At 39.3% G+C, this 144,179-nt stretch overlaps 2 protein-coding genes across 2 annotated transcripts; both read right to left on the bottom strand.

Moving 5' to 3' along the window:
* Positions 1-6,366: 6,366 nt before the first annotated feature.
* LOC148159573 (ephrin type-A receptor 8-like) lies at positions 6,367-21,626 on the bottom strand. The gene is made up of 7 exons (XM_088005323.1): positions 21,431-21,626; positions 20,342-20,403; positions 18,024-18,233; positions 14,342-14,491; positions 14,060-14,250; positions 12,690-12,848; positions 6,367-11,328 (listed from the first exon to the last, which is right to left on the bottom strand). Exons 1-7 carry the CDS (start codon positions 21,624-21,626, stop codon positions 11,214-11,216), a joined length of 1,083 nt encoding a protein of 360 aa, XP_087861449.1. The 3' UTR covers positions 6,367-11,213.
* Positions 21,627-31,238: 9,612 nt separating this feature from the next.
* Positions 31,239-134,294, bottom strand: LOC106920143 (eph receptor A8). Its single transcript, XM_088005960.1, has 9 exons — positions 133,920-134,294; positions 87,867-87,931; positions 66,472-66,525; positions 65,918-66,061; positions 62,870-63,019; positions 59,225-59,621; positions 34,426-34,611; positions 32,277-32,699; positions 31,239-31,376 (listed from the first exon to the last, which is right to left on the bottom strand). Exons 1-9 carry the CDS (start codon positions 134,005-134,007, stop codon positions 31,240-31,242), a joined length of 1,644 nt encoding a protein of 547 aa, XP_087862086.1. The 5' UTR covers positions 134,008-134,294; the 3' UTR covers position 31,239.
* Positions 134,295-144,179: the final 9,885 nt, after the last annotated feature.

Raw genomic sequence — 144,179 nt, 5'->3', positions numbered from 1 at the left:
CTGAACAGAATCAGACTGGTGAATTTAAAGGAACAAAAGATAAATGAAGTTTGGCTCAAGGACTTTGTCCAATCAAACATTGGAGCCGTTATGATAAATACCAGGAAGTTTTTTCACTCAGTTTTCATTTTCTGTTTGGGATTCATATTGTTGGAATACACCATCACAAGAACTAAGAAATATTACACAGTTGAACAGTTGCAGGAAATCACTGAAGCAATGATGGCTAAATAATCAAGATTACATTCATGTCTTCAACTATTATTAAACTGTTTTAACATTTTTATTTTTAAATTACAGACGTGACTCGTTTTCATTTTATTATAAATGTTAAACGCAAATTACACAACTTTTAGCAATGCATTGAAACCTGTCAAAACATAAGTCATGTATGTTGTTATGCATATTAAATTAATGTTAAAAAATCATTTTCATCATCCTGCTAGGGGACTACAGCTGCCTCTTCGGCTACATCTGGGATATTTACGTGATGTATTCATGTTGATTAATTTGCATCGGCTCCTTTACGAAATAAATAAAAATTCACAAAATTCACAACAACACGAGCTACGTTGTGACCTTATGAATTATCAACTTAACTATTTATGCCTTTATGGAGGAAGAAACCTGATACTGAAAGAGCTGCTCTGGTCAGACGTGGTGGAGAGTCTGCTCTGGTCAGATAAGACTTTCTGGCCCAAATGCAAACGCTACAAACTAAAAAACCTCAACACACCATCTGCTCGATGAAACGTGTTCCTCAGCAGGACGGGGTTAGAAGAGTTTTGGGTTTTTCATTGTAGTTTAGTTTTATTTCATTGTGACTTTTTCTTTGTCTCATAGTTTGAATTGGTTTTTATAGTGTTTGTTTATTAGTTATACACAGAGTTGGGCAGTAACTACTTACATTTACTCAATTACATTTACTTGAGTAACTTTTTTTTAAAAAATGTACATTTAGGAGTATTTTTACTATGCTGTACTTTTTACTTTTACTTGAGTCATTTTATTATGAAGTATCGTTACTCTTATTTAAGTTCAATTTCTGGATTCTTGACACACAGCTGCAGTTTTTGTTAAACTTTCATACATTTTTCATTGAAAAAAACTGATTGGGAAAAACCTTTGCCTGATTTTGTTATTTTTTGTTACTTATATGAATTATTGTCATTTTGCTCCTTAAAATACCAAAAATATCCACGTAATTTTATATTTTTGGTTAGTCTGATGATGTAATTTTTAAATATTAAATGATTGAGATACTTTTTTACTCTGACTTGAGTAAATGTTGACGTTGTGAATCCTGAGTACAATTTCTGGTTATAGACTATAACTTATGATGGCAGTTTTAGTTTTTTTCTTACTTTGACAGTATTTAGGATGTTAATTACCTTTACTCTAGATTACATCAATCCCACAGTCCAAACCCAGAACTTTCTTTCTTTCTGTAAAGCAGCACACTGAGACCTGCTCCACTACACAGCCCTGGAGGAAATACAAACTTCTGTCTCATTCATATTTATGTTCTTGAAATGCATTAAGCTGCTTACAGATTTGCTTTGGAGGCTGCTTGGCAGAACTGCATTCTGACATTCAGCAGAGCTAAATCTCTCTCACCTCTTTGTCCACATGTGGCCAGCAGAGTTAAAAAAAAAAAAAACACCAACAACAAAAACACAATCACCGGTTTCCGCAGACCAATACCCCAGTGATGACACAAACACCAACTTCGCTCAGGTCCCTGAATGCAACATTCTCTCCATTTGGAGACAGGCTGAAAGGTTGCTTAGATTAATTGAAGCCTCGCGCATTCAGAGCACGCATTGCCCGTTAGCACATCTTGGAGGGAAAAAAAATGGACGTAACGAACAAAGGGAGGTTTGAGGGGGGGCAATTGACACAGCATGTCAATTGGCCGAGAAAAGTGGAAGGTTCGTCCCTGATGTCCCCGAAAGAAGAAACGATTAAGATATCTAAAATGATTTTTGTTTGGCTGTGGGGTAAGCAGGCTGATAACTGCGTGATGAGGCCTTTCTCCCAGCGCCGCACGCGCTAATTAGCTTCTTTTCTTTGGGGGACTTAAATGTAGAGAAAAGCGGGGTGGGATGGGGGGAGGGGGGTCCTGTTTTATAAAGCTTAGAGGAATAAAGAGGCACCTGCTGCATCGATCCGAATTATTTTACTTATAACAAAATTTTGCCCTATAGGAAGGAGGAGCTTCTTTAGAAACGAGCAGCGCCGAAAGAGGGAGTTAGGAAGGTCAGCGTGAAGGAGAGGCACACAGTAGTGTGTGTTTGCAAGAAGAAAGAGAGGGATGAGGTAAATCGATAAATATCGCTCGGACTGATTGGAGCTAATTAGAGACGTAGAGCGGCATTCTGGAAGAGCCGGGCTGGAATTGAGTTGGCCGAGCTGTCAGAGCCAATTAGGCAGCTGTGTTATGGGAGCAGAGAGAAAACACACACGGTAGATTAAGTCTTGAGCCATCGTGTGAAAGTACCTGTGCGCGTGCGTGTGTGTGTACTTATCAGAATGACATCTGGGGGAAAAACAGCGATCATTCTTTTGTGTGATAAACTACGGTACAACATCACTGTTAGCACTCGCCGCTTGTCATGTGCATATGGGTCTCCATCACGCAACACTCCAGCTGTCAGCTGCCCGGCAAACAGCTGTGGAGATCCCCTAAACACACACACACACACACACTCACACACGCACCCCCCCCCCCCCCACACACACACACACAAGCACTTACACTTGGTTGTAGTGCGTACTCTTCCATCTCGCAGCTTTGTGTACATCTGGCCATAAATGCGGATGACGATGTTTGATTCGATGATTGCGGCTGCTTGTTATCACTCGCGCGCTTCCTGTAATGATGGAGTCTTTAGAGTTTGGACTCAAACTACAAAAAGCCTCGCAGAGAACAGCAACAATTTCTAAAGAGTTCACCCAGCTTGCAGCCAGAAGCAGCACTCACAGGCTGATGGCTGGAAATAGATGAGATGCAGCGTTATTAGCTATAAGCTTTAGACATGGACAAAGATCTGCGATGTGAAAGAAGATAAGTGTTACCAAAATCGTGACGTTGTTAAGGATAATTTGGGCATCTTGTTACAACTCTGCCTTCACCCATAAAAAAAAAAAGAAAAAAAAAAAGATCTTGGAATATCCTCAAAGCAGAGGATATTCAGTTAAATCAGTTTCTGCTTTGATTTAAATGAACATTGAATCAAAGGAAATGATAAGTAATGCAGCACACCACTTTTTCTTCTAAGAGCTGTGTTTACTTGAAAAAAAAAAGTTTTATAACTGTTAGTCATCATTAATGTAGTTTTTAATTTTCTGATACTGCTTTTCAAAACCAAATACAATTGACAGATGATTTTTTTCTACAATTAGGAAATACATTTAAAAAACTATACAACTTCTAATGAAAAATATATTAATGAGATTATAGATGTTCGTATTGATGACCTAATGCAGGAGGGGTGTCCAAAGTCGGTCCTGGAGGGCCGGCATCCTGCGTGTTTTAGTTCTCTCCCTGGTAACAACCTGTTCAGCTGGTCAATGTTCTTCTTAGGCCTCTAATGAACCATCATTTGATCCAGGTGTGCTAAACCAGGGAGAGAACATGTAGGATGCTGGCCGACTTTGGGCACCACTGACCTAATATATTGGATCCATGTCCCATCTGATATATTTTTAAATTACAGTTTTAGAAAAAAGTGCGTTTTTGTCCTTTCAACCAAAGCTAGACTCCAAGGTGAACTATTTATTTCTCATGCCATTAAACAAGGACTTCTAAACAAATTCCTGTTATCTTTTTTTCTATAACAGTGACTTTCTTCACTGTTTAGTACAGCTAAAGTACAAGAGTGAATTTAAAACGCAGTTAAGTTTATGGAGAGGTTCCCAATTCTTTAGGAAGGGTGTGAACAGAAGCAAAAACCTCCGTCTATTAGGTGAAGCGGCGCTGCATGGTGATGGCTCTGCCGGATGAAATGAACTGGAATTACAACACCGCGGTGGTGCATTGTTCCAAGGTCGTTCCCGGGGATATCATTATGGAAATTCGCATATTCATTCAGATTTAAGAGCTTCGCAGTCGTTTTGCAGTGTTGTACTTCTTTAAATGAAGGCAACAAACTTAAATTAAAAAAAAAAAAAAAAGTTAATCTGTATTGTCTCCTGCTGCCTTGTATAGTAGACCTGCTTTGTGGTGATAAAACCAAAACCGCTCGCCATCGTGATCCGATTTGTTCTGCGCTCTCGGCCTATCAGAGGACGTCCAGTTCCGACTCGGTTGGAGCCGATATGGAGCGGAGTCAATCAGGGGACAGTGGAGATGGGGCCCACTGATGGGAGGCGGCGAGCGTCGTCACGGGGACGCAACAGTGGCTGATAATTGGGCGTGGGAGTTCGTGGCAACAAAGCAACGCGGCCTTAGTAATAAGATTAATGATGTTGTGTTAGGTCTCGTTTCACTAAGGAGTGGATTATCTCTTAACAGCCCTCCTAAGGTGAAGGAAAGGACAATTACTAATACACAGATTCATCAGGCTCATTCCCTTTTCGGGCTAAGATTGAAATTATGTTTCAGAGCTGGGTCAGGCCTCATTCCCACAGAAAAACAGCAATTCACTCCCAAAATGACTTCGGCACTCGTTAACAAATTGCTTCTTTAGCTGGAGTTTTGCTGTTGGAGAGTTCAGATCGAACACCTTGAAGGTCAGAGCTGTGACCCGAACACAGGAAAACCCATTAGAAATTATCTTTGGACCATGTCAGGGCTAAATGCTGCAGCAGGCTTCCAGCAGGAGTATCTAGGATTAACACAGAGACACAGGAAGTATAGCGCTGTGGGAAAAATATTCCCATTTATCCTGTTATTGATTTTATTTTTGTTGTTTGTTTTGGTCAAACCCTAAAGTTTCACATCATCAGATAACTTTTCAGCAAGTGAACCAGATTAAATGTAAAATGCAAGTTTTTTGATAATTTCATTAATTCATGAAAAACTACACCCAAACCAAACTATGGGCCAAAAAGGAACTGATGCTGTTTTATATTATAATTAAGCAGATTTCTTTTTTTTTAAACTGAATTGAGGTTCACTGCCTGACCTGTAAGATAAACAGAACCTGTCTAACAACATGAAGTTCACTAAAGGACCTCAATCTAAAGAAACTCAAGAAGATGAGAAGAAAAAGATTCTGACATCTGTCGGGCTGTAAAGGCTCACAAAGTGATTCCTTTGGAACCACAATGAGAAATGTAACACACAAATGAAGGAAACAGAATACTGGGGAACTTGGAAAAGAAACCAAAAATCATTCCATGAACACAATGATAACTCATCCAGATGCAAAGAATCCAGGATTTGCTGGCCTCACTCAGCTCAGTTAAGGTCAGAGTTCAAAATTCAACATGAAGCAAAAAGGCTGAAACGTTTTGAAACATTCTGAGGCCAAAAATCAAATTTGACCTGAAAAAAGATGCATTCTGTGGACTGATGGGACAAAAAGAAGAACTTTCTAAAGAGCATGTGTTCTATTGGATGTGAAGCAGAAAAACAACATTGTACTGACAGGTTGTAGTGCGTTGTTGTTGGGTTTAGTCTTGATTTCATGGTGGTTGATGGAACCATCAAAAATGTCACTCTTGATAAGAAAATCCTAAAGGCTGCTACCACTTTGTTTGAAGCTGAATCACGTGGTTACAATCTGCTTTCTCTCTCACCTCTCATACCACGATGCAGGCCACACCCCCTACAGCTCAGAGGCGGAGCTTAGGGTAAATATGTGGCAAACTGTACACCCTAAAGGCATTCAGAAATGTTTCAAACATGACTGTCTGAAATGTGTATGGTGTTGATGAGAGAATGACATTACAACGTGATGTAAAGATTAAAAAGTCGATTTTGTATAATGGCCCCTTTTTTTAAATCTTTTTATGTGATTTAAAAAGATGAACTACTGTGCTTTCATTCTGTATACACTGAAGCTTTTAATAATAAATATTTCTCAGAGAATACTATAAGTGCAGAGTGTCGCTGTTTTCATCTGAAGCAACTGGGTCAAACGCCGGCACCATCTGGTGATGTAATGAGGGTAAGTCAAAATGTAAACAACTAAGGCTGGGTTCACTGGAAGCCGTGGCGGATCGGCGCCTACCAAGATGGCCGGCCAGTGTTGTGGACCACTTCCACTTAAGATGTGTGGAAACCATGCATGGTGAGAAGCTGTTGGAATACGAGTCAAAACGTTGGACCAAAGACAAAGACGACACCACTAAATAGTAAGGATTGAGTTGTGGCCGGTCCGGGTTTTACCTGCTCCAGAAACAGCTCACAGTTCAGTGTTGCAGTCACACACAGATGAACATTCCTTTATTGTGTCTTTATGAACAGTTTGCACATTTATGACTTATCATTAGCAACAAGGATGACTCATCAATGACAACAGGTCATTTCAGAGTTGGTATTGTTTATGAAACAAAACGTCTGAATAAATAATGAGATGTGAACAAATCGGGCCTTTTTTTTTCTTCCTTCCAGTGACTGAACATCCTGTATACGTTATAAATCAATTCATCTAGCAAAAAACAGGTCCTAGCTTTAGAAAATATGGATTTACAGTTCAAACCCTGTGACTTCAATAGCATCCAAAAGGAAAACAAAAGTCTGAAACCAGTAGTAAAATGTCACTATAATACAAGAATTATAATAAAGTTCTCTCTAATAAAAACTGTATCAACCAACCGGAGGGAGTTCTACCAGAAAAGACATTCTCCTGTTCGCACAAATCGGACAAGTTTTAGAAGTTTAGGCAAAGTTTTTAATTTGCAAACATTTCACTGACATATTGTTTTGTTGCCTTTTGTCGGGACTGAGGCAAACCATGTGAGCAGATGTCAAAGTAACACCTTATTTTACAGCCTTTGCAGTTTGTGTGTCATGTTGTACCTCATAGTCACACAGATCTATGTCTGCAGATACAGTACCAATAAAAATTATTCATTCCCTTGGATGCTCTTCACTTTAAATCAATCCATCATGATGAGCAAAGTTTGGCTTTTTGGACCAAAGAGTTGAGATAAAACGCTTTAATGTTGAAGTGAAAATGTATTTCTACAAAAATAATGACAATTAAATAAAGTATTTCACATAAAATAAGTGTTGCATGAATATTTCCCATTGACTACATGCATATTTTTATTTGATTGTAATTATTTTTGTAGTAATCGATTCTCACTTTAACATTATAACATTTTTATTTTGTAATTTAAAAAAAAGCCAAATTTTGTGGATTGTGATTGATTTATAAAAGCAAAATCAATCATAACCAACAAAAAAGGTAAAACATTCAAGGGGGTGAATACTTTTTAAAGGCACTGTATTTTCTTTTGGATCATCTAAAAAGAATCAGCACTGATCCTGAATTTACTTCAGTAGATTTAAGATGCAATACCATTTTGTTGAAGAAAAAAAAAAAAAAAAGTAAAAAATAACAAGGATTTTCGGTTGTGCTACATTTCTTCCAAGAGAAAAACAACAACAACAACAAAAAACATTCAAAAATGTATAATTTTACCACCATTTTGTCTTGAGAAATCACATTTTCTGAATTCCCATTTAGCATTACAGCAAGAACGGCACCTGAAGTCAGAATGCTGACATCTGGAGGTTACCAATATGAGTTCAATATCAGTTTCCAGTATTGGTGACATGGCACGTAGTCATCAGCACATTTGACATTTTATGTTTCAATACACACACATGAAATGTTCCTTTTGTGTTTCAACACAAAAACATGGAGAGGAAAACCAAAATGACTTGTCCTGCTAATTCCAGCTAAGACCACGACTACACGCAGATCTTCATGTCAACGTGATTCCAGATCTGAGCTCTAACATCTGAGGCGAATGGGAAACGTCCATGTCTGGTTACACAGCGACAAGATATTAGGTGTAAATCTGAAGTGAAACATATACAGTGTGATAATTTTGCATGAAAGGTATATAGAATAAATATTAAGAAGCTGAGCAGTAATGGTGGAAATATGTCGATTATCTGCTAGTTTGGAAGGCAATTCGATCAACGCTGATGGAGAAGAAACTGAATTTGTCTTGATTTAGCAAATAGGAAATTCTTTGTTGGACATGGGCAGCCATATTGGATAGACTGTATGTCTTTGTAAAAGTCATTGTTTTGCCTATTCAGTTTTAAAAAAAATATATATACAGTATATATCTTTTTTTTAACAAATGCTCATAATTTACTTTAATCCTGTTATTTTAAGAGTGCTACCTAAATTACACAACTTCTTATTAATTTGTTTAAATTGGCAGCTATAAAGTTAGGTACTGTGTTGGAGTTAGCCAGCTATGAGCTAACAGTACAGACAAATATTTTAAATTGTCAAACAAATGTTACTAACAGACAAAGACAACCTGGATTAATATGAAACACTGTTTTCTAATGATTTGATTTATTACAGGAAATATAAATAGTGTCAAATTGTGCAATTATCTGATCAATGATTTGTTAAGGATAAATCAGTTTTATTCCGAAGTCCTTTTCTAGTTATTTTATCTTACAAAGGTTTTAGATGTAACATCAAGCCTGCCCTGATGGTGCTGGCTGTGCTGGCTGTGCAGCACCAGCCTCTGAAACAGTGGAAGGTTTTGGATGGCCTAGTCAACGTCTAGACTTAACTCCGATTGAGATCCTTAGATAGGATGTCCATGTTAACCCCCCCCCAAAAAAAACACTCCAACTTTTCTTCCTGCTAAAAACAGCAGGCCAAAATTCCTTCAAAATGAAAGACTCACTGCCAGATAATAAGGCTCCATGGCAGCTGTTACAGCTAAGCTAAGCTGTCGGGTTTAATGAGTGATTTCTTTTTCATGTACAGACAAGTTGTATATGAAACCAACATACAGCTAGGTTGGAGTGCAGGGGCTCTTTTCATTATTAAATCCATTCATTATTGAATTTATTTTTAAAACCTGCTTTATGTATTTATTCATGTTATCTTTGTCTGATATTAAAATGTGTTTAATGATCTGTGTCAAAAAGAATCCCAGGAGAAATCTGTGTGGGCGCAAATATGTTTGGACAGCACAGGGGGAACATCTCACACAAATCAGCAGCCCATCACAATCATGCACACACACACACGCACACACACACAAAAGGGTAAATTACACGTATAGTTTTGAGCAGCAGGAGGAAGCTGGAGTACCCGGGGAGGACCCATGCATCTACGAAGGACGACATGCAAACAACAACAACCCAGAAAGCAAAGCCAGGATTCAAACCCAGGAGATTCTTGCTGTAAGATGGTGGTGCTGGCAGCTGTGCCACCGCATTGCCTCGTCACAGATTCACTTTGATGTGAAACTTCTCTTCTTTAAGAAAGTAAAACTTTTTTTCTTCATTAAAGATGTGCTTACGTTGAATTAATTCCTGAATCAAAGGCTGCTCTAATAAGAAAATGCATCCCTTTAAGAATGGACTCCATAAAACCTGTCAAATGATGTGCTTTTTAAAACACATTGTAACGTGTGTTTATACAGTCAATATAAAATATATTAATTTATATACAAACCTTATTTTCAAAGGTTTCTTTTTTAATTAAGCAAAAAAAACGAATCTGTCGTTAATTTCTTTGAGCCTTTACATGCCAGACAAAATCGAAAATCTAGAGTTAGCGTCATTTCCGTTTATTAGCACCGTAACACTCTAGAGACAGTTAGGAGAGGCAACGAGAATAGCTTTGTTGTTAACTAAATATGAACTAAAAACCACATTTTAGTGACAACCATATGGCACTTACCGTCTGAATGGATTACAAAAACGTTCTTAGATTTAAATGTTTCATCTTTAGAAATTTGAATATGTCAACAGTAACATAAAAACTGTTTTTATGTTACTGTTAAGCTAAACTGTCGCAGCAAGGACGTTGTTGAAGCAAAGAGAGCTGGATCAAAACAACATTATACAGAATCACACAAGCCTGGTTTTGACTGTTTAAATATTAAATCTAAATACAAAAAAATACAAAAAAACATGTAAAAGTCCATATTTCTGATATTATGGGATGGTACAGCATGGATAACTGAATGCTATTTTGGAAACATGCTAAAGTCACAACATTGTTTTGTTTCTCAGGAGTTTTATTTCTATTGCAAAATTTCAGATACTAACGTTGTGCTCAGCTGGCCTGCCTGCAGTCCAGATCTGCTCCTGCTGAGAGCGTGAGGTAGACTTCGAATCCCTTATTCAGCAAGCTGGCCACAGATTTAACTGTGCACCGCATGTAATGTTAACACACACAAAACCCCCAAAACAAAACAAAAACCAGAAGCATCTCCCAACTGTCTGAGTGTTGCTGGCTTTAGCTTTTAGATTCGCATATTTATTGTCTGGCAAATAAAAGATGTGATAAATCACCTAATCCTTTAGCTAGCGCCGTGTGTTCAGTTGTGTTTCAACCAGAAAGCCTCTTGAACACGGAAAGATTGTAGAATAAAGTGCACTACAGTTGAGTTATACACATCTTCCAAGTACAGCAGCTGCAGGCCGGCCGGCCAGGAGGTTCTAGATCTCCAGCGTGGTTCGTGTTGGGAAGCAGGTCTGACACCGCAGCCCGCTGTCAGAGCTCAAATCTGGGGTGAAGCTGGAGACAACCCGGGCCCTCTGGTGAGCCCCGGCTCATGTTCTCCACCTCAGTCTCATTCTGAACCGCTCTCTTCTAAAGTTTATTGCTGCCTTTCTGCAGCGGCATCAGAACGTTTCCAAACGCGCGACCCGTGCTACGTCACCGCAGGGCTCAGGCTCTTCCCTGGGACTGGAAGTCACACTACTCTCATATATTCACCATAAATTATTATTATTTTTTCATTGTAGACAACAAACTTAAAATAATATGTCATAATTAAGGCAGTCTTTTCATTCTTAAACAAGAGATAAAATTGTATTCAGTAGGAAGAGAAAAAGAAAAGGTAGGTCCCAAAGATGTCACGTTTCCTTGCTTCCACAGGCGATCCTTTTACGTTCGTTCTTAAATTCTCAAGTAAAAATCTTGGAGAGTTCTTAGATAGCATCTCGTCCTGTTTACCTGTCATTTTTGTATTTCAAGGCGTCCTTCTCGGCCTTACAAAAGCCTGGGCCCGTAACGTGGTCAGTAACCTCGGCTCTGGAGTTATACATGGACCGATGGGACGCTCTTGTTGAGGACCTGCGCTCTCATTAGCTGGACGCTGGTCATGATCTTCTTCTGATGACCCATGAGCGTCACGCCGAGCCTCTGGATGTCCCTGGAGACATGAAAACTGAATCATTTCCATCATCCACACTGGCAAAAGCAGTGCTGTGGAAAAAAGAACCTCCCCTTTAAACGGGCTTTCGAACTTTCTGAGACTGTGTGTGCTGGTTGTGTTTAGGGGTCGGACCCAAGAGTAGGCAATGAACCAGAGTGTAAGATGATGTCCAAAATGGAAACTTACAAGGAGATTGGAAAAACTGACAGAGAAACGACTGAACCAACAGAAAAGAACAGGGAGGAAAAACAAAGTTGTCAAGGAAAAATGGAGGACAAGGACTGACAGAAAGACAAAAAGCTTCGTTTCCAACACAAATGTGCACAAAACATTGTCACTATTCCGCAAATGTAAAAAAAAACTAACCTTGCAATAGCTGTGTTTCCAGATAATAAGGTAATTAAAATCACCTGTGGATACATTTGTTTACGCGATAAGTCATTAAAAAACATGCAGCGCCATCATCCTCCAGCTACTTCCTGTCATCATCTTCTTCATGATTTGCACCAGTGGCAACATCCGGTTGTTGATCATGTGACTTGTGTGAGACACACACAAAAAAAAAAAAAACACACATTTCTGTTGGGAGTTTTGCAATTAAAGCAATTCCAATACCACAGACAAATCACCTCAACCTAGAGCCAAAACCTTTTAGCAAATAACTTTTTTTTTTAATTACTGCAAATTTATTGTCGAAATGTCAAATTGTTCAATTGGTCAATGGAAACACAGCTAAAGAGAGCGGAAGAGCTAATCACAGTTGAGTGGAATCAGCTGGTGAAGGGAGCAGGCAGAGGCAAATGAGGAAATGATGAATAGCTGGGAAGGTGAGAAACAAACAAAGCAAGAAGAAAAGAAAACCCGACCAGACACATACAGCAAACACAAAGACACAGTATTCTAAAAAATACATTTTAAAGCACAAACTATGAGAATGAATGAAGTAACACAAGATATAAACTAAAAGTGTAAGAAAAACATTGAAGAAATAATCAAAACATAAACAGAAATGAAACTGATGATCATTATAGTAGCGCTCTGCAGATTTACAAGGTTGCTGTGTGAACAGCTGGCTGTGCTCTGGACTTTAAAAAAAAAAACACATTGTGAGCTAAAGAACACTGGGATTCATTGTGATTTCTTAACTTTTGTCTTATTTGATTAATGTTGCTTTTTTAGTCTGTTTGGGTCTGCTTTGTGACTTCTCTTCTTAATTCTACTTAATGATCGCTGCTCTGTACCAAGTTCATAACCACTTGAATTAAATGTCTTTTAATTCCATTTAATTTAGTTGATTTACTTACAGCAACCATTTCATATTTCATAGTTTAAGGTTCTCCATCATACTGCTGACTCACCCCTGCTTCATGCTTATGACGTGTCCCAGAGTGTGGAAGCCCCCTGCTGCAAAGTGTTCTTTGTATCGGCCCATTTTTATGGTGTCCAGCCATTCGTCTACGGAGTTACAGCTGCTGAAGTCAGGGATGGCTCTCTCCATTAATGGAGGACTGCTTAAACTGCAGCAAAGAGAAAAGGGAAAGGCTTCGGTTATGGGATGGAGATGAAACTGGACAAAAAAAATAAATAAATCTTAGATGAAGCAAGAAACTGAAGCTGGGGAGCAAACAGTGAGACAGAATCAGCAGGAGTTGGAACGGCAGACAGGTTAGTGTCTGTGGTTGGATGAGCGCTGCCTCAGACACATCCAGGCTGTTTTCACACCCGACAGTCCGGTTGACTCGGTTCCATTTGGGACTTTTCATCTGCTTCGGTTCACATCCATAAACCGAACCATTTGAAAAAAAACAAAAAAAAAACTGTTCAGAGTGAGATTTTAATGGGTGGAGGATTTCTCTTTGTCTTTGGTAAAAGACCATGAGCCATTTCTCCTGCAAGTGTGATACCTGTGAGTTTGTTCTGGTTGTATTTACCCAGAATGCCCTGTGGTGTAGTTGCTTCCTGCTTTTGGAGTGGTTTCAGGTCTGCTTGGTGTTCACAAATGCATTCGAACTGAACCAGAGTTCACTTCAACTGAACCCAGAGCTAGATTAATAGAAGGACCAGAGTTCACTTTTCTAGTCCACATCAGACTTTGATTGTGCCTTCACATCTCCGCAAATGAAGCTTTCTAGGCAGAAGGACTGGAGTTTGATTAAAGCGGACAAAACGGAGACGGCATGAAAGCACCTAAGAGAATCCTTCCACTGTCTTCTGTCTCAAGCCTAGATTACATCTTCTGCTGCTGCATGATGCTCACACACCAATAACTCTTTAGGACTCAGAATCTACACTTCATGATCTCAGGAAAGTTCCAGCTTCAGACAGCATGTTCTCTCAAACATGCTACCAGATTTACTGAGGATCAACATCAATACTACAGGATGGACTGTAGCTAACACAGAGAATTTATCACAAAAATGATGAGGAAAAACCTCTAACTTTATCCAACCACACCCACATTTGACAGCAGACAATTGATTCAGGATTTACTCTGCCTCTCTCAGTAGGACACCTAGTAGCCTTACAGTCTGTCGGCATATATTGTCCTGAAAATCCTCTTCTCTGGAGGTGGTGCCTTTGCTCTGACTGGTGGCTTAATCTCCTAATCACTTAAACCAATATTTAATGAAATGCTGGCACACCGTCTGATCAAATTAAGCTGGGCGTGTTGCACAGCAGAGCCACGTCGCGTCGCCGCACACAGAGATTCGGCGAGCCTCCCACTTACCTGCAGAGAGTGTCCATGGACTTCAGGTTCTCTGGGTTGCGGATTAGCTTGTCAAGAACGGTGACTATCTGGCAAAAGCGCGGCCTCTCGTTGCGATCTTTCTGCCAGCAGTCCAGCATGAGCGTGTGCAGGGCGGCAGGGCAGCCCATCGGCGCGGGCAGCCGGTAGCCCTCCTCCACAGACTTAATGACCTGCAAATGTTCAGCAAAAGCCACGCGTCACTGGCGCAAACAGAGGGAAGAACTCTCCCGGCAAAAGTCGGATTCGGCTAACGACGCTCACGTCTCTGTTGGTGAGATTCCAGTACGGCCGCTCTCCGTACGACATCACTTCCCACATGACCACGCCGTAGCTCCACACGTCGCTGGAGGAGGAGAACTTCCTGTAGGCTATGGCCTCTGGAGCCGTCCAGCGGATTGGGATTTTTCCGCCCTATTGGTCAGTCCGTTCAAACAGAATCCGACAGCGTTATATGCTGCTCCTCTGCAGTTGAGCAGTTTTTCAAAAAAATATCATCATTGGAAATAATCTTTAAAGTTATTTTACCACGTGATTCATCATAAGGTATACTTTATTTTACAATTTATTTACTCTTTAAATATATATATATTTTGGCAACGATTATATTCACAGCAGCAAACTTAAAGCTATGAAACTTGTATAAAACATGATCTTTACATATTTGTCACCATGTCGTTGCAGCATACTATGAGACAGATAATCTGTGAAAAGACTGATCAAAATGCACCGGTGGAAAAAAACCAATCAGAGCCGGGAGGAGGGTGTTAGCGCTGTCAATCGTCCTCATGAACATGCTGCCAAATGTGCTAATGGCAGAGAAACAACTCAGCGCTACAGGAAAAAAAAAAACGTTTATATGTCGTTGTTGGTGGCCATGCTAACTAGACTTAGCAATCACAACAGGAATCATAGCAGAGAGGAAGAGGGTGTGAGGGGGGGAGGTGAGCGAATGATTGACAGCCGTAAGCCCCTCCTCCTGGCTCTGATTGGTTGCTTCTTGTTGGCACTAGGAGCACTGGGAAAAGTCAGAGGAGCTTGATTTTTAACAAATTATCTGACTCATGCCATACTGTCACAACATAGAGACAGTTTCAACAAATATGTAAAAAGTATATTTTTTTTAATAAAAGTGAAATAAAGACATTGAAGGGAGACTGATGAAGAGGCTGGAAAAAGGATTTCCATCCCTTGAACCTTTCCACATTTTGACATAAACCACTGGCTCAAATGTATTTTATTGATATTTTTGTTTTTGTCCAAAACCAGTAGCTCGTAATTGCGAAGTGAAATTGTTTCCAGATTGTTTTTGTAAATAAAAGCCTGAAAAGCTTAAGTGTGCCTGTGTGACGCTGTGCAGGAGCACCAACTACAGCTCAACCTTCCTTCCCATCAAATCTGAGAAAGACGAGCAACAACCAAACGTGCTGCTAGCATGCTTCACCGAGGAGGAGGAGATGAGCAGTGGAGACAAAGTGTTCAGCATGGAAGCACTTTGTATGCCTTACTGCTGAAAATGTGCTATATAAATAAAATTACCTTTACCTTTAAGCTCTACTTGTAGAACAGGTCTATTTACTGGGTGCAAAAAGTTAATGTAAGTTTTTGAAAAAAACTAACTGGACACCATAGTAACCCAGTCTATATAGACAGACAAAGCAGTTAGTTGTTTTACTGATTCACTCATGTTGTCATAGATTGCTAAACGTTTTATTCCTCTTCATTGTACAGAATCACAGCCCGTTTCAAAACTTTCAAAGAGTTTTGAAACAGGAAATATGGGCCGGCTTCTGAGATTAATTATAGAAATTTGTGGGTGCCATCGAAAGATTAGACTGTCCATCAATTATTATTATTATTATTATTATTATTATTATTATTCAGCTTGGAGAATTCTGTAGTTAAAAAGTGTATTAATAGCTACAAATATGGTCCTTTGTGGTTACATTAAACTATTACGGTGTAATTTACTTAAGCACTGCAATTTATTTTGCTCCTCTTTGAAGAAAGGTGCATCGTCTTGCTTCTCTTTAATGTCGAAAACCAAACAAAAGTGCTAAACACGAAGGTGTAAAGGCGACATCTTACCTTCATACTTCAGCCTGACTCTGTCGCCGCCTTTATCTCAGGAAAATGTGGCGCTTTGGTAAAAGTTTCCTAATCTCATGGCAGTAATGGGGACTCTATTAATCTCCAAGTATTATCGAGCATTAATTGGAGGTGTGCTGTAATGACGCTGTGCTTTCTCCACTATCTATCGCGCTCTGCGATCCCTCTCCTATCAGGACGACGCTGAGCTGCTGCTCATAATCCCTCTGCATTCTGTAATATGATTGCTGTGCTTAGACAGACTGGGACAAACAAACGCGTTATTTTCATCTGTGTGCTGTTAAGTGATAGAATCGGATTTTGAAAGCTTTTTACTTTTTTCACTTGAAACTCAATACTTTAGCTCTCAATGGGCTGCAGGATTAATACGGAGCTACTCCCGAGTGAAGAGCCTCCACAACCAAGACAATTTTTACTTTGCTCCCACTTTCATATGACTTGATTGAATTTGATTGTATTGCTTCTGTAAAAGTATTTTGGAACCAAACTTTACTTTGTCTTACTTTCTAGGCCAAACGTCAAACTATGAGTTCATTTTTTTCTTTTAACAGTGTGAAGTGTGTGTGTGTGTGTGTGTGTGTGTGTGTGTGTGTGTGTGTGTGTGTGTGTGTGTGTGTGTGTGTGTGTGTGTGTGTGTGTGTGCGTGTGTGTGTGTTCATGTGTGATCACCCGCTCCTGTTGTCATTAAGTTTTATGTCATTTTTAAGTAGATTTAATTAACTTTAATTTTCTTCCAAATTAAAATGACTACACTTTGAAAGATTCCCTGCTGTTTGTCTCACAGAGCGATCCTTCGCCTGTTTCAGACTGTCTTCATCAACTTGCTTTAAAATCTGACTTTCAAAGAATATCCAGCGCATATCATAGATAAGATGTTTAAAGGATATAATTAAGATCAAATGTTTAAGAAAGAAAAATGTACTAAATGAAAGAAGACTAAAGTTAACTCAAACCTAGATGTTTCACTGTCGAATATTTTATTTTGGCTGCACAGTGGCGCAGCTGGTAGAATTGTTGCCTTGCAGCAAGAAGGTCCTGGGTTCGATTCCCGGCCCGGGGTCTTTCTGCATGGAGAGAACCCACTTCTCTCCGGTACTCCGGCTTCCTCCCACAGTGTAAAAACATGACTGTCAGGTTAATTGGTCTTTCTTAGGTTTGAGTGTGTGTGTGCATGGTTGTTTGTCCTGTCTGTCTCTGTGTTGCCCTGTGACAGACTGGCGACTAACGACCCGAAACGTTAGCTGGATCAGTAGAAAAATGATCAGTCCAGCATCGTTTTGACAGCCCCTCTAGCGCAGCGCCCCCTGGCTGTATCCCTTGGTCTTTATAGATCTTTCACAAAAAAAAAAAAAAAAATCCAACAAAATACATTTAAGTTTGTGGTTGTAGCCTAAGAATATGTGGCAACATTCAAGGGGTGTGATTACTTTAGCTAACCACTATAAAATCCACACTGTTCATTTAAAATGCCTTATCAAACAAATGAAAATCAACATCAGTATCAAATATTTTGCCATAGGAATATTTTTCCATTTGTGAACGACTGGTAGGAAACCAGAGAAATCCTGTTTGAAATGAAAATCAGACAAGTTTTTCCATGGAGCCAATAATGGGAAAAAGTTACTCAAAGCAACTTAACACATCATCTAGCTGAACAAGGCAATCTAATTTCTAACATGTTGGTAAATCAAGTCTTTAATGCTTTAACACTGCATTATTAATCAGTTCTTATCAAAGTCTTGCCTCTTTTGAGGCCAGACAATTCATTTGAAAGAATTTCTGAATGTGTGTGAGTGTGTGTTGTTGCATCAATGCTTGCCTCAATGTGAAAACTCACACTGGTGGTGTATGCAGCGTCGGGGTCGTCCTCCAGGACTCTGGACAGGCCAAAGTCAGATACCTTACACACCAGGTTGCTGTTGACCAGGATGTTGCGGGCGGCCAGGTCCCGGTGGATGTAGCCCAGGTCGGACAGGTAGGTCATACCTGCTGCCACGCCGCGCAGCAACCCGACCAGCTGGATGACGGTGAACTGACCATCGTGTCTCTACAAGAAACGAGAGGAGAGGAGAGGAGAGGAGAGGAGAGGAGAGGAGAGGAGAGGAGAGGAGAGGAGAGGAGAGGAGAGGAGAGGAGAGGAGAGGAGAGGAGAGGAGAGGAGAGGAGAGGAGAGGAGAGGAGAGGAGAGGAGAGGAGAGGAGAGGAGAGGAGAGGAGAGGAGAGAGAAGAGGGTTATGGTGCTGCGAAAACGTCTCCGTACCCTTAAAGGCTTGATTAGTGTTTGTTTCTTTCTCATACTCGGGTGTTTCAGATCATCATCATCTAAATAAATAAATAAATAAATAAATAAATAAATAAATAAGTAAATAAATAAATAAATAATAATCTGAGCAAAAAGTAGTTTTCAATTTTCATTTATTAAAAAACCTATCCAGTACAGACTGGTAAAGACCAGCTTCTGGTTTTACGCTTTGCTGAGAGTCTGGGCCCTCTGTTGCTTCCTTCCTATAATGATAATAAATCACCTATTTGAGGGTTCATTTATAAGCCTCAATTATGCCTCTTTACTGCTTGATCTGTAGGATAAGGAAATCACTAAGAAAGAAAAGAGAACCTTCAAAATCTCACAAAGCAAATAATGCCTCACCCTCACGAAATCCAAGACCAGGTAAGAAACATAGTCATTCTTTAAAAGGTTACAAAACCGCTGGAACTCAGCATACCACAGTGACGGTCATTAACAACACATGACTAAAACAGAGACGTCAGGTGAAGTTTCCAAACAGTCAACCTGCTAAAAAACTCCAGGAGTGAACCTACGACCCATTCAGAACCTGACAGAAGAACACAGAGCAAAACGCAGGACTAATTGGTCTCAGGTCTTGATTCCACAATAAGAGACTGGAACCAAATGACGACATCTTTACATCCTCTGGACCTGATAAAGAACTATACAAGAACAGAGCATTCACCAAAGGTGGACCTTTGATCTGCTCCTTCAGCAACTGGACAACTTGACAGTTATACCAATAAATTAATCAATGAAATCAATCAGAAAATCCTAAAGGAAACTATCCAACCATCACCTTAACATAAAGCACACTTGGTGTGAGCGGCAGGACGGTGAACGGTTCATGTGTTCAAGTTTTTCATTTCAGTTGGATTGAGATGATGCAGTTCCTGCTCAAAAACTAACAAACACTTTCCCTTAATAAATGAAATCAATATCTGAAAAGAGCATTTTCTATTGACTCAAGTCATCTTTGTCAGATATTAAAATGTGTTAGATGATCTGAAACATTTAGTGTGACAACGAAAAAGGGAAAAAAAAACAGAAGGTCTCTGAGGGGGTAGATACTTTCTGCCTGGAGCCTTCAGGGGCATATTAGGGGAAAAAAATAAAGAATGAGTGTGATGATACTGAAAATGAGCCGAGTAGATTTTAATCAAGATAGAGAACACACTAAAGATAAGACAATAAAGCAGTAATGTCATAAGCTTTAAAGTCTGAATCTAAAGCATTTTCATAGAAGCAAAGACTGAAGCTGATAGAAATTGTAAATGTAACCTGTAAGTGAACCTAGTAGAAACAAAGCATCAAGACTCAGAAAGAAAAGCCTCTAGTCTTGTCAGAGAACCGACTCTTCAGTGGAGTTATTTTCTGCACTTCATGTTTTCTGCTCCCGTCTAATGATGGTTGCCTGGTTGCCATACCAGACGCATAAAATGCTTAAAACTTTCTAAGTCCAAACTTCTCCATTTTATTCAAATGTGTGGTTCATGCTAGTTTGCAATCTCTACACCTTGTTTATTGCAGCCAAAACAGAATAACAACAACATCTGATGAAATCATATTTAGCATGTTCTGGTCAGTTCTCTATTAGGAGACACCAACACACCCTAGATTGTTTTTTCTTTTTTGGGGACATTTTAAAAGTTTGCTTAAAATTCTGCTTTTTTTTTCTCAGTTGGATGGAAACATTCCCACTGGGTTATGATCTAATTGTAACTGGTCACTGGAACAAATAAACCGTTTTAAGAGGAGAAGTAAAGATTTACATGTAGAGCAAACCTAAATAAAACCAGAGCTGCAGTATAAAAACAGAAAACATTGTTTCAAGAAGATTTAACAGCTTATTATAAATGAATACTGACCCTCAGGAAGGCGTCCAGAGAGCCGTTCTCCATGTACTCTGTGATGATCATCACCGGTTTACCTGCACAAACACACACACAGAAATATTCAGCCACCTTCATAAACGAAGCTTGTAATGTTTATTAGTACACCTGGTAAAGATGTGCAGAAGGCAGGGATGCACCGATCTACTTTTTTCAAATAAACTGCACCAAAACCTTTCAATTGGTTCAGAAAGTGAAATTAGGATTCTAAATATAATATAATATAAATAATAAAGCATGACATTGCTCAGAGCACAAAACATAGAATTACACTAAATAGATCTGACGTTATGGATTGGGAACATTGTCACGATCCTTTATCTAGAATTTTTTCTAGATAAAAAATTCTAGAAAAAAATGCAGCTCCCCTTCTGCCAACAATCACCCTAAGACTCCATCTCTAATCTCTCTTGTCCGTTGTCCTGTTGCTATGGATACCTGACCTCAGGAAACTGGCAATATTGCTTAAGAGTCACTTAAAGTAGTTAAAACATTTTTTTAAAAGGCTTTCCAAAAATTTTATTTTCTTTCACTTGCATAAATTATGTTTAGTCTTGGCTTTACTTCATATAGTGCCACATCTACTGAAGACCTTTATTTTTTAAATTGACTAAATGCTATGGTGTAAGGTACATGGGAGGGTGATGGGGGAGTGTTCATTTCTAATGACTGGGTCTTTTGCTGCTTTTCAAATGAAGGCCTGACATTTGTATAACTTCTCTACCTCATTTTTTTTTATGACATGACTCATGGTAATTGTTGCACTGGATCGTAGTTTAGGCATTAGAGAATGACCCCTGTTTTGTGAGATCAGAGTCTTTTCAAGCTGTTTTGACAGCCATGTTTTCCTTTTCATTCCTCTTTACAATTATCCATTACTTTGTTTTGGACACAGAATATCCCAATGAAATTTACTACAAAAACTCATGGTTTAAATCTGATGAACTGCAAAAGGATTTTAGTTCATCGGATGCTCAGTGTTTGGCACACTGAGCATCTTTTTTTGTCCAGCAGCTCCTGGCTAATATATTGACAAATGGATGGAGTGTTTTGGCGTCAGCGTACTGTGAGTTACCACCCCTTCCAGTCGGATAACGTTTGGATGATCAAACTGGGCCATGATGGACGCTTCAGCTAGGAAGTCCCTCTTCTGTTTCTCAGTGTATCCCGCCTTCAGCGTCTTCAGCGCCACGGGGATGTCCCGCTTCCCAGGAAGCCTCATCCGTCCGTAACACACCTCTCCGAATTCTCCTGAAATCATGACAAAGCGACAGCAGAGTATTTGAAATGTTCTGTTTCACTTATTGAAACAGAACATTTTTCCTTTTCGATAAGTGAAACTCTTGGAAAAAATAAACATTAGTTTCTAAGAACTAATAAACATTAGTTCCTAAGAACATACAAATAACACAATTCGAGAATTGTGAAGAGTTTGGATGAAGACGTACTGGTACTGGTGAGCTGGATGTCAAAAAGACTAAACAAAACCAATGCACTAAGTGTTGAAATTATACTCTGAAGCTTAAAAAAGCCAGTACATTGTAACAAGGTTCATATTATGAAATCTGGATTTTAAACATCTCCCAATGTACTGAATATGGACTCTGATAGGATTGTACCGATTGCAGTTTTCTGGCCGATTGTTGATTACCAATTTTCAAAAAGCCTGCCAGTTCTGATTTTGTAAGATACAAATATTTTTGTGTCTGAAATGTGGCTAAATATAGCAAGAAAGTCCCTGAATTGGCAACAGTGGGGTGACTGTTGTTAACTGCAAACATGCAGACATGACCTGGAGGGCGGGGCTAACGGTCAAACCTCTCAGGGGAGAACAGAAGAGGATCTTAGACCTTTGCAAAGGTAGATAAGATCAGGGGGAAAGATCAGCTTCATATAAAAGTATCGGCCGATCACCAATCTCCCAAAATTAGGGAAATTAGCACCAATAAATCAGTGCATGCCCAGCTTTACCTTCACACATTCTGCAGCCGGTTTTATGAGTGAGACTGTCAATTAATTTGCTTTCTAAGTTAAGAAACAGAAATAGACTTAAGGTCTGACTTTTCACATAGCAAATACAGGAACCAAGTGTAACTTGCTTCTTATCTTGCAGTCAGGAGAGCTCTGATTTCCACGTTGTGTGTCTGTGTGTAGCTACAGCAGTCATATTGTGGAGCTGACACGGTGTTAGTATTCCCTGCCTGGCTGCTGAGCTGTGACTGACGGCTCCACGCAACGCTCTGATTCCACTCCGCCATCCTCCTCTCCGCTGCACCCTGCAGCCTTTTACACCGGCCAATGATTTTAAGTTAGCCTACTCAATGAGTCTTACTCTGTGTGTGTGTGCCTCTGTGTTTGTCTCTGTTTGTGTGAGCGAGCCCACGTTTTTTTTTTTTTTTTCACCTGAGCCGATGATTTTCTCGATCTTGATCCTGGAAGCTTCAATTTCTCTGGCAAATTCGTGGACCGCCTGGCAGGGGTCCTCGTATGTGTGCGGGTCGATATAGAACCTCGCGTCGGGGAATGACACTAAGATAAACAACATTAGCATTTGGTCACATAGTGGAGGACGGGAGCGGCATCACATCTGAGCCCGAGTCGCTGGAGCGCACCGGGAAAGCCTGATGAAAGGACCGGCAGAGAGACAGAAGGAGAGAACACAAACAGACAGGGGAGGAAGAGAGCGGCCTCCTGCAAGCACGGGCTGATGAAAGCTGTTTGCTCTGAGGATTTCCTTTATTATATGTGGATGAAAATGCAATCCCTTTAAAGGGGCAGTGTTATGTAAAATCGACTTTTTTTGAGCTTTACATCATGTTATGATGTTGTTCCCTCGTAAAAAACATACCTGGAGTGTTGCCTTCATTCTTTCATGCATGTTTGAGAACTCTTTTAATCTCCATGTCAGCCACTCGCTGTGCAAAATGCCTGATTGGACCTAGCTCCGCCTTTGAGGCGCAGCTCCTCCTCAGAGATGCTGCTTCACAGAGCAGCCCTCCCCCGCTCAGATCCTTCAGACTAGCCCAGCACTAATTAGCAAACACCTGGTGGATCTGCACGTCTGTCAATGTAAGAGCTACTTCTTAGTGAAACATTGGTAAAAACGTTGTTTAAGAGCTAAAAATGGAGCCAGGTTGTGATGATTTCCTAGGGACGGAGTTTCAGAAAGAGCAGGAGTTTTTAAAGCAACAATTCAATTTCAAGGTGTTAAAATGGGAAGTCAAAAATTTTAAAATCATATTTATTTGCTCTATGCAACTGAAGTTAACATAGTTACTTAATTGTGCTATAAAATGATCCTATGACTAGAAAACACAATACTGCCCCTTTAAGAAATGTGTTGTAATCTATAACTAGTGACAACTGAGGAATGAAGTAAACATACCGTGACCATTCTGGTAATGCATCTTTTCCTCATCGGAGTCCTGGAACGCTTTGCTGTAGCCACAGTGTCTATACACACACACACACACACACACACACGCACACACACACATAGAGGCACACACAGAAACATATAGAGCGATGAATACAGGACAGCACAGCTACATTTCACGTATCACAAAAAATACAGAATACAAAATCCAAACTGGTGTCTGGGGTTAAACTCAGACTGTGATTCAGAACATATTTCCTTTCTTAAAAGGAGACAATATGAGGATTCGGTTTGTAGCGTTCCTCAAATACTCATGTTTGCCAACATCTTGTCTCTTCTCAATCCAGTTTTCTGTACCGGCTTGTTTTATGAGCTGGATGTAACAGTTACACCCCTAGAAAGGCCAGTTAGTGTACATATACTTTTTTTTTTTTTTTTACATAATAGTGGAACCTGTCAATATGTCGTGATATGATCCATGAAAAAAAGAAAAAAATTGAGATCCTCTGCCTTCTCCCAGTACTAACTACAAACAATCAATCAGAGCAAGGAGGCGGGTCTTGACGCTGTCAGGCACCGCTCCATGTGGTAGGCACCAACACATGCAGCTCTCTTCCTGCTGAATGTAGGACGTTCTGTCATGAATGCTAAGACAGCATGGCCACCAATGACGGTGGATAAACAGTTTTTCTGTAATGCCATTAACACATTTAGCAGCAAGTACATGATTTGATTGACAGCACTAAGCCCCTCCTCCTCTGACTGGTTGTTTTTGTTTGGGAGCAGAGCATTTCTTCAGATAGTAAGAGCAGCTCATGGGGGTGGACGAGATGGATCTTTTCACAGATTATGTGTCGTATGATGCTGTCACAACATGCTGGCAGTTTTAACACATATGTAAAAACATATTTTTGGTATAGATGTTACATACTGCACCTCTGAAGAAAAAAAAGCTTGTATGAATTATTCACTAAAAAGAATAGAAAAAAAGATGGGAGAACTTGTTCACTCAAACACATTGAGAGGTTGTCAACAGATGCGTTGTTTCTACGCATGTCCTCATTTACATGATCAGCACTTAGATGCGGGGAGCTTCAGGTCCTGTTCTGGTCCTGTCGTTTCTGTCTTTTTGAAGATTAACAAACATTTTGAATATGCAAGGAACCTTTGGAAAAATGGTGTAAAACTGTCAGAACATAAAACCTCCTTGATGATAACTTGCTTTAATTTATTTGCAGTTATGAACTGAGAGCTTGCAGCCTGCTGCTGGCAGCCTGAGGGAGCTTTTCGGAAATTCATGGACCAGTAGAACATTTTCCTTCACGCCAGCATAAGTGATGCAGTTATTCATCGATCCCTTTGACTGGCAGAATATGGTGCGTCTGGTAAACTGGACCATTCTAAAAACCGTGCCTGAGTTTGAATAACATCCTTATGTCCTCTGAGTTACAGAAGATTTCTTTCATCTAACAAAGTTAATTTAATAAACATAATATGCATGAAACTGTGAACCAATTCAGATAATTAAATGTAATTATTTGCTACAAATCTACTAAGTTGTAAGGGAGACATTAGAGTAAAAAGGAGAAGGAGGAGGAGGCTGATGGCGGGCGTGGAAACACAGGAAGGTAGTAATTAAATCCACAATCAGTTGGGAAATTAGCTAAATAGTAATGCGAGAAGAAAGAAATGGATCGGTTTTTATCCTCTTTCATCCTTTACAACTTATTAAGTCTAGCTCCATGAAAGCGGTAGCAAAAGTGTTTGTCGTTGATTATCAGGGGTGTAACAGCACATCTAGATCATCAGATAAGATTACTCCCAATACTGGATTCACGGTGCAGGAACGTTTTTGGGGAAAAACTGAGAATAATCCTTTTGGTTTTTCACAAAATTTGACATCACAAAGTGTGCAAAGAACATATACAACATACTAAAGTCCAGATGTTTCTGTATGTGGGTTTTTATGCTTGTAAATTTATTTTGCCCCTTTCACAAGGTTTCTACAGACAGAAGACTTCATGAAGCTCAATCTGAAATCACAAACTGTGCTTCAGAGAATCTTTAGTCCAGTTTGGATTTTATCAGTCTAAGCATTTTTAATTTTGAACTAGAGACAATCAGATGCAGCACATCTGATTAACATCACAAACTGATTAAAATGTTTGACATGGTGCTTTAGTTCACTTGAAACCCCAAAGCAGATGCTCACCTTAGAGTCACTGTCTAATAATGGCAGTACTGTCACAGTGCATTCAGGCAGTTTGTCACTCTGTTAGCTTTTCTTTTTTCATTTCTGTCAATTTTTTGCATTATTTTTGTCGCAATTCCAAATCTGCATTGGCTGGATTTAGAATCTATAGACACAGTTTAATGAAGTTACAATGTTTTTTTTATTTTAATTTTCATAATTAATTATTTTTACTCTTTAAGTTTCATTGAGTCTGACTTGGTCCAGACTCATTGTCACCTCAACACCTTGTTTCCTTTTTCACAGTCTTCATTTGTTGAGAAAACGAAGATTAATCAATAGCTTAAATGATTTTTTTAAATATGAATTTCCAATGCAGAAGTCCAATGTCATATGTAAATAAAAGTCACAAATTTAGTTCCTAGTTGTGTGATTTTTTTTTCTTTTTTTTTTTTACAGTTACTAGGGAGAAAAAAAAACATAGTGACAAAGTTGCTAAGTTGGCAACAGTGATGCCTAAGTTGCAGTTGTTAGTTATGGAAGCCAATAAACACAAAAGGGAAAACTCAAAAGCTACTTTCCTACTTTTTGAACTTAGACACAAGCTGAAAGGACACACCTTATCTTTTTATAGTAGAAACTTACATCAGATTAAGTTACATCATGATAGCAACGGAACGATGGTCCACAAGACAAAAGCTACGTTCACACAGCAGGCAAATGCGATCCATATCTGACATTGGCAGTCTGAATGACCCAATTCCAATTTGCTCACCCCCCCAAAAAATCTGCCTTGTACCACTTCTATAGTGGTACCTAAATCAAATATGTATCCGAATGTTTTCAAAGAAGATGCAGTCAATGCTCCACTAAGCTGCTGCTATTAGCTGTGATTTCTTTTCATCAGCTTCCTTCGTCTTGTTATGATCTTGTGGCGACGCCGTCGTCTCCCTCTGATCAATGGCTTTAAAATTGATCAATATAAGGATCAAGGATTTAATCTGATTTAATTTAAAAAATGGAAAAGAGCAGGAAGACCTGCTGTGTGAACGTAGCCACACTCAAACTATATTAAGAATCTCAGTGTTAAAATAACACAAGATCTTTAAAGATCGACATTTCAATTTCCCTTTCAGTTTTACAGCATCTCTCATTTTACTTGCAGCCAATGATTCCTGTGGCAAAACCAGGCGTCATTTATAAATGACGCCTGGTTTTCAACATTCGATCAAACACACGAAGAGAGACAGTAGCATAAGAAAGTGTTCCACACACAGCAGCGACGGGTAGTGTGGTAAAGTGTAGCCTTGCCGTTTCCTGCAGATGATGATGGCCAGGAAGGCGACCAGGCCGGACACCAGGGCCAAGGAGATCCAGATGATGGTCATAGTGTTGTAACGCAGAGGAGCTGCAGAGACACAGACCGCCGGCGTTTAGCTGAGGAGAGGCTGCAACGGTCGACAGGTTACTGTTTACGCTGACGCTGGTGGAGACAGGTATGTGTTTGAGTTTAATAAGAGTCTCAGAACTTTCTAATTACCTTGTGTTTGACTTTGAATGTTTGTCAGCAGCATTCTGACTGCCTGGTAATTAAGTCTGTACTTAGAACTCATAAACTGCAACACGGTTAAAGAGAAGAAAACACAAACCAAACAAGCAGATGGAATCAAGAAGATTACAGTCTGTTTATGGCAAAATGTAAACAGAAGCAGAAAAAAATGAACATTCTTCAAATCCAGGTGCATCTGGCTTGTCATCGATTCTCAAATACATCTCAGTTATTCTAATGCATAATCATTCCTAGATCTAATCCGACCCATTGTGGTGCTGATGGTTACTGCTGATGTTCTGCTGGAAGATCAGGTTTTCTGACAGCTTTTCTTGGCTTCATCCACCTTCCTTTAGTTGGTGTTTCCAGGGTTATGTACTGCACAGTGTAGTTTTGCAGTTGTGCTTTATTCGTTCTGTTTTTGGATGCCTGATTGAACAGAGTGATGTTCAAGTTTGGGATACTGCTTTATAACTTAACTCTGCTTTAAATGTCTGCACAACGTTCTCCCCTAACCTGTCTGGTCTGCCCCCTGGTCTTCATGAGGATGTCGGTTCATTAACGTTCTTTATCTTTAAAACAGCTGTTGTGGTCTATCCCTTTGATAGACCACAGACTGATGTTTACTAGCTCAGAAGGGACCATACAGAACAACAGTTCTGTTTCTGCTCTCTGAACTAACTAAAAGTGTTAGTCTGGGCAGTAATAGCTCTACTTAGCATTTTATTCATGATCTGTAGTGCTTATTGATTGGACAGCATGTTGTCTCCTCGGATCTCTGATGGCCTGTTGGCTTCAGAGCCAGAAAATGAGAATGAATCAGTATGTTTTAAAGGAAGATAAGCTGGGAGTCCCATCATGCAGCAGTTAGAGTTTTACAGATTGGCAATCTGCCACATCCCATATAATGGAAATTGGTCATTTTAATAAAATAAAAATAAATAGTAACACTTTGTAGTAGAATTCTGTTGTTCTGCCTCAGATGGAGTGCCCCATTAAAAGCAATAAATATAAAGAAAAAGAAAACTACTCAGTATTGAGGAGAAACCACTGTTGTTTACACAGCAGGGCCGGCCCAAGCCTTTTTAAGGCCCTAAGCAGGGGCCGCCACCACCAACATGTCAACACCAGATGCTTTATCATTCCTAAGCTACTGTATCTGTACATTATCTACCATTATTAGCATCATTTGTAATTAGCTTACATCATACCAGTGTTATTATGGCTGTTGATTTTTTACCTTACAGGAGCGACTGTAATTAAGAATTAAGAGATTAACTATTATTTGTGTAACAACTATAAAAAAATACTGAAATTGCTTTTCCATGTGCAATAGCATTTAATTTCTACTATTCAGTGTTAATAAAAAAATATATATATACATTTATGTATTTATTTATTTATTTTAAACATGCACAAAAACGCAAGAAAGAAGAAAAAACAATTAAAATTAAAAGAAATTATCATGCCCAATTGATAAGCAATTTTATATTACATATATTTTATCATGCTAACTTGGTGCTATTAGGGGCTCCCTGCTGGTGTGGGGGCCCTAAGCAGTCGTTAACTCGCTTTTACCTTGGGCCGGCCCTGACTGACAGTCACCGAAACCCAAACATCTTGTTCATAATTTAATATTCCACATCTGTCCAGAGATTTCATTCAATTTCAGCTCATTTTCAGAGTATAGCTCCAAAAGATAACAATACATTTAAGGTAGCAGTAGAAATATATATCTTACTACACTGTCTTCCCCCCATACTCATCATGACCTGAAAACTGTCTACATCAAACTCCAAAATGTGTTTTTTCAGACTGCATAGGGACCCTGCATTTTAAAGAAAATCGAGAATGGCTCCCAAGTGGCAGGGCAGTCGAGCGGCTGCGTCCAGCAGCTGAGTTCCGGTCACCTGCTTTTCCAGTCTGGATCTCGACGTTCTGGCTGAAGCGTCCACAGCCTGCCGACGTTCTGGCCCGAACCTGGAAGATGTACTTTGTCCCTGGCTTCAGTCCCGACACCAGAGCACTGGTGTTTCTAGTTTTTAGGGTGGAGTAACTCTGCTCTTCATTGTCCTGTCAGACAAACACAGAAGGTTTCCTTTTAGATATTCTAACCACGAATACAATGTCCTTCTTTTCTCAGAAGGTTCACTCTTGTACTCTTAGTTTACTCTCTGGTCGTTGATTATTGTTAAAGGAAGCAAAACGTTCACCAAAATTAAAACAAAAAGTATAATGACACTCCATTAGAAAAAAAAAACAATTAGAAAAGAATCCACAATAAATTCTTGATTTTCTTAGTCACTTATGTAATATATTACATAATGATTACAACCTGGAAAAGTAATCTAAAGTATATTAAAACGAATCCTTAAGACCCCAAAATCACCAGAGATTAAAGTCTATTCAGTGCACTTCTATAGAGAAGACTCTTAATACAATCTGGATTAAAAATCCAGTTAATTATTCCTGTCACTGCTATCCTCACTTTGTAGAGGCAGAGCGGGTTAAACAGTTACAAGAGGTGCTAGTGAGCTCCAAAATGAATGACTCATGCGTCTTTAGCAGGGATTTTGTCTTCATCGTGCCCAGCTAATGAGGAGCAGCAACGGACCACCGCATGACTCTGATTTGTTCTGTGAAGTTCTAGAGAAACCTTGAGAATACACACTGCTGACTGGTCCACTTGAAATCCTCACACACACACACACACAAACACACACACACAAAAGTGTCAGCCTCTGGGTGAAGATTAAGACGCAGAGCAAGAGACAAGCTAATCCTTCAGCCCTCCCCACACCAACCTGCTTGTTTGGCTATGAGACAGCAGGCTCCCAGGCCGCTCCTTCTGCAATTAGATGATTCCTATCGCCGCACGCACAAACACCCGGGCACACACACGCACACACACGCTCGCAGCAATTAGCTGATTGTGAGGTTTATGTGCTCAACAGCCGCTCGCTGTCACTGTCACTTCTGCTAAGTTGAAATCCACACTGCCTCGTCCTCCCTGTTCCTCTGCCTTTCGACCCCCATTTCCTTTCAATTAGCCGATCTGCCACCAGGATCCTTCTCCTGGACAAGCTCATCCGCTCCCTATCCGACTGCCACGGCTTGGATCTCCACTCAGATCTGTCCCTGGCCCTTCCAGCACAATGAGCTTACAGGTTTCAAGCTGCAGTATGTAGCTTTTATGAAATGTTTTTTTTACATATTTATTGAAACTGTCAATATGTCATGAAAGTATGGTGTGAGACGTAATCTATTAAAAAATTGAGCTGGGCTAGAAACAACCAATGAGGGCAAGGAGGAAGGTCTTAGTGCTGTCAGTCACCACTCTGTCTCTACCGGCTGTACTGAAGGTTTATCTCCCAGGATTCCTGTGTGTTGAGCTCCATCCCACTTTCCAGAATCTCACAGGATGATGCAGCCACCACCATGTTCCTCCAAGAGGATCAGCTGTGTTCTGGCTGATGTTCAGAGATACACATGACGTTTCTCGTGTTGTTTCTGGGTTACAGTTTGGTCACGTGATCTGACCAGGGCAACCATTACCAAATGTTTGCTCTGTCCTTTAAATGGCTTCTGTCAAGGACTTCTTTGTTAAAAACTACAATTTCCTCCAAATAATTACGCAGCACTTTGAGTTGGTCTTTCAATCATAAGTGGAGTTCATAACATGACAAAAAGGAATACAAACAGTTTTTCAAATCAGTATTTTTTTTTTGTTGTTGCAGTGTGCGACTAACCCTCGACTTTTAGCTCAATACCTTCTCATAGTATTTGAGGTCATACTCTAGGATGACTCCGTTGGGCTGGTCGGGTTCATGCCACATCAGAGTCACGCTGTTCTGACTGGTGTTCTCCTGGCGGATGGATAACACTTCCGAGGGGGCTGCAGAGCAAACAGGACAGATCAGGACGCACGAAAAGACCGAAAAACAGGGTTTACCGCGATACAACACACAGCTCCTTCTGGGATCACGTTAATGCCCCGATGGGCAGAACGTATCTCAGTGACAGCCAGCTGAAACCAGCACAAAATGTAATGTTTGTTAGATGCCTGCCTGAATCTGAAATCCTCATCAGCAGCAGAATATTGTCTCACTTCCAGAAGATCTACAGAATGGACATTAATTATTCATGTAGATGTTTTCGAACCCCTAAAGGTTTTGACTGGGACGTGGTTTTCTTCAACAGATAAAGATAAATGGTTTAAATTCTCATTAGTTTGAATGTAAATCATTTTAACTGAGCGATTCAAAACACAGAGATTCAAAATGTAAACAAAGTCTGAGTGTGATTATTTGCATTCTAATAATTGCTGGGAGGAAACTGAAAATGTCACGTTTCACATTTTTGAAACACTAAAGCACTCCTCTGCTGTGTAGGATTATGCAGTAACAAAACATTATTTATAAAACTGCTCTGGTTAAGGAGAAGTGGAGAATACAGGACGCGCTAAAAGTTAGCTGGGCGTTCATATCTGCAACCTCGCCCTTCTTTCTCTCTCATTCGCTCTGCTGTCGTACTGCTGATGTATTTTTAAATATTAAATGATTCATAATTTGATCAGTTACTCAGTATGTCTGTAGACTTTTTACCAAATACATTTTTTTTTATTAATGTAATTTCTTGGACGGCTACTTTTTACTTTTACTTGAGTAAAAATATGTTCAAGTTGTGCTTCTCTTAACTGAGTCCAACTGTTGGTACTCTGCCCACCTCTGCTCAATACTTGAGGTTAACTCCAAAGTGTTTGTGTGACTCCATATGTTTGCGTCATGAACCCTACCTGCCTGGTTTGTTGTGATGTTCACCACGGCATACTGTGAGGCCTCGTTGCTCAGGTGTGTCACAGCATTCGTGGCCAGGATGCGGAAGGAGTAGTTGGTGTGGGCCACCAGGTTGAGCACCGTAACCCGGGACTCCGTCAGACCACTCTGGCGAGGGATGAATCGGACCGCGGCGCTGCCGGAGCGCTCCACGATGCCCCCTCCTCCCAGCCCGATGCTGGCCCCGCCGCCCACCTTCCCCCCACTGCTGCCTCCGGGGGAAGCTGTACAGTCCTCACACGGCCCGTCCCCAGAGCACCTCTGGCAGAGTATGCTGTACTGCAGGTCGCTGCGTCCCCCGGTGTCCAGCGGCCGATCCCACTCTAAAACCACAGACGTTCCATTGACTGAGGAGATGACGTTCACTGGAGCGGATGGAGGGCCTGGAGACAGGAAGAGAGATTTACTGAAGGTTCAGTCTGAGGTTTCCTCCTGGTGACCTGAGGGAGAGTGAAGTGTAATTAGTCTTTTTTCATTTTTCATACATCTGAAACAATGCCAAACTGATTTTTTGTTTTCTCTACAGTCTCCTCTCAAGATGTAAAACTCATTTTCTCCTTTTGCTGCTGTTTTTTTTTTTATTTTTAGGCAGTTATGAAACACGGTGGGGAAACATGAAACTGCTGCTCCAGCAAGTTATTCACCAGGTTGTTGCTAGGTAACCAAAGAGTGAGTGAATCCGTTGATGCCACCAACCTTGCTTAGCTGACTGTGAGACTTTAAGCAGTTAAAGCTTCCCCTCTCCCTACATCCCCCAGAATGCTGTGCAGTTCTATGTTGACGTTCAGTGAAGCAAACGAAAATTCTTTCATTGATGTTGATCACCTGTCTATCGCAATATTTGTTAATGATTTGAGCCCTAGTGAAAAGTATTTGCCCCTCTATAGATTTCTTTTGCTTTTGTTGTTGTTTTATTGGATCCTTCAATTCATACTAATTTTATGATCAGACAAACCTGAGAAAATGAAAATATAATTAGGATAGTTTTGACACCCTTAGTAGTAACTATTTCTCAGTCTTTTTCCTGTGGAAGAACTGTCTTCATCTTTTCAGAATTGTTATTTAATCTGCTTGTTTTACTTCTTTCTTAACTTGAACATTTTAGTCATTTTATTGTGTGTGGTTAAAAATCCATCTTTGTGTATTTGACCTCTCTAAAGCCACTTGTGTTACACTTGATTAATGCTCTATAAATACAGTTTGATTGATTGCATAATCAGACCATTGCTTGATTGGTGTAAATGTCCTTAATTCCATTTATTTCAAGATGTAATAAAAGGGGGGTGATTATATGTTCAGATTGATTTGGATGGTTTCATCATTTGAAAATATATATTTTTTGTATTTACTCAGCTTATCTTCATCCGAAAATCAGATTTACAAATGGTCAAATCTGTGCAACAAAACGCAAAAACAGAATCAATCTGTAAGGGTTTGATACTTTTTTCACAGCTTTGTAGATTAAGCACATTTACACATTGCACATGTGTTTTGATAGTACGCATGTGTTTCACCCAGTCCGGCTGCATCTACAGGAGACCGCTGACGGGAAACATTCAAATGTTGATTATACGATCAATATATATATATATATATATATATATATATATATATATATATATATATATATATATATATATATATATAGTTTAGAGGCGCCACCACACTTTGAGTCAGCTGTAGTTGTCATGCCAGGCCACTGGATGGTGCTGTGATTTTAGCATGTCACAGAATGTGCATGTGCTTTTAACCCTCAGTTTCCACCTCACTGCAAACAGTAACCTGTCTCCCATGAATGAAGTGCTGCTGTAATATATATTTCCTACTGGAAGTCGTGTTAAACTCAACAGGTTAAGAAACCCAGCACAATGCCTGCCGCCATCGTTTTTCTTTTCTTCCTGTGGGTGCTTAGAACAAACCCTGCAGCCATGCGTTCTGCGCTTTTCACGCTTTTGAAGTTCTTTGCACCTCCGTAGAAAAGTTTCACTCTGAAACCTGGTTTCAAAAAGTGCCGGTGTGACAGACTGATCCGGTCATCGGTGTAAACGAGCAGCTGTTGAAGAGCGGTATTGTCGTGTACAGTGTGTGTGTGTGTGTGTCCGTCCTTACGGGAGCAGGGTGCTGCTGGCGGGTCATCTGCTGCCCTGTAGTAGTTGGAGTCACAGGGACAGGAGACGGCGGCTCTGGTCTCCGAGTGGCTGTGTTGGGGACATTTCCCACACGGGCCGTCGCCGGCCACCGGCTTATAGAAACCCACCTCACAGGCTGCACAGGGACAGAGAAAACAGCCAGATGCTCACGAATCCAATGTGTTTATTAGAACATCAGCTAAATCAAACAATACTGTTAAACCTAACTCCCAATCATCCATCTGAAGATATATGGCCCTCTGCCACCAGCCACTGAGTGTAATGTATAATTACCGGTTTGTAATGGCAGAAACTTCACAGCAGAGATGAAAGCCGTTTCTTGCCTCTGCTCAGATTTGGGCTGAAAATATCCTGAACTGTTGATACTCCCAGTGAGACCATCAGAATCCAGCCCAAGCTTCGACGCTATTCAGCTTCTCTGATACATATTCACTTTTAACTCTGCACTTATTAATAATGGAGGGCTTGCTGATAAATATATTCTCTTTCGAGGCAGCTAATAGGCTTTTGCAATGGTAAATGGGGCAGATGTGGAGCTGCTTACACAGAAAAACAGCAGCAGCAGACAACTTTATCAGCTTGCTCTCCCCCTCACCAGCTAATTTATGCTCCCCCTTAAATACATGTGCTGTCTTACAGACAGGGTGCCGGCCTCCTTGTTGTCTTGTGAAGTTTATAGACGGCAGCCTTGGCCGTTCGGGTTTAAAGGAAGTACAAAATCGGTTGACCAAGATTTAAGCTCATTCAGTTCAGTTTATTTATGCAGTACCAATTCACAGCAAAAAAACAAAAACAAAAAACAAACAAAAAAAAAACAAGTGAATCTAGTTTGCACATAAAAATATGTTTAATCAATTGGTAAGAAATACAAATTCAGCATCAATTGCATACATTTTGATGGGATCTTTGTTATTAAACAAGGGAAGTTCAACTTAATATTTAAATAATTTTCTGCGTGAGGAAACCCAGATGTTTGCATTGAGTCCCTTGACTTGAATGAGTTTAAAGCAACTGTGGCTTCATGCAGAAATCCTTCATGCTAAGCCAGGATGTAGCAACAGTGGGAAGGAAAACTCCCCCTATCACAGTGAGACACTCAACAAAACTTTGGTTGTTGTGAGCTGTGATCTGCTACAGCCAACTGGAGCTTTAAGGCTGTTTTCACACCTGACAGTCCGGTAAACTCGGTTTAATCAGGGACAAAGTCTCAACATTTACTACACTTTAAGTCATTTTCAGTTGGTTTCAGTTGGAGCGCTTCTCTTTCAGACTGCATGGTGTCAAACGAAGCAAACCCTTTTGAAAAACCTGTTCCCCTCCTCACCTGTGGTGGCGCTACACCAGAAACCACTGAAGGAAACAACATGAAAACCTCTGAAGAAGACACAACTTCCTTCTTCATAAAATGTGAATAGAAATGGAGTGGTGTCAGATTATAGTGGCTGTCGGGTTTTTCTTTTGTCTTTGGAAAAACACAATGAGCCATTTCTTCTGATAATGTCTAGTGTGTTTGTTTTGGTTGTATTTACCCAGAATGCCCTTTGCTTTAGTTTGTTAGCTTTTGCAGCGCTCTCCAGTCCACTAGGTGGTCAGACTTGCATTTAAATTGCATTCACTTCAACCAAACCAAGACGTAGGTTTGTAGGTGGACCAGAGTTCACTTTTATAGTCGTCACCAGAGTTCAATCGCCCATCGTCATCTCCACAAACGAACTGGACTTCATTGGCTAGCAAATTACAGTTCAATTAAAGCGGACTAAACAAGGAGCAACAAACAAAGAACTCAAAAGCACTGGCCCAGGAGAACATCCTATGTCAGAAAAAAAAATCTGAGTTGACGGCAGAATTAGTGCCTTGAGAGTCTATTTAAGAGATTAATGCATCTTAATAAAAAAGCCCTGTGCCAGTAGTAAAATCTATAGAATGACAGAGAGTCCACACAGTTATTCCCACCACTAACTCTGCTAATTGCTCTTAGTCTGGGACAGAGCCAGGATTAAACACAGAAAGACAGAGACAGGTATATCGTCTGTAGGACAAGTACATGAAGTTTTTGGCAGCAGTAGCTTAGCTGACGGCCAGGCCGGATTCTAGGAAGAGAAGCTGGGAGAGAACATGAAGTTGATCACAGGTAAAACAGCAGATAATGCAAAATTGTTGCGTTGTGTGAGGTTTTAGCTGAGTAAGGAAAAGTGATCAGCATGTCCCCCAGCAGCCTAGGACTATAACTGCAGTACTTTATATAACTAGATTGTTCAGCATGTTGTTGTTGTAAACTGGTGCAACAAACATAAAATTAGCCTTCTACTTGACATTTAAGAACTACTTTCTGTTTCTCTAATACAGAAAACCACAATAAAGTACATCCAAGGCATTTGGATTATTAAAAATGGAAAAAATTCAAATTGTGTGAAAACTCTTGCAATCCGCTATAATTTATGTACATTTATGTGTTAAAACATCTCACCCACTAAAAGTGCAACGTAACGTTTCTGTCAGCATGAGCAGAACTACAACCAGCAGCAAAAAAATAAAAAAAATATCACAGCGGCTTGTGCTAAGAATAAGCACAAATTATACTGCTGACAGTTTTGACTGGCATGTGAAAATGAATTTAAAATAAGATATCAAAGACAAACTTCATATCACTGGAGAATCAACCTGGCTTATAAAGCACTCCAGGGCCGCTGTTTTATTTGCGCTCCTTCTTCAATACAGCTGATGACTCAAACAGCTGAATTCCCTCATCATCATGTCAAGAGGTAATGAGCCAATCATTGGATTAATTTGAGGCAAGGAAACGACTAAAACATGCAGAATCTTGGCCTGTGTGAGATCCCATTTGACACATCATGGTCTGAGGTATTTATACAAGCCCTGTTAGTCTAAATACCAACAGGGCATTGTCTAAATACAAGCCCTGGGTAGGCTGGTAGGTAGGCTACCCAGGGCTGGTACCAGACTACCTACCTAATGCAGCCTAGGTAGGTAGGCTGCATTAAGCAACCAACCTATCTTCCTCTTTACCTTCCCATTTAGCTTCCTACGCCTACTTTGGTAGGTATGTATGGAGTCGACCTTCCTACCTACCAACCTACATTGGTGCTGATATTGAAAACAATTCTAGGTCAGACATCAGTGGCAATGTGCCTGATGCATTAGGGCAGGTCTATTCAATAAATTCTATGCTAATTGCACCGACTGAACAAATTAGTTATTTTTACACGTTTGACTAAGCCTGAGAAGCTATTGGTGTACAGAATCAGCCATTCCTAATTCATGTGGTGTTTCACTACTTAAAAAATATATCCATGAATATGTCATGTGAGTTATATTGAACACATATAGGAAACCATGTTTGAAAGCATGCAATTCTGTCCCGCTTGAGCAATAAAATCATAGAGCGAGCTTTAATTGTACACTGTCAGCAGCAGAGCTGTCACTGGCATTAGCACCATCCACAGGACTTCTCTGAGTCTGAATGAGGTACTGTAGATTTATAATTATTCACTGGTAAATAAAGCAACTGGCTGACATTTAAGTCGATGTACACATACCATGTAAGTAGATAATTGGACTTTGCAAAGGCACGAACAAAAGAAATGGCAGCAAAATATCTGCAACTGATAAACCAAAAGTCTTTTCTACAAGTAGAAAGAGACTTTTCACTCAGCGTCAGACAAATGATAGCATATGAAAAAGCTTTTGTTACTTAGGGACATGCTGCTCATTATTCAATTTTCATTACTTAGTTTTCACTATTCATATGTCACAGTAATGCCCATTTCTGCCTGTCCTTTCTGCTATAGAAACAGGCTTCAATTAGGAGTGACTGGAGAACACAGACGAACGGAGAAAGCAAATAAGAGTCAATTGTGTTTCAGTAATACTTATGTGATCACAGTCATTTTTACTCAAGTTATATATTTCCTGTTAAACTGATGAGAGCTATATGGAGCCATACTTCAGTGAGCTCCATGTTCTACATCGAATTTTAGGTCAGATCGGTGTTGAACACCTTTAAATATCATTACTTTTCAAACAACAAGTGTTCAATTTTACCTGTTTGTATTACATGTCTGCCTCAAAACTAGTCAAAGCAGCACATGAGGCCTGCAGTGCTCCTGGTTGCCTAGAGAGGGCAGACCTGAGCCAGCGCGGTTCTGGAATAAAAATGTTCATTAAAAACCTGAAAGTTTGTGGAGCTTTATGGTAAGACAATTTATAGGCTGTTTGAAAGTGTAAACATTATTTTACGTATTTACAAGAAGAATCTGCCAAGAAGGTCAGGTCAGCCTCATATTTGACAATTTCTAAATAAATGCAAAATGATGCTCTTTTTCCTCTTTTTGTCGCACTTTTAGACAAATTACAAAAAAAACTACTTTTGAATTATTCTTACATTTTGTGCTGTATGCTTGGCAACTGTATAAGGTGTTCGGTGGTAGATGAGATATGTCTGCACTAGTTTTCTACTGCTAGAAAAGTATTTCTCTTGAAATGCTAGTATTTTTAATATTAATTTAGAATTTCTGCTAAAATTATTCTAATAGATGGTCACACCACTTGCTTCAGTTCCTGTTATATTTTATATTTTGATAGAGTCACTGTCAGAGGATAAGTTCTGAAAATGTACTCCTCGTGTGATGTGAAATTTTTCCTTACAAAAAAATATCTGGGAGATCCATCAGAAGAATAAATTATGAACAAAAACAACCAAAGTGAATGATTTTTCTTAATCTTAGATTGTGTTATATTGATTGAATACGTTTTTTTTTTTCATATTCATTTCAATATTGAAATGAATGTCCTTTTGCAGAATGATTTTCACAATATTATAACTCAACTTGTTTTGATCTAAGGCTGCTGTTTTGTATCTCTTATATCTGTTTATTTTTGTAGTCATTTTTATTTTTAATATATTATTTGATCTATGTATGTCAGACTTTTTAGTTAGTTGAATGTGTTGATCCCATGAAGAGCAGATGCAGGAAACTGCAACTAATGGGGATCCAGATAAAAGAAAGGAAGACATTTTTCCTTTGCAAAGCAGCAGAATGTTGTGAGCAACTCTCAAGTCATTAAAAAGGCAACCTTAATAGTGTGGAGATATTCTGCAGAGCTGGAAGGAAATGTGCTGCCGGCTGATATTCTTGTTCCAGAATGTCACTTTAAGCAACAGAGCGACATTTCATTCATCCTAACTAAAGTTCTAACAGGAATACAAAAAAAAAAAAAAACATCTTTCTCCTAAGCGATCTAAAAGCCGGTACGGTTGCGTAGCATCTTCAGCTCAGTGTTTAAACCTGACTGAAGACAACAGTGTTCATCCCTTTCACACTCTCAAAGTCCAACCAAAGCAAGAAACAATCCCTTCAAGCAAAATCCATCCCAGACTGTTTGTCTCATTCTTGTTTTTATCCCATTAATCCCTCCATCTCTTGAAGGTTTTGTTGAGCACCCTGAGTTGAGAAGCCGGTCACGTCAGACCTCAGAGCAGCTCGTTCATCAACGAGAGAGACAGCAAGCACTCTGAAGTCTCTGACAGCTTCACCAAGGGCTCTTCACACACACACACACACACACACACACACACACACACACACACACACACACACACACGCACGCACACACACACACACACAAAGCTTTTACTAATGCAAACTGAACACAAATATAAACACATGGTTTGTGTTTCATGCTGCCAGGCACCTGCAATGCGAGGCTCAGGTAAACACTCAAAGAAGACATGTGAAGACCAGCTACTTGAACTTTTTACTTCTGATGTACTCTTCAGTTGACATTACAGGAGGACAAATTGGGAGTTGAAGGTTGTTTTGCAAAATCTCAACCTTGCAGCGTCTCAGAGTGCACGGTTCATTCCATTAAAGCTGCAGTATGTAACCCCACGTCGCCCTCTGCTACGCTGCAGCTAGCACAATCTGTCATGAATGCTAAGGCTAGTTAGCATGGCCACCGATGATGGCGGATAAACAGTGACTTGTTTCTCTGGTATTAGCACATTTAGCAGCGAGTACATGGCATTGATCGACAACAGAATAAAGATGTAATACTGCCAGAAGAAAGTCAGAATTAGGAGAAAAAAGTTGTTTTAATGTGGGGAAAAGCTTTGATCTTTGATAGAGTTATAAGATCTGATGTGACCAGCTCCATGTTTTCTTTGAAACAGAATCAGAAATGTCTTAAAGTCCCGTGGCTGATAAGAACTTGACTCTGCTGTGTTAAAACCTTCATCTACATATCAACATTAGTCCAATTTTTCGCTGTTTTTACTGTTCTGTAGTTTAGAAAATTAACCTGTAACAATAATACCTCACTTTCTAAGTTAACCTGAAGAAAAGTTATACAAAAATCTGAAATTATATCCAATTCAATAAAGAGGCAGGCTCACAAATACTCTTATAAAGAATGTCTCCAGCTTTTCATTTATGCATTCATCTTCACTCAATTTAATAATGAACTCTCACCTTGTCCAAACATTTATAGGACAGGATTTGACACCTTCGTCACACACAGAGACATCTAATCTACCAGCTACGTACCGCCAAGATGAGCTCAGCCACCCATTTGTTGAGACAGGGATGACATGAAAAAAAATTTCCGGTTTGTCCGTAAAGCTACACTTACCTTAATCAACTCCTGTTCAGTCTATCCGCTCACCTGTATAAATACTCCTGCAGCGCTCTTCCCGCCATTCGCTCTGAACCAGCAGCTCCGGGAGGGGAAAAGCTGCCGTACTCCAGGCATCGCGCCAGTCATTTTAAGGATGTTTATTGGTCCCCCGAAAAACGACAGAGACCCAGACATTATCATCAATCAATAAAATCCCCACAGCCGAACTTGAAAACCACATTATGCTGCTAACACTGAGCTTTCATCAACAACTCAGGCGGAAGTGGGAGCACTGCGCAGCGCAAGTAATGATCCGGCCGGAACATGGTGTGCTAAATAATTAAATATAATTTAATGAAGCTTCAAGGCACATTTATTTCTAATTTTAGTGCAGTTTGGTGTAGAGTTCTTAAAAAATTAGAACTTTATTCTTGTATTAAAAAACAAAACAAAAACCAAAACAAACTCTTCCATGGTAAGCAAGTGGCTGTAGCTGGCAGAAGAAGGCCAGGAAACAGTCATAACCTTTGGGTTTTCTGTGAATGCAAAATGTTCTGCTCTTGCTCTTTACTGTTGCAAATTTTGCACAATAATTAAAAAAAAAATCTGCATACCTTTTGAAAAAGAATAAGGTGATGAAACTGACCAGTTACCAATGTTTGCATGTTTAAACGTCTTACTGTGTTTTCACATCCAGGTGAATCACACAGGCAGAGCAGTCTTGATTAAATGCTACTGAGTAAATAAACAGAACTTGGAAAAGTTTTGAGACTTAAAACAATAAAAATTAACAATTTAAAACTTAAATGTAAATTGATGCAGCTCATTTTATTCATCCCTTTTAACAATCAGGTCACAGAATGCTGGTGCCAGATAAATTATTAAATATTAGATTCTCAAAAGTATTTCAATTTGGACAGCATGGAAAAATACAAGATCCCGCCATCGGACGACAGAAAACAAGCTGTAACCCCAAACATCTGTCAAAGGCATCCTACATTAAGTAAATACTTCAATGTACAACTCTTTGGTCCTGTGCATGTTTGAAGTGCTTGATAAGTAAATCCTGTACGATGTGGATCTTGAAATATGAACTCTTTACCAGAGGAGTGGGGCAGACAGATGGTGGAGGGAAAAGAAAGACCTTCTGAGTGGGTTCCACTGCTGTTAGCTAAACTGTTTACAGAACATGTGCTTTTGTGTGTGAATGTGTGAGAGCGTGCTCATGTTGGCTGTTTGCACGTCTGTAGCTGTCAGTGTAGTGCACTCGCTACCAGAGAATCTGCATTACAATGAACCCTAATAGCCGTGCGGCGGCATTGTGTGCTGACCTTGATTTATTCTGCGTATAAGTGGGTAAATAAATACATTGGAATAAAGTGGGAGCTGGAGAGAGCACACCTTCGTTCCACACGTGAGGAGACTGGGTTAGTAGTCTGAGGTGATCGCCCGTCTTTAGGTGCAAAAGGGGTAAAAAAAAAAAAAACAGATCAGATTTTTTTAGGCCTGTGATGGAGAGACAATCAGGCCTTTCGCCCCAAACCTGCTGGAGACAGACACCAGCTGCCCCATGACTCTGTATGGACAAGGAGGTTTAGAAAATGGATGGATGATTGATAGTGAACCAGCTGTTGAGAAATTCACCTCACATCAACAAGGGTTCCTCCCATTTCAATGTTTTACGGTGTACAGTTTGGGCCGACTGGATGCTACAGGTAGACATTTGGACATGAACTGAGTTTTCTTCTGCCTGGTTAACTGCCAGTCCATGATGGCTCTTTTTTTCATTGAGATCTGTTTTAACTTAGTTTTAGGATTGATGTGTATGACATTTTATCACACTATCTTGCTTTGTTGTCTTTCAAATGGTTTTATGTTGTTAAATCTAATTTATTTATGTTGAATCTAGCCCTAAATGCAAAACCTTTATTTCAAATCCTAAACCAGATTTATTATCCTCTTAAAAAAAAAAATATATATATATATATATATATATATATATATATATATATATATATATATATATATATATGACTAAAACAAAAAATTTGAGACACGGCCCTTGTAAATGACCAGATGTGTATTGATGGCATGTTTGTGCGAGTTTATTGCTTAGATTTTTGCTTTTAATTTAACTAATTATCTGAACTTTGTGCATCTCTAGTGATCAAACCGTTAAGTTGTGCATTTTAGTGAAGACGCTGAGATTGTTGTCCTGGTTTTGGAAAATGTAAGCCAATCAATCAGTGAGGAAAAAGGAGATAAATGTCAACTTTTACTGATCTCTAACCTCAGTTCATCAACAAAGGAGAAAAAAAATTGTTTTGCAAGCTCCTAAAAAAGAAGTTAAATCTTCATATCCTCGACTTGCAGCAGCATCATCCTGGTAAAATAAGTGGATTTAAACTGCAATCTACAGACAAAGTTTGAAAAGGGCTCCTCTGCTTGTTCCCTGGGGAAAATATGAAGCCACAAACAAGCCACTGAAGCAGTAAGCATGATGGATGAACATGTCTGGGAGATCAGCTGTGGAAATGGGACACTCAGCATGCCTGCTGTCCCTCCTGTTACAGTGATAACCGGGATGGTAACAAGGAAACGCTAAATGAAGGCATCAACTTCCAGTTTAAGGTAAGCTCGATTTACGCTGGGCGACACGCAGTGCGGCGAGATGGATGACCTTGAAGAGTAAATGGACTGAAGTGGGTAAGGCTCCTTCAGGGAGAACAGATTGGTTGTTTCAGCTAATCTCTCAGAGTCAAACAACATCACAAGGAAAACTTCATAATATCCTAATGCATACAGCAAAGCCCCTTTGTACAAAATAACTGTATTTGTTTCTGTAAGGGGGGTTCTTTTGAGAGTTTATGAGCTACTGATACTTTACCAAGAACATCAAATTCTTGACTTTGAATAGATCGTACCATGGTGCATATCATCTCTATCTGAGTTATTTCAACCTTATTGCCCACCCTGATCCCCCATCATCTGATCGGTTGCTGATGACAGTCCCTGAAACCAGGCTGAAGCTCAGAGGTGAAAGAGCATTTGCTGCTGTTGCCCCCAAGTTATGGAACAAGTTACTTTAGAGAGTCAGACAGGCCTCCTCTCTTCCTGTTTTTGACCAAAGTCCAGGCAGAGCACCAACTTCCCTTTCACCGGCTCATCACAGAAATGCTAACAAGTCATGTCAACAGATGATTCAAAGGCTGCTTGAACGATAAGTCAGGTTCTAAAAGCAGACAGGAAGACAAGACACCTACAGGTCCTAATTGGAAGGACATTGGTGTCTTGGAGTCTGTAAGCAAGAACCTGGGCCCACTGCTGGAGCTCACAGATGCTCCAGCTCCAGAATATGTTAGTGTGTTCTACCTCAAACCTGTGCTCTACCTGTGTTGCTGAAACTGTGTTGTCAACAACACAGATCTTGCTACCACTGAAAATGACAAAGAGGTCAGGTGACTTTGTCAGGTGACAAAGAAAGTGAGGAAAGGGATCCTGCAGTTTTTAAATGAATAGTACTCCAATCAAGAGACGGATGAACTGCTGGATACGGCCTACGACGTCAATCCTTGATTCAGAGACGCCTACATCTTCTGCAAAGTTTTTTTTTTTTTTTTTTTTTTTACCAACAACATATCATGAGATATATTGTTACCACCAACCATTACAGTAGATATCAAAATATACATTTTATGCCATATCACACATCCCCAATAGGGTAGGTACGTAGATAAGTAGGTAGGTAGATAGGTGGGTTGCAAGTTAAAGCGAGTGCAGATAATGGTTGGATGGACGGATGGATGGGTATTTGGGTGTTTTGGTTCCATTCTGTGCATCTCGACACAAATACCAAGAATGGGCATTAGCATCTCCAGTCCCGCCTCCCCTTGTCTACTTATCGGCCTCCCCCGCTGCGCTCAAATCAATTCCATCAATGAAGCCATCACAAAGGGACTATTACCACAATGTTTTCCTGTGGAAAATGCCTGGTAATTACAAATCAAACGAGACAAATACATCCCATTAATGAGCGTTAAACGGATGTTAATTATCCGATTGAATGGCTGTCACCATTAAGCCGTGTCTGGAGCTTGGGGGGGGAGGCGGGGAGGGGTCGAGGGCTCAGAAAAAAAAAATAAAAAATAGACGGGCACTTTAAAAAGCGAATTAACTGCATACTGAGAAGATCAGGCAGCGTGAAGCACATGTGGCAGGAATGCAGGCGACGGGGTGCGGGGGAGGCATGGAGGGGTGGGTAGCTAAACTTTCTTCCTTTCCTGACATTAGCAATTGCTGCAATGCATTAGAGGGGAAATTAATCAACAGTCTTTTATTATTTATATATTTGAAAAGGACAAAGTGTACGGTAGGAGAGCTGAACAGAGGCAGGAGTCACACTGTGCTAATGTGGCCACAGCCATTCAATCAGGCTGCTCCAGTCAAAACATATCCATCACAATAGGTAAAAAAAAAGAAAAGAAAAGAAAGGGATGACTTCCCTGTTTGAGTCTATCCAGAGGTACAGTCCTGAGAGAGTCTCAACAACTGAATTCATGTCTGTCATACGGCTGCAAATCATCCAGTAAATGTGACGAGATGAAGGTAATTTTCTTCTCAAACATTTCAACGTGACTTGACACGTTACTGTATTAACATACACTTTTAAAACTTAATCCAAACGATACCAGCAGCAATGGTACATAAGTTTACAAAAACTCTCTTTTTTCTTATGTATTTATTAGTATTCCTACTTCTTAATTTTTAGACATTTTACATTTGGAAATATGATGCTCTACGCCAAAAAAAAAGGAATGGAAAAATTTAAATATCAACAGCATAGTATTTTTTTACAGTACTTTATTTTAAATAGGCAATATAATACAAGATAAAAACTATGACAGTGTCCTCTCACATCCAATGTCTCCCTTAAAGCTGCAGCACGTCAATTACAAAAACAAAAGACGTTTTTACAATCGTATTAAAACTTCCGCTGAGAGACAATCTGTGAAAACAAACAAACAAACAAAAAAAAAATCTAACTTCTTCTCTTCCTCCTGTTTTTGATCAGAATTACACTGTTGGGTCAGAAACAACCAATCAGAACCAGCCCTGAGCAGTTAGCCCCACTCACAGGCTATTTTGATTTAGTAAGTTAGGATTGTTTATTTTAATGCAATCTGCATTTCACTTTGAATGAATGTTAATTTTTTTTACTTGACATTATTTGCAATAGGCAGTGTTGGAAGATTTATTTGACTTTTATGTGTAATTGTAGAGCCTTATTGTTAGACATTGTTTTACTAATTGCAGGTTTTTCTGTTGTCGTTCTGACTGAATACTTGTTGTACTGTGGCAGCAAGTATTTTGCAAGTTTTTATGTAAATTAGAAAATTTTATGGTTCCATGGTTCCATTTTGCCAGACCACATAGTAGCATTTATACCTAAAGCAAAACATCAACATCCAATCATGTGATTGGTATCAGAGATTGGCAGTGATCGGCCCTCATAGGTCAAAGCATCCCTAGATTTCAACAATGTCCATCATTTTCAACCAACTTTGTTATATTTGGTTCATCGCTGCATGACCAACAATGACTGAGGCGTCGTTTTGCACTCTAGTTGTATTTAAATAATTCTTTTAAAGAACTGATAATAACTGACAGAGGGCGAACTTTCCACACAATTTAAAAGAATTTAACATTAACGCAATCAGCGGCACACGCTCAGATGTTCGTTCCGGACCGGTGGGCTCTCCAGCGGAGGAAAGCAAATGACAAGCATGCTGCGTTCTCATCAGTTTAACTCAACAAGAAGTCAGGGCAGAAAATCATTTGAAGGAGTCCCGCGGTCCCCTCAGACAGAGGCTGCCAGCTTCTCAGTGATCCACTATCGTGTTGCCTGTCTCTTTACTGTCAGGACTGATAGCTGCTGGATGCTAGGCTGGGACACGGGGGCCTCACATGGGCCAAGGGTGGAACGCCTCGATCAATAATTCACCCAGTAGCTCTCAGGCTTCTCTTTCCGTGACTTGTTGTGTTCCTAAAGTAAGCATTCACACGGGCAGCGGCTGAGCGGGGGTGTGTTCAGAATGGGCTTGTAGTTGTAAGAGCTACGGATGTGTGTGTGGAAGCAGGTGCACGAGTAGACATGCACACCTGCTGAGGAGATAGGGCTTCGGCCAATCACAGGACAGACTGGAGCTAAGTTGGAGCGAGTCTCCTGTGTGTAGCTGAGATATGATTCATTCTGTTATCGCTTTCTCTCTCACACACAAACACACACATGCACGCACACACCCACGCACACGCAAACACACACACACGCAAACACACTCTCTAAGTCCCATGGTTTAAGAGAATTAAAATGTCAATGTAAGTTTGTTCCTTCAATTCTTTCCCTTTTCTGACTCTTCATCTTTATGTCTTTATCCTTTTTTGTTTTTTTAACCGTTTTGTCTTCCTTTTCTTCATTAGTTTTGCTTTTCATCACCTTTTTCCTCTTTTACTTTCATTTCACACTTTTCCTATGGATCCTTCTCCTTAATCTATTTTCTTCTTTCCCTTATTTCCCCTAATGCATCTTTTTCTTCTCTCCCCAACCATCTGGATATAATTTTGTTTTTATATCTTCTTCTCATTAATCTCATCCTCTTTCTTTGCTTTACCATTTGCTCTCTCTCTCCCCCCCTTTTGATTTCTCATTTAAATGTCTTTATTTCATTCTTCCTCTTTTCTTTGTTTCTTTTGCTCCCATCTCCTTTGCTACGTCTGTTTCTCTCCCTCAGTTCTTCCTTTCTCTTGGTATTATCTTTCTCCATCTCATTTTTATGATCCCATTTTCTTTTTCTCAATTTACCTTCCTTCGGTTACTTAATACCATCTTTATTAGTTCTTTCCTTTCACATCGCTTCACTGAGATGTATCAACTCCCCTTGAACTTTTCAAATTACAGTCACCTAATTTAATCCCAACATACATTAATCAGATGAATCGATGGTAATCGAGTTGTGTGTCAATTCATGGTGTAAAATTATGGAACAAGTTAAACGAGGAGTTAAACCAAAGTCAAAATTTAATACAATTGAAAAGGAAATGTAAGGAGGTCATTTTAGCAAGATATAGAAATATGGGTGAGAGTTAGCACTAATGTGTTTATGTAAATGAAGGCTAATGCATATGAGTGTGTGCGTATGGATGTATATATTTAGACATACATTAACCCAGATAAAATGGAAAATGAATTAACCTGTGTCTTTTTAAATATATATATATATAAATATTGAGGATCCATTTGAAAATATTGTATGAGTTTATGGAGTAGGAGTTCATAAGTTTTTTACTTCTTCCTACTCCTTTACAAGGATGTTAAGATTATTGTGATACAAAAATCTGTCTTTTGCATTCTTTGCTCATGTGTGTGATTTTATACTGCCATCATATTCGAAAAAAAAAGATAAATAAATCAAATAAATAACCTGGCGGAGGATTAGATCCACAGCTCAGACGGCACCAACCTGGACAGAACACTACGACTATTAACTACTCCAAACATCTGTCCTTTCAAGAAAGCTATTTCCTGTTTACATGTCACAATCTGAGGGGGGCTCACACTAACCAGAAGAAAAAACTCTGAAACAAAACCTGCTGGTCTACGTCCAAAATGGAACAGGTATTACTTCACGTCTCCCTGAACACACCATCAGACAGATTTCATGTTTATTTCTACTTGTTAACTTCACTAAAATTCAGTCCTATTTTCACGAGAGATCTGTTCACACAAAATAATAGAACACAGATGAGATGACCTGGTCGACATCTCCAAGAGAGATTAGAGCGCTGTTGATCTGAGAAGTTCCAGGATTTAGGGGGAAACATCGGTTGTTACCTATTTGGCAAAAAATAAATAAATAAATCACTTTTGCAAAAAAAATAAAACAAAAAAAAACATTATTTTAGAAAAGTGATAATATGAGAATGTCTTTCTGACCCAGGAACATGAAGCACCTGTGAGGTTTAGATCCTACATGTGTCTTAAAACACCATGGTAGACAGAATGGCAGAAGCATTTATGTAAACAATGTCTTTATATTTATAGGCAGATTGAACAAAGACTCAATGTTTTTTAGCAGAGAGAAAAAAATTTCAAAAAGAACTAATAGGTTTCTTTGAAATCGCTTTAGTATGAGAAATTAAAGAAAGATTTTCTTTAGTTATTATATCACAGCATATCATAGTGTGGTTCAAACTCTATACAGTAACCTTGGTTGGTTAGAAGCTTGGAAACAGAAAAAAAATCTTTAGGAACCACTTTGAGTCAGAATTATATCAAATATTCAAAACCAGTAAAAAAAAAAAAAGCTTAAGCACAGCGTGCAACATTATTGCCTAAATTGTCGATTTAAATAATGTATCCTGCTTCATAATAACGCATCATTTTGTGAAGCTCGACCATAAAAACTCATGAAAGTTTGCGGCTTTACCGTGGCTGGTGTGAAAACGTTCACGGGGAACTTTCCTGTCTCTCTTTTTCCTCTCAGCCTCCCCTCACCGACTCGTCACACTCATCGCCATCCATCAGACAGGTCCGAGCAGACAGACAAAATTAATTAGTCCTGGCCCAGAAACAACAAACACCTCTCCACTGAGGCTCGCTCTCTAATAAAGAGATGCACAAACACTTAATGAGACACACGCAGCAGGAACGCCACACACACTTTCTCCATTAATCCCCACGTCGCTGGGGCCTTGGCGTCCAACCCGCAGCATGCAGCGGCTGCAGCTGCCATAACTGTCAGATGCTTTTTGTTTGGTCACGCCGGTGGATCTGGTCTGGCTGCTTGGCAGAAGACCAAGTCAAGGTACTTTTGTTTCATGCTAGGAATCAGATTGGCATTTATTTGACTGCTAAAAACACATATTGTAGAATTAAGTGTTTAGTTAAATATAGTAAATTACGCACTAAAGGTTCAGTATTATGTATTTTCCAGACACAAAGTGGCATTTTATAGCACAATCAAGTAACTATGTTTCCTTCAGTTGCTGAACATATCAAATCTGACTTAAAAGAAACTTGACTTTGTAATTTAGCGCAATAAAATTGGGCCTCTGTCTCTTTAAGAAACTCCTGCTCTTTCAGAAACGTCAGGGAGTCAGCACAGTGTCGCTCCTCTATTAACCCTTAAACAATATTTTTACCAGCATTGCACTGAAAAGCATAATGAGCTCAGCAGAGTTTCAAACATGTAACTACAGCTGCAAGGAGGAGCTAAGTTTACCAGGTGTTTTGCCCAGCTTAATGGTTGCCATGGAGATTAAAGAATTTCTCAAGCATGTATGAAAGCATCAAGGCTACACTCTGGGTATGGTTTTGATGAGGGAATAACATCATAACATGATGTAAAGCTAAAAAAAGTCAACAAATAATACTGGCCCTTTAAAATCTTTTCAGACACCTTTCATCTCTGACAGTTACTGTCATATTTACAACAGCTCCAGATGAAAACCACTAACATTGTGGCCATAAATACTACAAGAGTCATAAGTCAATAAATGAAAAAAGAAGATCACATACAAACATCAGCAAACTGATAAAACTCTGGCAGAAACGCACATTTATGACTCTTTTGCAAAGACAGCAATATTATTTATTTTGAGGGAAACAGACTGAGGTAAAAATCAGGTCAATCAAATCTCGCTCTTCGACAGGTACCAGGAGCTGCTGGTTCTGTCCGCTGAATCCCACCACCGTTTCTTTCAGGATGTGAAGCTCCTAATGAAGACGCAGTTAAGCGATTTGGGGAACGGATGATTTAGTGAGAACGTCATTATTCCCCGGCTCATGGCTCACTTGAGTAGAACACGATATTCATAATTGCTGTCAGAATCAACTTGTGGCAGGCTGCTATCAGGAACGTGAGAGGAGCTAAAATTGAAAGTGTCTCCAGAGTCGGAGCGGCGAGGGAATACAGAGTGATCAAATTAGTTCCGTCCTCCTGGCGGTTTGTAAACAGCCGCTGATCAACAACATTGTTTCAGTTTGGGGGGTGGATGACATGAGAGGCTCCGGAAACACACCCATATTCACAACTTCTGGGTGGGAACGCTTTATACACACGCGCGCACACGCACGCACGCACGCACACACACACTCTCTCCTTTAATGCCAAATCCATCAGAGAGTTTGAGCTGAACTTACAAGAAAATAAATTTGTTTTCATTTTCATCTTAACGATTTTAACTATAAACAGCTATGTAAATCACGTATTAGGCCACTCAATTGTTTTTATTGACTTTCAATGGAACTTTGTATTCTTTGTATTTTACACACACAAAAAAAAGAAATAGATGTTAATTGAAAGGTCAAACATCCTGCCTAAGGTAAAGAAAAAAAGATTCCTACGACTTTTGTTGTTTGTTTCTTGTCATTTATATTTATTCATTCCTTATTGGGTCATTAAACGTTTCATGGTGTAGTAAAATGCCTCCAGTGTTTTTGGGGTTTCCAGAGCAGTAAGTGACTAAGTTTTTTAATGCCAACTCCCTACTTTGGATAGTATTTTAAAGATGTTGAAATGAAAATGTGCAAAACATCTCTACTTAAAACAAAAACAAAGGCTGATCAGGATATCCTTAATTTAAAAATATTTGATATAGAGCAACAAATACAAAAGTATTTTTCAAAATAAACACCATCAAATCATTGCTCAACCTCTTTTTTTGTACTGTTTTATATTTATATTTTCTAATTTATGTTAACACAATCATAAACTTTCTCACAGAAATATTACCATATAAATGCCGCAGACAGCAGCCCTAATATTGAAATTGTTAATCATGTGTTTATTGAAAGCCACAAAGACGCCGAACCAATGAAGGTACCTCAGCCTGAGCAGCAGTCACACACCGGTCAGCCTACGAGGCTTCGCTGTGTGTCCTGGTGTGAGTCCATCTCTGCACATGTGTTTTATACAAAATGTTTGAAGTGGAAATAGGAAGGCACACCAAAGAAGAGGCAGGTGCTTAAAGGCAAAAGCAAGGACAAAGTCCTCAGCCAGCCGTTGTGTGCTTTGAAATGAGAATATAACAGAATATTAAACGGTCTCTGCTGCTGCCTCACTTTAATATTTCCCTGCATCGCCACAGTGACAGATAACCATCACAATAAAAGCCCAACTGTCACACGTTCCCTTTGGTGACATCTTGTCTTTCACTCAAACCCGTGCCATAATCACAGTGTCCATAACAATGTCTTTGTAATTTAAATTCTTTCATCTCAGCCCCTTGATTCTGCTCACCTTTCCTTTTATTTATCCTCAGTGTCTTCTCGCTGACATGTAGGGGAGTTTGCTGACATGAGTCAAAAAAAAAAAAGGCCTTGGGCCTCAGTCAATCCCTCAGTGACTTAAGCTAATAATTGTTGTCTGCCAGAGAGGGAGAGGTGAAAAATGACAAGACCTGCCAGGAAGGCGCACCTTTAAACCGGCAGAACACAAACCTGCTGCCAGTTTAATCACACAGCATCTGGAGGCCGGGCCTGAAGAAGAAGCTGCAGCATTCAGAAGGGGGGCATTGATAAATAGGTGCTTTATTGTTTACCAGCTCATCTTCCAGTTAAAAAGAATCTAAAAGCATTCCAGAGAAATAGGTCGATTTTATTAGATTCCATTATGAAGCTGAAAGAGGACGGCAGTTCTATGCATATTCAGAGTTGTCATTTGCATTTTAACATAGCCTCCTTTTAATGTTCACCATGCAGAGCAGAGCAATTGATCTGAAATCAGTTTTCAACTTTAAATTCTAAAGAAAAATTTCCCAGAAGAAAGACTGTACAACATCTTTACGATTTATGTGTTCGCATCCACCTGGATAATATGTAGTTGTGACCCTGACCCAGCCGACAGGTCCGGGAGAACCTGGATCGGTCGTGAAACAATGTCACAAACTTTGAAGAGTTCAGGATTGTTCAGTTCATCATCTGCAAATGGAAAGAGTTAAACCAAAAACCTACCAAGACATGGTACATTACAAGGTAAAGAGAGCATTAATCAGAAACTCTCAAACTATGTGAGAAGCTTGTGGGACAAAACCCAAAAGGTTTGACCAAAGTCAAGCAGTTCAAAGATACCATTGCCAAATACTGAGGAAACGTATATAAAGTCTTGAAATTGAAGATGTTGATAAATAAACCTGTCATTATTACGATACTTAGCAAACAGTAATAATTTTGGTCATTTTAGCTGACCTAAAATAAGTAAGCTTTTCCATTATTCAACTTCAGAAAGTGAGACAAAAAATGTGTATATCTGTTTATTCAAAGTATTTAAACTTCTGGTTTCACTTGCAGTAATGGTCCTTGTTCTGCTGGTTTGGCCTTACTTAGTTCAACCAAAGTAAAGGCTAACAACTGCCAGCAGGGTGTTTTACTCTTGCCCTGTTCAAGTTATTAACCAGTCAAATGACTGGTATCCCATCAAATTTGACAAAGTCTGAAATCAAAATTAAAAGTGAAATTTTAGGCGATTTTGGGCTTCGTTTGACTCATTTACGACAACAAAAAAGTTTAAAGTCTTTCTTTAGTAGCCATACATCAGACAAATAATCAGACAAAACAGCAGTACATTATTACCTTTTGAAATTCCCTTACATCAAGAAATGTGGGTCAGAGTAACTTTCAACAAGTTTTTTTCACATAGGATCTCCATTTAACCCACTTCCTGTCAGAAACCACTGACCAGAAGATGTTTGGGTTCCTCAGGAAACTTCCAAGGTATTTCATTCATACTTGTAAAGGTCCACAAAGGGGCGCTATTGATGTACGAACATTTCACGATAAGTTTCAAAGTTAGCGTGAGTGTTTGATCTGGATCTGATTATCTTTAGCTTTCACTTCTGAAAGGCTGCTCTTGGATATTTTTGGTGTGATTTGGCACAACTTAAATCGCGAATAAGAATAACTGAGTGGAACTTTAAATCTTCTAATCTTTTACTCTTTCAAATCCACCGCTGAGAGAATCATGAAAATCTATTGGAGAATTTTGCTTCCACAAGGGAGAACAGGCCGTGGTCCGCTGACTGAACGAGTACAAATCCACCCAGCAGCCCCTCCTTGGTATCCCTCCCTCTTATTTTTAGGTGTGTGTGTGTCCGCGTGTGTGTGCCTGGGTTTCAAGCTTGAGTGAGCCAGCTGAGCTGAGGTGTTGTGACCAGACTAAGTGTGTGTGCCTTATATCAGTGTGTCCTCAATCGCTCTCACTGTATGGGGCACTTAAGTCCAAAGGCACACAACACACACATACAGTAACCACCTGCACACATCTCTGCACACCCACACCCACACAAACTCAGTGTTTTGATGAAAACTAAAGTGGACCAGTGGTTCAGTCAACCTCCCCACCAACGTCTCTCCTCTCTTTTTCCCTTCGTCTTTCATTGCTTCTTTCCCTGTGACACTTTTGTGCATGTCACGCAACCCTGTGCTCTCTCCTACACACACACACACACACACACACCCACACACACACACACACACACACACACAAACACACGCACACACACGCACACACACACACACACACACACACGTGATGTCAGGCTCTCAGCCAAAGCCCTGCACCTTTGTCAAGGGAAAAGCACTTAAGCACGCTTATATACACACACATACTCTGCATCCACGCACATCCGTGTGTGATTTAAGTTGTTTTTTTTTTTTTCTGCTTTCACCCTTACTGCTCACACGCACATGCATTTACAAACCCTCACTCTGAACCGCCTTCCTCTCACCATCTCGTGCCATGCTCGGCTCTCTGGGTCTTGTATGGTCTTGAGTGTGCGTGACAGTGGCTGGATTTGGTGAGGGTGAATTAGCACAGCGACCCAGTTTGTTACCAGAGCAGTCAAGGCGTCATATGCCTTTACTGCATATGAGTTTGAGTTTACTATGAAATAGTAAACTCAAACTTACTATAATATATATATATATATATATATATATATATATATATATATATATATATATATATATATATATATATATATATATATATATATATATATATATTATTTTATTATTTTTTTTTTATTGCTTGCTTCCATTTTTACAGATGTTGGCACTCACCTTGGAAACCATCGACGGACCTCTCTCCTGGTTCTGTCTAAAACCATTGAAACGGCGGTCTTTCTCTCACAAAACAATGTACTTGACTCAAACCAATTTTGGTTCAAAAGTAGCCGTTGCACTCGAATGGCTCTGTTGAATATGACAGAAGTCAAAGAAGAAGCCAGACTGACAAGCCAAGTCCTCAGTACTTATCCTATTGTATCTTTTGGTCCATACTCGTACCTTACTGGTTGGTACTTCAAGGTATCCTGGCTTCGTGACAGTTCTACAGCTCACCACATTAAAACAGGAGTTCCCCAAGTCTAAGTACTAAGACCTCTTCTCATACGTCACCCTCTCTGGACCAGATCATCCAACCACCCCAACTGCAACAATACAATTAGATGGATAACATCCAGCTCTTAGCAGTATCCGTTGCCTGTCTTTATGGTGTATCAGCATTGATCAAAGCCCAACATCTCCAACTAAACTTGCTGCTTGTCTTCCCAACCAAACCAACCAAGCTTATCAATGACCAGATGTCCTTTAAAGATAACTTTGCCCCTCTTGCTTGTTCGCACCAGTTAACATGGCTAAAATTAAAGTACTTCTGATGCAGTCTGTGGTTATATCCTGCCTTGACTACTGTAACACCCTTCTAAACCTCTGCAGATAGTTTAGAATATGGCAGCGTATCTTGTCTTCAATCAGCCTAAAAGCTTTCACGTCACCCCTCTGTTTAGAGCTCCACTGGTTGCTGTTAGCTGCCCGAGTTAAACTCAAGCCACTGATGTTAGCCTACAAAGTCTTTTTTTGGAACAGTGCACATTTGCTTAAATGCTCAAAGGCTTTACGTCACAACGTGGTCACATCCAGGGATTCTAGGCTCGCAGTGCTAACGCCACAGCTGAGACAATCTAGATCTTTTTTATGTATCATTCCATAGAGATGGAATTACCTAAACGCTGCCACACTAGGAAAGCAGGACTGAAACATAATGATGAAAAGTGTCATTTCAACCAGACCAGCCTACATTTCATTGGCCAGACAATTTCAGCTCAAGGTCTAAAGCCAAATACTTTGACGCAACTACTTTAGGTTCATTTCTGTGTACTTTGCTCAGACTTTGACTATATAAGGCTAGGACCTTAAATTGTTGATCAACTGATGAACAGTTTGTCACAGTTTAACTGCACTGTCTGAATAATTAGCTTTTAATTCCTGCAAAGCACTTTGTATTGCCTTGTTGCTGAAAATGTGCCATATAAATACGATGACCTTTACTTTACTATGTTTGTTTTGTCTCCTGCTCCAGTTACGTCTTTTTGCATTTGGAATCTCCATTTACAATCTTGTTACGAATCATTTTTGGAAAAATATGAATGCCTGGAATTTCTTCTCTAGCCTTAAGATTCTGCTCCGTTGTGAATTTTCTTCTTACCACCAAAACTGAGTACAGAGGGATTCATATTACCTATCATACCTGTGTTTCTGTAGCAGTGGTCACATTTGTTAATGATCAGTTAATCATGCAGCACCTCACCAACACTCATCCTTCTAATTCATGGAAATGATTTTGCTTGGACTCTTGTATTTTTGGCTTAGTTTTTGACAAATGACAGCATGTTGTCTTTTATTTCACTCCTGATGTTGTAATTATCTAACTTTAAGACCTGCTTTGGAACAGGTGGTTATTTATTGTGTTTCATTATAACTGCATATGGAGACTATTATCTTTTTAAAAACACTTTGATGCTTTCAAAACTGCTTTGACGTGAATTGCTAACTCTTGTTATAGAGAGAGGGCGTTTTCCTCCGGCGGGCGACACGCAGCAGAGATTTATGAGGCTGCAGGAGACGGAGCGGAGGGAGCGGGAGGGAAAGCGGAAGGAGATGCCGACACTGCTGTGCTCCATGTCTTGTTTGGCTCGTTTAGCTGACAAACTGCTTTTAGGTTTTAATTATCCATCGCTCTGTGATTAATAGTTTTTAATTACTGTAACCAATGACAATTCTGAAAGATATTTAAGACTCTAAATGAGGCTGGATAATGACAAAAACAGAAAGAAAAAAAAGTCAAAAAAAGGACAAATTCAAAAAGAGAGGATAACAAAAAAATTACATTTTGAGTAAATGTCCTTTTTAAAGCAGGATGAAAAAGCATCAGAAGCTAAACCGTTCTCAGTATTTACTGACTTCAGAGAGATGTTACTGTAGGCTTCAGAAAAGCTGTTGACCGGACCTTGAACCTCTTTACCTAAGTAATCATTTTTTTTCTACATCATCCCGGTTCACAGCTTCAAACAGACTTTTTGATTCGTAGGAAAGGTTAAAACCTTTTTTAAATTCATGTGTTGCTTCAAAGGCTTTTTGCACTCTGCAGACACTGCTGCTCATGCTCAGAGCACAGAGGAAGTCTTCAGACAGGTGAATGGAGTAACTGATGCTTACACAATTCTATTTTCACTGAGAAAACAGAATGCTTGAGAAGTTCAGCCAGTTCAAACTAGTTTTTTTGATTTTTTTCTGGAGTTAAGAGGTTGGGCTGAAGCTAAGCTCAGGCAGATAAATGCTTTCTTGACCTTGTCATGAACTTTGCCTCGCTCTGGGCCGTTTAAGTGTTCAGCTGTGCATACAGGTAGGAGTTTTATTTAAATGAGCAAGACAATGGCTGTGCAGCACCTCTGGTAACAGTTTCTGCCAAAGCAAACTGTGTGCTTTAAGTAGGCGCCGGTCATTTTGCCCCTTCACCATTTGATGCTTTGTTAGGTTTGGAAATCGTACTGAGCTTTTTGTAAGACCCACATCTCTACCGAACAGTTGTAAGCTGTGACCCGCTAAGGTGACATTATGCACCTGCTTTGAAAACCATTGATTGGAATTAATTTTTAAAGGAAATGTTTTTTAGACTCCAATTGACTCTTTGCACATGCAAATGACCCGCTCCACCATGACAGACATAAAAACCCCATGTGCGCCGACTCCTGAAAAGATTGTCAAAAACAGACAGCTGGTTGCCTAATTTCGCTTTTATTTAAATGAATTCACTAAAAAATGAGTTCAGCGGCACAAACAGACGAGGATGCAAACCAAACTCATCATTTTATGGTGAACCTTTCGATAAGCAAAGGCGATGAACAGCAGCTGTCAGCCATAAGGACCAGCAGTCCTCTGTGTATTCATGGATTTGGAGCGAACACATTTCATAAGGTAAGAAGATCGATAGACATTTACTACATAAGTGAGTAAGATGCAATCAAATATTGGTGATTTGATCATAAAAAGGTTGTGGGTCAGATCAAACATCTTACCGTCTTGTTCTCTAGCAGTGCCTCACCGTCCTAACTTCATGGTCCAAGTCTTTTTTTTTTTTTTTTTTTTTTTTCCCAAAAGTGATTTTGGCAATAAAATCACCACCTCTTTTTTGTGTAAAGAGGATTTAGATAAAAATAAATAAATAAGTAAATGTTTTTGGCCTCCAGGTGAATAGAGCTGCTGTCAGTTGAAAAGGTATAAGCATCTACCAGGATGCTTCCTACGTAAGGCATTCACCTTTTGGTAGGAGACCTTGTCAGATTATGTTGGAGAGAGTACATAACCAGGGAGAGTGATGTCTGGGTTTTCCTTCTGGACCTTGACCCCACGGCCTGATCCCAGATAAACAAAAGACAGCGAGTGGGTAGATGGAAGTGGACAATTCTCAGCCCACTTTTTCAGAGATTGCAGAGTGGAAAAATCCCTCCGTAATGACCTGCTGTGGAAACTAAACCTGCTTAATGATTGAGATCACAATGGGAAGCCTTTGTTTCACATTAGCCACAATAAGCAGGTGGGTCAAGTGGGAGGTGAACTACTTTTGGAAATAGTCCAGTATGAGATCAGCCTCAGTTGAACCTTCCCATCTGCTCAGTTCACTGTACAGCCACGACTAATGAATCGCTGACAAACGTACAAGGCCTGTGGATTAGCCGTGTTCCTCCGGTCCTCTCTCTTCTCTGCTTGACACAACAAATGCAACAGAATCTACAGTCTGGATCAGTTTTCCGTAAAGAATTGATCCAACTCGAGCAAATCCACAAAGAGCAGGAATGAATTTGATCTGACTTACCAACGCAGGAGTCTCTGTGCTCTTCAAAGCCAGCTGAGCACACGCACCGTCCGATGGGGACCAGCCACTCGCCCTCTGCGCTGCAGTACATCTTAGGGGTATCCCTCTCCTCAGCGTGGTCAACGCACTGACCCCTGACCTCCACCAGCGAGGATGAGTCGGCCCCCGTCACTACGTCCGTGAAAACTGCCAAGTTGCGGTTGACGCCCACGCAGCGCTTGTAGTAGACCCGGACGGAGGTGAGGGCGATGCAGGCGCCGATGTCCTGGAAGGCCAGGTAGAAGCCCCGTCTGCTCAGAGGGCCCACCCCTCTCACCTGTGTCCAGAGAGGAGTTGGTGAATATTAAGTTCAACGTATGAAAAGGTTGTGAATTCAACGTATGAATTCACAACCTTAAATGTTTCTTCTGTTTTTACTTTTCGGATTATCAAGCAAATCCTAACATCAAACCAGGATCACCTGAATAAGTGCAACGTTGAGTTTCAACACAATATTTTCAATGATTATGGAAATAAAAATGTATCCAAACCACGCTGGGTCTGTGGGGAAAAAAAGCTATCAGCCTACTTAATAAATCTTAAATTAGCAGATTAACAAACATGTTTTGGAACGCTCAGCTCAGTTTAACCTCGACTGCTTGTGGTTTTAATCATGAAATCACAAGCAACTGTAGCACCTGTCTGCCAACATGAAGAGGGATGAGATTAAAAAGCAGCAAAACATCTAAAAAAAACTTTAAAAAATAGAGGAACAAAAGGTCAAAAAATTGCCAGTGGTGGTGACTGACAGGAGTGGGCTGCTGGTTCAAACCCCGTCTGTCTTTGCACTTCACCAGCTTTGCCTGCTGGTGATGGTCAGAGGGCCCAACAGGTGGCGCCAGTGCATGGCAGCTTCATCATCTGCACAAGGGCAGCTGTGGCTACTATCTAGTAGTTTACCTCCATCAGTGTGTGAATGTGTGTGTGAATGACTAAATGTAGTGTGAAGTGCTACGGGGTCCACCAGACTTCACAAAGCATTTTTCAAGTCCAGGCCATTTACCATTTAAGCACCTTGCCAGATTAACAACTTCAGCCACACCAAGAACAAAATTAGTGTTTGGATTTTATTCAGAGGTTTCAGAGATTATGGCAAGTGTTCTGAAAAACTAATCTTTCATTCTACTAGTTTTAAAAACTGTTTATCATTTTCTTTTTCTACTACACACTGATAAACTATGATGTGCTGTTCCATCACATAAAGTCTTCAGAGGAAAAATTGAAATTTCTGACCAAATGTGAGTATCTGCCCTTTCTTTACATCCAGTCGTTTCACTTTTTTTTTTTTTTTTTTTTTTTTTTTTTAGATCTGTGAGTCTAAAGCACACGGATGCTGCTGCAGAGGGCTTCCAAGATTCTGCTCAATAAATAAAAAATCCAATTGGTTTACTCGCTGTAAGTATGGTGTATGCTTTGACACTTTTAAAAAGCATAACAACACTTCAGAATATGGTGTGGCTTTACATTATGTGCACCAAAATCAACCCATTTCAAAAGGCATTACTTTTCTCATGTCTGAGTGTGTGCAGAAAATCAGCTTTGCAGGATAAGGTTGGTGATTTTATTTTTCGCTGTCAACAAATCAGACTTTAAGTGCTCCACCACAGAAGCATTAGGCGACACTTATACATGCCAGGAATGTAACCTTAACAGGAGTAAATGGGACATTTCTTGGGAACTATTTTCGTGGGTGGATTAATCCACTTTAAAGTGAGAAATTCTCACAGCCACACTGTTGTTGTATGTGGGACTGAATAAAAATAAACCATTTACAGAGTGTGTGTGTGTGGGTGTGTGTGTGTGTTTGTGATGGATGAAGAAACATATTGCCACGGTAGGTCTGAAGTGTTTTTAACAGCTCAGTGTCAACACTGGGAACTCTGAGAAACCGCCCAGTACATCAGGCTTGAGATGATCTATTTGGATTCTTATTTTAATAAAACGAGCATTAAGAAAAGAAATATTGGGACATTCAATGGAAAAGCTTCACATTTCTCATGTTAAATTGGCGGAGGAAGAAAAGGAAAGATGGTAGCCATATATTAAAAGCCAGATCATTGGAATAGTTTGACTAACTTATCTCTACTTGAGTCTGAAGATTATAAACTACAAATCTCGTCTCCAACAATTTGTTAGTGTGTCTGTTGTATTACATTTGAACCTATAAGACAAGAAGAGGCTCTTCAGGATTTTCTTTCATTGTAGAACAACTAAAACTAATAATATTACAAAGTTTATTTTGGGCAAGATGAAAAAAACAAACAATCAAGTACACTGATTCCCTACATTTCTGGTGTCAATGTGAACACTGTTTCCTGCTGAGCAGTTTCCTCTGCGAGTCGGTGCATCAAACAGAAAGAATGGTAAAAGTTTTCCTTTGTGTGTCTGGTGAACACATCCAGTTTCAAAAGTGGAAACTTTGGACATTTCCTTGTTTCTTTGCAGATGGGAAAAAGGGAGTACATTTCCACAAAAAACATTTTTGAGATTTATCTCAGAAATTTTCTAGAAAAAATAAAGCAATTTCCAAATGTTCCCCAAATCTTCCACTTTTGAAACAGTCCGGCAAAGGCAACATTTTCAAAAGTGAAAAATTTTGACTTTAGATACTCAAATTTCCATGTTTTCTACAAAATCTCTGAGATGAAACTCAAAATTTCTATTTTTTTCTAGCAAACTTTCAACTTTTTTTTTTCTTTAAAATTTCTAAGCTTAATCTCAAAATTTCTGAGGTTTATGACGGAAATTTACTCCCTTTTTTCCATCTACAACGGCCCTAATACGTCGTCATGACGTCCGCTTTGAGTCTGAGTTCAGTCCACCTCTGAGGACTAATGTAAGCTCAAGTTTCTTGGGGACATGAATGCTTTTGTTTATATAAAGGTTTTGTTGGCTCTAGTGGCCTTTATTTGAAAGTAGCTTGACATGCAGGAAATGTCGCCAGGCCGACATTTCCTGCCAACAGGAATCGAGCCTGTGACAAATGGCACAAGGACTAAGGCCTCAGTACGCGGGTTGTGTCTGTGCCACCACAGCACCCCCTTGCTGCAGTTTCAATTGTCTTAACAGTACATGTGTAGTGGGATGAAGGGTGCAGTCACCTCAACATTTAGACTTTGTTGTAAAGGTGTTTTTGGCTCTAGTGGTCTTTATTTGACAGTGCTATGACAGGAAAGAAGGGAAATGAGAGAGAGGGAGGACATGCGGCAAAGGTCACCAGGCTGGGATTCGAACCGGCAACAGCCATGTTGAGGACTAAGGCCTCCTTATGTGGGTTGTGCTTAACCCCTGCTCCACCACAGCACCCCAGACTTTGTGTTTTTAATCATATTTATGGATCTAAGAGTGCCCCCAAGTGGTCAGATCAGCCAAATCAGTCATAAGAACAGTGAGCCCTCCATTTCACTTCACTTCAAGCACTGTGAGTGAATCTTGATAAACACCAAGCATCTTCATAGTGCTACATGAGATGAAGTAATGCTGCAAAGTGTGAGCAGCAGTCGTGTAAATGCACATAGTTCATACCTCAGTGTTGAGCTTCAGTCTGCGGACCCCCAGGTCCACCCCTGTGAAGCTCTCGTCTGCAGCAATGGTGTCGATCTTAATGAACTGGTTCTCCCGTATGGCCGAGCCCACGGCTCTGTCCGACTCATAGTAGAACAGGTTGAAGGTTTCCTGGACAACGGACACAGAACCAACAAGCTGCTGCTGTCAGTGAACCCCGTGATGAGTTAATAGGTAAAGAATGATTACGTGACATCATAGGAGCATACATCATGTTTCATAGGAGAGCGTTGCACTGAGTTTCCCATAATCCAGTAGAATCGTCTTTTACTCTGTGTACCTTAAATGTTAATTATAAAAAAGTGATTTTATTTTACAGTCAGAATCGTCAAATGTTCATTAGGAAAACCTAAAAGCCTTTGTTGGTCATAACTGTGATAGACATTGCCTAATAGTTCTTCCTAAGCATTCTGTGGAACTGTGTGAAAATATTCAAACTGGTTTTACTTTTCCTGATTTTGTGATGTTAAATGCAAACAGATTAGAATAAAAACACACATATTTATTAAGTAGGAAAAGGACAAATGATTTTCATGTTTTTAGAACTAAACATCAGAACATTGTGTTGTGCATTTGTAACAAACCCCGTTTGTTCTGACACCCCTTAAATAAAATCTAATTGCCTTTAGAAGACACCTGGCTAGTAAAGCCTGGTTCATGTGTGAATAATTAAATATTAGAGGCTCCAAAAGAAACTTGAAACGGTCAATTTCCATCCAGTTTGACCGAGTGTAAATGAGCAAAAACTGTAGATGTGCAAACCCAGTAGAGATAAAGCCCAAAATACTTAATATAAAGAACACACTACACAAAGTATTTACTCAGGAGGTTCAACACAAATTCACACCAAACTTTTCTGATTTTTATCTGTCCATGTTGTTGAAAACCGTGCATCCTTTTCTTTCACTTCAAAGTTATGTACTAATTTGTGCCGCATCTTCATAAAACCTCAAAGTTTTTGCATATAATATTAGGCCTATAAATGTAACAAATTTTACTGGGTGATTAATTGTCCTGGAAATGATTGTGATAAACAATATTGACAGTATTGTTGCTTTTGAAAGCATTTTTAAGTAATATAGGAGTTATAGCATAATGTAAGTCCACCCTCAGAAACACTAATAATTCTGTACACAACACTGGAAATGGACGACATTTTAAACATCCAAAAACAATGAAAAATAACAAGGAAATAAAAAAAATTGCCATTGATAAATATTTTGGTTTGGGAAAGGGGATTTCATCTACAATTTAGCCAACCTGCTTAGTTTTGGACTGTGGGGAGAACATGCAAACCCTAAAGAGAGAAACTCTGAGTCAGGATTAAACCAGCAACTATTAGCCACAGCGCTAACCATCAAGCTGCCAGTGAATAAACATATATCTGTATAAATATCCACAGCTGATGAAAAACATACATCCGCAGCAGGGAGGCCGTGTCTCCACTCGGATTTTTGTTTACACAGTTTAGAAAATAATCATGTGTAAATTAATTAATGCCGACGGTGATTAGCTCTAAATGACATTCAGCTGCCTCAGCTGACGTTGACTTAAGCAACATTGATTAATTGCGTTTTTTTGTTTGTTTTTTTTAGTTTGTCTTCTAAATGTCCCACTTGTCTCAACTTGCAACTCTGGGACAAGACAAACAAATAAAAGAAGCACAGTCTGAGTTGAGTTATTGCTAACTCAATAACTCTGGATTCAGACTGGACATGATTGAAGAGCCAAAGACTGGTGAAAATCGCAGCATACAGTAGGTACGGTAAGGTCATTTTATTTATATAGCACATTTTCACCAACAAGGCAAAACAAAGTGCTTCACATGGATTAAAAGGAAATACAAACAAAATAACAAACCAAAGGAAAGAGCAAAAGAAGAAAAATCTAAAATTCCTTTTCTGGTTTGGAAGAATAGGACTCTAAAAAGTAGTTGCTAAGGTAGTTTTTCTGGGTTCCAAGATCTAATCCCTGTTCTGGTTTGGTAAATAAGTATAAGCAAGCATCCTCTGGTCTAATTCAGCATAAACCTGACAGTCCTGTTTTTGGACTGTGGGAGGAAGCCGGAGTACCCAGAGAGAACCCACCATGCACAGGGAGAACATGCAGACTCCATGCAGAAAGGTCCCGGGTCGGGAATCGAACCCAGGACTTTCTTGTAGTCCGCTTGATAGAATTAATTTGGACTATTTGCAGCTGCAGTATTTAAATGCTGCAGTTTGTGTTCATTCACATGCTTTTTAGATATTTATTCAAACTGTCACTATGTCATGACAGCAAGAGACACATAATCTGTGAAAAGAAAATTGAGCTCCAGTGCCTCGTCCCAGTGCTCCTGCAGCCATCTGCAGAAATACACCGCTCCCAGTTAAACAACCAATCAGAGCCAGGAGGAGGGTCTTAGTTCAGGTAATCATGCCTGTGTGCACGCTGCTCAATGTGCTAACGGTGGAGAAACAAATTACCGTTAAAAGAAAACTGTTTCTCTGCTGTCATTGGCCATGCTAACTACTAGCCTTAGCATTCATGGCAGACTCTGGTGTCGAGAACTAGCTGTAGTGCAGCAGAGAGTAAAGGGGTAGGGGCTGAGAAGCGTGTAACTGAAACTGACTGACAGCGCTAAGACCCTCCTCCTGTCTCTGATATGTTGTTTCTGACCAGGAGCGGTAAATTTGTGCAGATGGCAGCAGGACCACAGGGCGGAGGTGGAGGAGCTCATACTGTACCGTCGCAACATGGTGACAGTTTGGACAAATATGCAAAAATCATATTGTTTATTAAAGTTACATACTCCAGTTTTGTAACTTTCTTCCTACGTTTTTTCTGCTTTATTTACTCAGATTAGCCTGTTAGAAGTGACAAGGGAGCTAAAGGCTACTGCAGCAGTCAATGAGCCAGATGTCGCACTCAAGCCCTTCCAAAATAGTCCAATTTTAAAATCATCATCAGATCCTAGTAAGAGTTAAGTTTGATTTTCTCGCTGCTGGATTGGTTGACAGAGTGCACTACCTTGCAGGTTCCCAGAACTCCAGGCATGCTGTTACAGTCTCTCAGGGTGAACTTGACCTCAATGTAGATCCTCCTGGCTCCTTCTCGAGGGATCCAGCTGGACCTCAGCCAGTTGTTCTGACTGGGGCTCATCACGTTACACACCTAATGCAGAGGACAACGCCATTGTAAGATCACTACCAAAGGCAACATTACGTGTGATAACCTAAAGAAAAAACAAAAAGGTACGTAACCCCTTGAGGGATAGTTCAGGATGTTTGAAGTTAAAGTTTGTTAAAGGTTTGTGAGCAGTTGACATCATAGCTACTGCAGATGCTGCTCTTGACTCTTTGGTACTAAAATAAGTTGTCCTCTCATTACAGCAACTTATCGTCACCTTCCTAAAATAATGGTTTAAGTGGTTTTTTTGGGAAAAAAAAAAAATTTTTTGCAAATACATCATTTTTGGCAAAAAAAATTACTTGGGCCATTGTTTGAGAAAAGGTGACGATGTTGAAGTTGTTAAGAAATGTATCGGACCCAAACACAAGCTGTGAGCGCTGTGCAGAACATACCTGGTACGTGTGAATGGGGGTAAAATACTCGTCCATCTCATTAATGGCATCCCACTGCAAAAATAAAAAGGAAAGAGAAAAGAACATGGCCGCTGGTTAATCACGGTTTCTCCAATTGACATCATGCAGCAAATCATGCAGAGATTCATATTTCCCCACATTGATTCTCCTGCATTCTCCTAAACCACAACTTTATTGTTTTGCTGTTTTTTTCCCCTCACGGTCCCAAAATAGCAGCTTCAATAGAAAATGAGCTTTTTAAAATATGCAGTTGAATTCCTGGTTGGAGCTCTGGAAAACGAGACTGAGGACATGAAGTTGTTTGTTCAACATTTTATAAGCGTTGAAATTCACTTAATGCTATTCCAGCAGGACACATTTCCCTTTAATTAGATGGCCCTCGTGTAGGTGATTAGATTTCTATTGTTTACTGAATGCTTCTGGTGGGCACCAATTCAATTATGGTCCTGCTCACCATTATTGGCACCCCTTCATGATTTGCATAGCTGAGTGAATATCTTCAGAAATAAATGGAAATGTTCAAAACTTATATCAGGAGGATCTTTCAATTTGAGGTCCAAAGTAATTTAACAAAGACAATTACTATTTCAACATAAATATTTTAATTCCAAAGGACAAAACAGAAAACCAGCATGTGCACTAATATTGACACCCTTCTTTAATATTTGGTTGCACAGCCTTTGGCAGCAATGACAGCCTCCAAACGTTTCTTATATTCATCTATAAGCTTCTTGAGCTTCTCGGGTGGTATTTTCTCTCACACTTCTTTTGCAATATGCTCAAGCTCTTGTAGATTTGCGGGTTTTCTTTCTCCAATGGCAGATTTCAGATTTCAGCTCCACCCAAAGATTTTCAATTGGACTGAGATCAAGACTCATTGCTGGCCATTTTAAAACAGTCCATTTTTTCCCTTTCAACCAGGCCTGCCTGCTTTTGGAGGTGTGCTATGGGTCGTTGTCTTGCTGGAGGACCCAGGATCTTCACCGCAAACCAAGTTTCCTTACACTGGGCAAGACATTTCACTCTAGAATTCCTTGATAATCTTCTGATTTCATGATGCCTGTGATACGGTCAAGGCCTCCAGTACCAGATGCCGCAAAGCAGCCCCTCAGCATTATGAATCCTCCACCATGCTTGCCTGCTGGCATTTCGCCGTCTGTAAACATATTGTGTGATTTACCAAAAAGCTCCACTTGTTTCATCTGTCTATAAAACGTTGTCCCAGAAGGTTTGAGGTTTGTCCAGGTTCTCTTTGTCGAAGATCAAACGTTCTTTTTTATGTCTTTTCTTCAGCAATGGGGTCTTCCTTGGCCTCCGCCCATAAAGCCCCACTTTGTTTAGTGTGCGGCGTATGGTACTTGTTGAAACAATCACAGCAGACTGCTCCAGGCTGGTCTTTAGATGTTAGACATGGTGTTTTTTCCACCATTCACACCAACCGTTGAAGACTTCTGCCATCAATTTTTCTCTTCCCCCCACGTCCAGGGAGGTTCTTGACCGTTCCATGCCTGGAAAACTTCTTAACATTACACACCATTGAAACAGGGTACCAAGGTCTTTGGAGATGGCTTTATACCCTTTGGAGGTCTTGTGCTTGCAAATAACAGCATTTCTGATGTCCTCAGACAGCTCCTTTGTCTTTACCATTGTCACATGTGGAGATGAACTAACAGGTGGCTTCTAAAGCACCAACATGATTATTCAGTGGTTAATTCATGTCACATGTGTGGAGGCAGTCCATCACAAGTGATCTTTATGTGTGATTTGCAACAGGTGAGCCAAATTGGGTTTTCATATTGATTTGCAGCAAAGGGTGCCAATACCATTGGCATGGTAAAAATGATGTTTTTCTTTGTTTTCCTCATAATGTTTATCTTTTTAAATGTTTTTTTGTCATTTGCTGTTTTGCATCAAGCACAAGCTATCAGCAGTAAAATGTTATTTCACTTGATGAATTTCCTTCAGCAAATATTCCATTATATGTACTTAAACTTCATGGGTGCCAATAATGGTGAGCAGGACTGTATGTCACTGCATCACTGTGGTAACATGTATGTCACACCACACCGGAAATATTGAACAAGAAACCGCAAGAAATCAAAAGCTTGAATCGTCTTTATGTCGGGGTAAGATATGGAGATATTTTTTCGTGTAAAACTATAACATATGATTCGTTTATTATTGTAGATTTAGACGTACACTTGGATTTTATGAAATATGATTGGAAATAAACAAACAGTCATCGGCTTTGCTAAAAATTGGCGTGTTAATCTGAAGCTCACAAACAATAGAGGAATTTTTAGAACATATCCAGGCGTGTAACCAGGCTGTCTGGTTGCAGTTTATGTGTGATGTTTACAGGTAGATTTAATCGAGTTGATTTTCATTCCTGTAAGAAATGCTCTTAGATTTGTGCTGACAGATCAGAAGTAAAAACTGTTTACATGTTAAAACTTTGTCTCAAATTCAGCTAAAGTGCAAGAACTAATTTTATATGACACAGTATCACTGGCAGGTAGTTAAAATTCAAATTATACTTCCCTTCCCAATTATTAAATGAAAGAAAAGCAAAAACCTCAAAATGTGTGTTTTTAAATGAGCGTTAAATAAATATTTAAATGTTTCTAACATGATTTAAGGCAATCAGTTTCCTCAAATGTATTAAAGTTGTAAAAACTAGAATGTTGCCTGTAGTTTTTATCATTTCCTCCATTAAATACTGTAATATTAAAATAATATTTCTGTTATACTAAGAATGACTGTGGTTTTAAGAGATTTGCACATTTTGAAGGGGTTTGAATAAGAGGTGGAAGCAATCAATTTTTAATTTCCTTTTCTCAATAGAGAAAACAGTTTCAGCTTCAATAGAAATTGTGTCCAAATCTTCACTATGGGTTTCACTCGAGGGGAAGGGTGATGCGATTCGGGTAACTTCAGTCTAAGAGTTTAGTCTGCTTTAGTCAAACTCCAGTTTGTCTAGAATCTCTGGTTGGTTTGAAAGATCAATTGAACTTTGATGCAAACCAAAAAAGTGAACTCTGGTCTGCCTACAACCATAGATCTAGGTTCGACTGAAGTGAACTCTGGCGTGGTTTGAATGTGAAAAGCAGGAAGTGGAGTGTAAGTCAGGGCATTACAGGTAAACGCAACCAAAACAAACACATGAGTCTAAGTGTGTTAGATTTTACAGCCACTAAAAATCTGACACCACTCCATTTCTGTTTACATTTGGTGAAGAAGTTGCGCTCAGCGTCTTTGGAAGTGTTTTTTTTTTTTCCTTCAGTGGTTCTTAGTACAGCGCCACCACAGGCGGGAGGGGAACATGTTTGTTTTTTTTTTGTTTGTTTTTTTTTTAAGTTTTGGTTCATTTGACACAGTGCAAAAAAAAAGAACCACACCAGCTGAAAATGTAACAAATTTAAATAAATTTTTGTCCCCAACTTTGGATGACCAGGTGTGAAAACACCTACATGAATGTTTGGTAATTTACCAAGAGCTTACATCTCTCTCATGAGGTTGGAGGATTTCCCTCAATTTTAAGGTTATTAATGGTAAAACTATAATTGCTGGGGGTTATTCCAACAACTGTACCCTACGGCATGGGGACTGTTCCTTTGGGGGTAGATAAGAAACCTTTAATTCTGGCTCTCTACGTATCTCTGTTAATTTTCTCTGCCTTATTCACTGGGGCATGTAGAAGTGCAGGCATGATGGAGGACATCTCTGCTTGTTTAACCCTGGTGTTGCAGATGACTCTCTTGTGTTTGAGCAGCCTTGTAAGGAAGGTGGAGTAATTGAAAGGGAAAGCCTGGACTCCTGGAAGCTGTGGGATGATCCCTGCTGAACTCAGCCTGGATGAGACGCTTGGGATTCTCCACAGAAACCCTCCACCCTCGCTAACCCCAAACCTCCTGGCCCCCAGCAGGCTGGGCCGAGACTCTCACACAGCCTCTCAGGCACTACGAGCCAAAGACCACAGGGATAATTAAGGTGCAGGACTCATTTCAGCCTTTATTCTCCCTCATCCTCTCATCTTTATCAGCTAAATTGAAACTGTCCTTGAACTTGTGAAGACCCTGGCTAATTAGTGGAGTGTATAACCTTCCTATCTCCCTCATTATGCCGTCTTACCATCAGTGTACTCACAACCAGTTTTTCAGTTTTCTTGCACCATTTACTTCAACTCTGTTGATGGCCGAACCGGAGTTGTTCTGCGCTAAACAATACAGAAAATCTATGTATCCTTGTTCCCTAGAAACAAACGGCTAAAAGAATGTGTTCAAAGCGCAGCAGACTGAACTGAGTGTATATTTTCCTGTCGAATTGATTAAAAAAAATGTCCAATTTCTCATCAGGAAAAACCTAATGTGGTAGAGGAGGAACAAAACAGCTCACACACGACATGAAGTTGAAAGGAATCAATGTCAGAAATTTTGAGTTATGAATGTCTTTAATGGGGCAGTACATTGTATTTCCCAGCTACAAAGATTATTCTGTAGCACAATCAGTAACACTTTATTTGAAGGGAGTTGAATAAGACTGTCATGACACTGTCATAAACATGACATAACACCTGTCATGAACATCAATAAGTCTTCATGAATATTTATGACTGTTGTCATAAAGCTTCATTCGGTAAATTATGACACTTTTAATACAAAGTTGACATTATTCAAAATGTCTTCATTATGATAACTTGTCATTAACCAAGAAATCATGATCTAACATAAATTTGTCATAATAGTAGTCATAATGATTTAATTATTACACTAGCAAAAGATTTAACAAAACAATGATAAATATTTCCGCTCCCTGAAATAAAGCAAAACAAGTAGGACAAGCAATAAAGATTTCACTAAGCTTTACTACACTGTCAAATGATTTAATAACAGACTCATTAACAATTTCTTTTACATCAACTAAAGTGGAACAAGTAGCACCAGTTATGAATATGTCATTAAGTGTTATTACAGTGTCATTAATATTAACTTTTACCTCAAGTAAATTGAAACTAGTAGCAGCAATTATAAAGATGTAATTTAGTATTACAGTGTCAAATGCAATGCTAAGAGTTATTGATATTAAGTTTTACATCAAATGAAGTGAAACACACTGGACTACTTATAACTACCATCATAACTGTAGAACAAACCCTTTGTACATTGGAATAAAACAAAAGATAACTTGTTCTAAGATAACAGAGGGTTTAACGTCTGGTCAGTATATTGTTACTCTGAAATACTGATTGAAAACTAAAACAAAATTACTTATTCTTTAACTTAAGAAAATAGGTTCTTTCAACAGTAACATTTTTGGCTTTGATTATGTCAGCCATCTCCTTCGTAATAGTCTTCCTGTAATGCTCTGAAAACAGGAAATCTTCTTCTTGTCTTCATTTCCTGGAAGCAGCTCTTTGAATGTGTCCAGAAATGCTCAGAAATTACAGCTGTTCTTGCAATAGTTAATCATGGCGAAAGCCTTTTCATGAATTCAAACTTGGTGAATCTCTTCTGGACATTCTCATAGTTGGTGATGACTCAATTCATTGTGGTCACTTAAAAAAAGAACAAAAACAAAAAACAATGTCATCATATTCCAGCATTAATTTAAATACCATTTCAAAAATGTCCCTTGCTGCACACTGTCAGCAAGGGACAGTGGCAGACAAATGTTAACTGCCTAGTTAACATTTGTCTGTTAACTAGGCAGACAAATGCCTAGTTAACATGTCTGGTTGTTATAAAGTGCAATACAATTATTTCTTAATACAAGTGGAATAATAACTGGAGCTGAACAAAATTATTCTGATCAAATATTTGTCTGTTCAGACAGACTGCCACTGTTATTCAAATGCATCATTTAACATATAGTTTTAGGCACATGAATGCATCTTTTTACTTAATGAGCATTCTAAATTATTTCTAACCAGATACTCTAACTTAGGGTTGTTTGCAAGAATCTTATTAATAAAGAAATAGATTTAACATCAGTTTTAGTTGTCTAAAACGTAACTTAACTCAGCTGGTGAATGTTGATTCCTGCTCCCCATCCCCCACTTACCTGGCTGTCCCACCCCACTTCACATGGTGAAAATATTAACACAAAAACGACTTACCTAATTTTCTTGGGGAATATTTCATCTGCTTCTTTCTCTTTGGTCTTTCTCTGGTGGCTGGTCCTTATTATCATCCTCCACACTCGTAGCATGTCTTCATTAGCCAACTTTGTCTTATTCAACCCCCTTCAAATAAAATGTTACCGCACAATCTAGTAATTGCAATATCTTGAGTTGTTATAAAAATGGGATATATATCAAATATGACTTAAAAGAAATTTGAGGCCTTGAAGAAGAGGAAGGATGAGTTCAAACCCCAGGACACCATCCCATCCCAACCATGAAGCATGGCGGTGGTGACATCACAACTGGTGTTTTCTGAAAAGGAGGAAGGGTAACTAAGCTGCACTGAGGAGAGGATGGATGAGGCCATGGATAACCAGAATTTGGGCAACAAGTTATTTTCCTCAGTAGGACCATGCAGCTGGGTCGTGGCTCCATGGGAAGCATTTCAAGGTTCTGGAGAAAAACACAGAAAAACCATCTCAGAGTTCGCTGCTCTGTTCTAATTCCTCCGTCGCGGAGGCCGATTGGTTAAGCTAACGATCATGACATCACACTGCATTGCATCTTTGCCTTCTTCTACCTCCCTAACTGTTTTTTCTTTGCCCTTGTCTTACTCTAATCATGCAGAAGCAACAGACAAGTATTTTTTTTTTCCTTTTTTTTTTTTTTTTTACAAGGAGAGGCATCAAAGAGGGAGACAAAGCTGATGAACGGTGTCTTCTTTGAAAGATCTAATTTCAGATTAGTGCATGTGATGGGAGCTTCTTCAGAGCTTACAGGCAGAGGGAGAACAGGGACAGGAAACGGAGAGGAGGACGACGAGAAAGTAACTAAAGGTGAGGCAAAACGGTGTGGGGGTAATGCATGCATGTGTGTGTATGTCACGGTAGGTTTGGAGGTGGCATTTCCAGGCTTGATGCTCCACTTTATGTAAAGTAACAGGTCTGCATATTAACTCTGTGGAAATATCAGGACCTGGCCAACACCTTTCTGGCTCTTACATTATCAGCTACACAACCAGAAAAGACTTAATAACTTTGCGTGTGTGTGTGTGTGTGTGTGCGTGTGGGTGTGTGTGTGTGTGTACAGCCATGTCTGTTTGGGCTCTCTGACAGTGATAACCTTTCTGGAATGGAAGTGTTAATTGCACTGGTCTGGGATCAGTGGATGAGATGGTGTAATTGCCATCTTTTCAAAGATGTTTCATTTTCCCTTTCTTTTTTTTTTTTACAGGACAGTGTCTGCATGTGATGGAAAAACGATGAAAATATTACAGTGAGTGGAATAGTTTTTACCCGCCAGGAATGCTGGGACCACAAAGCAGGACGAAACGACAACAACAACAACAATAAAGAATCAAAGGCTGTAAACGGAGGCAATGAAAATTCAAGGGAATTTCTGGATAGTTGAATGAGTTAGAAGAAAGAGGATTCGTTGTCAAAGTGATTTTGACTGAAGCCGAACTGATTAAAATTGTTTTGATGTACTGGAAATAGAACAGTGTTTGATCTAACGCTCAGTTAAATTAGCAAGCCACACAAAATCAGCCCCTTTAATGAGTCTCAGTCAGGGCTTTTCAACATGAACACCAAGAAAGATCGACTTGTAAAAAAAAAAAGAATTAACATTGAATTAACATTTGCTTCAGGACTTTGTCGTGATTTCTTTGTTTGGAAACATAATTTGCTCCTGGACACATCACGTTAACCGACATGAAATTAGTCATATCACCCTGAACTAATATGTCCACTGAACACGTTATATTTTAGTGTACTTGATAAACCTGAAATAAAGTTCAGCTTCTATAGTTGGATATTCCTGACATTCCAAAGTATCAAAATATCAAAATAATCTTGTTCCAGACAGGAGAACATTTATTTATTTTTTTTTCGGTCAAAGTGACTGAATGTAGGAATATTTTCAAATACGAGTCAGTTCTGATCCAAAACATTCAAGTGAAATAATATACATTTCATAGTTTATATATATATATAATAAAATAAGGGTATATATATATATATATATATATATATATATATATATATATATATATATATATATATATATATATATATTTATTTTATTTTTTTTTTCATCAAACTCATTTTTAGAAAATTAAAAATTTTACAATAGCCTTGCTGACGAACCAAGAACAAAATCTGAGTAGCGTCTGACAGGTTTGTGAAACATTCGTCACAAACCAGGCTGAGTCGGCAGAACAAAGTCAAGATATGCTATGCTGACAGATTCCTACCAAAGAACACTAAATGCTAAACATGTATCAAAAGATGCTGCAGCAAAGTATTAGTTAAAGTGTGTGCACACTCATGAAACAAGAGTTCTGAATATTTTTAAATGTGTTATATTGTTTTTTTAGTTAAATTGTTTGCAACACTGAAGCTGAAAAGGTTTAATGTTCATTTGGTTCCTGCTCCTCTACCATCAGTTTCAGCCTCACTGTGGGGAAGCTCACACACCCAGGATTTAAATCAGCTCATATTTCAGGTTCGGGTTCGCTAGGCATCCCATCGTGTGCAAAAAGCTTCACTTGGCACAACATTCTGTTTTCATACCTGAACAAGAGCATTTAGAAAGAATTATTTGAACAAAAATAAACTCTCTTTCTTTGTCATCCACTGAGGCTTCTAAGCTGTTTAATAGGAGTTGCACTATTGTATAATTAGATTCTGTGATATTCTGCTATCATTCTTCTCTTCCTCCTTTTCCTTTATTTTGACTGTTGCCTGAAAGCCATTTCCTTCAGTCTCCCAGCAACCAGTCAGAGATTTAGAGATGTGCGCTACTTGATCAAGGCACTGTATTTATTGACATAGAGACTTTGATTGTATATATCTGCTGTTTGCTGAGATTCATTTTCTTGCAGGCAGATCAGTGGCAGCCTCACCTGTCAACAGGGTAACAAAATGATTTTTTTAAATGTCTTTCCCCTCAGGTTCATCCTTTACCGCTATCTATTCTCAAAGTCTACAAATATTTGCCTTCTTTGCTTAGTTTCTGCTATGATTTGCATTGACAACTGTGAGACCATACAACTACCAAAATATATTACAGACCTGTTGTCACTGTTTTAACCTACCAGACCGCTCAGGTGTTCTGGTTCTAGTCCACTTCTCAGAACCAGAATCAAAGAAGAGCAGCATTCAGTTTTTATGCTGCTCTAATCTGGAACAAACATCCAGAAAACTGCTGAGGTTTGCCCCAAACCAGCCACCCGGCAGCAGCTCTGAAGAACAAAAATAGATTTAAGGAAATCAATTTAGTCCTTGAAAAACAATGAAAACCTGGAGATTTTTATCAATCAATTTGATTAATCAATCAATCAAATCAATCCACAATTAAGTTCCGTGGATGCCCCGGACAGAATGTTGAAAGCAGCCATGTCTAGAGAAGAGACGGTATTTTTTTATGCTAATAGCACTTAGCAGTCGTCAACTATTCATTAGCAGAAGTTAAAGCGTTGTGCAACACAAATAATTATCAACACATTTAACACATTTAACAGTAAAAGATCATTTAATGAAGCATTGAGGCAGACCATTTGTCATTTGATTTTTAATAATGCAGGTACTCGAATCATTCAATGAATCATTACAGCCCTACTTGAAATGTCCATCATTAAAAGTAGCTATGTTCCTGTAACATCTGATTAAGTTCAATGAATCTAAAAAAAATGAAGGAGATGAACATTTAGGCGAGGGGTGTCAAACTCCAGTCCTCGAGGGCCGGTCTCCTGCAGTTTTTAGATGTACCACAGGTACAAAACACTGGAATGAAATGGCTTAATTACCTCCTCCTTGTGTAGGTAAGTTCACCAGAGTCCTGCTTATGACCTAATTATTCTATTCAGGTGTGGTGCAGCAGAGGCACATCTAAAAGTTGCAGGACACCGGCCCTCGAGGACTGGAGTTTGACACCTGTGATTTAGGCACTTCTTTAAGTCAGGTGTGTTTAAGCAGGAAAACATCTAAAACATGCAGCAGATTGACCCTCGGGAATTGAAGTGGCCCGTCTCTGTCCCTAATTTATCTAAACATCTATTGTTGGATGAGGTGAACAATTACCGGGGGCCACACAAGATGTCATCAGTGCTCAGATGTGTAAGAGGGACACATCTGAAACAGTAGGACAGTCGGCCCAGCACCAAGGCTGGGGACTGGATTATAATACCTGGAGAAGTCCTGCCAGGTAATGGCTGAACTGGTTAGCTTTGATTTAGCATTGAATTAATCTGAGGAAGTGGGGCGGAAATAATAAAATACATACTGGCAAAGAGTGTGGGCTTAAATGATCTGGAGTGATAGACTTCTGAAACGTGGTAGCTGACTGTAGTCAACACAGTCATCTCAAACATTTTCACAACCGTTTTCCTCAGAGATTCCAAGGTCAAGAGATTGGTGAAAGCTGAAACCATTCCTTGTGCGCAAGTGACACATGACATGATAATGCAGTAAGTGAAATCCATTTTTCCACGGCTTGTCACAAGCTCAGTCTCCTAGAAGCAATCAGAATCATTTTCTTTGACAGTCGCCGTTTCTCAGGCTGTGCTTTGGAGCTCACCATATGTGACAGATGTAACTCTTTGGCAGATTTTCTCCTTGGTTTGCTTCTGCATAGAAGACTTGTGGACACAAACAAGAGTGTTTTCAGACATCAGGAATTGATTTCTGTAGTGACAAGCAGGTCATGTGGGCCTATAAGATCTTTGAAGACCAGAGTGGGTCAATTAAAACCAAAAAACACTTCAACTATGGATGAAAACTTTAACAGATTAAAGGCCACAAAAGTTCATGCAACACGTCAAGATCAGTTTCATTCATAGGTAAAAAACATAGCTGTTATAAAAACTGCATTCTACTCATACTAAATGGTTCTGATTGACGTTTCTACAGTTTAATTATCTTCCTTTGAAAAGTTCTGGTATTGGACCACTACAACACACACCTTCTGTCTAACCTCCTAAAGTCACTCATACAAGCTCCTCTGTAACTCCCATGGAGTTTGGACCCAACAATAGTCTAGAATGCCATGTTTTTTTTTTGTTTTTTTAATGAAAGTACATATTTTCACAGATGGGCTGTTTGCACTACAGTCAGCCCACTGTAGCTGTGAGGTGTTGCCCCATGCTGCTGTCTCATGGGAGCTTGTAAAGCCAATTATACTGCGCTGGACGGTCATCGAGAGGGCAGCAGAGATAGTTCAAAGACTAGCTGAAGATTTGCTGTGGAAGTGTGTAATCAGATCTGGAGGATGGGGCTGCTGAATGCAGTAGAAAGGCTCACAAACTGTTGGTGGAAAAAAAAAAAGGCAGATGTCTAATTCAAAGGGCTTCGCAGAGCTCAGCTCATTATCGAGTCGATTAACTCCAAAAAATTCTAGAGAAAAATGAGTTTTATATCGACATGTGGTTCAGCACAGGGATAACAGGTGTTAGTGTGTTATTGTGATGCAGTTGTAAACAGTTTAATAAATTAGTTGTAATGTGAAAAAGAAGAATAAAATCTACTTTGTTTCAATTTATTAGTTTCGAGTCAAACAAAACAGAAACATTGTGCTGTGGTCATGACTTCTCTGGTTTCTGTCATGCTGCTCTGCTGCTTCCCGCCCCTCCCCAGCCTGTTGATTAACTCATTGCTCTCTCCTGTGCTCAGAGAAACACCTACTCTGAACTCATTCAGGTTGTCTTTTCATGTCCTTGTTACAGTCTTCAAGAGGCCCGTTGCCTTGTCTCTGGTTGTAGTCATGACCAGTCTTCTCCCCTTCTGTACTGTGAGTCACTCTGATTCTGGTTCTGACCCGACTTTCTGGTACTTAGACTCTGATTATTGCTTCATGGATTCTTGGACCAGGTCTGCCTTTTCTACTTGTTATTAACTTCTACCAATTCCTTTATTGATGATTTCTGGATTGAAGACACTTTCATCTCGGTAACGTCATTGTTCCTGGTCTCCAGCATTTAGAGTGTCCCATCCTGCAGGTAAAACAATCCCTTGTAAATTGTAAAAGGATCTGCAGGACAAGGCAAATTAAGTGTATAAAACAGGAAAGTGATATAAAAATATGTCCAAGGAATTGAGAATGTCAATCAATAGTGTTCAACTTCTAAATAAGAAGTGGAAAGAGAGGGATTCTGTCAAAACCAGTCCAGTAGAACACCAAAACTATAGCAAAAACTGCCAGGAAATTTGTTCGAGATGTAAAAAAGAATCCACAAATAACTAAGCTGAAAAATAAGACTCAATGATAAAAAGTGGTGTGGCTGTTTGGAGATGCATGTGAAGGAAAATACAGCTACCTTCAAACCAAAATTGAATTTTTTGGCCACAACCACAAACATCACTTTTGGAGAGGAGCCAACAAGGTCTCTCTGATGAAATATACACCATTCCTATTGTGAAACACGGCAGTAGATCACTGATGCTCTGGGGATGTGCAAGCTACAAAGGCACAGGGATGAATGTGTTACAGGAAACTTGGTCAAAACTGATAGCAGGATGAATGCAGCGCCTTATCAGAAAATACTTGAGGAAAATTTGCATTCATCAGCCTGGAAGCTACACACAGGACGTACTTGGACGTTCCAACATGACAACGATCCAAAACACAAGGCCAAGCCGACCTGTCATTGGCCACAGCAGAACAAAGTGGAGAGGTCATCTCAGTCTCCTGACCTCAGCATCATAGAGCCACTATGGGGACAGCGCAAAAGTGCAGCTCCTGCTGCACAGTCCAGGAGCTGGAGGCTGTTTGCCAAGACGACTGGGCAGCTTTACCATCAGAGAAAACACAGAGACTCATCCACCACCACAACAAAGACTCCAAGCTGCCACTGATGTGAACGGGGGCAATACAAGGTATGAAGGACTGGACTCTGGAAACTTGTGATCAGAGTCACTTGGGTAGATTCTGTTATGATTACAATTTGAAAACAGTTGTTTGACATTAAATAAAGTTTTATCATCGTTCTGTTCTGACAGATGGCAATTAATCCTAACCAACCTAAAACAAGAGAAGTCTGGTCCGACGTAACTTGAGACAGAGAGAATATAATTTTAGTCAGTGTATGTAAACTTCTGGTTGCATACCACCATATGTATGTATGTATGTATGTATATATATATATATATATATACTGTACTGTTTCCTTTGTCTTTCATTTTAGTGTTAAAGTTCCTTGCTAGTGCACACAATCTTTGCAAATGAAGCTGATTCTGACTTTAAAAATGAAAGTCAAACTTCTTATTTTGTGATTAATTGCCCTATTTATCTGACTACTTAAGCACACTCATGCCTCACTGAAACATAATTTTTCAGGTGATCTTTAATGTGAAGAATGGCCACAGAAATAAAGACCCTTGTTCATAGTAAGGTGTTCTGCAGTTGCACCTCAGGCTGTCATGGCAACTCAACACACCTCCCCAACGCAACAAAGTTATCTCCTTCTAAAACAAGATATTTTCTGAAAGAAATATCCATGCAGCTTTGGAAACTCTGCAGGCGTTTGTCTTTGTGGGTGAGTCCTGAAGGTTCAGGAAGAGTCTGTTCACCAGCTTTAACTTTATGACTGTGTTTAAGAGAGAGATGGATGAGGTTATAGGGATACGGAGAAAGTCATGGCAAAATACTTTGTGCTTTTGACACTTCAGCTCATTTGGTTCATCATTATGGTTTTCCCAGCCAACTCTAAAGACACACATACACACGCACATGCACACACAAATGCTGTACTGTCAGCGGTATCGATTGTTGGGTGTCCGGTGGATGAACCTGTCAGGGCCAACACAGATCGGACTGGAGGATAATGAAGTCTTCCTGCCCCTGTTTGACAAGTTCTGTGAAACTGTGTGTGAGTGTGAGTGTGTGTTGGAGAGAGAGACATAAAAACAGAGAAAGATGCTCCTGGGACAGCACAGGAGCATCCTAACCATTGCCTGAATAAATTGGACAGAAAGAAGCCCCTTGAGTGGAGGACGTGATCTGTCATGATGTCATCTGAATGAGACCGACATGCGGGAGAGGTCAGGGTGCTAATAAAGACCTAACCCTCAGCACACATACTTTAACTCAACAGTAAGTGCAAGTTGAAAATGTTCCTATTTTCCTGGAATTACTTTAAAAAAAATTTTTTTTTTTAAACAAATAACTAAGCTGAAAAATAAGACTCAATGATAAAAAGTGGTGTGGCTGTTTGGAGATGCATGTGAAGGAAAATACAGCTACCTTCAAGTGGCGCTAACTAAGACAGCAGGCGAGTAAAACAGCAGACATGTTTGTGAAAGTACCAGGAGTTACACTTGAAAAAATATGGAAAATATCAGTTTTAGATGAACAGAAATGAACTGTCAATGAACTGTCAAACTCTCATATTGCGGTAAAAATCAGTTTTAGAAATGATGGAAATGTTCGTCCAACTAACAGAAACTGTCCCGGTAATTTTCTTCCATGACATTTTTAGCATAATTTGATGGAAATTGATCCCCATCCCAGATAGAGGAATACAGGAATACAACTTTTTACGTTCAACCTACAGTTGCACTGATATAAAATGTTAAGGTTTTATTTTTTTTTTATTTCTCAAGTGTTGTTAAACAGATCAATAATTTTCCAAAGCAGCTTTTCCAAACGTCATAGGTTTAATTTTGGATGCCAAAGAAACCAAATTCTTTCACAGAAACTATGCAGTTGATCAGTCATTTGATGTTCACTAGGTCAGAATTCATTCGGCGGATGTGTTTCCATCTCCTGTTTAGCGTATTAACTCTTTCCAGTAAAGCCACCTCAACAGAGCGTAAAAACCATTCTGTGAAACTGAGGTAGTTTTTTAAAGAATTTTTCTCTTTTGTCAACCTTATCTAATGCGTTATTTTAACCTATATTTTTTTCTTTCTGCAGTTGTATATTCTCATGTTAAGACCAGCCACAGCAGAGGGCAGCTGAAAGCCCTGCATGTTCAGTGCTCACTCTACAAACTGTCAGGATGGGAAAGCGTGACCTTATACAGGAGCTGTAATTGTGTGTGAATGTGTGTGTGGAGGTGTTGAAGAGGGATAGTAAAACACTGTCAAAACATCCATTTATCAAAGAACCTGTGAGGTTCGACGTGTGTTTTTCTTTTCTGTTTTTCTCACATGTGGAATTCCTGAAAATGTTTGGGACTCAGACGCAGTTTTGTTTTCTTCCCATCAAACCTGCCTGAGCTCACCTCTGACCCAAGGAAGGCGGCTCTGGAGAAACGGCTCTGAACCTCATTTTATGCCCAGATAAACTTTAACATCTGTTACCGTTTGCTGAAAAATTTATTTAATTGTAGTTTTAAACCTTTCACCTTTGCTTGTTTGGAATACAGATTAGTAACTTAAAGGCTTAAATACCTGAAGAAACATTCATAACCCTTGAATTTTTCTGTCACATTGAGGCGAATTAAAGCCCTAAAAATCTCGGTTAGTGGGAAACGATGTGGTTTTTAGTCGGTTCTGAGCAAATTTCAAGTGGATTTTCAGTTAGATTTAGGTGTGAACTTTGACTGGGCCATCGCAAAACATTAATTTGTATTAAACTGAACCGTTACATTGTTAACCTGGCTGTATAGTGCTGCTGTTGCGAACAGGTTTTCTTCCTTATTTGCTGACTTCAGCTCCACCGTTCTACCTGTCGACGCTGATCAGTTTACTCGTCTTTGTTTTAGAAAAGCATTGCCACAGCATGATGATGCCACTACCTCAGTTATGAGGTTTTCAAGGCAATGTGTAGTGTTAATTAGTTGTACGACTTTCTAAGTAGGGCCAAATGTTAGATTTTAACTAAAACTACTTATACATTAATTGAGAAAGATATTTAAAAGAAATATTATTTCAAGATAAACACTTGGGTCGAAATCAACAGACACATTTTCATGTTCCCAAGTTGTTGCCCTCCATTCAATGCAAAGACTCACCTGAACAATAAGGAGTTAGACCCCAATACGACTAATAAGATGTAAAAGTTAAATCAACAGCGGACCCTAAGTGAGCCTGACGTTAGCTGGAACCGTTAGCGACTGATAGCTGCTCACCAGAGAAAAATAACTGCAAACACTAACTGGAGACAACTGCTTCTGAACACATTTCCATGAAACGGATCCTTGTTGGCTCTGCTGAAATGTTTTGTATGGACCAGATTCTCATCTGCACTCAACAATTTTCTTGCATGGACCATCTCTATGGTTACACTGAAATAAAGCCCAACATTTTCCAAAAGCAGATTTGAAGTCTCCCAGAAGCTTGAGCATAAATGTCTTTTGCTATGATGCAACAAAGATTCAACTTTAACTCCATGTCTTTGGTACAAAAACACCCACAGCAAAGCATGGTACTGGCAGCATGGTGTTTGGGTGGTGTGGCATCAGTCAATGTGAGTCTGATTCTGATAGTTTCAGTTTGATGAATCAAACTAGAGTGGAGAAAAAGGAGGAGCAGCCTTTTTGTTTAATGAAATGAGAATTTGGTCATGATCCTATCTGTCACCCTGCATCAGATATCAAAAGTCATTCATCTCCTCTGGCAGCCATTCCACAATCTCCATGCAATCTACTACGTCCCACTCACCTGCGCCGCCTCATTAACTCCATGTGTTGCACCTGCTCTGCCATCAGTATCGGCTTCTCTCTGCCAGTCATTCTCCTCCACATTATCGAAAGTCTCGTGTTCCTTCCATGCCTGATTTCGAGCTTCTCGTTATGAACTTTAATTTCATTGGATTTTCTCATCTTGATTCATGGTTCTTGATTCAGATTCCTCATCACTGATGACTGTTTTTCTGGATCGGATTCGTCAAAGAGTCAGATTTTCGGAATAGTGAACCCGGATCACCAAAGATTTCCCCATGTTGGATTTCCCCTCGCCCGCGGTGACATCACCAGGCAAGAGGGCTTTCCCAAAAAACTGTCACTGTCTCGCTCAGGCCATTTAATGTCCTCACACTCTGGGTCACAGCACCAGCACCATCCTTTGTAGTCACTTCTGACTGCCCTCCTGATGGTGCTTACCTCCCACCATATCCCTATTTTTAATAAACTCCTTAAACATATTTCCTGTGCTTGTTGTCATTCTGCTGCAGCAGAAGAGCCACTACAAATTTGACCCCATTTGAACATGCTGCCATATTGTCAAAGGAGTATTTTTATCCATCTCCAGACTTCCAACAAACACAGCAAATGTTTTTCTTATGCAATTTCTAAACTACTTATGCTTATGTTGATTTTCACTGCATTAGTCTGGTGAGTGAATTTGATGGTTTGTACAAGATGGATGTGCATAAAAACTCTGGCTAACTTTTTCAGAATGTACCAGTATATTTAGTAGGTATTTCCAAAGACTGAAACACTGCTGATGGTTCTGACTGATGCTGCTCTTTCAGATCATTGATATTCCCAGATTAAAACAATTAATTGTGAACCTCTTCTCATCCATGTATGCAAGCTGGTTGGACCTTGCAGACAAGCAAATTCCCCTGTTACTACTACTTTTACTATTTTAGCAAGATTCATTCAAGAGAATAATAAAATAACTGAAAAAAATGATTAAGTATCAATGCACCTTGTTGCTCGAGAGTGATCAATGCTGGAAAGAAATAGTTGATTTCTCCACACTGTACAGTTGAACCTCGCCTATTTGTGGTTCACATGTTGAAGGATTTTGCTGTGGTCCCAAATGTTTCAAATATGTAAAGAAGATGCAGCCGGGGAAGCCTTGGCCAAGGTGCCAATGTGTACATGAGGATGACTGATGGCGCTAAGACCCTCCTCCTGTCTCTGATTGGTTGTTGGTGACAGAGCAGTGTGTTTGTTCAACTGACAGCAGGTCCATAGAGAGAAGGCAGAGGAGCTCTTTTTTTTTTCTTAGACTATCTGTCTCATGCCATACTGTCACGACAGTGATAGTTTTAACAAATATGTAAAAAAAAAAAAAAAAAAAAAAAAAAAAAAACATTTTTTATATATAAAAGTCACATAGTACTGTTGTAAGAAGACACTGAAGTTGAGTCAGTTTGAATTAGGCTTTAGCAGTCAACAGTTAGCCAGTAACTGTATTCTCACACTGCTTACAAATTGGATTTTGTCTGTAACTAAGTCAGTGTTTGTGTATTGAAGCTAGTAGCAAAATGCTGCCACAGAAAACAGATTTCAACAGTAATGCATTTTGCAGTCATGCAAAATGTGTCATTTGCATTACTTGTTCATGTGTGATTTTATACACAAACCCTACAAGGTCATGGAGGGCATCACTGTAGAAAGTCCTGGGTTTAGAATCTTTCTGCCTGAAGTGTTGATGTTCTCCCTGTGTATGCACGGCTTCCCTAAGATACTGTAGTATCGCTAGTGATGTCACAAGTATGTGCCACTGCTTCTCTGTAGAGTGTGGGAGAAACACGCTAAAGATCGACGCACCGATTGAGAAAAACATGAATATTTTATCTCCCTAACTTTAGTAACGTTACGGGACGTTAGGACTCTGCTTATTTTCATGTTTGATAATACAGCAGCCATTGAACCGGGCTTTGTAAGGTTGGAGAAGAGAGTGTCTATTAAAGGACAACACTGTGGATTTCCCATTACCGGTGTGGTTGTGAGTTTTTCAGTCATTATATCATTGACTCATTAAGACAATAACAGGTCAGTTCTCTTTGAGACAGACGTATCTATAAGAAATATTTTCATGTGTTGCTGGTGATTTTGAACAGCAGTCCGACGTACCTCAACTAATCCTTACTTTGAAATCATTTGTTAAAAAAAAGTTCTGTCCAAATATTGCTTGATTGCCAAAGTAGATCAGATTTTCTCTGTACATTTTCTTTGGTACCAGTATTAAACATCACAGAGCCGCTCCTTCCTCCTTCCTCACATCTTTGTCTTTCAGCGCAAGACACATACCTTACGTAACCGAACCATGAAACCACAAAGCTCCTCTCCCACTCCTAATCCACTCAGTCAAGCTTTTCATGTGTAGAAGCTCAGAGGGAGAAAGCGGTCTCTCATGAACAAACAAGTAACTATTTCTGGTATATTGAACCAATCAAATAAAAAAAAAATAAAAACACAACAGCAGTTAGAGTTTATGTAATCTAGCTGTTATCACATGGGCCCTTTCAAGGTGGAAGGGATTCACCTCTCACACCGATTTCACACAGAATGAGTCATTTTGCTCAAACCACTAATCCAATTCTTCCAGTTCTTCTCCCAGGACTTGAAAGACAACCCATCTGTTCCTCCTGGCCACCATTCAATCACACCACCTTCTGTCGTGAAGGCTAGAGGTGATGTAAATGTTCCTACCACTCTGCTGACAGCCCAGGGAGTCAGGGACAGGGTGGCATGGCGGCACTCGGAAGATCGCAGCCAGGGTCCTAATTCATCACCTCAGGCGTCATCATTCGGCATTACAATATGCTAATGCTGCGACGCCGTGCCCTCGCTGTCACCTCGCTCTCTCGCTTTCATCCTTTTATTTCATCTTTTCTTCACTCCCCCACCGCGACATGCGCCAAGCTGCCAAGACGTGGAGGGGGCCGAGAGGGATGTCTGGGCTCATGTTTGAAGTAGATGAGTGTAGCATGTCATTGTCTGGTTACTACATGTAATTAGTCTGTGGTATCAATGTTAGACTAAATCTTATTTAGTAAGTACAAGTGGTAAAACAGACTTACGCACCTCACACTAAATAAAATAACCTATTGGTGTCTATTATCAGTCCTGCAAGTTTAACTTTTTATTGTATACTTCCAACACAATTGAATGAGGTCTAATGATTTATTTCTAACCTGTGCAGAAAATATAGATGCCTCTGTGTTGGAGCACAGCAACATCTAAAACACACGGCAGCCTGGTCGTCGAGGACTAGACTTGGATACATCTGATGTGGGTATTGCATGTTTTAATCTATTTCAACTGAAGAAAGTTATGCTATGGCACATCTAAGTGTTGATTTGTTCTATGAATCTACTTAAAACTTAAATAGGTTCATAGTCACCTGGTGGAATTGTAATGAAAAGCTGTGTCTCATCTGCACAGCTTAAGCTGTAGAATGTAGATATTAAATAAAGAGTCCAAAGACAAAACCCACATTTGATATGTAAACTTTGATGTTACCCTGTTGACACATGTAAGTCCCTGTTCTTTAGGAAAGTCTAAAACCAACCGAGTACTGTGGTAGAAAGCAGGATCCAGCTCTTCAGATGCTTCAGTAATATATCTGGGTCATCTGAACTGAGGTCCAGCAAAACCAGCCCTGTGATTCTTCCACAGTCTGCATTTATGTTGATGTTATTGAACAGTCTCAGTACTTTAGTGAGGATGGAAACTGGATCTAAAGATGTCAAAGTGACTGGTCGTTGTTAAGAATTTTTTTTTAAATGTTTTTTGTTATGTTTTATTATTTGATTTAATAATGAGGGTCCATCTGAAAATATTGTATGGGTTTATGGGGTAGGAGTTCATAATTGTGTTACTTCTTCCTACTCCTTTTCTAGCGTGTTAGTATTATTGTGATACAAAAATGTGTCTTTTGCATTAGTTGTTCATGTGTGATTTTATACTCCTATTATGTCCAAAAGTATTTCATTGTTGAAACAGATTTTTTAAAGACCTTGCTGATGAATGGAAGGCTGGAAAATAGGCTTGTAATCTTGCAATAGTGACATGTCCAGATTGTTCATTTTCAGCTGTGGTTTGATGACTGACATTTTTAAACCCAGGGGAAAATACATGGTTGACTTCATGCATAATATCACTAATCTACGTGGAATCTAAAGATTTGAATAATATCCTTTGCATGGGCACTGTTCAAGTAATTTCTATTTAATTTAGCATCAGCTTGACAGTCATTGTATATCAGTTCTTGCGATAATCATCTTTCTCCCTGAGCTGTCTGCTGTGCTCCATGGTCTTCATGGTGGACTCTATTTATTTTTGTTTACTTTTGCTGGCAGTTGGTTCCACTCGGTCTCATTAGGACGTTTATTATTAAATGAGGATGAATACAAATATACATCTTAGTTTTCGTTTTTTTGTATTTGTAAAGACAAACCTTGAAAACAATATATTATTTTCCATCCACATCAAAATTTTGACAGACCAACAAAAACGTTTTGTTGGTCTGTCTCATAAAAAGTAGACTTTGTGGTTAAAACAATGTAGAAAAACCATAATGAAATCCATTAGCAAAGAAATATTCCACAACAAAACGCTTCTTTTTGTTCTTACCCCATGGGATGGATACGTCAGCCAGCCCCAGTCTCCAGTTATCGTTGTCGTGTCAAGGAGATTCACTGCCAAGAAAGAACAGAAAACAACAAAGAAGGTGAGGAGCAAACTTTAAATTATAGTTTTCCCCAACCCACCTCATCCATCCTATCCTTCATCAACTGCATCTACGCGCTCAGGCACCTGATGGAGTCGGGTGCATACGCGCTGACACCTGTCTGACAGGTGTGACTGATGAGCCAGGGATGGTCGTCACAGCAACTCCGAGGCAGATGTCACCTTGACCTCGTTTGCCCTTAAGAGCTCCCAGACAGCAAAACAATAATTAAGCAGAAGACAAGACATGTAGGTGGAGAATGGAAATAAGAAACTTCTGCTTCAGTAGGGCTTGTTTTTAGCTAAAATTATGGACAAGGTTTTGTCAAGTTACACGGAACATGGTAGAGTTATCAAATGAAAGGATGAACATTTATTGAGTCTCTCTCTATTGAGCAGGAATATTAGAAACAATTTCCAAGCCGTTTTGATTTCGCTGACATTTCTTGGGATTTTAGCATAAACTGAGTTTACATCAGGGGTCTCAAGCCCCAATTCTCCAAGGTTCCTCTAACTTTTAGTGATGTCTCTGCTCTAACACACCTGACTCAAATGATTAACTCAGTAGCTGAGCTCGACTGCATGCTAAGCAAGCGATTTAGCTTTAACATCTATAAGCTGCTGGACATGGACCGCTGAGGATTGAAGTGGAGGCCTTGAGAACTACTGCCCTGCAACTTAAAAATTAAATTCATTTAATTCAAGTGTGTTGGGGTTGGAGACCCCTGGCTTAATCAATCTCAGATATCATCATAGTCTCTGACACCAGGAGCAAAATGGAGAGAAATCAATACATGTTGGTCTTTGATTACCGTTGGGTGTATAACTGGATAATAAAATCAATGATGATTGAGAATTTAGCAGGACAAACCTCCAGTATACATGGCACAGATCTCAAACCCCAGTCCTTGAAGGTCACCATTCGTTGAGTACATAAGGAACTAACTCAGTTCTTTAACCCTTGTGCGTGCGAGGACTGAGGCAAATGTAGAGGACTGAGACAAACGTAGAATACTGTGGCAAACGTAGAGGACTGAGACAAACGTAGAATACTGTGGCAAACGTAGAGGACTGAGGCAAACGTAGAATACTGTGGCAAACGTAGAGGACTGAGGCAAACGTAGAGGACTGAGGCAAGCGTAGAATACTGTGGCAAACGTAGAGGACTGAGGCAAACGTAGGATACTGTGGCAAACGTAGAGGACTGAGACAAACGTAGAGGACTGAGGCAAACGTAGGATACTGTGGCAAACGTAGAGGACTGAGACAAACGTAGAGGACTGAGGCAAACGTAGGATACTGTGGCAAACGTAGAGGACTGAGACAAACGTAGAGGACTGAGGCAAACGTAGGATACTGTGGCAAACGTAGAGGACTGAGACAAACGTAGAGGACTGAGGCAAACGTAGAATACTGTGGCAAACGTAGAGGACTGTGGAAAATGATACACGTTTTACGTGTGTGGGGTCGGTTGGACCCCATTTTTAAACACAAGGGTTAGTTCAGATGTGTTGGACTTAGGACAAGTCAAAATGTTGGAAGAATATTTGACTTGTCCCAACCTCTGGTCCTCTGACCCTTGAGGACCGGGGTTTGAGGTCTCACACCCCTGATCCAGGCTTTCCAATACAGCTCACTAACATGGTGGCTCATAGACGTGTGACTGGTAGGGTGAGGAGTAGTGTTGTGTGATTATGTAGTGAGTGCCTGATTATGCTTTCTGTGAAAATTTTTGAAAAAGGCTTATACAGTATATAGCAGTCGTCACCAAACCCCTTCCCCAGCGCTAACAACACTAGGACTTCTCGATATTAAAAAGATCTTGTGATGGCGATAATTGATTCTATTTCTACAGCCTCCTTAAAAGATCCCCACTTACAGTCACATAGGTTGAGCTCCCAGATGAAATGTGCTAATTCCACTCAAAGTACATTAACATATAATCTTGACGTTTTCACTATCAGTTTTTTTCTGTTATAAGAATTTTCTTAAGACGATTTTTAGCTCATATTGGCACCACACACACATAAGAATGTCACAGAGAAGATCAAACTGATTAGGGCTTCCATAGATCTGAATAATGAGTGGGGCTCAGTGCACAAAGCTAATTTTACTTACTTAGAACAACACATCTTCCTGTCGTCAAAATTACAATTTGTGGTGTCCAGTCAGAATCATCTCCACTCTGCTGCTTGTGAGTGTGTGAAGGTGCAGTGGACAGCACAGGCAAGGAGGGTGCATACAGATAGTCTGAGTACCGTTGCAGATGCGTCACCAAACAGTAAAGACAAGTTCTGCTTTGTATAATAAAAGCACAAAGCTGCAAGCAATCCCTGCCATTGGTCTGCTGGTGATGCAAAGATCCAGATGACAACATACACAGAACAGCTCATGTTGGTGTGTGTAAGTATGGAGTACATGTAGTTTCTCTGTCTGGCCGTATGTCAACTCAACGTTTTGTGGGAAAAGTGATGCTTAATGCGTCTACCAGACTAGCTGCCAGGCTAGCAGAAGCAGCAATTAGCAAACACCTGGTGGAGCTGCACATCTGAGTTCATCAGACCAGCTACTTCTCAGTGCAACGCTGGTAACATGTTAAAGGTTTAATGGCGAAGCGTTGAGGCGACATGTTGAAGGCAGAGTGTCAAAAAGAGCAGGAACTTCTTAAAGAGACACTGCCCATTTTAAAGGTGTCAAATTATGACGTCTAATCTCTTAAGTCATGTTTGATATGTACTGCAGTTTTATAACAACTTGTAAGGTAGCACAGATATTTGTTTACAGTAACAAGTCAAGAAATTCTGCCACAGTACACCTTAACATCAGTATTAATTGAATTACAAGAAGCTTGTTGGTCCATTAATTCTACTCACTAGTATTCATATCTTTCACTCAGTAGGTTTGCCTGGGTGCGTTCCTCTGTTTCTCACCTTTAGCACTAACGGCTAATAAGATCTCTGATGTAGGGCGTTCTGTGAAGCAGACAAATAATGTTTAATAAAACAGTTAACTCTTCTTGGCATCTTTTGCCCACATTTAATGTTTACCCAGCACTTTCACTCATAACTGGATTTAACACCTATGACATGAAATCGATAAAGAATGAACTGTGTTCTCTAACCCTCCAGTTCCCCATCACTTTCCTTTCAGATAAAGTTCTAAGGTAGAAAAAGCCTCAATTTTGAGCTAATGATTTTATCATCTCTTCCAAAATGTACCACTCTAAAAAGTATTAGATGTTATGAACATTTATTTTGTATACAATCACCTTTACTGTATGTTATCCTGCAAACAATGATAAAGGATAATTATCTGACTTAAGGGCAAATTTTCCTTTTGGCATAAAAGACCAAAAATTAGTACTTAAATCACCAGAACCATGTTCTCCCAATGCAAATGTATTTTATTTAGCCTGATTATGGATATGAGTTAAGTCACAGAAAATACCTGTTTTACCACTACCTGCCTTTCTCACAGGAATCTCATTTTTTCAACAAGGTAGAACAACAAAACTATACATTACAGTGTATAAGTCCTGCTTCGTCCCCGAAGAACCTAAATCTTAATGTTTTTACTTATTAAGGTTGTATCTCCCTAGCAATAAAAAGATATTGAGCCGACAGTATTGTCACAACATCACAGCAAGATGAAAGGAGCTAATAAAAAAGCACAACTAATAGCAAGAGCGTTTTGTACCGTACCGACTGCAACTTCTGTAGAGAGGTCTGTCCGGATGCATAGTGGGAACCAGGAGTGATGGGATTGCAATGTGATGAGTTTTACTGACGGACTTATTTCATAATTTCCAGAATTATACTTTTCAGACATTGTTTACGCCTGGATTTGTCGCGCCTGGCATTTTCTAGATTAGAGCTTTGATGCATGTCTCACGTCAGACGCAAAAGTCGGATAAAACTGCAGATACCTAAATGATTTCATATCACAAATAGACTCATGAATACATTCGCAATTCATGCATGTTTTCTGAGCATCCAGCCATGTCATTATCTAGTTTATGCGAACAAAGCAAACGGAGAATTAAACAGATGGAAAAAGATGACAATTTAAGTCTAATTCTAACTCCAGAATAATCTACTAATAATATAACCTTTTGAAAGATTTTATTAAAAGAACATACACATTCAACTATTGAATGTTGGTGTTAATTTAGCTAAGATAAAAATTAGTTTAACACCGAGTGTGTGAGTGTATGGATGTGTATATCCGTGTTACCCTGAGATGGACCGGTGACCTGTCCAGGGTGGACCCTGCCTCTCACCCAATGGCCGCTGGAGACAGGCACCTGCCAATCCACAACCTCTCAAGGTTAGGTGGGAATTGACAATGGATGGGTGGACATTTGGTTTTGATCATAGTTATAATAAAAATAAATCTGTCACATATAGTTCATATTCCCAACTGGTTGAAAGTTTGATATCAAACTAGGCACAAACTAGGCAAAGTCAATTGCATTGAGTTTTTCCCTGCAATCCCACTTTCAGGCCAAGCATGTGGCAGCAGCAAAAAACAACGACTCCACAGGAAGAAACTTCCAGCAGAACAAAGCCCAGTATGAGCGACTGACCAAGAGTTGAAAGAAAAGAGCAGACACACAGAAAGACAGAAGCACTGGTCCAACTGTCCTTTCTATGAACAAGAAAAACCAGAGAGAGTACAGATTGTTTCAATTATTAACCAGCATTTATCCAATCTGTAGTCACATTTTAGAAACAATATAATTTGCACATATAAAAATAAGACTTTTTAGTTTGGTGTAGAAACAGAATCCTGAGATGACATGGACAACAAAGAGGCCAGCACAGGAGCTGACAGGGGAAAAAGAGGTATAGAGGGATGAGAGAGGAGACCCTATAAATACTTGCTTTAAGAACCTCTCAGCTCACAAATGCCACAGATACACATGAAACTCCAAGTGATTTAAATTGTATTGGTTCAGCAATTTTGTTAGTTATTTTTTTCTCCATCTCATACTTCAGTGCCTTTTTGTGTGTACATTTGGAACACTCCGCTCATGGATATTTAGTTCACTGTCTGTCATTCTGCAATTTCCTGGGTTTTATTTTCTTTGCTTGTCCAATACAAACAAAGTAATGTCCAAGACCTAGATACAGACATCCACCTATGAAACAATACATTTATTGTACTCTATAGAATCATGACAACAAACTCCAGGAAGCCACGAATGTAATCATTTAATCATGTGCTGGTTGATGTCTTTGGAACCCGGATAATGTGGGAGCATGATCTGTTAAGACCATGACAGTTTAAACAAAGACAGACTGGTAAATTGAGATGTTTGGGTTTTGGCTCAGTTTTTCCCCTCACCATAATAGATTGCAAAAGCGACCACGAAACTGTGGGCCCAAGTATGACGATCCACCTTGTCCTCCTGCCATAACCCTCCTACAAAAACAAGAGAACAAGATGGCAAAATTCTTCAATTCCATCATTTGGACCCTGATGCAAAGTAACCAAACCACATTCTGCGGTTGAGAACCATGGTCTCAGACTCACCTTCAAATAGCAAAGATGAGACCCTAGGGAACTCAAACTGAAACCAATCTTTCACGTCAGCCCTGAAGAGCAGGAAATCCTGCTAAACACTAACACTAAAAGAGTTTTGTCCCAATTTTGGCTCAGATGTCTCTCAAGATAATTTAAAGAGCTATGTGGTAAAAGTGATACGGTCTGCTCAAGAGGATATCGGAACCCCTCTGATCTAAAATTGGGGAGATTCATCATGTTGGATTGTCTTGGTTTGGTATCACACCATCAGGTATTCCCTAAGGACAAATGATAACATCTTTGTAACGTTTCTTATCTGTTAAATATACTCCACTAACCATTGATTGGTCCTGGTCAGCCATGTTTGTTTACTCTGAACTCACTTTTAGTCTTGAGAGGTTTTGCATCTGACTGTGTGTGAGTGAAATCGGTTTGTGTGTGACTGCACACCACACACTCTACAACCAAACCTACAATACCTAAGATTTTGTTATCCTCGTGTGTGGTCTCTCAGGTTTTTAAAATTAGCAGACAGTTTTAAAATCTTGCCATATGAACCAAGGCATAAATAGAATCAAGCTAAATTAGGCTTTATCAACCCTTGCAACACAAGTCAGTAGCTCTAACACTAAGCCCTTAGAACAAGATTTACTTTATGCTCAGAATACAGAGACAGCTCAGGTTTTGAGCATCCAAAGCCCAGGTAGCCTATAAAATCAACCCAAGTAGGCCTGTAGTAACCCCCAAAACTATGGACATGCTCATAAGTTTCTCTAGATCAACATAACACAGTTGGACCTCTTAACCAATAACCCTTTCTGCAATTCCACGAGGGTAAACAGATGAAAATGATAAACAGAACACCACATTCATCAACCAAAGAGAGACTGTGTAAGTCCGTCTAAAACTAAAGTCTGCCAGTTGCTGTTTTTTTTTTTTTGAGAAAAACTTTGAAATCTTAGTCAGAAGAGTTTGTAGCGTAAAGCGAGGTCAAGAATGGACAGAAATCATCGAAGTAAATTGGATGAGAAAAATCCGTCATAATGGGAACAGAGCACTCTCCTGTGCCCCAGAGCCACTTCATATTTTTGACTAACACAACAGGAGTGTGTTCTTCATAAAAATTACTGACGCTTAGAGATCTTCAAGTCATTCAAGTGTTGCAATTAGTTGGTGTGTCACCTTCACTAATTTCAGTATCTGATTGCTGAGTGGGGCAGCAGGTCAGAACACAAACAGATGGCAGTGCCACCAAACTCTCCTCCCCAGTAGGTGTGTTTTCTCTCTGTCTTTACCTTCCCCACTGTGTTCATGCTCCATCGTCTTAAACTGAGAAAGCAGCAACCTCTTGCTCTCTGCCCAAGGTCACAAATGGATTCCACCTCTCACACCTCTCTCAGCGGGTTTGACGGTCTACCATGATGGCTTAATGAAAGTGGTGCAATGACTCACGTAGTTTTAATAGTCTTTTTTTAATGAGCAAGGAGAAACTTGCTGACCTGTACTGTAATTATTGAGGGACTGTTCCAGTAGCTCCCCGGATCTCAAAACATGTCAGGGATTCTGTTAGTACAGAGGTGTGTGGAAAGACTCTGAAGCTAATACCAGTGGAAAATGGTAATCTCAAGTGTTTGTGATTAATCAAATAGAGAAAAAAAATAATCAGAAAAAAATAACACATTTTGTCACACTGGAATGTAAACAAGCAATCTAAACTAGTGTTTAATGAGATATCAGAAATCCCACTACAAGTACATGAGAACATTTTTCAGCTTTTTAATGTAATTTCTGTCTTTTGGGCAATTATGCAGCATTCAGAATGGGTGAAAAGGGAGTAGGAAAGGAATATGCATGTCATGTAGCGGATGTATCGTATCCATTAGAATGCAGTGGCTGTAATGACTTCCAAGCTTTTATGGAAAGCTCTGTATCACAAAATGTCATTTTTCCAACATAGCTGGATGAATTAAAAGAGCTGCTACTTTGCTTGCAGTACGAGATTCGGAATGTAACGGCATCTTGAACCAGAACAGGAACGCATAACCCAAACATTCCATTACAATTAAGTTAGTATTTGAATTGTTAAAGACCAATTTGTAAACAAGCCATCCAGGAAACCACCTAGAATTTAAGGTGGTTCACTCTGTTAGTCCACTTTAATCAAACTCTGGTCTGTTTGCCTAGAAAGTCTGTTTCATTTGGGGAGCTGTGAAAGCATAATTGAACTCTGATGTGGACCAAAACAACAAACTTTGGTCCACCTACAAATCTTGGTCTCAGTTTGGTTAAAGTGAACTCTGGTGTGGTTTGAATGGATATGTGAAAGCCAAGCTCACCATAGAGAAAGCAGAAAGCAGACTAAACTGCCGGGCATTCTGGGTAAATCCAACCAAAACAAACATAGGAGTTTAGTGCTAGCGGGAGAAATGGCTTGTGATCCGTTTCTAAAGACAAAAGAAAAATCCTTCAACTGCTAAAATCTGACACCACTCCATTTCTGTTTAAGTTTTGTGAAGAAGTTGCGCTCAGTGTCTTCTTCAGAGGTTTTGGTGTTTCCTTCAGTGCTTCTTGGCGCAGCGCCACCATAGGCGAGGGAAGTGAACAGGTTTTCAAAAGGTTTTGTTCATTTGACACAGTGCAGTGTGAAAGAGAACCACACCAGCTGAAAATGTAACACGTTACAAGTTTCCAATCAAACTGAGCCTACCAGCTTTGTGCTTTGTTAGTGTGGAAACACTGCAGTAAAAGTGTGTTTCTCTTTATTGGTGTGAAAACACTAACAAAGTTAAGTCCCTGGATTTTCTAACAGTAGACACCTAGAAAAAGCATTTATTCTCATTGTGGATCTATGTACCTTCAAATTCAACAAGGTCAGTAACTGCACTGATACAGATTTCCACAAAGGGGCAAGAAAATTATCATTCCATTCTAAAACATTTCTTAATATTGTAAGTAGAGGTTTAGTCCACACTAAAATATGGAAGCAAATTAATTTTGAATAACACATCTTAGTAAGGATTTTATCTAAATATCTATAATTCTCTCAACTCAACTCCTGACAGTTCTTCTCTATATCCATATGGCATACAGTGATACTGCAGTAAAGATAAATTTGCAGGACTATATGGCAGAACTGTAAACGTATCTAAACATGGCTGCTCACCAACACTACCAGGCATGACAAGGCTCTGGTGAAAAATCTGTCTGATTATCCAATCCACAAGTCTGCCGAATAGAAGAGTGGTAAGACTCCCCATTGCATCATACATGCAGCCAGACCAATTTACACAACACTTCTCAGAGTTTGATCAAAAACAGTGGCAAATAAAAACCAACTACTGTTCGTCTGGCACTTCCCGGACAACCTCTATTTGTTCTCCAACTCCAAATCACAATACATCAATAAAATTTACAGTTGTATTTCGAAAAACATTCAACAATACTTTGGCATGGCCATCATCAATAATCATTATTTTCATAAAACAGAAGGTTCCAGCCGTTGCTTCCAGGTGAAGGTTAGCGTAGCAGCCCAAGTGTATCTCCTTGAGGAACGGGAGCTTGAAATTGAGTTTGTTCCTTTTTCGCAACTTTCTTTTCATATCAAAAACACAAATCCCCAAGACTGTCCCTTCCTGCCCTTCCACCATCTCCAGCAATTTCTCTCTCCCACCCTCACCCCGAACTCCACAGGTTGGAAAGAGCTAAATGAAAAATCTGTCCACCAACTTGAGAGCTGGTCCCTGCTCGCTGAGAGACAGGCCGCATATTTCCCAGGGCAGTGGTCAACGTTCGTCCTCCATTACTTTTTTCATCCCTTCATCATGGAAACTCACTTTGGCCAGCAGGTTATAGAGTTCTGTTTGCATGCCTGGGGCCTTACATTGGTGTTGCTGGCATGAATCAAATCAGCAGGGCTCCCCAACACTTTGCAGAAGAAGTCGTGTACACGCATACACACACACACAAGCACACACACACAGCCTCAGTTTATGATAGTGGACATGGCAGAGGCAGAGTTTCCAAGCTCAACATAGAAGACTTATTGGCTGTCTTTGACAAAGCAGAGTTTGCCTGGAGCACTCTCACTGACTCCATGCAACTGAACACAACCATTTCAAAGGTGCACACACACACTTACACACACACACAGAAAGCAGAACTACGACCTAAGGAAATGGCAGACTAGAGCAGCAGATGCTCAAAGCCTCATTTCCCCCCTAAGAGGACAAGGTCATATATTTCAAAGTGAGAAGTGACGTGATTGCTCTACATCAAGTGTCTAAGCACATGCTCTAACACAGAGGGTCGCAAACTTTTCCATGCCAAACCGCATTAGCTTCTGGGCAGGGACCCCTTTGCAAACCCACAGGTAATACTACTATGTAAAGAAACATCAACTTGTAGAATGTTTTCTCCTCACTTTGATTCGCTATTCAATAATCATTACATCTGTTTAGTAGAGGTGTGCCGATCGATCGGCCACCAATCATAATCGGCCGATTTCTGTGAAAAAGTGTATTGCTGAACACTGTCTCTTGTTGCTGATCACACAAACCGATCACATTTATCTCACTTTGCAGCCTGCATGTGCAGTTCATCTCCTCTTTCCTTCACAATGCGCAAGCGCGCAGAAACAAATCTTGTCATGTGGAACTTTAACGCTCAGAGTGAATGGGGACGTTTCCGTGTTGTGGCGGAAAATTACCTCGTGGGTGGAGCATCACAACGCATCAACACAACGAGTCTAATATGGCATTTAAAAGACACGCACTTGACAGAGTTTGGCTACATCAAGGCTCACTGCAGGAAGAAAAAGGACATCCGAAGCGGCCAGATAGCAGGTAAAGCAGTGCACAACTACCAACATTCATCAGGATTAGCATGACGGTCAGGAAGCTAAACTAATAACCTGAAAAATAATTCAACTCTTCGAGCTGGCGGTGTAAGACTCTGGTTCTGCTCTCACTCTTGGACCACCGCTATCCGCCACTAGTAGTTATATTTCACAGATGTAGCGCCGCTCAACCTCCACCAGACAGTGAACTCTCACTCCGAACATCTGCTTAAATCTGCAGCATATAATAAAAAAATTTTTTTAGATGTGTATTAAAATATGTCTAAATTAGGAGAATTTATTGCCAGATAATTTTTCCATTTTGCCAGATAACATAGTATCCTTTATACCTAAAGCGAAAAATTAACAGCCATTACAGGCGACTGGCAGAAATCGGTGATTGGCAGAGATCGACCTCCTGGATGGTGTCTTTATGAGAGTTTGACTTTATGATAAAAAAAAATATTAATAATTTTAAGATTTATGAGATTGAATTGTTTTCATTTTGCATTTTCTTCCTTCCATCTTTCTGAGTCCCAGCTAGAACCACACACTGCTCTAACACACATGCATGCAGCGTAGTTATGTATAGATACATAACTGAAAGAGAGAACACAGTAAATGATGGAAATAATCTGCATTATGCCAGTTTTCTGAATGATACTTTGAAAATATGAGTTCATAACCTTTTAAGCTTGATGTGCTTTAGGCAGGAAGTGAACATTAATGCTAAAACTCAAGAACCTGATGGGTTTAGACATCCCAATATTGACGAAAACACATTCAGAACAGGTTTGTGTTTCCCATATTTTATATATTCAGTGAATCTGTTTTCATGGTGTTTTCACCAATAGTCTCTATTTCAACTTTAACTCTGTTTAAGAAACACCAATATGGTTGAATCTATTGTGTAGAGGTGGAACAAGATCTCTCCATCAAAATGTCGCAATACTTTTCATCAAATTGAAGTGTGCCTCACAAAGTGCTATCATTTGTGACATTTACAGTCTATTGACTGGCTCTTCAACACAAAAACAATAGGAACCCAGTTACAGTAAGTGTTTGTTTTTTTGTTTTTTTTGCCATTTCTCTCAACACATGCATCAATAAAACCCTTCTTTGCCAGGCAGAGAACAAGGGGAGAAGTGCAGCAGAGTACTTGTGCCATGCGCAGGTCAAATGTGGACAGTGGGATGAACTTCATTTGAAGAGGAAATCTGGGGACTAAAAAGGGCAAATGGAAACCAGGAGGAGCCAAATAAAATGGCATCATCTGGATGGACCTTTCAGATGACATGAACAGTAAAACAAATTATATTACCAGCCAGGACAACTTTCCTCAAATAATCTTCTGAGTAATTCAAATTTCTATATCTCACCAGCATAGCTTCCTTAAAATGGATAAATCCCCCAAATGTCATGGAAAGTGATGGGATCAAAATTAGACCCAAATCAGACAGAAGCAGGACAAACATAAACCCTGAAAGTGACCCAGGTATGGATCATGATCTAAGGGTAGAGCTTTGAGGCCGAAGGCTGCTGGACATTTCTCGTTGGCTAAGATGAGAAAAAAAAAAGTACTTTTTATTTTAGTCAATAAAAGTTCATACTTTCTGATAACTTTAAATCAAATGATAGTTCTGTTATGTTTGGAAATGCAACTTTTAAACCCAGACATACATAATGAATACCGAAGTGCTATACAGACTGCACATTTATTCAGACACATTGATTAAAATCCTTCAATTTTATAGAAAAAAACCTACAATCTCTCTACTCATGTGGGAGGAAAGTAACACTCCCATCAAGCCTTTCTTAACAATTTGAAAAAGTAAAGTTTGAATCTTTTCAACTATAATGTTCTGAGTAGGCTTGTCACAACAACAAATTGTCCCAGAAGTTTTTGTGATAAACAATATTAATGTTTTAGACCATTTTCAAGTCATGTAATGGTAATGACATAATAATGCAAGAAAACATTCTCAAATACCAATAAATCCTATTGAACATTTAACACTGGAACTGGAAGACATTTTAAATATCCTCAATAAATAAATAAACAGAAACTGGAAAAAAAAAAGGGATAATTGAGACCATAACACCAGACTGAACACTTTTGTCATCCAATTTTTGATGGCAAAAGAAAACAGTAAATCATGAAATAATTGTGTTCATTTTAATTTATCATACGATTAACTGATTTATTGCCTATTGCGACAGGCCTAGTGCTGAGATAAAAGGAACCACAAAAGTCCAGGATTGTTTTTTACTGTTTTTAGTCACATTGTGAGCTGACTGTCATGCAGTGGGATCTGCATGACAGTCAGCAGGAGGAGGACCTGCTCGGTGTTAACAGAAGCATCCTGGAAAAAAAAAAAAAAAAAACTGTCGAGGTTGATAAAAATGTTCAAATACTTCTCCACTTGTCCTATGAAGATCAAATCCTCAGGAACCCCAACAAAAACCTAAAGCATTTACACTGATCAAACCTGGACTGAATCATTTCACAATAAAATATGTTTTAAGAAACACAGTTTCACATTTCAGAATTTTCCACTGTTTGCAAAATCATAAAAATAATCAATTTGTCCTTTTATTTTAGTTAAGGTTTAGTCTTCTTTCAGCTTTGTGCTTTAACACAAAAACCTGAATGCCAAGCTTTAAAACACACACACATATCAAAGAAATGCTTCAATTGGAAACCTTGGATAAATTCAGTTTCTATTTTAAAAACATTAACTACAACAAACCCCTAAAGGCCAAGAGGCTGACAGGTACGTGTGACCTTTTCAGCAGCAGACTGCGATGAATACCTTTAACAGCGTGTCAAGACACAAAGGTGTTGACTTGAATGCAATTTCCCTAAATATCACTTCGATAATACTTAATCGTATATCCTGTTCGATAGCATCAAGACCCCGCCTTACACGGCTTAAAGAATCTGCTGCCATCATCTCTACCTGCTTTATCTCACTGAGCTGCAGTGGAGAAATGAGGCAGGTGGTTTTAATATTGTGGCTGACCTGTGACACGTTCACAAATACACACGCGCACACACACACGTACACACACAGACATTGAAGAACGGGGATTGAGCCAGACAGGCACAATGACAGCTGTGTAATTATCTCATCAACACCTCTGTGCTCTAACAAAGTTCTTGGGCGCCGTGACCAGCGGAGACGATAAAAGCTGTCAGGGAGATAAGTAGGGCTCCATCCAGCACCAAACCCTTCCTGTTCCCCACACAGACACCACAGCATTGTAACCTGTCAAGTTTCTGATTCTGCATTTGCTTCACGGCACTTACTGCAATTCCCGACTCTCCAATTATGAGAGCAAGGCGACATAAATTACTATCTGGGAAGAAAATCAAAACCTCCTTTCTTTTTTTGGGGTTCAAGACAGCAAGAAAAAATACTAAGTGAAAGTTATTGTCTTCTACAGTGGAGGTGGCGTGTGGTGCACTAAATTAGACATGGCGTTAAAAAAAAAAAAAAGAATTAAGAAAATTGCTTATTTATTTTTAAAGTGTTAATCAGGTGCTGCGAGGTAAAGGACTGTCAACGCGATGCGTTATCAGTACAGATAAAAGTACTGGGCATCTACATAAAGTAGATGCCCAGTACTTTATGTACTGGGCATCTACAGTACATAAAGTACTGTAGATGCCCAGTACTTTATGTGTCATCTTGCAGGTGTTGATGACTGGTTACAGCTTCTCATTGTCAACAAGACAAGAGCCAGAACAAGTTGTTGGAGTGTGTCACCACTTAGCCAATGTCTGCAAGTCAACGCAGGAGATGAAAGGAAATTGGGACAGGATGTTGAAGAACAACCCGTTTACCATCAAGACTCAGGCCTACGAAAACAGCTGGAACTCCAGAGTTTCTGCCCACATTCAAGCTACGTTTACACCAGAGCCATGCCTGGAAACTACCAGGGTTGCCGGATGCTGATTGAGGAAAAGCTCCACGTTTAGACTGCCCCAAAGAGACACCTCAAGTCAGCTGCAGTTGTCATGCCAGGCCATTGTATGGTGCTGTGATTTTACGATGTAGTTTAAATGTAATTAGCTTTTGACCGTTACCTTTCATCTTGTTTGGAAGGCAGTAACCTGTTAAACTGATGAACCAAACATTCATGTAACATATATATATATTTTCTAATGAGAAGTTGTGTCAAGCTCAACAGGTTAAGCAGCACAACCCAGCACGATGCTAGCCACCACTTTTTGTCGTCAAACCCTACAGTCGTGCGTTCTACTTTTGGGCGTTACAGAAAAGTTTCGCTCTAAGAACCAATTTCAAAAGTGTCGGTGTGACAGACTGCGGTCACTGGTGTCGTGTAAATGATTGCAATGAAAATGTTCTGGTTTCATTGGAAGCCGTATAAAGTATGTCATAAATACAGAGACAGTTCGGATCAGGAGAGAAGCTCCTGCTCCAAAGCCAACAACTTGAAGCCAAGCTAAAATTAGCAGCTCCCAACAAGAACAAGCTGACTTTGCTGTGGCCAAACCAGCTTTTATTTCATTAATTAAACTCGGCTAACTTTTAGCAAGCGTTTTGAAAGTCAGTAACCCAAACCCTGTTTCTGTAACCGAGAGCAAATTTGTTCAATCGAGTCTAAAATAATTTGAAAACTAGATGCCATGCTTTTAATACAGAACATGTGCAAAATCATTCTTAAGCTTTAGGTCTACAATGAGCCCCTGGGACCCTGGAAAAAAATAAAAAATGGGGCTACTTGCTTAAATTTCACTTTTCCTTTCTCTCTCTATGCCCTCTGTTGACTTGACAATTTTTCTGCTCAGCCTTTATAGCCACAATTAGAAGGGGAAGGTCTAGTTTCGATTGCACATTTATTTTTATGACAAAAGTAACTTGGGGGGGAAAAAAAAAAACCTCAAGTACTTTGATGAGAAATTGCACTTTTTAGTTTTTCATGAGAGGCTTTTTACCCAGAGAAGACGGTGCATTTGGTGGAGGTTTATCTGAAAGCCTGAATGCACAGCAGGGACTCCCATACAGCAACATGCATGAAAGCTCAAAGTGTTACGGCGGCAGAACAGAGCAATGCACATTACAGCACAAAGAGTGGATCTCCAGTAAGAGAGCGATTTCATTGTTTTATCTTCAAGTGTACACTACATTTAGTTATTTTTTCTCCTGGTAACTTGCTATTGAACAGTTTGGGCTTCTTCTGCATTAGTTCGTGGTGTAAATCAGTTTATGTTGGAGAAAGCACAAAGATCAGGCGCAGAATGTGAGAAACGCGTAATTTAATCAAATCGAGGCTTTCTGCACTGTTTTCAAATATTTATTCTACTGTGGATCGAATTTCTACATTTAATATTATCACTGCTGAGTCAACATCCACATACACACAATTTGCTGCTCCGCTTTGTTTTGTTTAGTGAATCAATCTCCTCAGATGTGCACACAGCATGCGCGTCAGAGACGGAGCCGTGAGAGAATCTGTGAGAACCATTTCTGAACCAGCTCACATAGAATAACACAGAGTCCTTCCTGTTCATAGTGAGTGCATCTATTTTGATAATGAACTAAAAGATAACAATCTAAAACCTAAAATCTATCAAGTAAAAGGGAAACAGAAGCCATAAAAAAGATTGTTAAATCTTTCCAGCATCTGGCCAATCAACAAGTGTCACTTGGTTTTACTTCTTTTGGTCACACTTTGTCATGAGTTGCGGTGGAGCCCGACTTCACCACAGACATGGGAATGAGAGCCTCATTTCAAAGGTGATGATTTAATAAAGAGATAAAATAAAACTGGGGACAGGCATGAGAAGATCTGACAAAAACCAGCAAAGCAATGGAGAACAGCAGGAGAGATGACTGGGGACCTGAACCAAACGGATGAAGGGAAATTATTTTAAAAAATACAGAAATTAATACACACAAAAAATCTACTGAATCAAGACTAAACATGAACACAGAAATAAGAATTTAAAGGAGCAGTGTTATGTGTTTTCCAGTCACAAAGTGCCATTTTATAGCACAATCAAGTAACTATCTCATCTTCAGCTGTTATAAAAATGTTATATATCAAATATGACTAAATACACATTTGACTTTGTAAATTAACACCTTGAAATTGGTCCTCTTTAAAAACTCCAACTTTCTGAACCTCCGCCTTCAGGAAGTCATCATAACATGGCTCCTCTGTTAACCCTTCAACAATGTTTTTACCTGCTAGTATATTGAGCTCAACAGATGAGTAGTTCCATCAGGTGTTTGCTATGTGTTGCTAGCTAGTCTGAAGGGGCTGAGTGGGTGAGGAGAGCTTTGCAAAGAAAAGGCTTCGAAGCTTGGGAGCTGCAGCTCTGAGCTCTGTCCTGGTTGGACCTGGTTCCAAGGTGAGCTAGGTCCAACCAGGTGCTTTTCACAGCTGAATGGTTGCTATGGGAGATTAACAGATCTCTCAAACATGCAGGTAACAGGCACTCCAGGTATGTTTTTAAAGAGGGAATAACATTATAACATGATGTAAAGCTAAAAAAAAATAAAATAAAGATAGTACAAGGTAACTAACAAAAAACTCAGACAATGATAGCTTTAGGAAATACAAAAATCAGTTTCACAATTATGATTTAATTTATCAAAGAAAATGTTATCCTATTGAAAGTAAAACTAAAAAATGAACTAATAATCAACCAGATGTGGTTTTTGGGCTCAGATGACTTCCAACAGTCACTCTGAGGCCTGATTACTGCCTGGTCTGTACATTCAAGGAAGTGTTTAAACAGAAGCTGTCTGACATCATCACAGAGAAATATAAGAACCGGTGAGATCCAAACTGAACGATAGTTATTGGTCTGGAAACAATAAACACTTAAACGATGTTTTACTGAACAGGCAGCCGATGCATTCAGCTGATCGATCCAAACTAACTTTTTATCATTTTTGGTCAAATCACAGTATTTTTCTTGGTAAGAGAAACCACACCAGATGTCAGCAGTCATTGCTAAATATGATCAAATTGATGACTCACTAAATAGGATATGCAGCACTACCTGCAGGGGAAAGCCAAGCACAGACGTCAACTTGCCTGCAGCTAAAGTGTTGTTCAGCACTGAGCTCTAAATTAAAACTCCATACACCAACTGGCTCAGATTCACCTGTTCTTTTTTTTTTTTGACAGGATCGAGGATCTTACATTAACTTTTTAAATGTTGTATTAGATAACCTCAAGTATCTGTTGGAATATTCATTATATTGTGTTGTATTATTTATCTGCTCCCTACTAGCTTATTAATGTCTGTTTGATTCTGCTCTGCGTTAATGTAAGCTAAAGTAAAGCTGCTCTCCTTCAAATATGTTTTAGCTTCTAATGTCAGCTTACAAAAAAAAACAAAAAAAACTTTAGCCTGTTTAATTCTGTTGACTTTCAAAGCAATACTACAAAAAAGAAAGTAAATGGAGAAGAACCGAGATGACCACTGCTGAATCAGAACTGGACATTCTTCTCTGGGTTGATTGGTTCTCACTGATAACCAACGTATTGGAAAAGGAGAATCAAATCTTTTTTTCCCAATCGATAAATGCAGCGAGGTCAGGAAAAGAGATGTAAGAAGGTATTTAAAAGGACGTTAGATATCTGAGGTTCATTCAGGTTGCAAGTGAGATGAAGATTTCCAGTAGACAACAGGAAGGCTGAACTGAGTCCAGCAAAGTTGTCAAATTCTTCTTAGCTTTTAGCCAGATTTATGAAATATGCTAAAATTGAAAATGTTGCCAGCCATTTGGAAATCTAAGAATAAAACTGAGGCTCTACACACCCTATGGAATTTTGGCTTTATTTTTAAAATACGGTAATATTCTAAATATTTTACAGAGACTGTTCTGACACACGCACACACACACGCGCGCACACATACACACACACACACAGAGTGATGTTACCTAGGCTCTTAAAATAAATTCTAGTTTTTTCTCATTTACTAATGCATAATTTTTAGAACAGGAATTTTAAAATAACACTTCCTAAAGTTAGAGCATCTTCCATTTTTTGCAAAATGGGACACTTCAGTTAAAACTGCACGTTCCCTTACAAAAAGGGGATTTTCGTGGAAAAATGGCCTGAATAGTCTGATTCTAAACCAGGCCTGTGTTTATGTTGAAACATGCTTAGCAATTACACAGAAAAAGTGTAATTCACCGACACTACATGACACCAAGTCCAGAAAAGACTAAAAAGATCAGACTAAATATGATGTGGATCTCTCCACCTGGCAGCGTCTGACCACACAGCAGTTTGCAGTTTTTGATTCTCATGACAAAAGATTTTTTTTTTTTTTCTGGACAAAAGTAGAAAACAATCATCCCCAAAGTTTACAAATTTGTATGTGCAATTTCATATCAACATGATTTAGATAAACACACACCTTTGTTCATTTCATTTAATATTGCATATTTGCTTTAAAAGAAAGCAAAAACTAATTTAAAAGAAATTAAGTACATTTTTTATGGCCCTCCAGACATTCAGCTTCACTGTTTTGGCCATCTTAGCAAAAAAGTTTGGACTCCTCTAAGGCGTAACGAAAGATATTAGCAGAGATGACAGAGATGATGAGCAACAGCAGTTCTCAAGTGCAAAATCATAAGAAACTTTATTTATAGGCTCTGAAAGTCTTTCTAAATAAATAATGGCTAAAAAAAAGGAGCTAAGAGGACACTTCTATAAAAAACTGCCCAGACAAAATTTTTCGGAAACGTGATAATAGGAAAGCTGCTGTCAATTAGTCTTTTTGTTTTCTCTCCTATTTGTCCATAGGAGCAAAGCGCTGATACAGTATGTGAGGCAGCACTTGCTATGAATATGAGATATGAAGACAACAAGAATCTGATTCTACTGGAAAGTTGCCAGCAGCTCCAGCAGAATGGAGGAGTCCAGCTGGAGCTCCTCAGATGAAGAGGAGCCGACTCCAGTTAGAGGAACAGCGAGAAGCAGAGTGGCTGCAGCAGCAGCTGGGCACAACTTTTTATATCACACACAACTGAGAAATGAGCATTTCTCTGTGTTTATGCACCGTTAACTGTGTTTTCATCATTCTACCAGAGAATTTTGATTTAACAGTGCATCCGGAAAGTATTCACAACACTTCACTTATTTATTTATTTTTTTTAACATTTGTTATGTTACAGCCTTATCCCACATTTTATTCAGTTAATCTCTATTCTCAAAATTCTACACACAAATATACCATTAAGATAATGTAGGGAAAAAAGTATTTGATACAGAATACACTGCAACAACACAAAGTCTTAAGTATTTTTCTCTAGTTTATGGCACAAATATATTATTGCACTTGAAATAAGACTAAACCAACTTACAAGTAACTGCTCACTACGATGTAAAAGTCTGTTTTCAGTCAATTATTCCTTAGTAATAATGAAAAAATACCAGTTCAACTGGCAGATTATTTCACTTAGAAAAATATATTTTCCCCATGTTATAAGTGAAATAATCTGCCAAAGGAACTAGAACTTTTACATCAACATTAAGGAATTATTGACTTAAAACAAGCTCCTATATCTTGCTGAAAAGTCACTTTTGTCTTATTTCAAGTGCAATAAGATATGTTCACTACAAACTTGATGAAAAGTTCTTGGTGAGACTTCTTGTGTTTTTGCAGTGTAAAGTGAACAGAACCCTCGTTGGTGCCTGCATGTTGAACCATTCTGGAGTTCTAACCTTGTGGTATGGATACATCTTACCCAAAGTTTCTATTTGACATCTCCAAAAAGGAAACGCTCAGACATACCCACTGAAAAACATTTACAACACAGTCAGTTTGTGCAGTTGTTCTCAAATTCAAACTGGAAACAGATAAGACTTTGATTATGGACCCATCCTTTGATTCTACGCCCTGTTGCTTACAGGTGCTGCTATGTAAAAACAATAATCTAAAAAGTCCAAGCAGGAATAAGGCAAAATAAACAAATTTTGTGTTTAAGCTTTATTAAATACATACTACTATACGACTTACAGATTAAAACTTAACAACTGTATCCAATATATTCTGGATGTACCTTTAAAATTCATTGGGGCATTTGGGTGAAGGGGCCAACAAGCCAAAATATAATATTATTGTTATATGTACAATTATATGGATTCATGGTGCTGCATTGATGAAAGAAAGTCTCTGAACGTAAACGTCAGAAAAACAACAGAAATCATATGCATCAACAGAACACACTTTTTTCTGTCCAATATTCAAAGGACAGCAGATGCAGCTAGTTTGTGTTTTTACTGTTGTTTTCCTCAAACAAATTTCACAGCTGCTGTCACAGATCGCTGCCAAGTCATCAGTAATCAGCATTCACTATCACAACCAGTGGGTGTGTGTGCTGAGGAGTGTGTGTGCATGCGTGCGTGTGTGTGTGTTGAAGAGAAAGAAAAGAGCTGCTCTGAGGCGTTTCTTCACAAACTAAATCTACTCATTAATAATCTGAGTGCGACAAGTTTCCAAATTTAATCCGTTGCATAAATTGTTGTTTTAATGACGCCTTAATGACGTTCAAAGAGACAGCGACTTTCGCTGGTGATTTTTTTTTTCCCCCCCAAGTCGAATCTCAAGTCGCTAATGACTCTCTAATGGCACAATGGTATTTGCAAAAGAAAAATAAAAGTAGCTCAGTGTCCAAGTGTTCATCTGTTTCCATTGTACATGAAAATGGTGACAGTTCAGTAGGAGTCACTATTTTCCAGTCACAACCTACATGAAGAACTGCTCTTGGACTTCCAATCATGTATCTGTGAAACCAGGCAGCCAGAGTTACAACGCAACAACTTAGATCAAAGCATGTTCATGTGTTGGAATGGCCCAGTCCATACATTCCACTAAGCATTTGAGGCAAGGCTTGAAGACTCATGTTCACAGATGCTTTCCATTAGAGGTGGGCAGATGGATCTAAAATATAATATCAATACCAAGAGAAAAAAATCTTCTTAACTGCATTTCCATTACAAATGTCTGCAAAACTTTGTCAATATTCCGCCGTTGGAAAAAACACAATTATGCAGTTGTGATGTTTCCATTAAATAAGAAACGCAATTAAATTCACACGATAAGTCTTTAAAAAACATGCCGGACTACTTCCTGTCATCTTCTTCTTTCTGGTTTGCACTAGTGGCAACATCTGGTTGTTGACCATGAGACTCATATGATGTAAAAAAATATAAATAAATAAAAAATGTTAAAAAGTGTTTCCATTTCAGCTTTGCAAAATAAACCAATTCTGATACGATCAAAGAACCACCTCATCCAAGAGCCGAAACATTTGGTCAGAAAACCAGTTTTTTTTTCAAAATCGCCTTGTTTCCTTTAAGCAAATTTATTTTCGAAATGTTAAATTGCGCAATTATATGGTCAATGGAAATGCAGTTAGCATCAGGTTGATACTAGTGTAAGAAGATTGATACTTTAAATTCAGATTTCTCCTTGAAATTTACGGGAAAATTGTTTTTAAACTACCTCAGAAAAGATTTTCTTCTGATTTGCTTTCATATTCTGTTTTTTTTTGCACTGTTTATGAAAAATGCACAAAATCATGATAATATGTTATTAGTATATTTTGTAGACTCCTTTAAACTTGGTCCAACATTAGAATAAAATAATTCAAAGTACAAAGGACCAAAACAAATAAAGGTTAGACGTCTGATGCTATATCAAACTTAAGTAAAAGGTATCAGTATAAGCATTCTGCTTGTATCTCTGATAAAAGCCTTTTATTTACTTTACATTGAATCAATACCTAAATATGCAGCGTCACACACCTCTACTTTCCATCCAATCTGACTAAACTTTCGCTACTTTTCAAAAAGAAAAAAGGGAGGGAGAGTTCCCCCCCAAAAAAAAAACATTAACATGCACTTAGGTTTTAACAACAGAAAATGTAAACAGTTCATGTTGAATGAATACTTACAGTTTGACTGTATTCATATTTACTTTTTTTATTTATTTAAATACATTTCATTAATTTGCCTGGTCTAAAGTCCCTACACTGGCTCCCTGTAGCTCAAAGAATAGACTTTAAAATACTGTTGTTAGTTTATAAATCACTGAACGGTTTAGCACCACAATACATTAAAGATCTGTTATTGCTGTACCAACCATCTAGACCCCTCAGATCTTCTGGTTCTGGTCTGCTCTGCATCCCCAGAACCAGAACCAAACGAGGAGAAGCAGCATTCAGTTTCTATGCACCACGGATTTGGAACAAACTTCCAGAAAACTGTAAAACAGCTGAAACACTGGGTGCCTTTAAATCTCAACTTAAAACCCACCTGTTTACAGTTGCTTATGGCAATTGATGCCTTCTATGTATTTGCGAGTGACTGGGGGTCATTGCGCGTATATAAAACCCTGTAAATTCTAGACTAACAGGTAACCAATTAATGCACAAAATCCGCGTAGGACAGCGAAAGTCCTAGCGCAAAATTTTCGCGAAACAGGCGGACGGAGCCTGGTGCTGCAAGGCTGGAGGCCTTGTCCTGTTAGGCTGTGATTTTATCTTTTCTTTTTATCTTTTTATTACTTTCTTTTTCTTTCTCACTGTTTAACCCTGTAAATTCTAGACTAACAGGTAACCAATTAATGTACAAAATCCGCGTAGGACAGCGAAAGTCCTAGCGCAAAATTTTCGCGAAACAGGCGGACGGAGCCTGGTGCTGCAAGGCTGGAGGCCTTGTCCTGTTAGGCTGTGATTTTATCTTTTCTTTTTATCTTTTTATTACTTTCTTTTTCTTTCTCACTGTTTAAAATTATGTAAAGCACTTTGAAATGCCTTGCTGCTGAAATGTGCTATACAAATAAAATTTGATTGATTGATATAAACCTTGTTCTACACTTTTCTTTTCCAGAGCGTCTGTTCTCCAGGCTGATTCCTGAAGGTGCAGGTCTCTGCTGAAGTTTTAAATTTTACCCAGTTGCTAACGTTTGTCTGTCACATATGTAATGAAGCTTACTGGAAACTGCCTGACCTGTGAACAACCATCCTCCACTGCTACGAAAGAAATGCCAAGCTGAACCTGGCGGCTGTTAATGTTAGTTCAATATTTAGACTGATCGGCTTCATTCACTTCCTCCGCTGACCTCGCCAAAACTACAGGCAGACTACAACTTTAAAACAGCAGACGTTGTCGCTCACAGCTTCTGTCCGCTGATTGGCCCGGCAGAAATTCAACTGGAGGAATTGAATTAACGGGAGAAAGCCCAGCCAGAGCTGAAAGAGCAATTTGAATCAAGCGGAATTGCACAGGAAAGCAGTGCCCAGGCTAATAATACGATTTTATTTACGTTTTCAACTAAAACATTTATTCATTTGTTCCCATTCAATTAAACGTTCAAATACTACATCAGCCTATCCGTTTGTTTCCTGTTTTGGTTCTTTCCCTTCTTTCTTCCTTCAGCAGCGGTTGTTGGAGCAGTGGCCCACTTTGCCCAGAGGGATCATTAAAGCTTCATCTTGTTATTTCTACACCTTCACTAACCTTCTTCCCTCCTACTCCTCCCTCATCTTCATCTCATCTTTCTCCCTAAAGTTTTCCTCCCCAGAGACCCCACTTTTCTCAAGACGTCCCAGCAGCAGCGTAAGCATTCTGTCCCTGGTGGGGAGGTTCAGTCTCGTGGAGGAAAAAAAAAAAGAGATTGTTGAGCGACTTATAATGACTCTCCAATATTCCCTTCAGAAGACACACCGCTTTCAACTTCATCGTCTTCCTCTGAACTCTCCTTGTGTTTGTACGGGGAATGCCGCGGATGGAGTTTCAGAGGTTTAAAGTGGTAAACAGAATTGATGACAGAGAGTGGAGACAAACAGGCTGAAGAAAGAGAGAGTGTGTGTGTGTGTGTGTGTGTGTGCGTGCGTGCGTGCGTGTGTGTGTGTGTGTGTGTGTGCGTGTGTGTGTGTGTGTGTGTGTGTGCGCGTGTGTTAGCATATCTGAGAGAGCCACCCACCTCACACTTCAGGTGATTTTATTTGGCTCCGTTTGCTCTTTGATTTAAACAGCACACCGACAAAAACTGATAACAGAAAGAGTAAAAAATACGCACCCAGTAGTTAGAAGCTGTGAAGACAAAAAAGCAGATGAAAAATACGCACTGCCGTATATTTAATAATTAATTTTTTTTGTCCTTTTTGTTCTCATTCATTTTGATTCAATTTTTTTCCTACCACTTTCCAAAGCAGATATTAATTTTAAAAAATTCTCTTTAATACAAAGCTGCTTTAAAGACTAGCTGAGTCTTTAAAGCAGCTATAAAGGCAGAATATTTTCTATGTATGTTAAATAGGAACTCGGTGCAGATAAAGGCAACTCCTACTCAAGTTCTCACTACAAGGAAAAAAGACTATAAAACTGCAGTTTCTCTTCCCCCTGATACACCAAAGTCATGAAATTGTTAACCGTTCATTGAAAATTTCTTGGTGTCATGGAAAGTACAATGAAATAAGTGAGCAAAATATTTTGGTCTTTTCAACATAAAATGGAATTAGGAAGTGTAAAATTGTAAGCTTACATACTACTTTTATCATGAAACTTTTTTTTTCCAATTTGTACAAATAAAAACCACCAAATTCAGATAGTAAGAGTTCCACCACTAATTGATCTTAAATCTTTAGAGAAATGCAGAATTAATTTGGAGTACAATAGGATTACCACTCCGACCATAAAGTACGAAATAGTCCTTATTTGCGTGTTGCTGATATGGGAAGCATTTTGTTCTAGAATTTCATAAATGTCCGACACACGCGTGTCACACATGTATCAACACTAAATGTAACAATACTGAATAAAATCAAACACAGAAGTTATTAAGGCAAGTGGGACTTAATCGACCCCCAGGCAGCTACAAACTGGTGCAGAGACGCAGCTCTCTCAACATCCGCTCTCTCAACATCCGCCTTTTGTTTTTCTAGATGTCCGTCCAGGTTAAACAGACCTGAGCAGTGGAATTCTCCTGTTGTTTAAACAGCTTTTCGTCACACAGCCGCGATGTGAACATCTGCTGGCTCCACCACTGGCGCAAGATGCTGTTGCATTGTAACAGATGATATGCTGGGTGTAAGATATACCAAGTATCATCAAGTAAAATTACTCAAGTTCAAGACCTGTCTATACCATGCACAGTCGGCTGTCTTAGCAGGGACACAGATTGTAAAGAATCAGATGTGTGGGAAGCTGCATTTAATCTAAAGCAGACAAGCAATAGAGTGGCAGGTGAACAAAGGTTTCCTCACACCGCAGACCTTACACTCCCCATGACCTGTAGAACGATCACAGCAAATCTGGAAGAACTCAGAGTATGAAAGTAATCATGATTTGGTTTTCTCCAACATGTTTCTTACAGCTATTCCCCACACCCTGAGATCATGTCCCATGTTTCATTCACACACACTCTGTACATCATCACACACAGCTTAGCATAGTGATTCTACCACATATGGTGAGAGTCATCGCACCTCCATAGACCTTAGCTTAATGATTCAGTGAGATGGCACCAGGAAGCAGACTGCATGCTAGGCTCTACAGCTGTGTTAGCGGCATAGCTAGGTACAGAGCAGCATAGTTAGCCTACTTTAAAAATTCTCGATGAGTAAATCACGTCCGTTGTGTTTTACGTTCCAGTCATGAATCTGGAGACAGTGCTGCTACCAGGGGTCTGTCATTTTGATGTAGATCTTTATTTTCTTCAAAATAGACAACTTACAAACAAGTACATTATCGTCCCCTGAAGGCTGTAGTGGAAATGGTTTATCTATTTTTTTAAAGTGCAATTTAGTGAGGCTGTTGTACTTAACAGTCCTGCTGTTGGAAACCGGAGTACCTGGAGAGACTAACGCAGACACAGAGAGACCCCAGGCTGGGATTTGAACCCAGGACTTTGTTGCTGTGCCACCATTCAGCCTTAAAGACAGAAACGGTGACAGCAAATACATTTTACAAAAAGACAAGACTACATTTACTTCTGGAACAATCAAACTCAAATCTCTCATGTGAAATATGATGTAGCGATTCCATCACCTCTCCAACAACCAGTGTTTGTTTGTTCCCTTATGAAACTGACACGCAATCTAGTAATGTCCACGGCAACATATCCTCCAGAGTCTCTGAACCTAAAAGACATGAAAAAGCTGAAATATTTGAATATGTATAGTCATATTAAATGCCAATATTGTCACCTTCCTAAAGTAATGGCCCAAGTCATTTCTTTGTGCCAAAATTACTTTTGGCCCAAAAAAAAAGAAAAAAAAATTACCATGTCTTTTTTGCCAAAATATCATTTGAGTAAAAAAAACAAAACAAAAAAAAACACTTTTGGCAGACAATTAGTCCATTAATTTCTGAAGGTGGCAGTATTATTCATAAGCTCCCTTGCTTCAGGAACTCAGTTGCGTTACTGAACACGTTAAACAGATTAATTCCACAAAGATTCTTTTTCAAAACTTAATTTCTGTTAGTTGTGATTATTTTCTGCTCACAGCACAATGAAAGATTAGAATATTCCACCAGACTAATAAAAAACTTAGAGACAGAAATGTGGAGTTCATTAAAAATCCGTTTAAAACCAGCTGAAATGTAATTTAAAACAATGAGCCGTACTGAATGTGACTGTATGCTGCAGTTAGGATACTTTTTACTTAAAAAGTCACTTTTTCTGTATGCATTTGAGGAGGTTGAATCTTTAAGATTTCATATAAACTAAAATCTAAATAAACAGACCCTGTCAAGAACTGAAGCCATGCAGCACTGCAGCTCCTCCATTGGGATTCCAGCTTACAGGGGCCTTGGATTGAGGACTTGATTTGTTAGGTGTACCATCCTCCTCAGAGTAATAGGATTCTGCCACATACTTGATTCTTTTTTGATGAAATCTTTACGTGGCTCATGCATTTTTGATTTGTTGATTTTTATCAGATCAATTCCATAGCAGACAACAAGCAGAGCAGAAGAACTCCAATATGTTTGAATCCTCTGCTGACTTTCAGTTTAGAGGATTTTCAATAAAACTAATGAGGAAAAATTAAACAATATAATCAGAGGGATGTATGGTACCTGCGTGGAACTGCGATTCAGCACGTTGAAAGTTTTCACACCCCTTAAACCTTTAAAGTTTTTTCTATTACTGTAATTTTTGGGATTTTAAGTGAGATCGTCACAAAGCAATCCCTCAATGTGAAGTGGAAATATGAAATATTCTATACAGAAACATATACAATGCTGATAAGAAAAGTTTGTTTTTCTTTTGTCAAAAAGGCTACATTTTGTTAATAATTACTGATTTGTAAATTAAACAGATAAAACATCCAAGTGGGTAAATACTTTTTATTGTTACTGTAGTCAATTTATCGAAATTATATAGAAAGATTAAAATATAATAATGTGTTCTGTATCAATCTTAGGGATAAAACAATGCAGTCAAATTGAGTTTATTATGTCAAATGGTAAAAAGTTTGCCATCTACATTCTACTACTGATTATATTGAACCGTCATCTTTGCAGAATTTCATATCACAAGTAAGAAACTATGATTTATATAAAGCTTTTTCCAGACAAGAATAAACAGCAAACATGTTGCTTTGAATAAAATGATCAAAATGAAATATAGTTGTAATTTAGAGAAAATGTTGAATGTATGACAAAATTAGTAATGGGACTTGATTAACACTTTTAATCAAATTAATTGCAGGGCCTGTAATTAATCTTAATTTATTCAGAAACAAGATGCTGACAATATAAATATGGTTTTCAACTCAGGCACCCTTTTTGATGCTAAATTGTTGAATAAATAGACATATGGGCTCAACAACAAAGATATTTATTGCTTTTAATCTGTCATTTAGATCCTATCCATCTTTCCAGTGTTTCAGGAACTCCTGATTATTCATGGAACTTCTTTAGAAATGTGGCCTGTGGACGCTGACATTAGAGTTTATGATGTCTGTGCTGCTGCTACATGTTTAGCACCGAGATGCTGTTTTAGCCTCCAATAGTTTCACTGATTGGATAACTCCTTTTAGCACAACTTGAACACAACAATTGCTTCTTCCAGTGTCCAATCAGATCAATTTTTGAAACTAAAATTAACAACCGGTGAGCCAAGACAAGCGGCTTCGTCATCCATTGCTGCCGTTTGCCGATGTTGCTTGTGCATCAGACTTACAAGTTTAACAAAAATACATGAATACAAAGGTTCAGGGTGGAACCTTTGTATGTAAAAGAAAAAAAATCTATTTTTAACACATTAAAATCCATGTAATTAATTAATCAAAATGAACGAGTCAAGGGCCCAGCCTCTATTAAATACAGTAGAACACTCTCTAAAAAGTCTTTGAAATAACTATATCAGATGTAAATAAATTTAATTCTCTTCTAAAACAATTCAAAGTAATTTAATACAGCATTCAGTTAGAGACGTTAGCGTTCTCATTATCATTACAGAGCATGAATAGATACCCCACAGTCATGAAGATAAGTGGTGAAGAAATCAAGCGCACCCTTTCACATGGAAACATGCACAAGTAATAACTGCTGCTGTAGTCTGCTTACATATCAGCTTCAGTTCACTCCTGATTACATGAGAGACGAGTAGACCTAAAACGTCAATCTGTGTCATGTCTGAGCCTTTAGAGCACAAGTGTAGGTTCAGTCTTGAATCTTTGTGTTTCTAGATTACCACCATCAGAAAAGTAGTTTCTTCATCTAAAATCTCCCAGTCAGAGAAAAATATAACAACTGGCAGCCTTCCCTGCATCACGTCTGGGTGAGCCGTGTCTTGCAAGGTACAACTTATTTATACACTGGAGACACAGGAGCACACATCATAATCAGTGCCAGAGCGTCCAAAATTGTTATGGAAATTAAGCACAGAGGTGTGCACTGTGCAACTTTTTTGATAATATCAGCACAAAATTTACTGGAGACAGCGCTTTCCCAACAAAGAAACAGCAGGATATACTGTAAACACTCGACGGTTTACCCTTCTCCGAAACCACAAGATTGGGTTAGAAAGAGCAAGCAGTGGAGCCTCCACTCCTCTGATTAGGTTTACAGTGGCCAGCGCAGCCCGGCACAATCCCTCATATCTTATTTTAGCAGGTGCTCCTGGGCTGGAGCACAAGACCCTGCTTTGTGTTCGCACGCCTGCGAGGCATCATGTTTGCTGCATGATGGAGGATGGAGGATGCTCAGGGCTAGCGAGGCCCATCGGTTCCCAGGGGACACCGGAGCGAACAGCCGACTGTACTGCTGCCCAGGCCTGCCCTGCTTCCCAAGGGATGACAACAGACGCAGAGGAGAGGCAAGCGGAGCTATTTATAGAGCAGGTAAAAAGGAGAAGTAAGGGGAAAAGAAGCGACAGAGAAGGACAGATGAGTTGAATACAAAAGAGAGGAAAGTCTATAAGCAGATGACAGTGTACTATCTGTGTGTGCTGGTGTCCACTGAGAAGTAGGTTGATGTTTTCGCAATGACTGCTGAAACGGAGGGAAAGTCGTGACTCGTGGTTTAACCGGCTGAAGCGAAATTTCAACAAAGTATGGCTGGGCTTATTGATTTCTGGTTGGGAAAGTTCACCCAGAGGTTAGCTGGGTTGAGCAAAGAAGCAGAGCGAAAGAGAGCGGGGAAAATAGTAGAAATTTTATCAATACACACTCAACTTGCAGCATCGGGAAGCCTCTGATGTTTTTATATCAGCCTTGCCCTCACTCCACTTTAATAAATAAAAGTACTTGCATTCTTTTTCATTTTCCCAGTCAGAGTGCGCTCCATCCGCGGGCCTCATGCTGTCAGCTTGAGCTGTATGTACGTCTCTATTTCACGCAGACGCCCTTTAATCATTTTCATCATTTCAGCGAGCTGACATTTTACATAAAGAGCTCTTATCATCCCTGGCTTATGCCTAATGATGAATGGGGATAATTACTGTCAGTCAGCATGTCTCACACCATGGCCACGTCACTGTTCCTCCTTCAGAGAGTGCCTACCTTATGAGAGAAAATAGACCACAATATCTATAGAAACACGTTAGGCAGAAATTAATACAGGTCATACAAATGTGGCTGTGACTCCAAGCCTTCAAAATGTGCAGTGGAGGGGTAGAGAAGTGTTCTTTGGTGATTCCTTATGTCTACCACAGACAAAAGAAACAAAACAATGTTGGATTTTAGTGTTTTCTGTGCAGTTCTATTTGTGTGGTACTTGCACTATTTTTTGATCGCTGGTCCATGAAATCTGTTTTTACTCTGACTAATCAGTTCATAATTACTGATTAGTCAGGTGGCCTTTTAGAGCAATGAAAGGTCTTTGATAGCATAAGAGGAAGTTGGCCAAATGTGTCATCTATGAATATTTGCTTAGATACAGATAACAGTCTCACATAACATCTTTGTGCTGCAATTTTAAATCAAATACCTAGGGTGCATTCACACCAGCCCCTTTTAGTCAGCTTTGAACCAACTCTAATTTGTTTGCCTATAAAGTCTGGTTCATTTGCGGAGACATGAATGTTCAATCGAACTCTGATGAGGATCAAACACGTGAACTCTGGACCGCCTAACAAATTAGGTCTAGGTTCAGCTGAAGCCAACTCTGGAGCGAATGTGAATGTCTATCAGACCAGAGACCACTCCAAAAGCAGGAAACCGACTACAGTGCAGGGCGTTCTGGGTAAATACAACCAAAACAAACGTACAAGTCTAGTGCTAGTGGGAGAAATGTATTATGGTCTTTTGTCAAAGACAAAACAGAAATCCTACAACCGCCACAATCCAACACCACTCTGACGTTTTTGCATTTCGTGAAGAAGGAAGTTGTGCTTAGTGTCTTCTTTAGAGGTTTTCATGTTGTTTCCGTCATTGGTTCTTAGAACAGCGCTACCACAGGTGAAGAGGGTAAACAGGTTTTTCAAAGGTTTTGGATTGGTTGACAGTAAACCGGACCAGCTGAACATGTAACAAATGTTGTAACTTTCATCCCAAATCTAACCGAGTCTACTGGAGTATTGGGTGTAAAAACACCAGAAATGCCTATTTTTCTTCAAATAACTTTATCAAAAAAATCCATCATTACCTCCTATTTGATTAATTCTTCCTCACTAAAACAAAAAGAAAAAATAACATATTGGAGCGTATTATGATGTTCTTAAGACTTGTGGTTGAAGGAGGTTCAGAGTCAAACCTGTAAGCTAGCTAAGATTTTTACCCGGCCAGTGAAAGACATCTGACATAATACCTTGTTAGAATAGATTTGAAACGTTACAATTTCAGTAATATTTTAAATCTTATTTTAAATGTAATTATTAATTAATTTTTTATGCAATCTAATATAGTACAATGTTGTGACAGGTTAAACCACTTTACTTCAAAACAAAGCTCAACATTAAGATCTAATTCATATAGACATCCGTCTTACTGCAATCAGTTGGTCTGGTTTACTAAAGAGAGAGAAAGGATGCTTCTGACTTCTAGTTTTAGGTCCCTCAGGCATCAGATATGTTCTGTACGTCATAATAAGACTGTACTGCCATTTTTTATAAAGCTATGTATTGCTCTTTTTTTTCTCTCTGAAAGTTAATTGCTCTCTTAAATGATAACAGGATTTCAAAGGCTGCGCTGAACAATTCTAGGCAATGTTTAGATTAACTTTAATGAAATTAATGAAGGCTTTTCATTTACTATATGTAAATTCAAATGATTCCATAAAAAACTAATTATGAAAATAAACTAAGTTGGCAGTGACGTCTGTTTCTATGACCAGTTGAAAGGTCTCTTTACAGAGGTTAAATGTTCTCAATAAGTTTTCTAATTACTTTCCACAGTCCAGACATGTGATGGGTTCATTGATAATGCTAAAAGCAACAAAACCTAAATACATCTGGACATCACATGGCTCAGTGGTAGAGCAGGCGCACCACATGCAGAGGCTACAGTCCTCCATACACTTGTCCCTGGTTCGAGTCCCAGGTCATTTTCTGCATGTTTTCACCTTGTTTCTGTCCAGTTACAGTTGAATAAAGGCCACTAACATCATAAGAAAATCTAAAAAAAAAGTCAAAAATTCTGTTTTGTTCATACTTCAATTTAAAAATGACTTTGGTACAGTTTCAGAACGATCAATAACTTCAGTCAACTGAAAAAGTACATTTTCTTGCAGTTGTGTGATTGTATCAATATTTTACCAACAAAGCTCATTGATTTCTGGTCTGGAAGGTTTATTCAGAGGTTAGGTGAGCTGAACTTATGACACCAACTGTATCAAAACTGCTTATATTACATTGGAGTCATTTTCATAGGTAGACAATCCGGTGTCAGTGTTGTACTTGTGTGCACCACAGTAGTGTTAAGCACTACATCCTGCTCAACCTTCTGCATATCTGCATGTTTTAAATTTATGCTTGACAGTTTTATACCGCCATAGTTTTAAGGAACTTTTAATTAGTAGCCCTTGCCTTCCTGGTTCCCTAGGGTTTAAATATTATGTAACATAGATATGAATTTCCTTTGGCCACTGGCTGCTTGGCAGTACAAGGACCCATGTTTATGTTGCCACAACCTGCAGTAAGAAGGATGGTAAGGGGAGATGAAATAAATACTACCACTACAGAAAAGAGTGGCAAGTTTCCATAACAACTATCAGATCATATGTAAAGGCAAATTGATTCTGATTTAGTGATCAGATTTTTTTTTTTTTTTGAGATTTTGCTTTGAGCAATAAAAAGATTTCTCCCCGTGTTGGTATATGCCAGTTTCTTCATTTCTAACACTCAATCTGATGTAATGCTACTGTTAATTAGGTTTTTGTTCCTCACCAGAATATTTAGTCAGAATGTGACACATTGTTGTAATAATTGAACAATTGGCATAAAAACTTAAAGACACACTCTGTTTACAACCTCACAGGGATACATGGCTCGTTTTGTTAATCTGCTATCAAAGTGAGACAAGGAATAGATTTGTGAATTAAAAGAGGGATTGTATGAGCATGAGGCAGCTGATGCAGAGAACAGTGAAACACTGTTGGGAGAATTCCTGTCATTTTCCTTCTGTCAAGCTTGTCTAGTCCACATTGAAATATATTTTTTAAAGTGTTCAACCTCAAGATCTTTTTATATTTGAACTGTATGTTTGTATTTTTATGAATTCCAGTAGGTGAATCACAGACAAGGGGCTGATGCAAGACATTGAAAACCTTCTGTTAAAACTGCACAGGATTCAATCTCTTTTCTCTAAGTTTTTTTTTTTTTTAAGATAACTTTACATAAAGTATCATTTTCTAAACTAGGATCTCTTATGTCTGTGTGTACATATTCCTGAAGAGATGTCTGGATAAACTGGCAGGAGAATTTTTCTACTAATTCACTATTTAGACAAGACTTTAGTTTCTAAAAATCATTTACATATTTCCTTTCTATCTTATTTTTTGTTTTTTTGTAAGAGGGAAAAAGTAAAATTTCTATTTATCAGAATGTAGACTTTCTAGTCATAGTTCTTTTAAAGTTTGTAAAATGTTGGACTTTTCAGCATTTCAACACTATAAAGTACCAGTGATACTTTCTTAGACCAGTTGGTGAAGGAGACTGGTTGGAAATATGTGATTTATTTTTTTTACATAAATTTTTCACAAATATCAACATCCCATGGGAGAACATGTATCCATCCTCTTTACACATTTTTATTTATTTTAAAACCTTAGATTGGTCAAATTGGTTCTTACAACATGTCACATTTAGAAAATCTATAGTAGAATACAAATCAAAACATGTCTTTTTTTCAAAAATTAATGTAACATTTATGACCCTGAAAGAGTTTTATTTAGCTGGAGTGAGGGAAAAAACGGTTGTTTGGACTTTAAAGGCTGTAAACTCCTGGTTTAGACGCGAAAGCTGAAACAGAAGATAGAACTGGATGAGGTCTGCTTTGAGTTGTTGCAAAATCTTATCTTGAAATGAAGAGCTTCATTACGCTAACGCAAATAAAAACAAATTTGCTAAAAATTAAAACTAGGAGTGGAATATCAAAAATTATCTGCAACGTTCATTCTGATAGATTTTTAGTTTTCTATCATGTTCGTGTCGAAAATTCAAAAAGAGACTATAACGCAAGCTAATTTAAAAAAAATCACTTTATTCACAATGTATTTAAAATGGAGTCAAAGTGACAGATTGTTCCTTTTTTAAAAGAATAAATTACTGTCACTATTTAAACAATTTAAATACACCCTAATCAATTGGCCAAATATGCATCAAAACCTCAAAGCAGGGAAAAATAAAATTCACAAAACAAAAAAAAAATGAAGGAACCCAAAGTCTTTTACAAAACATGTGTCAAAGCATTTTTTAAATCTGATCATTTACCTTCTAAATAATCCCCAAGAACAAGTCGACCACTTTAACTGCGTAAATAATACATGTTTGACAAAAAGTGTTACATTCTGAATTGATCTTTTATTTTGGTATAACCTACAGTCCTCCAGCAGTTTAGTGGGGTTCACCTCAGATCCAGCGTAGAAATAAAGCAAACGGATCATTAAAAATGGAGGAGACGTTACGGCTTGTGTGCTGAAGGCTGTTTCAAAGTATTTTAAACTATGGCAGTTGTGTTATTAAGCACATCTTTTAACACATTCTTATATTCACACTCACCAGCTTCTCAAGTCATTGACTTGGCCATTTTAATATCCTTAGAAAAAAAAGTTGTGATAAATTTGATGAAATGTATTGTCCAAAATCAGTACAGTAGTGCATTACTTATCATTTGTCACATATGTTCAAGTGTTTGAATTCCTATAAATTCTCCACATTTTGTAAGTAAAGCAGCTCTGATTATTCACAGAGTGGCAGCACAAACCTGCAGTTTGACCTTAATAGCTGGAACGCAGCACTGGGAACCGGCTGGCAGGTTTCCCTGTGGTTATCAGAAAATAATAGACTTTCATTGGACTTCCATTAAACTTAATGAACATTTAAGTCCTTTGAAGGATTAAAAGGAATTGAGAGCATTTTATCAGCAAATATCAGCTCGGTGCTTCCTCCGAATGTTTCTAAAGACGCCAGCTGGTGGAACTTGGAGAAGGTGTGTTTTAGACAGCTGCCACCCCCTCTTTCCCTCTCTTGATCTCACTGTGAGCACTCTGCGTGCGAGCGGAGCGCTTCTCTCCGTCAGCCTCCATCACGAAGCAGCTCCTTTGTTTTAAACTCATCTGCTTTTCGTCTTGTCAGCCTGTACCTGAGTGGAGGCCATCCCTGCAGAAACACCTCTCCGTCACTCCGCTGAAGGGAACATCACAAGGATTTTCTCCCAGGAAGGACGTGCCAACACAACCACAACACCAGCCCATTACCGGGCTGCCAAGCCTCGACTACAATCATTTCTCACATTTCAGCTCTACCCTCGGCTATCCCAAGGAGAGACCGCACACCCCGCATGCTAGCAAAGTGTAGAAACGTGTATTTACCAGCAGCACGACTGCGATCACAGAGCACAGCAGAGTCAGCTCACCGCCGCTGATCTGTGGCCAGCCCAGCATAAGGATCTGATAAAGGTCTGGACGGCACACAGGAGAGGCCTCCACCTCGGGACGCGTGGCCTTTCACCGCTCTGAGGACATATCGATCTGGTGACTCCAACATTTCTGTTGACAGCTGGCTAACAAGGTTGATGTCTTCATAGACACCGGTGCCTGCAGGAGGAAAACTCTTGGAGGGTCAAACATCAGTAACCTGTGTAAAGAAAAACCAGCCAGGACAGGAAAAAAGGAAAAAGTTTGCGTTCCAACCTCACTAAAAATAAAGACTCTCTCCTGAGGAGGAGAGGAGTTCGCTTTACAGAGCCTCGACTGACAGTCTGAATGAACGGAGAAGAACCATGTTGTAAATTTAGGAACCAGAAAGAACAGTTTGCAATAGTTAGCTCATAAAAGTAGTTCAACCGAAATGATAAAGTGAAAAGACTTTAGCTCAGAAAAAGTCTGTGAAGAGGTAATAAAAGACATGATTATTGATTAATGTATATTGAGCTCAGATTATACATAGAATTTATACCAGTTATTTACATTAACAGCATTCCCTTTCTAAAGCAGTTCGGATTACCAACATTATTTATACATTTCTAATTCTCTATTTCCTAGATGCCCAAAATATTATATAAAATAATTCAGAAATAACTAGTTTATGCATAGTTCCTTTAAATTTCAGTAGAAATGCCTTTTAAACACCACGGTGTTAAGGTGTTTTGTGGAATTACTAGTCTTTAGTGACGGCAGTCAGACAATAAGTCGGCATCAGTAAAAAGCCAAAGTATGAAGGCTGGGAACCGTCGACAAGTCAAAAAGTTTGAGCACCTTCCATAAGATTTTCACAACACTTTGCTATAATGTGGGCCCATTCTCATTTTTTCCAGACCCCACATATAACAAACAAAAAAAAACAGCAAGTGACAAATGTAGTGACTTTTTCATGTCATTGGAGACTTTCATGGTGTCAATGCTTTTACAGCTCAGCTCAAGTCCTGCTATGCCCTGAGCAATCAATGAATGCTAACATTCCTCTTCCTTCTTCCTGTCCCGTGCTTGCTATTCCAATCCTGACTCATCACCAGGTGGGCGTTGCCGTGAGTCTGAGTGATATGCATGGGGCTGAGTGAAGAAAAGGTGTACCATTTCAAACACAAATAGGACGATTCCAATTTGTTTAAAATAGAGACTAAAGAACCAGCATTGAGACGGTTTTAGGTTTTAGTTTGTCATTATTCTGGCATCTAGTCACCTGGCCAGTGCCTACCAATGCAATTCCGCTCTATTCTAATCTCACTTCATAGTCAGGCTTGGCTTTCTCTTGTCTCGGATTGCTACAGTAAAATTTCTACCGAGCCAATCAGCGAACAGAAGGAGAATTTGTGAATGTTGTTTTTCTGCACTGTTTTAGAGTTGTAGTCTGCTTGTAGTTGTAGCAATGACAGAGGAGGAAGTGAAGGAAGCCGTTCAGTCCGTGATGGTCACGCTTCCAAACATGAGCATTAACAGCCGCTTCATTCGAATCGGCACTGTGGAGGATGGTTGTTTACAGCGCAGAATATTTTCTGTAAGGTTCATAGAAACAAACAGGCGCATTACATACATCACAAACAATGGTTAGTGATGTAAAATGTAAAACTTCAACAGAGTCCTTCACCTCCAGGAATCAATCACTGGTCAAAAGCTGAGAGCCCAGATCTTCTATAGGAGGAAAAGTGTAGAACAACAAACTGGTTTATGTCAGGCCAGGCCTTTAGCAGACAATAAAATATGCTCATGAAAAAAGTGATATACTTTACGTAAACGTGATAAAGTAATATTTTATGGTGTATCTTTAAATTGAGAAAAATGGTATTAAAAACAGAACATATAGCACAATCCCAATGCTGTTTAAAGCAGTTTAGGAGAACAAGGGGCAAACGGATACCAGGGGAGGACAGAAGAAGGACAAGAGTGTTGTAGTGAGAAGAACGAGACAAACAGGTCAGAGGACTTGGTCGCAGTTTTTATGAGACACTGTGGGTGTGCTAACATAGCAACACCAACTCCACGATTGGTAAGAATGTTCCAAAACCCCGCAGTCAGAAAACCTCAGCATGGCAACTGGAGACTGGACTTTGAATGCTTGTAAGCAAGCAGAACTGCTGAGTGAGCTTTGAGTGGGATATTTTGGACTTTGGACCGCTCTGGGGAAGAGGAGAGGAGGATCTCCCGAAAGCTACTTAACTGTGACTGTGTGAGCAAGTCTGGGTCCATGTTTGGAAACTGAGTTGTTGTAATTATAAAATATAGACAGTTACAGAAAAAAAAAAATCTGGGTAATATAAAAAGCTGCTGCGATTGACTTTTATTATTGAATGTGCAAATCTAATATGTAGGAAACTCAATCAGAGATAGAGTCGAAGCACGTGGTTTGTGTTTTGAAGACATTTAATTAAGTTTTCAAAAAGGAATTTTGGTTCGTTTTAAATTGTATTCAAATTAAGAAAATTATTTATGTTAGAGTAAAACTGCTTATTGTATATTTGGTCATTAGAGTGAATAGTAAATCATTCCACAAAGGCTAACATGTAGGAGTGATTTATTTTACCTAATAACCCAAAAACAACCCATCTGAATAGTAGGTATTGTTGATATAAAATAATTAACATCTGGGCTCATAAACAAATTTATATCTGGACCTCATCACCAAACCAATTTTTTAAATAATTTTATTTTAAATGAATAAAAAGCTGATCAGGATTTATTTTGTGTGTTTTCTTTTGTTTGCGCGGGGGGCAAGGGGGTTCATTATTTCATCATTTGAGAAATGCCTAGTTTAATCATAAACAAAATTATTCATTTAAAATAAATTTAAACCTAAAACCGTCACCGGTATGAATAACTTCAGCTAAAAATCAAGAATTAAATTCTACTTGAATCAATTTAAAAAATTTCACTGATCCCAAAGGGAAAGTACATTTTAGGTCAGCACTTCCTAAAACAGTCGATAAATTCAAAATGTATTTTTATTTATATAACAGAAGACTGTAGCTATATACGGAATACACACTCTCTGAATTCAGTAATTTTTAAGTAATTGTGTTTATCGAGCTGAATATTGTCTCCAATTGCCATTGTTAACAGTCATAGTTAAGAAAAATAGAAAATAGCCTCATTTATCAAATTAAAAGTACATTTTCAAAATGACTTTTGACCAGGTATCAAACATACTTTTTACCAAGTTCAAATGTTTTTTATTGGTCATAATAATATAACCATAAATGTCATGATTTAATTTGCTGGAAGCAGAAAATCATAAAAAATAGCAGAAATAAAGGCTTGAAAAAAGCTGTGTAGCTAAGCTATATAACGAATTTCCCTTAATGATGGAGTTACTGAAATACATAAACTTTTCAATAAGGCTCCAATTTATTCTACACATTGCAGGACTACATTAAAACACAGGAAGGAAAAAGTAAAAAGTAAATATTCAGGTAATCTACATTCAGATAAAGTTTTTTATGTGTGAAAAGCTACATACTAATACCAGTAATCTGTGTTAAAATTTGAAGCATGAAAGGCTTTGGGGCTGAAACGTATCCTGTCAGAGAGGCTGCTGAAGTGTCCTTGAGCTATGTGGCTTAAGCAGCTTCACTACTTAGCGTAATAGCCGAGAGGCTTTTTCTCTCTCTAATGTATGGAGATGAGGTTTTCTCTCTGAGCTATTAACCGAGACGTAGTTTCTTTTCGCACAATGCTGCTAAACACGAGCCTGGTCTCCTGCTGACTAGAATAGTTGAGTAAAATGAACAGCTGTGTGTACGTCCACGGCAGCAGCGATCTAAATCAAACACATTTTTTTCCAGCGGACAAATTTGTCTTTACATTTTCTTGCTGAAGGAGAAGAAAAAAAAACTATTCTCCCAGCAGTGTAGTTGCTTTCAACCTCGGTGTTTTTGTTTCAGTTACTTCTATATTTCATCCTCAAATCTTAAAATAAAGCAGATAAAAAAAAGAAACTGCCACACACTGTTCCTGCCTCTGGGTCCCTATTTCCCCATTTGGTCATCCTGCAGCAGAGGTATGTGTTAATAATCATCCACCTACGGTTTGCTCATTAGCAGTGAGTCCTGTTCTCTGCGTGGGTCTTTTCATCTTTCTCAGAACGAACGACAACCTGAAGGAAAGCTCGCTATCCTCCTGCTGCACGTGGCAGTGAGAGAAATCAGGGACAGCGCTCGCAGAAAGAAGAGGCTGTGTGGAGAAAATCCTGGTAGGTGATTCTGTATACGCTCACACCAGATGTCTAATATAAAGTACATTTGGCTCACATCACCTGACCAAACACAGACTCAAATATCAGTCTCTTTTATTCTGACAATCTGATTTATCCAGGGAGTGATGGCCTGTGTTTTTTTTTGTTTTGTTTTTTTTTAAATACCACATTTGAGTTTGAGCTCATGGTTTGAGAGACAAATGTGCACAAAACTATTCTCATATTCTTTTAATGTCAAACGCAATAGGACAATAAAAATCATGGCGGCGATGGATGTAAATGCTTACATAAGACACTCATATTTCAGCCATGGCGTTAGCACTCATCATCTACCAGAAAAGACGTCTGCATCTTATTCAGTCATTGGAGCAGCAAACTCCTTATACTTGCGAGCGGCTATGAATGCGCCGTTTTGGGGGAAATTGTACTTGACAATTTTACAGAAGAGCTATGGATTCAACACTTTAAAATGACAAACCTAGCTTTTGATGAAATGTGCGATGCTGTGAGCTCTGGTGGCACCAGCTGCACAGCTGCACATTGTCCAAGGAGGCCGGAGTGAACAAATAAGCTGCTATGTGTACACAAACTTCAATACTGTTGAAAAACCACCTCAACCTAGTGCAAAACCTTTTTTTTTCTTTTTTTTTTTTTTAAAAACTTGAGTTTTTTTCCAAATTGCTATGTTGCCAGGAGGGTTTCCATTAAGGAGATTTGTTTTTGTAATTTCAATTTGAGCAATTTTATGGTCAGTGGAAATGCATCCAGTGAGATGTTTTCTAATTGGTCATATGATGCTTACAGTAGAATTTCCCCTCCCTCACCTGTTGCTGGACAATGTCATCTAGAAATTCAGAATTTATCAACGAACATTTCACAACATATTTTAAAGAACAAGATTTCCGCACGTTACCAGAGAAACGTCGGAAGATCTCAATTTAGCTGATTTTATACTGCAAACACAACATTCTTCAGAGTTGAAGATGTTATAGAGGTAAGATTATTTAACACTAGCGTGGATTAAAGTTAAAGGTGTGCAGGACAACAGGCATGACAGCCGTTTATTCAGCCAGGCACAAAAGGGAGTTAGACTCAGTGTTCAAACCTAAAACAGCAGTTTCTCCTTTTCATCCTTTTCAGAAGTTCAGTTATGACTACCGTGCAGCCGATTGGGTAGCTCGTATAAGATAAAAGTATTTCAATGGGAAATACACCCTTAGTAACGCTAGCCACATTCATGTGAAACTATGTTTCACTGTAGAGCTGTGTACCACCTCTTTCCATCTCTTTCTCTCTCACAAATACACATAAGGGAGAAGATGCCTGATAAATAATCAATGATAAATCATAGAAATACTACCGTATAGTTACAATAAATAAACAGTTTAACAATCAAACACATCTCATGGCAAATCAGAGCTTCTTCTGACCCCTTTCCAGTAATGAGTTAATCACAGCTGCTATTAACATAAAGCTGAACTTGGAAAAAAAAAAAAAAACATAAATCAAACAACTTGTGATATGGTTTACTACTCTGTTTTTAAATGTGGACATAAAACCAGTTTGAGAGCTTTGTCTTGTTTTAGTTGTGTTATATAGGGACACCTCTGTCTCAAGCAGGATTTAAGTGAGTTTGCAGATTTTATGTAATGTAGAGGGAGAAATATTTTTTGGAAACACGTGTTGTTTTACGATAAAGATTTCTTTGCTCAATTTCATGACAGTTTGATCTTCAATTTATCCCCGAATTAGACAAATAATTTCTACATTGTTATTTATAACTGTGAGAGAAGAATAGGAGCCAGCTAAAATCTGAATAGACAGGTCAGAGTGCTATAAAATCGGTGATAGAACAGCGGTGAAATAGTCTTGTGTTGGTAGTTCTTTAAAGACACAAAGGCAACAAGCTCTGAGACTCGACGTTTGACTGACGGTTAAACACCAAGGAACATAATTAACTAGGCAGCTTCAATCAGTTATGTAATAAACATTACGCTACTTCACAAAAAGTAAAATGCATTTGAATAATGTTGTGAGTATTTATACTTATAGCTACTTTAGCAGGTATTTATTCCTGGTTAGGTGTGAAGTATGATCACTGTGTAGAGCTGTTCTAAAAACCTTCCATCGTCCAAGAACAACGTGCTAGCTCCCTGGTCTTTTAGCTTGTATTGACTTCAAAGTTTATCCTGACACTCGAAACGGATTTAGAATTTCTACCTCGATCTTCGAGCTATTCAAATGTGAGTCTGAAGAAAAATTATCAAAACACAAACTTGGGTTTCTGTCAGATACTGTCAATGCACACTCCCTTTATTCGTATATGTTTATCAAAATAACAACTATATATATTTTTTAAATGCGTATGCGTAAAGACTATGAGATCACATTTTATCTTCACGTATTTTATTTAAATTGTTTCAGTTTTTATTTAATATACGATACTGTAAGCCATGCGGTATTTCCCCTAAACACTAGTCAGTTCAGATAAAGATGAATATTAAATCAAAGCCTGGAGTGTGAATCTATGATTAGAATAGAAATTCACATGAATTCAACAATTGCATTATTGGGGGAAAAAAAAAAAAAAAAAAAGAAGAGAATTTTTTTTTTTTTCTCATTGGTTCTTTTTAAATCACATCAAACCAATTTGTGAAAACAATGCAGTGAGTGTCTTCATGATGAAATAGGGACACAAACATGAACTCTAAAAACAGACACACAAGACGTAAAATTGCAAACGTTGTACGAACAATGACAACAACAAAAAACAAAAACAAAAAAATTGCAGTGACCAAACCAGTTATTTCTTTTATTAGATAAATTATAAGTGTAATTGTCATCTCTGTATCCTTTGTTTCACTTCAAAATCTTGTTTAATTTCTATCTATTTCAGAACTTCTTGGTTTACTTTTCACAGATATCGCAGATGTATTTTTTTCTTGCTGCAAGTGGCCTTGGTATTATCCAGACATCTGAGACGGTAGTGTATGGGGCTGCTATTAGGATCGTCGTTCATCTAAGTATTAAAACATTTAGAATTGATTGCCGCTCTTTTGTGATGCATACTTTTAGTTTTGCTACCTCCAAAAATGAAAATAATAATAATAATAATTAACAACATTAAAAACATATCTACTGGCTTCAACTTATTGTATGTTTTTAAATATAGCCCATTTTTATTCTTTATAAACTGAGCCTTCTGTCTTGTCAAGGTCTTGTATACTTTTCCATAAATATGAAGATTTTTAATGGTGGCATAGAATTAAAAATGTGTGAATAGATAATGAAAATGAAATAAAGAAAACAAAGCTAAAAGTTCTGAACTCAATCCCAGCTGAATAAATATTCTACCTTTGACTTTCTACCACGCAATGGACTTTTTTGTAAAGAAAACCGACATAAAATAGTTTTTCCAAACATTATTTGTATTTTTATATTTTGCTTCTTTGTGTCCAGACTTCATCTCTGTACATATAAATTAATCTGCACATACAGGGATTTGCTTTGGTACAAATAGGATCAAAAGTATAATTCAGCCTTCGTCGTCAAAAAACGACTGGCTGTTTACGTCTACATACAACAGAAGATTGAAGCAAACCGAAAATATATACATTTTATTAAAAAAAGAAGAAAAACAAAATGGCTGGCGGCCCTCGCCTGCTCTGAGGTCCTCCATACACACACCTGGTTCATCCAGTGTGAGGGAGTTTGAATGCCCGCCTGTTCTGCAGCGAGGTTTTGCTTGAAGCACCAGTTAAATTTAAAGCTTTTCAAAGACAAACTCCTCCATTCAGTGGAAATTAAATATTTGCAGCCCAGTTAAAGTTTGGTTTTAAGCAGAAGAAAAGCAAGAATTTATTTCCTTAACTTATTTTTATAAATTTCATAGGAAAACAACTTACTCTCTTTCAAAATCTATGATTTAGATTTTGGTCCAAATGAGGCTTGAATAGTTTTTTTTTTCTTTGTTTTAAACATAACTAAAGCAGAAGTGTTCTTTTCTTTTAAATCAAATTAATTTCTAATTGTGTGGATTAAAGATAAACCACTGCTCCACCTGAAGTTTAAATATTAGACAAACAGTGCTTAGAGCAGAAGCTAAAATAACTTATTTTGATTTTGAATTTCATTGTATGCCTGAACACTTTCCCTAAACATATTTTTTTACAGTCACAAAAAGTTCTGTTTAATGTCAAAGTCCAACCTTGAAAGATGATATTTAGTGAAGGTAATTTTCATGGCTTTGCTTCCAGATTTTTCTGCCCTTCTTTTCACAGTTTGCTATCCGACAACAATAAAAGCTTTAACATGGAAGCATCTTCGTCCAGTCTACTCCTAACTCACAGTTTGTGGCAAAGCAATGGCTTCAATTAAACTAACCACTGATTTCAGACCTGTGGAGATAATAAGGACAATGAAAATGAGTCCTTGTCTTCAGACACATTATGAGTTTGTTTACAAAGAGAATCATCTTTCAAAGTTGCCGACTTCAAGCAGGAAAGGGAACGTATCCGCGGTCAGATATTCAAATGGTCATTGTTCAAACAAGAGCAGTGAAGGAAAAGAGGGTATAAAATTTCATAGAGATATAATCTAATGTGATTTTGCAGATATGACGTGAAGTGGGCCTGGCTCTCTCCACTGTGACTTTTGTAAACCGGAGAAGAAGCAGCCTTCACCCCAAGTTCTTGTAAGTATTTATTTACAAAGTTCCACACTTTTCCAGGTTTATTTTAGATTTGTCCAATAGGCATAACAGAAACCTGAACATTTGGGTGAAAAAACGCCAACCTAGTTTAGGTCTTCTGATTTCCCAAGATTTGAAATAATTCAATACCAAAACTAATTTACAATTCAGTGGTTTGGTAAATGGCCTTTTCACGTCTAATTAATATCGATGCAAAAGCTGAACTCTTTGGACTAGGCTTAATCTTGTAAAGTAATAGTAAAATAGATCACAGCTTTTGCCCGATTATGCCATTATTTAATTCGTAAAATTCCCAAAAATTAGTGCCAATACTTGTTTGGCATCAAAACTAAGAATTATTGTCCAATAAAAAAAAGTAGAGGAATACGGTTCCATTTTTAATTTTGAATGAATGCAAATTCATTTCTGGAAAATGGGTTGGATAAAAAATGTCTAAACATAAATATTTCTCTTAACATTTTAAGAAATCTGGAAAGTCAAACATTTACCATACTCAATTTTCTTATTCAGACATGGAAGACAGTTAAAATAAATTCCATATATTCCACACTTTTTTAAGAACCTTATACTTTTGACATCACGTTTCAACTGTGTACTAAACTCTTTCTTTCGTTCTTGCAGTGGTGCTGAAACTGGACGTTTTTTTTTTACTCCGACTCTTGAACCTAAACTGAATGGAATAATGAAATGTATCAGGGGACTTTGGGCGGTGTGGGACATCAGCTGAACAAGAGACAAAAACAGATTTTCGTCTCCAGGTGGAAAGATGCGGGGCAGGGGGAAATGAAAGGACACAAAAAAGGTTACTGGAAACACTCCATATAAAATGAAAACACTGGGGATACACATGAAGAGGATGTCCTCGGAGAACTCACAGAAGAAGACACGCTCACGTCACTAACGCCAAACACACGCGGCTGTGACCGTCGCTCGCGCGCGCAATCACCAAATGAGCAATTTCTGGATTAGTTCAAACATACACAGATATGTTTAAAGTTGTTCTGGGCAAACTTCTGCCGTCAGAGGTACGAAAACACTTTAGAGGATGATTTAGCTTTAATTCAGAAGAGTACAGAGTGCCAGTCTTACCCTCATTGCTGCTGGTTCCTGCGGCGCCCACAGCCCTGAGTGATATAGTCCACAGCAGTATCACAGCCAGCCCCGGATCTGAAGCCATGGTTGATCTCCCTCACACTCCGCCAGTCTCCCTCTTGCCTTTCTCCCCCTCTCTCCTCCGCTCCGTCTTCTTTCTGCTGCTCCTCCGTGTCCCAGGGTTGAAGAGAGAGCGCCGAGCAGAGTGTTTAGTGTGTGTCTGAGAGTGAGAGTGTGTGTCTGGCTGCGAGCTCATTGGAGTTGGGAGTTAGAACCTGCCTCCTCGGCTAGCTTCGGTCTGCCGGCTGCCTCGCGCGCGCGCACACACTTACGTACACGGACTTTCGGCAAGATGCCGGGGGGTGAGAGAGGGGAGGGTTAGCTGTCCATTAGAGTCGCGTTAGCCAATCAGAGCCGCGTGGCACACTAAACACTCGCGTGTTCACCACACCTTCTCCATCCCACCTGCCTGGCCAACTCTGATTCTCTGTTTATCACTCTGGGTCATGAGTTCGGCACACTGCACCCCTCTCTGTTATTTACCCTCATTTGTCACTGGCTCTGCTCTCTCAAACACACACGCAGACACACGCAAACATACACACTCTCACCTAGCCGGTGGCAAATAACTGACTGTGGAATGAACCCAAAAACAGCATCATATCTGCAAGGCCAAATGGCATTGATCGGTTATCAGTGTTCTGCGCTGCATTCATATAGGAACCTGCGCTGTGTTCAGGTGTAGCACAGTGTGACTCAACATGCTATTAAATATGTGTGTGTCTGTTTGATCTCCAGATCTATTCATCTACTGAACCGCAGATCAATGAACCTGTCCTGATCAATTGCTTTCTGCTGTCACACTCCACACAAACACCTTCACAGACCGCTGCAGTGGCAGCAGGATCACACAAATGGGCTTCATTACAGGAGGAAACTGAGATTTTTTTTTTCTCCCATTACTGTAGCACCTTGTAGCACTGTAGCACCCTGTAGCTAATATGCATTTGACTAACGTGGTGCAAATGATGTTTATGGATGTAAAACTGCTCAAAGATGTTTCATAATATGGATCTAGACAAGCTGCAGGAGGGACGATGTTACAATGCCAACACGATCCTCTCCATCAGAACCAGGATCACATGAGGATGAATTCTCCACAGAACTTTAACAGAAGATTTATTTCAAAATGTTACTTATTTATAAATGTGTTTTATACTTAATTTGTGTATCATTGATCTCATTCTTATTTATCTCTCGTTATGAATTATCATGCAATCATTTTAGTTCTAGAACAAGCATCACTAGTACATGTCTCAATGGCTCTATTATCAGTCAAAACAAACTATTTATTCATGTTCTACTATGCAAATAAACAACGACACAGTTCCAAGATTTATAACACAACTATTTGCAAGTGTGAAGAAAACCAAGACTTCAAGTATATCTTTATATCTCATACTGCTGCATATTTTTTATTTTATTTGTTTTTCTTAATATTACTATGACTTGTATTAATAATAAAAATAATAATACTTTTAACGGGCAGAAGTTGGTAGTATTGTTGCCTTGTAGCAAGATGGTCATGGGTTCAAATCCCAGCCTAGGGACTTTCAGCATGAAGTTGATCATGTTCTCCCAGTGCATGCATGGGTTCTCTCTGGGTCCTCCAGGGTCCTCCCATAGTCCAGACACCTGGCTGTTAGGTTAACTGGTCTCTCTGAATTGCCATTAGGTATAAGGGATGTGTTTGACTTTTTGTTCTATATTTTTCTGAGTTGGCCTTTGATGGATTGACATCGCTTCTAGGTTGTACTCTGCTCATAGTCCAATGATCTCTGGAGAGAGATACCATCTTCCCTTTATGATTGTTTCTCTCTCAACATGTTTCTGTGCTCTAGTATGTGTAGACTCAGTGTTAGTGATGTTTGTCCAGAGGTCTTCCAGCTAGCTGAGTCTTCAACCAAGCAGTATGGACCTTCAGCTTTGCGATGTAGAAGGAACTGTTGCAACTCCTCTATAGTTGTGGTGAAGCAGCTTCTGCTGCGACCATGGCTTGATTTGCGGACATTCTCATCCATAACCCCATACAGGAACATTGAGTGTGAATGTACATGCAGCTTCATGAAGGAGAGAGACGTTAGTTAAGATGAGTGTCAAGCCCAAACTGAGGCAGAGTCATGTGTGCCAAACTCCTGCTTCCCCAACCCTGTCCTCCCCCACGGGGTTGGACACACAGTGGGTTTCTGTGTGACCTTATAATGGCTCCTCCACAGAATCTACAGAGTTATTCCTGTGTGCAAGTCAAAGACTTCGGCAAGGAAGCCACCGAACAGCTGAAGCAGAGGGAGCCGTGTTGTATTCAGTCAAAAGCAGTTATGCTCTGTTGATGTTTTATTCCTTATCTGCAATGTGTTCATGTGTGAGGCTCTGTTTCTTTACCACTAGGCTGCACTGTCAGTCTGCCAGTCTAATAGGCTGTGAGGACAACAACACCGTTATATTCACCCTGATGCTGCAGTCTTCCAGGAACAGACGAGGAGAGAAGAGAGAGAAGGGTGCTCTCTGAACCTTTAACATCATCAACACCCCAAAAACCAACCAAGCAAAAACAGAACAAAAAAAACAAAAGAAATCCCTGACTTCTGTCACCATGTCATGACTATGAGGATTTACGAAAGGGGAAAAAAAAAGACACTTTGTGATTGGAAACGGGGCAAGAGTCTGAGCGTAAGAAAGATGTTTTCAAACCAGAGCAAAAATGTCACAGTGATCCTTTTGATATGTGGCCCAGAGAACTTTCACCAGGCTTTTTCTCAGAGCTTTACTGTAGTGAAGCAGAAAATACTTACAAAAGTACCAACAACCCTTGTGCACACACAAACTTTAAGGTTGGTGTTGGCGTGTGTGTTACAACATACCTCGATGTATTTCTTTACTATTTTATTTAATAGACCACAACAGAGGAGTACACAATAGAGAAAGGAAATGTACATGGTTAGCATTTTTTCACTCAAATTAAAAAGACTAATACAATTTTTAAAACATAAACTTGAGTCCCTTCACCCCATACTTTGTAGGACCACCTTTCGCAGCAGCTGCTAGTTTTTTTGGCTACGTTTGTTCCACCTTATCAGTGTGTGATAGCTTGGAGGTCTGTCAATGAATGCCACCATAGGAGGAAGGAGGCAGAGGCCATTACCCAACCAACACACACACACACCACCATTCCAGTGCACCTCCAAGAAGAAATGGATATAAACAATGCATGTTTCGGGCTGCAGTCTAATTCAATCGACAACCACTTATTCATGGTTCAGTATCTACATCTTCATCTATTTTCTGATTTTTCTGTGGAACATATTTTCATTAAGCATATCTAGAGTATACACCAGAAGGTGAAACTGGGAAAGCTAGGCACAATGCTACTTGAAATGCAATTGGCTGCTTTGCAAAGCAGGAACAGTAGGAATAATGTTGATAGTCATTGGATGTACTTGCTGTTAAAGTTAAAAAAATCCTATGTGTTTTAAGATTCACATATTAGATGGGAAGTCGACTGATTCCTCTCTGGACTTCTATTAGGAACATCGGGGCAGGTGGTCCAGGTTCAAGCAGTGACCAATTCCAGACGGGGCAATGATCTAACATTCAGATCTTAATTATATACCTTAGAACTAGATAAACATAAAGCATTAGTTCCAAAGTTATTTCCTGTCTTAAATAGATACATCATAGCATAATCCATGATATGACATTAGCGGTGGGTTGATGTTAGATTTATACTGCACTGATCAACTTCATTATCAATGTACATTGTCTGGGCACTGTATAGAAAAATATTCACTGATGGAGCCATCTTATCTGTGTGACTGCTGGTGTGCTGGGGCAAAGACGGATAAACCGTCCAGTTATCTGCTGAAGTTTGACCCAGTCAGATTTCTCTGACCCACTGAGTTTCACATATTCCTGTCCGCTTTAAATGGGACTTAGAAAAGTGTTCATACTCTTCTACAGGCATTCAGATCATCTTCTGAATTATTGTTCTATCTCAACATTCTACGAGTGGAAATAAGAAAGACAGTTGAGGTTAACTTCTGCGGTAGTTCCATAGTAAATTTGATATTTGAATTTCTAAAATACAAACTTTTAGAGATGGTTCCAAGTACTTGTGAGTGGTTCTGGTCCCCAAACTCCCACAAATACCAGGGATCCACTGTGAAGGGTGAAAAAGCGCCAGCGCTGTGATTCTTTTCGCAAGTTACTGTTTCTCCACAGTCATAGTGATTCACATTATAGTCATGGTTTCCCGGCGTGGGGATCAATTCCTTTTCATCAGTTTGGCATCCCAGTTTGTCAGTCCCATGTCTCATTTGTGTAAAGAGGAGGCGGTAAACAAAATATAAAAGGATAAGTCACAAACATCAGGCTGAAGCTTGTAAATCTCATGGGTAAGCAACCTGACAAGAAGTTTTAACACAAAGTGAAAAGGTGACAACATTGTGGAGGTCATTTGGGTCTTTCACAACAACTGAAGCAGTTTGTCGAGGAAAAGTTAATTTTTTTGTATGGATGCTTTATTACACACCATCCACACACACACACACACACACACACACACACACACACACACACGCACACCCACCCGCACGCACACAGACAGAGACAGAGAGAGAGACATCTCAAGCTTATTAAAATGGTTCCCCATGGCTCTCTGCTCCTGCAGCAAGTATTTGATAACCCTTCTTTCAGTACACAATATATACATCCAACAAAAGCTTCACTGTTTCAGCAACACAGTGTGTGCCCCAGCGCATGTGTACACAAGAGCCCTCGAGCCAGAAACCTTAATAAATCCACCCGGGTTAGCCCGGGAGGTCCGTGGGCCGAACTTGGCATTAAAACCTTACGGTTTGTGTCTGCATGTGTGACAGTACGTTTGGGCAGGACTGTATGCTGGGGAGTAGACAGATGGTGGGGGTCAGTGTGTGCTGCATGTTGTGGGGCTCGCTGGTGTGTGTTGGCTAAATATAGCTCCAAAGAAACAGAGCTGCTCAGAATCCGGTCACTGACTCTGCTGCCGCCATCGTCTCACTTCCCGGGTCAGTTCAGCTCCATTTGTTTCACCTCTGTGGAACTGAGACGTTTCAAACCGTACAAGTTTATTTTAGATTATGTTCATTTTTATGGCTAAAATTAACTCACTATAAAATGACAGGAAAGCAGATATTCTAACAAATGTTGTAAAGTGTAAGTTAAGGCGGCAGCAACTTCTAGTTTGTCTTGGTTACTTGGATACAGTATTTCGATTATAGATTTTTTTTTTTGTGATTCCTGAATGTTTCATATCAGTTCTGTCCAAAGTTTTTGTCCTGAGGATCACATTATTGAATGAAGCATTACTTTATCAAAAAATGCTTTTATCTTAACTTCTCCTTTGCGCTGTGTTCTGGTTGGTTGAACTCATATCCGACTGTTGCTCCTAATTTAGTCTTAAACTAATCTTAATTCGTTCAAAGCTAATTTGGTCTCCTCTCAAAATCTTCAGTGCAAACCTCCGTCTCACTAAGCATACAGGTGCTGGTCATAAAATTAGAATATTGTGATAAAGTTCATTATTTTCCATAATGTCATGATAAAAATTAAATTGTCATATATTTTAGATTCATTGCACACCAACTGAAATATTTCAGGTCTTTTATTGTTTTAATTTTGATGATTTTGGCAAACAGCTCATGAAAACCCAAAATCCTTGTCTCAAAAAATTAGAATATTATGAGAAGGTTCTCTGAACGAGCAATAAAAATAATCATCTGAATCAACAAAGTAACTCTAAACACCTGAAAAAGATTCCTGAGGCCTTTAAAAACTCCCAGCCTGGTTCGTTACTCAAAACCGCAATCATGGGTCAGACTGCTGACCTGACTGCTGTCCAGAAGGCCATCACTGACATCCTCAAGCAAGAGGGTGAGAAACGGAAAGAAATTTCTGAACGAATCGGCTGTTTGCAGAGTGTTATATCAAGGCACCTCAGTGGGAAGTCAGTAGGAAGGAAAAAGTGTGGCAGAAAACGCTACACAACGAGAAGAGGTGACCGGACCCTGAGGAAGATTGTGGAGAAGGGCCGATTCCAGACCAAATTAAATTTTCATCACATCAACACTCTGCAAACAGCCGATTCGTTCAGAAATTTCTTTCCGTTTCTCACCCTCTTGCTTGAGGATGTCAGTGATGGCCTTCTGGACAGCAGTCAGGTCAGCAGTCTGACCCATGATTGCGGTTTTGAGTAATGAACCAGGCTGGGAGTTTTTAAAGGCCTCAGGAATCTTTTCCAGGTGTTTAGAGTTACTTTGTTGATTCAGATGATTATTTTTATTGCTCGTTCAGAGAACCTTTTCATAATATTCTAATTTTTTGAGACAAGGATTTTGGGTTTTCATGAGCTGTTTGCCAAAATCATCAAAATTAAAACAATAAAAGACCTGAAATATTTCAGTTGGTGTGCAATGAATCTAAAATATATGACAATTTAATTTTTATCATGACATTATGGAAAATAATGAACTTTATCACAATATTCTAATTTTATGACCAGCACCTGTACACACTCACACTGGACTTGTGTTTATTCTTCCATATTTTGGTGAGTAATTCACAACATATTCTGGTGCAAACTAATCTCAATCAGCTGAAAGCTAATTCGGTCTCATTGTCAAATTCTTATTAAATAAACCTGGTTATCATTTTGTTGATAATTCATTTTATTCTTAGTTGTTTTATTCATTTATTTTTGTTTTTGGTGGTTTATTAGTTTTCATTATTCTTTAAGTTTTACTTAGCTGAGTGTTATTTCTGTGTTGATTAAACTGGAGAGTTAAATTATTTTTGGAGAGAAGTTGTTCATGTTTATTCTACGTACGTTCACAGCTCTGCTTCCCAAGATGGTCGGTGCTGAACTTACATCCTTCATCTATTGTATATAAAGTAGATATTCATAAGCAAAGGGTGACAAAGCCATTTTTTAAGGTTAACTAGTGAGCAAAGCAGGGCGAGCCTTTATTTACTAATGAAGAAAGCGTGGCCCAGTCAGGTTTCAGAGCTCATCTCAGCACCAAGACAGCAGTGGTGAAAGTCACCAGTGATTTTCCTCACTGCCTCAGATAATTGTTATATCTGTACTGTTAGATCTCAGTGCTGCTTTTGATACAGTCGATCACAGTATTCCTGTACAATGCACCACCTGAAGTCACTGCTGACATTAACTTTCTGTTCTGTCACTTTTTCTCTCTTCACAGAAGTTATACCAGGTGTTCTGTGACACCTTCCTGGAGGGGGCCATCCACTGAGCTGCTGCTGTCAATACTTTCATGTTCTTGTTCCATAAATGATACTTGGCCCTGTGTCTCTGTGTTTAGCCTTCTCTCCTCGACAAGTAAAGGAGCTGTGTTATGAGTGATGTTGTTTATGGGATATATATATTTAATACTGGCTCAGAGGTTATGTGTTTAGTTGTATTTCTCTTTAACAACAACAAAAAATAGTAATGGAATTACAGCTGCCATTAGCCCTTTACTTTTTGTTTGACATAGAAAGTGCTACTGGAGCGGCACTTCTAAGCTTTATCCTTTTGTGTGTGTGTGTGGGCGTGTGTGTGTGTGTGTGTGTGCGTGTGTGTGTGTGTGTAAGCATGTGCATGTGTGTGTGTATCTGCTCTGTCTTCTCAAACCCACAGTCAGTGGCAGCAGATGGCCGCTCACACCTGAGCCAGGTTCTGCTGGAAGTGTTTTCCTGTTGAAGGAGAGCTCTCCGTTCTGCTGCCACCCGTGTGTGATCAGTTTAAGGAATTGTGACACAGTTAATGACACCATTCAGTCGACCTTTCCCTGACTTTACAGGCTTGTTCAGGAGGAGAAATTGCTGCAAAATCAGTGACTCCAGGCAGTCAGGAGAGCATCTATAAAAGCTGTTACCAGTTAAAGAATAAAGTAAACTTGACTGTACTATATGTAGATATATTACAGTTGACAATAGCTGTATCTTCAACATATTTTCAAATAATTATGTCGCTGAGGATGCAACTGTGACAATCATTTGTGTACATAATAAATAAAAGAGGTGACAAGACACAGCCCTGGTGAGTCCCGCTGGAGTAGAAGAAGACACCAGAGAGGAACATATTTACTTTCACTAGACCTAACAGAGAGAGACAATAATTTTAATGAATTCCTTTTCATGCTTGAAAAGCGTTCAATGTGAGTACATTAAAACAATTCCACAAAGCAACATTCCTCCACAGAGATGTAACACAGCCAATTCGAGTTAATGCAAAGACCTGAAGGCAGATATTGCACCTAGATGTGTAATGACCAGTTATTAGTTTTAGGGAGGACTTAATCTTTTTTAAACGACCATGTTGGTTAGTATAGGTGAATAAAATCATCTTTAGAAGTCGTGTTTTTTTGTGTTTGTTTTTCCTCTGGCCACCTTCGACTTATTTAAAAATTTACTTAATGATCTTTAAGTGTGGCATAAATCAAAAACACATGGGTATTGAGAGAGTATATCAATTTATCAGACAATGTAATCTCTCTCCTTTGTGGTTGAAAGTAGCTACTCTACAGGCGTGTTAGAAATCATACAGCTAGCCAACCGAATCAGCCAATCTTGTCTAATCTTTTCAACTAGATACCTCGTTTGATCAGACCCAGTGAGACTTCACCTCTCCGTCGGCTTCATCAACAGTATCATTTTCTCTCCTCTCCTCTCTCTTCAGTGGTAACAGAAGCTACAAGGTTTCCTGCCAGGAAAAACACTGACTCATTTCTAACATCTTTAAAGCTTATAATCCAAAACCCCTTGCAGTTTTTACCAAAGTGGTCAGTGAAACATTCAAGTTTGCACGACATGAGTCAAGAGAAGTTTGGTTTAAGACACAAAACCTTGGAAGCCATGAATTTTTTTCTGTAGTTTGTCATAAACATAACTGTATGTTATTGGTATTAGCTCATACAATCAATTAGCTCATAATGAGATTTTCAGATCTGAAAACCATGTGCAGTTTTTTTTATTTATTTTTTTATTTTACTTTAGGGATACTTCAGGGATCATGCACTCCTAATCCTAATCCCAATGGTTTGTGGTTGTAACATGAAAAAGTTCAAAATTCATGAATGTACAATTTTGCAAAGCACTGTAGCAGAAATTGTCATATAGTGGTTGTTGGTGGTGGTGAGGAGAGACGCTGAGACCCAGGTTATGGTGAAGATGAAGAATTTAATGATGATGCTCACAGTCCAAAACAGGCAGCACGGCAGAAAAACAGGCACACAGCCAAATACCGGTAGCAACTGAAACACCGGACTGAAACTAGAGCTAACGCTTTCCAGGACTTCACAGTTCTACTGGAACGAACACAAGACGTGACTTAGACACTGACTACGACACATACGACGGCAGTTGACAAACTTAGACAAGGACCCGACGAGGAACACAGACAACAGGAGGGTTTAAATACACACGGGGTAATCAGGGGAATGGGACACACCTGGGGAGCAATCAACGGGGAGGACAGGACAGAGACTAACAGGAACACAGGACTGAACACAGAGAAACTCAAAAATAAGCACACAGAAACACGGAACCTAACAGTACCCCCCCCTCAAGGGCGGATACCAGACGCCCACAAAAAAAAATCCAAATAAACACAAAACAACCCAACAGGGTGGGTGGAGGGGCGACGGAAGGAGGGCAAGAGTCCATAGGAAAACAGTCCAACAAAAAACTACCCAACAGGGTGGGCGGAGAAGGCAACGACGGCAGGAGGGCTAGATTCCAGAAAAAACAGTCCAAAACAAAGAAAACAACCCACCAGGGTGGGCGGGGAGGCGGGTCCGGCGGGCGTCGCCGGCGCAGGAACCGGAGTCCCGGAGGCGGGTCCGGCGGGCGTCGCCGGCGCAGGAAGCAGAGACGTGGAGGCGGGTCCGGCGGTCTCTTCCGCCGGCGTAGGAAGCAGAGACGTGGAGGCGGGTCCGGCGGTCTCTTCCGCCGGCGCAGGAAGCAGAGACGTGGAGGCGGATCCGGCGGGCGGCGTCTCCGGCGCAGAACGCCGAGACGTAGAGGCGGATCCGCAGGGCCGGCAGGAAGGCCGGCTGGGGTCTCGGGCGGAGCAGACTCAGGAAACTCGGGCGGAGCAGACTCGGGAAACTCGGGCGGAGCAGACTCGGGAAACTCGGGCGGAGCAGACTCGGGAAACTCGGG

The sequence above is a fragment of the Poecilia mexicana genome, unplaced genomic scaffold (assembly GCF_051168715.1).
Source record: "Poecilia mexicana isolate PSO_F unplaced genomic scaffold, ASM5116871v1 scaffold_5, whole genome shotgun sequence".
In the NCBI taxonomy this organism is placed as follows: domain Eukaryota; kingdom Metazoa; phylum Chordata; class Actinopteri; order Cyprinodontiformes; family Poeciliidae; genus Poecilia; species Poecilia mexicana.
This window is presented reverse-complemented; position numbering and strand designations above follow the sequence as displayed.

Excerpts from the sequence above, each read along its gene's own strand:
- LOC148159573 (XM_088005323.1), bottom strand. The coding sequence starts at position 21,626 with ATGATTTCAGGAGAATTCGGAGAGGTGTGTTACGGACGGATGAGGCTT. Across the intron at positions 14,492-18,023 it reads ACGCTGCATACACCACCAGT|GGCGGAAAAATCCCAATCCG; the intron begins GTGAGTTTTCAC and ends ACTGACCAATAG. Across the intron at positions 11,329-12,689 it reads GTCATAAGCATGAAGCAGGG|GGACATCCAGAGGCTCGGCG; the intron begins GTGAGTCAGCAG and ends TCATGTCTCCAG.
- LOC106920143 (XM_088005960.1), bottom strand. The coding sequence starts at position 134,007 with ATGGCTTCAGATCCGGGGCTGGCTGTGATACTGCTGTGGACTATATCA. Across the intron at positions 59,622-62,869 it reads GACTGAAGCTCAACACTGAG|GTGAGAGGGGTGGGCCCTCT; the intron begins GTATGAACTATG and ends CTCTGGACACAG. Across the intron at positions 32,700-34,425 it reads GCCAGCAGCACCCTGCTCCC|GCCCTCCATCCGCTCCAGTG; the intron begins GTAAGGACGGAC and ends TCCTGTCTCCAG.